Source organism: Pelecanus crispus, chromosome 2 (genome assembly GCF_030463565.1).
Source record: "Pelecanus crispus isolate bPelCri1 chromosome 2, bPelCri1.pri, whole genome shotgun sequence".
NCBI lineage: Eukaryota > Metazoa > Chordata > Aves > Pelecaniformes > Pelecanidae > Pelecanus > Pelecanus crispus.
Window position 1 is genome coordinate 23,282,941 of NC_134644.1, and position 127,419 is coordinate 23,410,359.

General features: G+C 39.6%; 2 protein-coding genes across 3 annotated transcripts; both read right to left on the minus strand.

Moving 5' to 3' along the window:
* Window positions 1–4,974: 4,974 nt before the first annotated feature.
* LOC104025890 (macrophage mannose receptor 1) lies at window positions 4,975–38,584 on the minus strand. The gene is made up of 30 exons (XM_075704577.1): window positions 38,524–38,584; window positions 36,413–36,811; window positions 35,013–35,186; window positions 33,876–34,040; window positions 33,450–33,566; window positions 32,388–32,531; window positions 30,833–31,015; window positions 30,501–30,655; window positions 29,572–29,685; window positions 28,731–28,846; window positions 27,789–27,937; window positions 27,162–27,361; window positions 26,659–26,780; window positions 25,824–25,911; window positions 24,971–25,115; window positions 24,464–24,499; window positions 24,206–24,375; window positions 23,190–23,257; window positions 21,403–21,503; window positions 20,022–20,164; window positions 18,364–18,478; window positions 17,008–17,156; window positions 15,333–15,435; window positions 14,435–14,667; window positions 11,526–11,691; window positions 9,570–9,722; window positions 9,208–9,324; window positions 7,598–7,765; window positions 5,636–5,677; window positions 4,975–5,219 (listed from the first exon to the last, which is right to left on the minus strand). The coding sequence occupies exons 1-30, from the start codon at window positions 38,582–38,584 to the stop codon at window positions 4,975–4,977; spliced, it is 4,341 nt and encodes a 1,446-aa protein (XP_075560692.1).
* A 5,810-nt stretch (window positions 38,585–44,394) lies between these two features.
* On the minus strand, window positions 44,395–110,264 carry LOC104024262 (macrophage mannose receptor 1). 2 transcript variants are annotated; one of them, XM_075704576.1, is made up of 30 exons: window positions 110,204–110,264; window positions 105,926–106,327; window positions 104,281–104,454; window positions 100,022–100,186; window positions 96,785–96,898; window positions 94,282–94,428; window positions 87,062–87,244; window positions 81,754–81,911; window positions 75,750–75,863; window positions 73,672–73,787; window positions 72,176–72,324; window positions 70,943–71,142; window positions 70,314–70,438; window positions 69,054–69,141; window positions 67,990–68,134; window positions 66,445–66,486; window positions 66,160–66,323; window positions 64,951–65,018; window positions 63,560–63,660; window positions 62,906–63,048; window positions 62,053–62,167; window positions 59,978–60,147; window positions 58,220–58,322; window positions 57,111–57,340; window positions 55,865–56,030; window positions 54,832–54,984; window positions 50,520–50,636; window positions 48,445–48,612; window positions 45,030–45,083; window positions 44,395–44,645 (listed from the first exon to the last, which is right to left on the minus strand). In XM_075704576.1, the coding sequence occupies exons 1-30, from the start codon at window positions 110,262–110,264 to the stop codon at window positions 44,395–44,397; spliced, it is 4,386 nt and encodes a 1,461-aa protein (XP_075560691.1). The 2 variants fall into 2 exon arrangements, with proteins under 2 accessions (XP_075560691.1, XP_075560690.1); XM_075704575.1 differs by having other exon boundaries at window positions 48,439–48,612.
* Between the last annotated feature and the right edge of the window lie 17,155 nt (window positions 110,265–127,419).

Below are 127,419 nucleotides of genomic sequence, written 5' to 3' on the forward strand. Positions count from 1 at the left end.
CAAATGCCTACCAAGAAGGAGGACCAAACAGCCTTGCTGGTTTTCTTGGACCCAAGAGTCTACTTTGTGGTCACCTACAGCTAGGAGGGAGAGCCTATCCCTTTGTCTTTTCTAATTTGGCATGGCATGGGGGGGCTGCTACAGGGACATGACGGCTATGACTGAGCAGTCCTGGAGCATGTCTTCTTCTTGCTCCCTTTGGTACAGTCCCTGCCACTGCGCTATGCAAAGCTGGCAGGGACAGTGAGTGACATCAGTCCACTTCTGGACAGGGATGAGGACAGTGGAGAGGATAAACCACAGTTCTCGAGCTGGTAGCACCTGATTAGACACGACAAAAATGATGTTGATGGAGGGTGCTTGTGGCATCTGTGCTTTGAGCTTATGTTAGTGGAAAGCTTAATCCTGATGGGGTGCTAGCACTGCCCATATGGCCACCAGTCATGCAGGAGAGTGGTGCTGCTTCCTACAGTGTTGGTCATGCCTCTTGCCTCTGCCACATTTTCTGCTCACTTTCTTTACTTTTTCCAACAGCACAGGGTTTAGCTCATCAAAACTGCGTAATGCTGTACACCATCCTAAATGTATAATCCTGTATACCACTGCTGACCACAGAACTATAGTATAGTTTAAACTGGAAGAGACCTCTGGAGGTCATTTGGTTGAACCCCTTGCTCAAAGCGGGGCCTCAAAGCTATATACTGTTTCAAAGGTTGCTCAGGACATTTTCCTGCTGAGTTTTGAGTATTTCCACAACCAAGAATGAGATTTCCATAGAAAAATTTATCTATGTTGACACATAAGTGTGAGAACAGGCAGAAACTGTTTACAAAATTCACTCTGAATGACACTTTAATTGTTTGAGCTATCAAACACCATATGAATAATTGAGCAAAAAAACACCTTATGAATGTTTGGAGGGGGTTATGATAAAATATTAACTTCTGGAACTGAAGCGATTCTAGTATTCAGTGCAATTTCAGTCAAATTATAAAAGTGCACAAGAAGCAATGGAAAATAGTTCTAGGAAGAAAATTCATAGAATGTGTTTGTCTTTTGTGGTTATTTAGCTGAATGCAAATAGCTTTTATGCAAAATTTAAGGATTTCCTTCCTTTTTATCTTATTTCTAGCTTCCTCATTTATTTAAAATCCCTTCCCTATTTTGCGTCACTATGTTAAGTTTTTATATCATTATCACATTTCACATCTTCAGTAAAGTAATTATAATGTAGCCAGGTTTTAGTGGCATAATCAATTCCCTTTTATTTTTAATCCAATTAACTTTTCCAGCCTAAACAATTCTATGATTCTATTCTATAAGAATGAACAGCTTCACTGTTACGTGCTCTAAATGTAGCTGCTTTGCCAAATAATCAGTCAAGAAGTGAAATAGTCTCTTCTTTCCCAGACACTTTTTATCTTTGCAATGTGTGGAAATTGCACATCTCTAGTTTCCCATTTCCTGTTAAAAATTTGTTTAATTCTGAATAGACCCTAAATTTTGCTTGTTTTTAAATGCATCATTAAGTCAGAGTACACAGCAAACTGTACCTTTAACAGAAGCTTCCTTTTAGATAGCAGCCTATCAAACATCACCATCCCATGTGGTAGCTCTGAAATTAAAAGTACTGTCACCAGGAGAAAAGGCTGCTGTTCCCAGCCACCCAGTAACAAAAAATTATTTTCTTGCAACATGGGGTGCAGGAGAAATCTTTGGGTGAATGGGAGATACGTAATCAAGCTTCATTGTTATTCCATCTGCCTCTTGACAGCTGATTCACCCCCCTCACTCCCTTACCTGATCACAGGCATCGGACACCCAATATACCTTTTTTTCTTCCTGTTTTTCTTGCTTCCCGCCACCCCTCCAAGAGTAGACCCCACACTGGCCAGATCCAGCAGGTGGAATTATTAGCGCCTTTTCTTCAAATTGAACATGTCCCAGGACACCAGAGGGGGTTTTGTTCTCTAACAGGTTGTTTAAAAACAAATGTCTCCACTTTCCACAGTATCTTTGCAGAGAAAGTGCTTGCCTGTACGCTTTCTCTTAGTGGCTTCTTGGGTTGCAAAACAGCCCATACAGTTCCTCTGTAGCTCTCTGGGAGAAAGCGCTTCCTTTTCGTCACCCCACAAATGGCTTCCCCACAAGTCCACTTTCTGTTCCTCTTAGGAAAACCCTAATTTCCTTCCCATCTTCTGCACTCCAGTACAATGCTCCAAAGCATTCCCCCCCGCCCCATGCACACTTGCCACTCTCAAGGAAGAAACCATCTCCTCATCTTTCTAGATGGCTCTGCCCTGTGAAAGACATCAGGAGCCAGAGCAAGGTGGAGAGGTAATCTGCCTTCTTCCCTGATCCCCAGCTGTGGCCTTTCCAAGGAACACAGAGTACCCAGGCAAATAGGAACAAACATACAAATACCTCACACCCTCCACCCCCTCCCTGTCCATGCACACGCCCTCTTCCCTGGTCTGAATGGTGCAGCTGGGCTTCCGGGACAACAGTTCACTTCAGCTGGCTTTTTCGCTTGGCTCTCTCCTATGCAAAGCACACTCACTCCCCCATTGCTTCCCCCTAACCAGGAGTCCTATCCTTCTGCAGGAACCAACCATCCCTTGAAGCCCCTGCCCTTCTCCCAGCAGCATCCGCATTTCCCAGATCTGTGCTTTGCCAAGCCATTGCTAACTGGCCCAGACTTGCCTGGCTTTCCAGCGATGGTCAGCACTTCTGGCCCAATTCAAGCTCCTTCATTTCTACTCTGGCCTTTGTCTTCGATATCCTTTTGTTTGGACACCTCACACTGTGTTTTTGTAACATCCTCTTACCAACCTCAGTCTATGTTTCTCACTGCATGAGCCCCTGTTCCTCCCACTACTGAATATTATTTCCTCCTGTCTTCAGAACCTCTGTCCCATCATTAGCCTCTTCTGGTGGACCATGGAACAACTGCAAGTCCTACATGTATATTCCTAACTATTGACTATAAAGGAGAATTATGTCAACTAGTTCTAAAAGTAGGTGATACTCATTTCTAGATCAAGAGTCTGGATAAAAAGGCAGTATAATGGTTGCACTGTGTGCATCCTCCTGAAATGAGAGCAAATATTTCCTCAGAGAAACCAGAACCGCTAACCATATGCTTAAAATGCGTTAGGTATCATTATTTAACATATAGTGAATTAAAAGTTGCTGTCAGACAGTTGTACTGTCAGAAGAACCTATGAACCATAGAGCAGGGTCTAGAAGGGAACAAAAAGGATTAGAGATCTAGAAGACATAGCCAGTGAAGTAAAAAGGGAAGAACTAGTGTTACTATCAGAAAATATGGAGAGGAAACATGACAAGAAAGACCTAGCAAATATATAAGAATCTGTCTCAAAAACTGCTAGAGCAGTACAGCGCATAAGTAGTCTTAAATTACACCACTTTCATTAGACGTTTATTAGGGTAAACTTTCAAATGTCAGGGATAAAGAAGTAAGGAGACACACTTTCACAGGACAGTAAAGACAAATTGCTACTGCCATTTAAGAACATGCTAGACTAGGAAAAGTGGATGCTCATTTGTGTATAGAAATTTAAGAATCTTATCCCTCCTTCCTGTTATTTTTATCTTTATGATAAATTGTTCTGTTTAAGAAGACACACAAACTTTTACTTAGAACCGACCTTTTAATGCCCATTTAGTGAACCAACATAGCATAAAAACTTATTTACATGAATTTCATACACATGCAAAATATTTTAATTTAAACAGAACTAAAATCTGTCAAAAGATTAAAATATCAAAAAATATCAAATTAAATAAGGACCTTCTCTAGACTAAGAGCTTTGAGTCATTTGATTGCTTACATTTGGCGTAATACACTGGAAAAGTAAAAAAAAACCCCTATATGTGAGCCTACTGTATATTTTTAGGGTTTATGAACCCAGAGAATATACCAGTAGACCAGTATGACATGCAATGCTATCAGCTACATCATGATGGAAGTCTGGAATGATACTCAAAGAATTAAAACAGACTTGGACAAGGGGAATTTGTTGGAAATTAGAAAAGACTTTCTAATGGTAAGTTTCATTAGGCTTGAAAAAAAAAGGCCTAAAAAGGTATGAAATCTTCACTGGTATTGGAGATTTCAAGAATAAATTTTATGCAATTTTTTCCAGTATGAATTAAGTATAATTCATCCTGCCTATTCCCTGCCTTTTGCAGAATCCTTTGAGATCCCTAGTCTATTATTTAAATGATAAAGTATTTCTATTCACAATCTATTCCAACATCTTATTATAGTTGATCTTTCAATGCTTATGTTACAGAATTATAGCAGAAGAAAAACAATTTACACTTTCTATCAGTCATATACAGAGGAGGAAAATGTGCTAATTCAGATATTACAGGCAACACGAAAGGTTTCTGTGGGTACCTCAGTAGCAAAAGGATGATGTGGACCCACAGCACTGGAGCAGGCTGCCCGGCTGAGGCGGGGAGCTGGTCCTGCTTCGAGCAGGGACCTGCACCCCATGAGCTTGGAGGTCCCGTCCAACCTGTGCAATTCTGCCAGTCTGCGCTGAAGATCAAGGTGGCATTTTCAGGATACCTACATATCTGGATATATTTTTTGGCGTGTGCTAAGGAACATATTCTCACAGTTGCCTGTGGTGACAATGGTTCTTCTTCTGCCTAAAGGTGATGCTGGACCCATGCAGAGACTGGAACTGCCTGAGGGTTCACTTACACAGCGTAGCTCCAGGTCTGTGTCTATGCTCAAGAGCTCTCCCAAGTACTACAGTTTGTGAGCAGATCTCTGGATCTGCCTTGCAAGATTGCTTGTTCCTGCTAGCACAGAACGCAAGAAGCATCCTGTGCAGGAGGAACTGGAATTTCCATAGGAGAAAATCACTTTGCCTTAAGAATTCTTGTATTCCAGCATTTTAATTCCTTTCAAAATCAGGCCCAAGATTACCCTGCTAATTAAACTGTTGCCTGCTCATTTTGTTCAATATTGGTCATAAGACAATTTGATTCATGAGTTCCAGGGTCAGCATCAACGCAGTATATGGTATTGTCAAAACTGGCTGTAACTATTTGTCGATCACGTCTTTTTTTATAGAAGAAATAGAATGTAAGGCCAGTTCCTGTTAGCAGAAGGAAGAGCAGTACAAAAATCATCCCACCTAAACTATTTGCAGATGAAGCAGCAGCTTCATTTTTTGATGCTGTGAAAGACAAAACAGAACAATTACTACAAATGCCCAGAGACTGCTATTGCATACAACATCTCCCTAAGTAAACTGAGTGAACTGTAAAAGTACTGAACAACTATAACAGTTAAAATCAATGCATGTTCTGGATGGACAATGCAAAACTGGGCTCAGTCTCTTCTATGTTCCTTTTAAAAGGAGCATTGTACTGTACTACAGTATACCATTTGTAAAGCAAAAAACAAATACCAATAAGACATCCAGTTTGAGAGAAGAGCTCTCCTTTTAAACAAATTTAAAACAAAATCATCTGTGGTAGATAAATGGGTATTGAAATGAAACTTTTCTGGGGGCAATTTTACTTGTAAATAATAAATGCCTATAACCTTACTGAATGTTCTGTTTAATGGGCTTATAAGAAACCAGCTTACCTTTATTGACAGGTGAATCATGGGTTGGATCAACTTCAATAACTTTAAAATTAAAAAATATATATATTATACACAGTTTGCAAGCAACCATTCAAAGATTAAATAAATACTGCATACATAATTGTTACTTTGCATTCCTATCAAATTTTAAGTAATCATAGAATCGTAGAATGGTTTGGGTTGGAAGGAACCTTAAAGATCATCTAGTTCCATCCCCCCTGCCATGGGCAGGGACACCTTCCACTGGATCAGGTTGCTCAAAGCCCCATCCAACCTGGCCTTGAACACTTCCAGGGAGGGGGCATCCACAGCTTCTCTGGGCAACCTGTTCCAGTGCCTCACCACCCTCACAGTGAAGAATTGCTTCCTAATATCTAATCTAAGTCTACCCTCTTTCAGGTAGAAAGTATTACCCCTCGTCCTATCACTACACTCCCTGATAAAGAGTCCCTCCTCATCTTTCCTGTAGGTCCACTTTAAGTACTGGAAGGCTGCTATAAGTTGTCCCTGGAGCCTTCTCTTTTCTAGGCTGAACAACCCCAGCTCTCTCAGTCTGTCCTCATAGGGGATGTGCTCTGGCCCCTTGATCATCTTCGTGGTCCTCCCCTGGACCCACTTGAGTAGGTCCATGTCTTTCTTATGCTGGGGGCCCAGAGCTGAGCACAGTACATGGACATGAAAAATATATGAAAACATTTTCCCTCACAATTCAGGCTGAATCCATCAAATATTCCTGTTAAAAATACTTGTAAAAAACCCTCTAAACTGTTGTCTCGCTATTAATTGCTTTGAACACCTTTTTTGGTAGGGGAGACAGATGTTTAAATTTTTTACATTTCCACAATGTAAGGGTTCATACTTCACACTGAAGAACTCAATTTTTTTATACTTGCAAAAGTGAAAAGCACATTTGTACTTAAATACAGCATTTAAGCTGTATTTTTAGGCAACTTCCTTTTCCTTCCTCCATTGCTTGGGGAGTATGATTCAGTTAATTGCTTGCAGGACTGGCTGGCTGGGCCCTACAGAGCTCATGGACGACTCAATTGCCAACCTGCCAACATGTGGAGATCCACAAGCAGGAGACTCAATTGGTTCCACATTGCATCTATTATATCTGTGCAGTGGATCTGTTTGCCAATGGCAAATCTGGCTTATTTCATACTGCCTCCCAGTTGATGTGTGCAAACGCAGCTGAATCTGTGTGTATATGGTGACTCACACTAGCTGCATGTGTGTAGATTTACATCCTTCACGCTTTATACAACACTGCTATGCATGCAAGGGGGACTCACCGCAGCCTGTGACACATTCAGATTTCGTATGGATTGACATCCAAAAAAACCACAGGGCCACAAGTAACCATTAAAAATGAAATGTACTATGCTTTTTGGTTGTCTTGGCATGTCTCCCTATGCCTGTGTCAGCAGAGAAATGAATCGAGTCCCACTGCCCACCCTCACTTGACGCTTTCTGCTTGGTCATCCAGCAGATCCCAGCACACTTCACTGGTACTGACTCCACCAGCAACACCTACCTTCTTTCTGCAGGAGCTCAGTGACTTTGCACTGCTGCCCCTCGGCTTAGCTGTCAGGAGAGTGTCTGTCTTTCTTCTCAGCACTAGTTTAGTCATCTATTCATCATCTACTGACCCTTGCACTCTAACCATAATGACTGTGAATTGTCTCTGCACTCTCAACAGGTGATATATTCTCCCCTACCCCAGGGTACAGCAAATGCCAAGAAATAAATGCTTTTAAACTGAGAGGAGGAAACAGTGAGTCAGGTTCTTCTCCAACATTATTTCTCATTGTCCTTAACAGAAGTTACTCTTGTCTTTGATGCAGATGCACATGCAACCATATCAATGCATAAAGCATGCCCAGTGCATAAGCAGTTTGGCTTGTTGTATATTAACCACTACTTCTAAAATAACCCAGAGCACAAAAATTCAGAACTTACTTTTTGGGATTTTGCAAATAAAATTCTGGTCAACAGAGCAGTAATAGTTCCTCCAGGTTCCACTTGAGACATCCATATCAACACAGTGTTCATTAAAAATTGCTGTAGGCTCTCCTTTCTCCCAGTTGACAAATTCTACCGCACTTCTGTCTGTCCATATCCATTCCCCTAAAATTAAAAGTATTGCCTAGTGAGTGAATGAAATGGGGAATCATTTCTAGTCTGCCAGGCACAACAACATCGGATATGAAATTTATTAGTTGATTAAATTAGAATCACAGAGGGCTCATTTCTCACTCTTTTAACAGCCAGAGATATTCAGATGGGAGTGTATCAAACGTAAATGCTCACAGACAAAGTTAACTCCATTAGCCTTCAGGGCCATGGCTGTCAGTGATGTAAGGAAGACATGCCCAGGCTACCCGAGGACTTTTAGCTGAAGCCCGTGCCCAGGACTCACCTGTGCCTGGGAGCCTTGAGAAAAGCAGAGGACTTGTGCAAGCCATGCTCTGCAGTTCAAGGATCCAGACTGCTCAGGAGATTTTCTTTATGTGTGTATCCAAGATCAGTGAATAGCTGCTTTATTAGAGCTAGATTAATCGATTATCTTTGCAGACAGAATCAGGTCTCTTTAATAATAACTCCCTGCTCATCTCCTGCTGAGGCCCATCAAGTAGGAATAATTGCCACCTCTGCTCCCTCAGGGTGTGCTTTCATGGCAGCATATCCCAATACAACTCACAACTGCCTCAATGCCACCTCCTCCATTCCCCCATCTGCAGCTGCACTTTCCTCTTGCTTCTGCTTGCGCTTATGTAGCAGTGTGGCAGTGTAGTGGGCCAGGTCAGGAACAAATCACTGCTTTTGTACTGTTAGTTTTCAGCTAGAACAGGTGAACCTGGCCCACCATGCAACAAGGTTCCTGCCATTGCTGGTGGTGAGAGACAGGGACCTGGGCAGCCATGGCCAAGGCCATTCACGGCAGCCCAGTCTAGACTTGCTCTGGAGGTGTACCCTCAAAGTCTGCCATGAAAAACAGGTTTCAGAATTACAATGATATAGCAAACAGGATGAAATTTTCAGTTTAAAAAAAAAAATTGAATTTTTTTTATGAAAATAAAAAGTTCCACCAAAAAAAATTATAAAAAAGCCCTGAAATTTAGATTAAGAAATGTTGCTAGGCAGCTCATATGAGCTGCTATCCCCTGTGTTGTTTAGAAATAAATTTCAATTTAAGGCTGCCTTGGCTATTAGTTACAAGACAACATTTTTCTTAAAAGACTAACACTGGTTAAATGTCAAGCAATTTGAGTAAAAAAAAGCAACAGGAAACATTTTCATCAACTACTGCAGTGCTAAGCTAGAACCCTGTACAGACTGAAATATACCCTAATTACAGTAAAGATACAAAAAGTATAGATGTCTTGGTAGTTTATGTTGTAAGTATTTTAGCAGAAAAGCTATTAAACATTTAACAGTTGATTTCTCTCTGATTATTTATTTAATATTTAATATATTAGTGATAATAATTTGTATGTTAGTGTTATTTAGTATTCTCTCTGTTTATTTAGTAATTATTTTCATCTCAGTATGCATTGTGAAATAATTACCATCAATATTTTTGAACAATCCTATCCAAAACTTCCTGAAGTCACTTGCAAGTGGAGACAAATAAAGCAAGAGAAAGTTCATTTCAGCCGAATCTTCTATGGAAACCAGAGAAGCACCTAAAATATTACATAAAATTTCAGCAAGTTTTTCCATTAGAAATTAATTATCTCAGTAAACAATCATGATGTGTTTCATGATCAGCTTTTTCATGTAGCAGAAAAGCTTGATAATAAATTTAAATTAGCTGTAGCTTATAATTGATACACATGCACACTCATCTATGTATTATCTCTTGGTTCTGGATTAAAAAAACAAACACACAAACAATCTGTAAAATATCCCAATAAATAAAGGCACTTACCCATTTGAATACATGTCATGGAAGCGTCAGGCCAGCTCTCCTCAGAAGTGGTGTGAACATAGTAGCAATGACCACGGAAGGGAATCCAAGATCTACCACGCTTTGGTTCAGGACACCTTCCAGGAAGCTGTGGTGGTTCACTAGGGATTAAGTCTATTAAGAAGACACAAAGGTTTCAGTGGGATCTTAAAAGCCAATGTACCCCTGCACCACACATCAGCCCTACCAATTTGACAGTGATTGCAGGAAAAGGAATATCCCATAGACTTAACTAACAATAAAAGATTGAACTAAACATGGTAAACTAGTAATGAACTACACTGGTTGGAGCTGGTTCTCCAATCTGCTAAAGGCTTACACCAGTCAAAACTGCAATTGTCTTCAGCAAGGCAATTTTTACTTAAAAGCTGTGAAACAGAATGAGGAATGAGTCAGTATACATAAAGGATCTCAACACCACCACTACAAGCCAGTGGCTTGTGTCCAGCCAGTCTGTAGCAAGGTTCATCAGAGAACCTGTCTGTACCTGCCCTTGTACACATATCCTAAACTCTGTAAAAGTAGAATTAGTAGCCCATTGCATCGCCTGATTAAAGCCAAAGCAGACCTTAAATGAATATAAAATTTGCTGTGAAATATGGTGGAGAGATCATAAATTTCATACGTAATTTAAAATATGTTTGAAAATTAGGTTCGATATTTGAGCTCTAAATTATCTCAACAGACGCTTCCCAGGATCTTATACTTTTAACAAATACAAAATTAATCAATTCAGCTGCTACACTGACAGAAGTTTCTTGTCTCCCAATATTACAAAAGATACTTTTAAATGTAAAAATATATAGAATCATAGAATCATAGAATCGTTTAGGTTGGAAAAGACCTTTAAGATCATCCAGTCCAACCATTAACCTACACTACCAAGTCCACACTAAACCAGTCAAGGGTAGACTAGACTAAACCATGTCCCGAAGTGCCACATCTACCCGTTTTTTGAACACTTCCAGGGATGGTAACTCCACCACCTCTCTGGGCAGCCTGTTCCAATTCTTGACCACCCTTTCTGTAAAGAAATTTTTCCTAATTTCCAATCTAAACCTCCCCTGGCGCAGCTTGAGCCCATTTCCTCTCGTCCTATCGCTAACTACATGGGAGAAGAGACCAACACCCACCTCACTACACCCTCCTTTCAGGTAGTTGTAGAGAGCGATAAGGTCTCCCCTCCGCCTCCTCTTCTCTAAGCTAAACAACCCCAGTTCCCTCAGCCACTCCTCATAAGGCCTGTGCTCCAGACCCTTCACCAGCCTTGTTGCCCTTCTCTGGACATGCTCCAGCACCTCAATGTCTTTCTTGTAGTGAGGGGCCCAAAACTGGACACACTATTCCAGGTGCGGCCTCACCAGCGCCAAGTACAGGGGAACAATCACCTCCCTGCTCCTGCTGGCCACACTATTCCTGATACAAGCCAGGATGCTGTTGGCCTTCTTGGCCACCTGGGCACGCTGCTGGCTCATGTTCAGACAGCTGTCTACCAACTCCCCCAGGTCCTTTTTGGCCAGGCAGCTTTCCAGCCACTCTTCCCCAAGCCTGTAGCGTTGCCTGGGGTTGTTGTGACCGAAGTATATCATATTATTAATATATTTACAGCTAGGCTAAAATTGATCAATTCTGCAGTTCTTGACAAACAAGGATGCAGAAAAGAACTATTGCATGTGACATGAAATATTGCAGTTGTCTTTATGCTGTGCATGTGTTGACTGGCCTACAAAATGAAATATCTGGAAATCACTCAACAGAGACTGGATCTGGGAGTTCTTCCTTAACAAAAGCAATTGTTTATCATAAGGCATACACCATCTATCATAAGCTTTGCGTATGTGGAAAAGCTAAATTCAAATAAAGCCATTAATTTAAATTCCAGCCTCCCAAATCACATTTCTCCCATTCACAACTTACCATTGGATTGTTTACAGAGAGAAAAAAATGTTTCATTGCAAGATGCTGTCTTCCAAAAACCATCCAAATCTAAATAGACACAGGCTGTGTTCTTATTTGGTTCTCCACTGGCCCAGTTATGATACCTGCTCCTCCTTCTATCTGACCATATGTAATGGCCACGAGTCTAAAGGCAAATAACAATAAAGATTATGTCACATCCAAGAATTAGATTGAAAGAACATTAAGATTGCACTTGAAGGTATGTAAAAATCAGGAAAAATCAGAATCATATTTTCTTGCACAAAATTAATTTGTCCTCTGTCATGAATATATAACAGTCTGGTCCAGACTTCCACTCTCCACAGCAGTTAGGGCAGTGGTCCTCCAGATGTTTATTTAGTATGCAACCTACGTTATTGAATTCACAACATCTGTCTCAAGCACTAAATGGGCAAAGGGCCTTGCGGTAACAAATGTGGATATACAGCTAAAGATTTTATCAAGGGAGTCTACACATAGACACAGATCAAACAAAGATTGCAGAGAAACTATTGTTAGCAAACTTCTAACACGGGCTTCTCTATCTATTTAGAAAGCAAATAGAAAAAGCAGAAGTTCCACTGGAGAGAGGAATACTGATGACACTTTTCGTGGGGCATGCCCCCACAGACCTCTGCCACCCATGCTAACAGGGCTTGTGATAGGATGCTAGTTCTTGCAAGGACCAGCTACTAGAGATGAGCTAAGCATGTATTTTTTTGGTGGATTTCACCACTATTTGCAGGGGATGACCAACATTAGTCACATCCATGGCTCCTGTCACCCCATCCTGTGCAGCCTAGCCCCTTCTTCCTGAGATCTTTGGAGGCAGGCTCCCATCCAGTTCTTTGTGCCAGTTCCTTTCCTTTCCTTTTTCCTTTGAAGTCCCAGATTCCTTTCTAATCCTGGTTTCACAGTGCCTGCTCGCACTGAAATGCGGCTCCAGTTCCTCTCACCTCAGCACCCGTGCCCTCTCTCAGTCCTGTATCCCACCAAGCTCTGGCTCTACCTCTCCCCTCTTGATTTCCTCACAGCTCTGGTTCCACAAATATTCAGCTACATCATCTTTTTTCACGTTCACTTTACATAGAATCATAGGATTGTTTAGTTTGGAAAAGACCTTTAAGATCATCAAGTCCAGCCATTAACCTAAGACTACCAAGTCCAACACTAAACCAGTTAAGGGTAGAGTAATAATTAATTTCATGTTTCCTGGCATGGAGGTTGGATTATTTTTTAATGAAAGTAAAACTAGGAATCATTAAGGTTGGAAAGAACCTCTAAGATCATCAGTCCAATCATCAACCCAACACCACCATGCCCACTAAACCATGTCCCAAAGTGCCACGTCTACCCGTTTCTTGAACACTTCCAGGGATGGTGACTCCACCACCTCTCTGGGCAGCGTCTTCCAATTCTTGACTCCTCTTTCTGTGAAGAAATTTTTCCTAATATCCAATCTAAACCTCCCCTGGCACAGCTTGAGCCCATTTCCTCTCGTCCTATCGCTAGTTAATTGGGAGAAGAGGTCAACACCCACCTCACTAGAACCTCCTTTCAGGTAGTTGTAGAGAGTGATAAGGTCTCCCCTCTGCCTCCTCTTCTCCAGACTAAACAAACCCCGTTCCCTCAGCCGCTCCTCATAAGACTTGTGCTCTAGACCCTTCATCAGCTTCATTGCCCTTCTCTGGACACGCTCCAGCACCTCAATGTCTTTCTTGTACTGAAGGGCCCAAAACTGGATTCCAGCTGCGGCCTCACCAGTGCCGAGTACAGGGCAACAATCACTTCCCTAGTCCTGCTGGCCACACTATTCCTGATACAAGCCAGGATGCTGTTGGCCTTCTTGGCCACCTGGGCACACTGCCGGCTCATGTTCAGCTGGCTGTCAACCAGCACCCCCAGGTCCTTTTCAGCCAGGCAGCTTTCCAGCCACTCTTCCCCAAGCCTGTAGCATTGCCTGGGGTTGTTGTGACACAAGTGCAGGACCTGGCACTTGGCCTTGTTGAACCTCATACAACTGGCCTCGACCCATCAATCCAGCCTGTCCAGATCCCTCTGCAGGGCCTTCCTACCTGCGAGCAGATCGACACTCCCTCCCAATTTGGTGTCATCTGCAAAGTTACTGAGGGTGCACTCAATCCCCTCATCCAGATCATTGATAAAGATATTAAACAAGACTGGCCCCAAAACTGAGCCCTGGGGAACACTGCTTGTGACCATGCCTCTAACAGATGGTTCCCCTTTCAGACCTTTCCACTCTTCGCTGACTGAGTTTGTTGGTGGTTTTTCCCAAGGCACTGGCTTCAGCTCCAAAAACCAGCCTAAGCTGTCCCCATTGCCAGAGGCCTGCTCCCGCCTCTGCGCTGCACCTTGCCATTTCCCCTATTGCCCAGCACAAGCTTTTGTAGTGCTAGACTGTGAATTAAAACAAAACTTAAAACAACCTCACAAAGAAAGAACTATTTTTAACCCAAGTTATTTCCGTGGTGTGCTCCACAATGTGTCTTCAGAAACACCAATCCTCCCCCACATAAGCGTGTGGTAGACTGTGGTGCAGGAAGTGGAAACTCCGTAGCCACTTTTACTGCTGAAGCCACGGGCTACTGCAGCTACATCCTTGGTGGCCTTTGAAATGCGGGCTGTGGCAGTTCTCACTTACATTACGGCCAAATATTTAGATGTGTAAAACCCCTGAAGTGGAGGGAAGTCAGGTACCTCAGCAAGGTTTTGATGACTGCCACACATTCACGATCTGACTGATAGCACTCACATGGGAGCAAACCGCCCCCAGCAGTGGATCCTGTCAACCTCTGAGCAAGAAGTATGTCTGATCTGTGTGGATCTAGGGTAGCAGTATGATTGTCACAAGCATTTGATGGACTCACCGTGTTGCTGTTAAAACCAATCCATACAGGCTCCCCATGCTTTAATATTTGTAACCACAGGTAAGATTCAGCATAAGGATCCAAAACGCTGGCGAGTTCTGCGAACTGTTCTCTGCAGTTCTTCTGTGCTTCTTCCCAGCTCATTTTGTAGGTGATGACTGCATAGTGGTCATCACCATAATTGTTAAAGCCAAACATCGGAACTATGGGCTGGGAGTTTTGCAGTTCAGGGTCTGTAACAAGAAACAAAAAGAGAAGTCAAAGGCTTTACATTGGCTAGACATATAACACTGAGAGAAGATCCATTGTACTGGAGTAGTCAAGCAATTAAGAGAGGCTGGAATAACAAATTAAGATGTGTCCCCACTGTCACTGCAGTGATGAAAGCCATGTTTTCAGGATCTGTGACAAAATTTTCTAATTCTTGTCAGAATGGCTTTTTAACATAAATATGATGAAATGATGAAATTATGATGAAATTGCCAGAGTTAAGACTGTAAAGGAAATCAAGCAGGGCAGTTTTTCAAAATAAAGAAGTTGCAGTGCTTTTAAGTATAACAGTAGAATTTCAGTTTTGAAGAATTTACCCATATAAAGACAAATTACTGTTCTCTCTCTCCCCCACCTGATTGCCAAAAATAGTAAAATATATGATGATCCACAGATTTTTTATTTTTTTAATTTACTGGTCTAGTCCTTAAAATAAGAAAGGTTAAGAGTTTGAGTTTTTCTCCAAAAAAATGTGTGATCATTTTGTTAAAATATTCCATAGTGTATGTGATACTGTCAGATAAATTTCAATTAAAATAGGTTTGAACACGGGAAAGTGACTTTTAACACCAGTTTGACATAACCTCAATAGATCAGCTGTACTAGAAAGTGGTGAAAGAAAACTCACCAGAATTTTTCTGGCATATGTAGCTTTTGCTTGTTTGACATTCTTCATCTTTCCATTTGCCTGCCTGTTCAATAGGGTTCTTCAGCATAAAGACACAGTCATCCTACAGGGGAAATGAGATTAACAAGAAAAACGTGTATAGATAAGAAACATTCCTACTCCTGCTGGATATACAGACTCGCCTATCACATGCAGGCACACATGGATGAATAATATGAAGGTCATATATATGAACTCATACAAGCCATGCTCAGGAGCAGTAATATGACAATAAGCATTTACAACTCAGCCCTAGGAAAGTTTGCACTTGGATGATGGAGGGAGTTGCAAAGCACAGCACAGAGGCAAGAAGAAGCATCTGGGACTATCTGTATGTATATAATCTCTGTGCATGCATATGTGTGTGTATGTGTGCGTCCGCGCAGGTAGACATGTGTGTGCTAGGTCTGGCCCACAGGACATTTCAGCTCTGTTGCTGTTTTCCTCGAGGTTATGCGGAAACTCTCCTCAGCACTGAAGCTTGCCCAGAGAGCTGAAATCCTCTTCCTGCCCTGATCCAGCACTAGGATCCAAAGCTGTCACCACAGTGCAGTAACGGAGAGGTAGCGATCAGAAACCACCTTTTCTGGGGACACCTCCCAAACCATTTCTGCTGCAGTTTGGGCTCTTTACCTTCCTCCTTTTCCTCCCACAGCATGAGAAGCTGCTGCTTGGCTTTCTGCAGCAGGAGGCAGCAGCTCTCCCCACCTCATATCAGCCTAACCTCATGCTACCTCAGGGGCAGTAGCCCAGGTCTTGGCTGCAAGTGAAGGAAGGTGTATGTGCAGCAACTTGTGTAGGGTAATGGGCATAGCCTTCTACAGAAAGCATACACGTGTACACGTGTGAGATGGGGAAGTCCTGCAGATCCCAAAATCCCTCTCTAGCCTGGATGGCAGCAGAGGTTGGACCTCACATAACTTTTTCCTGTTTTAGCTGGACTCAAAGCAATTCTGTTATGAAAAAGAGAGAAATTTGGTAAAGCTGGCACAGGAGTACAGAAGTAGTACTATCAAGTACAGTATTCCACATTAGTCATTTTACAGTTATTGAGTAACACTCAGTTTTATCTTGCAATTAAACAGAAAATGGTATAGCAGTGCTGTAAGTTTCAAAGCATGCAGAAGAGATCTTTCAGAAGGAAGATTTGATAAAAGGTAGAGGGAGAAGATAAAAATGAGAAAGGAAGATCCAAAGTCTCCTTTTGAGGATTTTGTTCAAGGCATTTATCTTAATAAGCTCAGTGCCAAGAAATGTAAATATACACAGTTATCCGAGTATTTTCATCAAGTCCAAATAACATTCACCGTATCCCAAAATTATACAGTTACTGCTATACTATGGTTTATTTGAGTCTCATGATCAGTCATGGTAAAGTGAGGGAAATACTCACTTGTCTGAGTTTTGCATAATATTTCCAACCCCCTGTCTGGATTCATAACAAAAAATTCATGAAAAAACACAGAAGTTGAAAAACATATGTGAAAGTAGATCCCCCACGATTACTCTGCTTTCAAAAGCAACAAGATCACTGAAAATCTTCATAAATGAAACTTTACAGAAATACAGTTGTAGCTACATACATTCATCTATCAAAGTTATAATGTTTGAGTGATAACCAGAAATTAATGTTTACCTTACTATAATAACTTCGGGAACCTTTCGCCCAATTTGTGTAGTAAACTGGGCTTCCATCTGTCCATAAGTATATGTGCTCCTGATTTATGTCATTCAGACCAATCCAAGCATCAGTTGTAGCATTTTTTAAAAGGGACATGAGGAAAGCTGAAGGAAAAATGAAAAATTGTACAAGGAAGAAAACTGAATGCACCTTTCCCCAACAGTGCAGACTCTAGAGTGCCTGGGACCAGGATGATGAGTTTTGTTTTTCTCATTTTTAATAAGGCAGTAATCTTATGATAAAAATAAAAAGAATGGATAGTCATCTGATGTTAAAGTCCAAAAAAGTGTTTACAAACTCAAAGATGGGCCAATTTTGATACATAAAATTGTTTTCAAAATTTTGAAGGAATTTATGTATACACTCTTCTGTGTTGTTGATCATCTGAGGAAGCAGGGAAAATGTTCTAATGGTTTATAGAAATTAACATGAGTACTCAACACCTTGGCACATAGAAAAGGAGTCTGCACACTGTGCACTCCATTTTCTTCTTTGGTAACTTCTTTGTTAACCAGACATAATAACTTGGTTTCTAAACAGGCATAACACAAACAAAACTACTTATTAATCAAGTATATATATATATACTGAGAGCTCAGCTGTTTGGAAGGCCAGATGCTGTTTCCCTTAGCTCCAGCCTAGACTGACTTTCCACTAAAAGACTGTCCTTCAACTGTCCTTGCTCTGCTATAGAAAAAAGGATAAGCCACAAGCACTGATGGAGTGAGCTAGGAGATGGTCCATGTGCAGCCCTCAGGACCATTACATTTCCTGAGCAACCATAAGGCCTCACTAAAAAACCTGCAACATGCTGAACAGCAAGACCAGGAGGCTGAAGTCCAGCAGAGCAAGGGGAACAGGGGGAAGCTGGGACTCCAGCATTGGAGCCTCCTGATGCCTGAGGATGCATCCTCCACTGAGACCCGCAGCATTTGGCTCAGCAGCTAGGTGCACGGTGATTTGATTTGGATGTTACTTACTTTGTGTGCTATTTTTACATGTACACTTAAAAAAATCAAAATATGGACATTTTATTGTATGACAAGCTCCTAATACAAAATCTTAATATCTGAACAGTATTAATTCCTTTTTACATCCTATATTAGCCCCAGAGCTATGATTTTAAAAGTTAATCAAGACACTAAAACCTATGCAAGCATCTTTCAAAAGGTGCAATTTCTCATTCAACATAACTTGATATTAATGTGGCACAAATAATAGCATATACTTCAGAAGCTATAACATTTTTTAATCTGTTTATCAGGAATTACTTGATGTCTCATCCAGTATCAAAACATTAGTACTTTATACCTTGCATTTCCTTTTTTGATATGGTAGCCAGGTTTCCTCCAAAATTAATACAATTGTTCCGTGCAGCATGCCATGTCAATGTATCATTTTCATTAAGGCCAAATACTTTGAAACACTGAAAAAGAGAAGTGTGCCAAATTGATAACCGGATGGCGTTTTAATTTCCAGTGAAAGCATCTCTTTGTCACAAACAAGATAAGATGGATGTTTTAAGCAAAAAGAGAGATTAGCTGATTTAACAGTCCTTTCTAGCTTATCTTTAGGTCTTTATGAAAAAGATCTATACTAGAAAACTAGCATAAACCCCAATATTTTAGCATATACTGAAGGAATGTGTCAGTCTAATGATTTCAGTAGAACTTATGTTAAAGTTTCTGAGCACAATTCTGAGGTGTGACTTTGTGGGAGGAATGCCTAAGAAGACCTCAGAAAAGAAACAAGGATAAGACATGCTATTGCAGCTAAACATCTCAGCTTCTGTTGCCCAGTTTCTCATGCCAGGTTTAGTTCTCACAGGATAATCACAGAAAGAGAATGATTCTGACATTACAAAGAAAACCATGAATTTACCATTCCTTGTAATATGATCTATGAGATTTAACCAAGATGTCATTAGACAGCTTTGCCAGAGTGAAGCAACCTAAATGTGCTGATTAAAGCATGCAACTGAAAAGTTAATCAGGCAATTTTGGGGGGAAGTTGGGCAAAAGGGAGGTAGTTCCTTGACAGTCAGAAGTGGTGTCTAAATACTCAGAGTGTTTAGGAGTCAAGGATCAAACCTCTGGAAACTCTTTTTTCCAGGTGGTGAGGAAAAGAGAGATGTTTTAGCTTGAGAGCACTATGAAATGGAACAAACTCTGAGCTTGTGACTCTTTTCCCCTGGGCTGAGAGAGGGAAGGAAAGAGGAGACAGCAGCCAGCATGTCTCAAACAAAGGAGCTCTATCCAACTGAAATAATATTTTGGCTTAGCCAAAAGAAAAAGAGAGGGAGCTAGAAGAGGCAATGTAATCAAGGATTATCTTCATTGCTAGGTGTGTTCCTAACAGTGTACACTGTTGCTTTGTAGCTTTTACAGCTTCATTGATGACAGTCTATGGAATTTAAATACATACAATTTCTTATCCTGAAATTTTGTCTTTTGAGAAGGCTAAGAATGATCTTATGTAATAAAGTGTGGTGAAGCTTATAACTGAATTACTTAAAAGCATTAACAGGTATTTGGTTATATAAAAAACCTGGAAGATTTGCTCAAGGGAAGGTGCCTTAGTGGCTTAAGAGTCAGTGCATAGTAGGCAAGGGACAAATAAGTGTCCAAGCAACCTGTGACAGCCAGATAAGCTCAGCACAGTAAATGAGAACATACAACAGCTCCACAGAATGGAAGTTGCTCAGCCATCCTTGGCAACACTAAACACTAGCAAAAATACAAGACGAAGTTTTCTTCTTGTATGTCTCCTGACCTCTCTCGTAACTGCTGTGATCACAACAGAGGCTATAATTTCTACTTCAGGAATTGTATTTTTAGAGTCTTTAAATATACACAATCAGAACATATTTTCCGATAACCAAAACCCTTGCTACAACTGAAAAACTGAAGCAAAGATGGTTGTTATTCTGCTCTTCTTAAAATACCGTACAGTGACATTTCATACTGCACCTTGTTATCAAAGAGGACCCAGTCTTCTGGACACCCGCCCTTTGGTGGTGGTGAAGTCGGAGCAACAGTTGGACGAACAGTATTGTTAAGCCTTTCACAGATGAATAACTCAACGCTGCCACAGTTGAGATCATTCCATGTACCTGAAAGCAAATTAGAATAAAAGAAAAACTAAGTGCAACTTAGACTGGGATAAAGTGTCCTTGTCTAAAGCAAATTTGTCACAGGAAGTAGAACTGCTAACCATATTTGTATTTAGCCCCCCCAGAAAGAATGAGTATTTTTTATGTATGTTAGAAATATTCAGGTTTCCAGCAAAATTCAGAATACGAATATTTTGTCTGAGAACAGAAATATTTCAATATTGAAAACCCATAGCATTGCCAAAGGAGAGTTTTAGTTCAAATGCTTAATTCACCTCTCTAAGTTCTGGAAGATCTCTAGGATCACTCTGTCTATATAAGGTACTTGGTCCTTGTTACCTTACTACCTAAGTCTTTATAGCCTTCTGGGTATCTTTTCTCCTTATAGGAGTGTGTTGTAAGAATATAAAATTAACATCACCATCCCTGTTTTACAGATCAGGAATGAATAAGAAAATGGCATTCATTTCATTAGCTGCAGACAGTTACAAGGTAACTATCTACAGCAGAGCTAATCACGCCTTATGTTTAATGGAGATATTGTCATCATAATTCAGTGAAGTTAAGGACATAATTCACCTTATCTTAAAGAAGGTCTCCAAAACAGGACGGTATTTACTCCCCAAAAGTGTTCACTTCCTCCCATTGATGTCTAACAGAGCCTAGGAAGATCACCTCAGCTATAGATTTTGAGACTAAAAATGTTTAAAGTAAAAGAGATTAACTGCTCCAAAGGAGACTAAGTGCTTGGCTAGTGTAAGCACAGCTATTTCCAACAGTCTGTATTAAAGGATATTTGTATTTATTTTAATTAAAATAGCGTATAGCACTATTTAGTAAGAATCAAAGCCGTGCCCAAGCCCTAGATTTTTAGAAACTGCACAAGGGATAACGAGGACAGCTGATGTCCTCGAGAGGTAGTGGTAAAATGGACAGAGATTAGAGGAAAAACAATACTGACTCTGTCTGCAGATGGTCTGATACTTAACTGACTTGTTCAAGTTGAAATTTTCTGACAAAGCTAGGAATCAAATTGCAAATGTAATCCAATGTGTTAGCTATATAAATTTTTTAAAAGTGCACAAATGGAAGAAGACAACATGATTTATTTTCCTATGCTTTTTAAACACTTTATCAAACATCAGCCTGTTCAGTATCATAACTTACCCACCCTTGCATGTGCAGCCCTCCCAAGCCTATGCCACACTGTGCAGACTGAGTGTTGTTACAGCACCCACCTGTTTGGGTATACATGACCACACAGTTTTCGTCATTATTTGCAAAATTGGGTTCATTTGGAGCCCAGGCAACATAGTTCACTGGAGTCCCATCCATCCATCTGAAAAGTAATTTGGGGGAATAATAATGCTCAGTTGAAATAGTTAATATTTCTTTGTAAAGGGCATTAAAGTTTCCTGTACCCCAGCTTACAAACACAGGTTTGGTAAAAGAAAAACAAGACCTTCCACTTGGAATTAGTGAAAAATATCTTTATGTCAAGTACCTACTCTGTTGACCTGGACCAGGTCTGAACTAATCATCTCAACTGGTGGTCCCAGCCTTTCTTGGTCTCTGAGCATTGATAGCCTACAGCAAACACACCAGTGTAGCACTGGACCTGGCTTTCCCTGAAGCACAGAAACAGAAATCTGAGCCTAGTTTAGTAATTTCCTGGGTCCAAAAGCAATTAAATAAGATCTCGTAGGGTAAGAGAGAGCCTTGAACCACCCACTGGGGACCACTGGGACCATTTTGTTAAACAAAGGAAATCTTTAATATTATAGAGCTATTACTTTCAGCTGTGCAACAATCATTTCCTAGTTTGGTGATTCACAAATTTATTCTCAAAAAGTAGCCAAGAAAAAAGTGAAAAAGCCTCAGTGTGCTGAAAGGAGGAGAGTCAAGTGAGGAATCTGTCAAGACTGAGAGCCTTCAGACAACATCAGCTCCAGGGCAATTTAGTGTTTTGGAGACTAAGCAACCGTATGTGTGTTTTTGCAAGTAAACCACAAATAAGGAATTCAGCAAGCATGCCTTGCTGCTCCCACTTGCAAATCTTCCTGAGCCCAATAGGAAAAAATAGTACATAATAAGCTGGGAGGAATAATGTAAAGACAAATAGTGGCACCATCATCCAACAGGGAAGAGGATGAAACTAGTGAGGAAGCAAGGGAAAATTGGACAAACAACAGTGTTTTCTGAGCAGTGGATGTGAGTAGAAAGCAGGAACTCCAGGAGATGAGACTATCCAGTCTCTGTGGCTTGTGGCCAAGAAAGACATCCTGAGGCAACAGAAGAAAGACTAAAAATTAAGAGGCTGAGACTCATCTGACCAAGCTTCAAAACCCAGGAGAAGGCACTAGAAAAAGAGGTGGGGGGGTGGGGGTGGGGCTGGGGAGGGGAGGGGAGAAGAGTGCCACAGGAGAAATATGTCTGTAATTCACCTAAGGCTCCAGGGAAGGTTTAGAACATTCCCAGGGCACTTCGTTTCCGAAGACATTTGTAGAAGAGTAATGACTCCACGTAGCCTGAAGCTGTCCTGCCCTAGACTCTGACAGTACAACCATCTGGAAATTACCTTCTAGACAAGGCCTCTCCAGTATTGATATTTCACCTCTAAAAACCACCATGATGCCTCTCACTGCAGGTTTTGAGGGTTCTTTTTCTTTGATCATTTGAATATTCAGTAATGTCTGTAAGTACCATCTGGAACATTCTAGAGACCTCCAGCCAATTTTATCTTTCATCTAACAAGGAAAAGGGGATGACACTGCACTGACTGTGAGTGAACATCTCAGCCTCACAATACAAAAGCAGAGTACGGAACCAAAAGAAGGGGAAATAGATATTGCAAATATTATGGGAGAAGTGCTCCCCTAAGGAGCAGAATCGTATTTTAAAACTTTCTGTCAAGACATGGCTGTAGACAGTTTTTGTTAGTCACTGAACTTCAACAGTCTCTTACAGAGAGCCATGACAAATATACACATTATGAGTCTGACAAACTTAATTTGTTTTTCCTTACCGGAATGTCTTGTCAAGGCTCACAGTTAAGCCAATATAAAAGTTATTTCCCCAGTCTTTATAGAAAGTCTAAAACACAAAAAAATAAGTATTTCAGTGAGCTGTAAGAAAGCAGATTTCAAATAAAATAAGCAAGCTCTCAAAAATCGCTTCAGTTTCAGTTGTACAATTGCATAGTATTCAATGTGTAGGGATTATGTGCCTGAACTGCAAAATGCAAAATTTTCCTCCAATTTCCAGTATTTATAGAATCATAGAATTGTTTAGGTTGGAAAAGACCTTTAAGATCATCCAGGGCAACCATTAACCTAACACTGCCAAGTCCACCACTAAACCAACTAAGGGTAGAGTAGCAATTTTTTAAATATAAAAAAAAATAAAGCAGAATACCATGAAAAAGAAATGGAGCAAAAAGCTATGTTAAGAAGATAAGAATGACCTCTTAAGCAGGGTATAAAATAAAGCAATTTTTTTAAGAGTTTTGGGAAAGCATAGTGAGAATTTGCCAAAAAGCTACAGGTAAATGGTGGGATTGAGTACTCAGTCATGTGGAGAAAGGATGGAATCATATTTGGTTTTAATAGTATGAAACTATTTCCAAAAGTTTATATTATCATCAGGTTATTCTCTTCCTATCAGAAAATATTCTGGCTTAAACTTTTTACTGAAAATCTGAAATCTGTTTTAACAAAAAAAGGAAAAAAGCTTTTCTTGAATTCTGTGAAGAGAATGAGTTAGAAAACAAAACATACTCAGTAACTGGCTTTCAGCTAAACAGAGGAAGGTTTTTCAAAGTCGCACCCTCAGCATGTTGAAAAGCAGCTAAGGATTTGTCTACATGTAGCAATTTATCAAAGTAATGATCATGGTAAAGCTCTGAAGTAGGTGAGCCCATGCAATGGGGCACAGGTGGTTTTTATGATGGGGACCACTTTCTAATATTTCACAAGCCAGCTGAAAAAGGTGTCTCAGTGCAGGACAAAACAGTACATTTTTTAAATAAAACATGTTTCTTACATATTTCCAAACAAAATTTTTTTCACTTTCACCCTCAATGACAGCAAGATCACCACCATTCTTCTTGCAAAAGTCCCTGGCTTTTTCCATAGGCATTGGTTCCTTGCTGAAGTAGTATTCCTTGTGATTAAATATTATCCAGTCATCTTCACTAACAATATATTCATAATCTGCAAGATAAAACATTAAGCCGTTTGTAACAGAAATTAACATCATTATACATTAATTTATTTCTGTTATTGGAAGTACAAGACTTACTGAATGTGGAAGTAGGCTCTGGTTTCAGTGATGCTCCTGCAATGTAAATCAATATCTGAGTATATTATGTTTCTCAGACACCTCTCAATTAAATGTATTTATACAGTTATTAGCATTTGAATTCCAAAGAATAAAATGAATCGTAAGAGTTACTCAGTATGCTTATTTTTGTCACAGAATTTCTCAGAATATCTGAAAAAAAGGTGTTACACTCAGCAAAATACCATGTTAGAGCTGATCCCAAGTTAAGCTTGCAGAAACTATGTGCAACTTTAGGTGGCTGGATTTCACTTAGTCAACATGCTGCATATACATGCCAAACTTACACATGTATCTCATGGATGAATTCATACTTTTGAACTGCTTTTATTTAAATTAAAATGTGTTAAGTGTTTCATTGTGCTTGATGGCACAGCTGGCTCTAATGCATGCAGATAGTGTGATCTGACCTGGAAAGGATGTTCTTATCCATTTCTAAAAGTTGCTCAAGGAAGAAAGTCATCCTACCTTTTTTTATTTGGCAAACATAGTGCTGCATGTGTTCACAAAATAAATCATTCCAGTTCATATTAGTGTAGCCATTAAACACGCCACATTTTTCATTTCCATGATAATTGTTTGGTTCTCCACTTGCCCATTTTTCAAAATTTACCTATAGTAGAAACACAGCTTTGTTACTATTTTCTTTTTAAAGTGAAACAATTCTCTCATCCTGTTAAAGAAGAATGTACTTCATTTGATTTCATGGTCCATCTTGTGCTTTGGTGCCAGACCTTGTAAGGAGAAGGACATGACCCTTGCATGCCATAATGATTCGTCTGTGTATTTATAACCCACATCAGGAAGCCAAGAAGTTGTTGCCTTCTTTGTTATCAGCAGAGATTGTCCTCCTTGTCAAGCTCTAGAAAGAAGTATCTAAGTACCTTCCTCTGACCCCTGGGTTGGTTATCCTGCTCTGACATTTCAACGTGAGACAATCTATCAGTGCTGTCATATGGACCTGGGTCTTGCAGACCTTAATCTACTTAAGACAGCAAGGGCAAAAAAGCCTAGCTTGTGTAGACACACACTTTATTTCTAACAGTAAATGACAAACAGGAACATAGAGATTAGTACAACCAGATTTGCTTAGATCAAGAGAGATATTCCATCACCTTTGGTGTTATTTCATTACTCTAAATGTCATACTGTTATCTATAACTACGAACTATCAAAAGATAAAAACTAATTCCTAGAGTGGGATCGAGTAGTAAAGACTTAAGGTCACTTGTGGCTTGTATAGGAGGAGTTGTGAGAGCTGTCTGCCAAGATATACATGGAAAATTAGACAAAAAGCTGGAACAATAAATCATTTACTCACCGGTGAGCCATCACTCCATATAAATCCGCTGTCAGAGTCCAGGGCACTTAAACCCATCCAGTAAGATAAGAGAAGATAATCTCTCTTTCTGAATGATTACAGATATAGACAATCAGACACAGTGTGAAATAGAGAAGAATATATATCATTACATTATTCTTAGTGTTTTGATGCTTGATGTATCATTTGAGACAGTCATATAAAGTAATCATTCAATTGCCATGTGGGGAAAAAAACCCTGGTGCTGTATGTGGCAGGAAGCAGTGAAACACAGAGCTTCATGAGAAGGATCACAGATATCATGAGTCCACAAATACTGAGTTAAATGAAAACATATTTTAAGGTCTCTGACCAAGTAGCTTAGGAATCCAAATTCAGACCTGTCTGTACTCATAGGCTTGATTTAAACATTTACATAAGCACATCAATAGGCCAGGCTTTCCTTAGCCTCCCAATTTTTCCCCTTAACTAAGGAAAGCAAGCAGCACAAACTATTCCTTTAATCAAGAGTTTTTCATCTACTGATCAATAACAAATGAGCTAAAAAGATCAGTTTTATCCCTTTGAACTAAACTCAGTTGAAATCAATTTTGACTATCCTTTCACTTTTGTGTATGTTCAGGCTACTTTAATGCATAGCACCACCTTCCCAGAGACCTGCCAAGAAACCCTTTTGCTCGCCTCTTTCTACCCATTTCCTTCAGCCACTTTGCAAGGATATACACCATCTTTGCAAAGTAGAAATTGATCACCAGAAATCCTTTATGTTTTTCAGAAAGCTCGGTTTTTAATTTTTTTTTTTTTTGTACAAACAATGGACTGTGCAGATACTTACAAGCCAGCTATTAGGTTTTGTTCTTCTTCACTGTGGATACATGCCAGATCTCCTCCGATGGCTCTGCAAAAATCTCTTGCACCAAACCATGTTTGCATTTTCTCCCTTCCTCCCTGAAAAATCTATAAAAAGCAGACAATTAAATACTGTGCTGGGTATTACGGAAACTTAGAAACAGCATTCTGGGCTTCTATCTTTCTTCTGCTCTCCTGGTCTCTAGTTTTATCACTTACTATTTAATTGTGCAATCGTAAGTCTGTGGTCATTTATCAAACTTGATTATTGCAACTTTGCTTTTGCTGTCATCTCAGAGTCCCTGTGACTCCAAACTTCAGTTCAACCTACATACAGCACTTCCCTGACACACCACCTGGGGATGGCTGGAGACGTGATACCACAGGCTACCTATCAGGTTGGCAGGGTGAAATCCACCTTCCATGCATACATCAAACATATTCTCATTTGAAATTACAAATGTTCGCATTCAGAAGTTAAACACCTACTTTAAAGCAGAAGCTGCTCTGAGGAATGGATTGCCATCCCTCTGGGCATGATGGGAGAGGGGTCGTTGTTGGAGGAGGAGGGGGCGTCACTCCCTCCACCAGCTGCTTGCAGAGAAACATGTTTGTTTCTTCACAGTTCAAAATATCCCATAATCCAGCTGAAGTTCCTGTTATCATGGCCACGCAGCCTGACTCCCTTCCTTCATGAAACATAAAATTTTTAAACTTTATTGATAAATAACTGCATCTTCTCAAAGCATATGCTACATAATTAAATGTAACCTGTCCCCGCTGTGTTTGGAGGCCAATAGCTCACAGTAGCTCACATGCATTTCAATTAAACCATAAGTAAATTTTATCAAAATCTTTTTACATTACACTATGCATCACCCATCAAAACCATCAGACAACAAAGAGTGAATGATACAAACAGACGCATGCAGTCCCAGGTGGTCTACTGGAAGGAGCTACCATGATCTCTGATGTAATCCCTTTAGCACAAACGGAAAGTTGCAATGTTGTTTTTGCTACTTTATGCCAGCAGAGTTTCAAACCCACTACTTAGCTTCCAAACCCTCCCTTGTCAGGCCCCCAGAGTAGAAACTCAGTGGCCCCTATGGCACGTACCGGGCATTCCTGCATTCCAGTGAGTGAAGGTGACCGCGTGCCCGCTGGCCCACCTGAACGTCCCCTGCTCCTCCGTGTCTGAGAGACCAATCCAGAAATACTTTGCTGGATTGAATCCAATTACAGAAGTCAAAAAAGCTTGTTCATATCTGTGAATAATAAGTACCAAACTGATATATCACATTTTATCATAATTTGTCCATTTTTTCAAACAGTTCATTGCAGCAAATCTAGTAAAGGTGATGTGGGAAAAGATAAGTATGGATTGAAGTAAGGGTAATGATCTTACTTTTATAGTTCTAATTGTCATGTAAATTAATTTTTATTTTATATTTTGGTTATGTAAATCATGTTTAGAATTTAGAGTGATTCTATTTTCCTTTTGTACTGTGTAATGAAAAACGCAAGCCAAACAATACTTGTCTTATATGCATATGTGTTATTCATTCTGCATAAATAAGTGCTACAGTGTTTTACTGAGCTTTATTATAAGGTCAAGATCTTTAAATCGTGTTACTCAGGGGAAAAAAATCTACTTTTATTCTAAAAAGGCTAAGTTTCCAGATCTGCCTGTTGCAAAGAAACAGCTGAAAAGCTCAAATCCAGAAGAAATAAATAGTTCCATGTTTATCTGTTTATTTTTAGTTCAAGAAGTTTTAAAACAATCTGGCAATTCAGAGCTGTTGGGGGGTTGACTCAATTTTTTAATACCTGGGGTCAACAATAGTGTAAGTGTGTAGGAGCAATGGCTTAAATGTTTGTATTGATGACATACAAGCCCCAGATGTATTTTGTAATACCTCTTCAGTTCTACCATAATTTTTCAGCAAAGGTGTGGAGTCACATGAGACACCATGAAAAACTGCAAAGTAGGAAGATAATTCTGTTTGGCCCTTCCATCCTGGTTGCATGTATGAAAGGACAGGTATTATGTTTGCGTACCTGTCTGTCACAGTAGTCAGGTAACCTTTGTTTTCTTCACAGATTTGTTTTGCTTCTGAAAATGTTGCTGGTAACTGCCCCACGGAGTAGCAGTAAAAGCCGTGCTTCATCCAGCCCTGTCGGTGTCAACAACAGAGAGGCACAGAGGGGCCGTCAGATTGCGCAGCACAGTACACTTCCAAATTCTGCGTTAGTACCACACCTCAAGTCAAAATTAATTTCAGAAGCCATGGGAAGAAACAAAGATGATAATCAAGCGTAGCTTTTGTAACCACAACTCTGTGTCTTGCCTCTTGTCAAAGGCCACACAAGGGGTGTTTGCAAGCATTGAGCTGTGGTTATGACTTGGAGCTGGCAAGCACGCTCACAGCCACTTTACACTTTGTGTAAAGCCTGCTCTGCCTTCTCATTGCGTAAAGTGTAGCTGTTGCAAGAGGCTACGAACAATCTGCAAAACAGTCAGCTCAAATATTCCTGCCTCCTGTGGCTGATTGATTGAACTGAAAAGGCTGCATGCAGCTGAAGACCAGTGAGTTATGGCATGAAAAAATACTGACATGCTCTGCAGAGAGTGGCTTTTACGAGTGAAGCGACTGGTTCTGCACTAGGAGAGAGCTGAGTGAAGTGCATATGTAAGGGAGGGGAAAAAAATGTCGGTCTACATTTTGGTTAAATAAATAAAACATTTCCCCATTAGTCTAAGAAGTGTCCATACATCCGAATTAACAGTTTTCTAGGGCTCCACCAAGAACAGTCAAAATCATTGACTTCTGTGATATTCACCATCATGGGAGTGAAAGTAAGGTGCAACAATCTTTCGCTGCTTTTGTTTTACACTTACTTTCTGGCAGCCTGGGTAAGTAACCTCGGCTTCCCCTGATTCTTCTGCCAAAGGTTTCCTTTTACAGATGAAACCGAGTTTTGTTTCACAAGCACTGTCAGCCCAGGATCCATCCTGAGCATGGGAAGAAGAAACAATAAAGAGAAGTGAAATGTAGAGAAAATCCAGATCCAACAAGAATGTTCACCATCCTCAGAGAGAATCGTTCTCCCTTCATATGGCTGACGCTGTTTCAACTCTCTTCCTTGCCCTGATGCTATCTCCAAAACTCCCAAATGGAGAACACAGTAAGACAGTGAGGGTCACGTTTCCTCAGAGGTGTGAGAATGAGGGTTGCATGTATTAAAGGTTCAGTGGCTGATGAGAGCAGGAAGAAAACATGCCGTTCCACTCTACTCTCACCAGCATAGTATTTCTTATGTTCATATAACCAGATGACAATAGCAAGGATATGCTAAACTAAACATAAAATATGAAAAATGTATTGTTTAAGTCTTTTTCCATAGTATTATGTCATTTTATGCTGAGTATAAAACAAGATAGATTTTTTTGTACCTAATTTTTTGTGCCTCCAGTAATATGAGCCTCCAAAGTAGCTCTAATAAATGTGTATTTTAGGTGTTTTAGGGGGAAACATAAGAAAGTCTCTGCTCTAAGAATCATACTATGAAGCTATGATCAGTCATGCTGAATGTGGATGATGTGTTCCTTCAAACAATTTCAGACAGATTTGTTGTAACTGTTACAGAGCCGACCAAGTCTCAGCGCAGTGCACTGCTTCTGGTGCTCCACCATACACCTTTCTAGATCTTCCCTTTTTTCTTTTTTTTCTTTCTTTTTTTTTTTTTTTTTTTTTTTGTTACAGATGTTTTCCTTTTTGGAGACATGAAAGACATAACAAAGTATGAAAGTGGGAGAGTGATTTTTACCTCTCCCTTCATAATGATGCAGTCTGCCTTATTCCGTGTGTGCGTTGGCTCTCCGTGATGCCACTTGGTATAAGTCACAGGTGTCCCATCACTCCATTCAAAATACATTTGAACCCTGAAGTCATTTAGACCAATCCACAGCTCATCATCTGGCTCTGGGAACACAAAGGCAATTGTAGGTATGTGTACATCTTAACATGGAACAATGACATCTCACACCCACTTTTGACAGAAGAAAGTCTTTTTAAAAAACTTTTAAGATCATGGTTACAGAGATTAAATGAATAATAGCAGCAGTATAGTTCCAGACAAAAAAGTGCAGGAATACTCACTGTACCCAAGCTGAGACACCGTAAAACTGTACTCCTCAATATTATGAATACTCGCCAGCTCTCCATCTTCTTTTCTACAGGAAGACTGGGCTTTTTTCCATATTTTGGGTGTTCTGTAAATTCTATAACAATGACCTGCATAGGCCACCCATCCTCTGGGGCACTTAAAATGCTTTAAGTCACCTAAAAAAATTATTTCAAACAATTAATGAGCAGTCCTGTTCAGTATTTTCTTTTAATCAAAAAGAAAATTACCTGTACTGACATGCATTTGAAATATTGGAGTACATACTGGCAGAGGAGTGAAGCAAAGTCTGAAGATCACAAAGAATACAAACCAGATTTTTCCATCCCAATTGTGCTGGGAGCTACCAAAATCCTTTTTACAGGATTAAATAAGTATTAAGTAATTTGGCATGCAAACTTGCAGGACACAGCTCCGGGTTAAATGCCCCTAAGTGAGGCTCTGCGTACAGCCATGTTTTACAGAATAGGGCCTCTTTTTCCACACAGGGACTTTATCTTGGTAAATTTTGGAGATTTTGTATATTTTTTCTCTGGAAACACCAGTTGCTTGGGAGCCAGTTGGAGCTCCTGCACAGCCCAAATCATATATCAGAGACCCCAGGCACATTTATGTTATACCAGACATGTCAGAAATCTCAGCTGCACAGAAATGCTGCACACTTTGTTCAGTGGCTATTTCTTGGTATGAATTTAGTATGGCCAACCATCTTCCACTGCTTTGAAGGTCCACAAGGTCTGCACCTATAAAATAAACTGAAGAGGGCAGGATGTGCACCCAGCATTGGCGTGTGATCAACCACATTGCTCAGTGCTCCCTGGACATGGTTTTGACCTCTGCAAACTTGCATTCCCTTAGAACATCCAGGCATGGTTTGGAGGTTAGCATGGGTCAGAAACCATTCCCAGTAAGCTGTCTGGATGCAGCCAGAATGTACAGGATGCCAGCTATGATGTGCCATTCATCCCCCGAGCCAGAGATATTCTCAAATACTAGTATATATGTAGCTGAGGGAGTTACTGTAGAGTTAGTAGCATGCTAGGAATTCCCAAGTGAAGTAGCTGCACCCCAATTTCTTCACATAGATAAGACCTAGTTTGGCTCAGGTGGACAGGGAACTCAACTGGGAAAAAGGTGCCAGCCCCATAATCTGAATTTTTCCTTTCAGAAAAGAGCAAAAAGGGTCAGAGGGAGCAGGGGGAACAGGAACTCTGGCTCTCATCTTTTTGCAGAACACATCTTTAGTGTGTTTTTCAGAGCATAGGTTATTCATCAGTATTTTGTGGTCTGGATGACAGGACTAAACACATAACCTTGCCTGCTTTAGTACCCTGGGATCTTTTCAAAATGATGAACAACATCTAGACATCATCTTTAAAATGAGCCAGAAAATTAAATTCTTCTCAGTGTTTGACCCAGATCAGCAAGTGTAACCCTTTTGTTTTGACAATATACTGTCATTTCGTATATGGCATCCTCCTAGTATTTCTCAGTCACTGCAAAAATAGCCTCATTTTTTTACTAGCTTACCTGAGGCAATAGTGGAGGAATCTGAGGAGAAGTTTCTCTTTTGGCAGATATATCCCAGTTTCCGATCACACATCTGGTTTTCCCATTTGCCATTCCTACCTTGGAAGGTCCCACATATTTTTCCAGATTCCACAGAGGGATTTCCTTTAGGGAAGAGACACAACATACAGAGAAACCCTCTGTTAATACTGAAAATTTTCATGTAATCACAGGAGGGAATGCACAAGTCTTTTGCAGCTGCAAAGCCACTGGAGTATTATTCTTTAGAGTGATAATTCCAAAGAGAGGAGATGAGGGAGCACCACTGGGATGCCCAAGAAGGCCGACATTTCAGACATGAGACTTGCTCTCCCATGCATTGCTTAAGAAGAAATTCAGCGTGTTTGAAGTACTGCAGCATACAGAAAAAAAACTTTACGCAAACAAAGCTTTCATATAAATTCCTTATGGGGTGGTAGTATTGCAAACAACTCAACATCCTTTACTGCTAAACACTGGACATGAAATGTGTGTTTAACACCACGGGAGTGCTTGCCCTTTGGGTTTCTCTGTAGTCACAACAGCTATTATGAATATCTGTGATATGGCAACATGCAAGATGGTGACTTAGATCCTAAGAAAAGAGTGGAAACTTACTAAGATAATGTATGTCAGATAAATGTCATAAGCAGTAACTGAGAAGAATGATTGAGAATGTTTTTATGCAATGTTTTCTTTCTCTTTTCTTTACGTTCTCTATATGATTTTTCATGAGTTTTTTGTTTGGTTTGAATAATATGCCTGATGAGAAAATTGTGGATGGAAAAAAAATATAGAAAGAGCTGTAGATATTTGGGTTTAACTGTTTTCTTAGATGAGCTATCTGTTTTTTCTGGGAAAATCAGAATTAATGGTGATCCATCTCTGGTGTGATCCCTATTACTGTAATATCCTACCTTTCCCATAATCCCCTGTACTCTGTAAAAAATCTATGAAACCAAAAGAATTAGATAACAGGAATTTGGGGAAGAGAAGAGAATTTTGGTGCCGATGCTGATCATCATTTCAGAAAAGTGCACTTACCTGGAGCCCAGTTTAGGTATCTGAAAGGACTGCCCCCAATCCACTGCCACCCACTGTCAAGTGCACTGAAAAGACCAGTCCAGAGCTTTGCATTGACACCCAGGTCACTAGTGAGCCCTAAATGGCCAAAAGAAACAAACAGTCAGGTTATTAAATGCCTCTTATTTTGTAAGTTGTTCAATAAAACTTGAATAAAATTTTAAAGCATGGAAAAAGAAAAAATGTCACAGTAGATTTTTTTTTTAATATAGGTTAGATTTTTTCTACTGTTCTAATACATTTTTTGTGAAAGTGACAAGCTTTTTTAAGAATGTCACTAAGACCTATTTTCACAAGGTAAATGTAAGTGTCCATGGTAAAGCTCTTGGACCTGAGCTACATTTCAACCATATGCATTAAGTTGTTTGTTGGGTTTTTTTACTTTACCTAATAAATACATTTCTTCATGAAGGTCTGTGACACTTAATAATTCTGCATTCTGCTGCTGGCAGCTTCTTCTTGCTTGGTGCCATGTCAAAAGTGACTCTGAGTTTATCTGATAGTGGGTTCCTGTCACAGGATTTGTTTTCCAAAGGTCATTGTGGATGGTGTCTATAAAACATGATAACAGCAACTTGACAAGATAATCATACTTGCTAACGCAGAAAATAAAATCTTCATTGCAGACTAAAACTATGTAACTATGATTTGCTAAGTTTTTACACACAGTTTGCCCCACATATATAGTTTATCCACTCAGTATTAATAATACATTAATAACATAAGGAATTATTTCTCCTTACAAACCTATTTTTGCTACATTCACCCTGTTCTTTTATTATTTATATAACTCATCTACTTCTCTAAAATTCAGTCCACATTAACTCACTGATATATTCTACCTGTACACACACATTTCCCTATTCCTTATACAGAAAATCTTGGTCTCCACATCCATTTCTTACCTTGGGACCCATGTTATGCTCTCCCAGACCTCCCAACACAACAGAAATATTCATTTCCAATCAAATGTGAAGCAGGGGTGAAGGGGTGGTGTATTTGTGCTGGGGTTACTGGAAAGCTGTGTTGGGTGATTTGCGGGTGTAAGGAGCACTGGAGCACCAAAGGCAGGTGAAGCTCATGGCCCGTGTCCTGCACCCTTCCATTTGCTCCAACCCTCCTGTTCTCTGCTCAATCCTATGATACGCCACTGTCTCCTGCTTCCCTATATCCCACCTTCCTCATCCATTGCACTTCTTTCTGCCTTTCACTTGCCCTGACTTTCTTCTCACCTAGTCCTAGGGGTTTTCTCTTCCTTTTTCTCTCAGTCCCAGTCACCACCCTCACAACACTCCCCATATGTACCACTTTTGGGAGCACTGAGAAACTCATCTCTGCTGGAGAAATAATGAGAATGAAGAGCAAACACCTCATTTTATCATTGCATAGCTCACCAGTGAACTAGGCTAGCCAGAATCCAGCTCCCTGTCCAATGTTACTTCCACATCCCAAGGAGATTTTGACCATGAGAGTGGATGAAACTTTTGCTTAATGCCTTTCCTGAGATCTTTATAAATAAATTACCTTTTAGTGGACAATTTCCGAAAACTTGGTCTTTATCAAAATCTGAAGAAGTTGCACACCAGAGAGAGCCTCCATTGTCACTCCGAGGGATGCACTCAGCATACCATTTACCATTGAGCTTAAAAGGGAATACACAAGGTGCACCAAAGGCATTTCCTCCCAGTGTATAGATATCTATGGAAACACAGAGCAATAGTAGCCAGTTGGTATCACATGATCACCACAGTGTCTTCTTGTAGGCAGCTCTCCATGGACACAGTTGAGTTGTGCAGGAGCTCAACACACCAGTACTTCATTACTACAAAGCCTTCCAAGGCTGTTGTGCCAATTAGGTATGACCACAGCAAGATATACAGAATTAAGACTCTCAAACAATCCTTATGTGGCCCTCAGACTAATTTCTGTCTAATTTTTTCTTTTCATTGCTATCTGGACTACTGTGTCAGAAGTGCTCATGACTCAGCTTCTCCCATTCAATACATACTTCTGTCCCCAGCTGATGTTTAGGATCTTTTTTTCCCTGTATGGTTGAAGAGGCTTGGAAAGGAGATATAAGAAAATTTTATCAGTCTTCATAAGAGGAAGTTTTATCTTAAATTCGTAAGTGACTCTCCTGGGAAGTGACTCTCACATCTCTACGCAGTCTGATTTGCTGCTACTTGAACAAAATTATGACAAACTTCATTCCAGCTGGAACAGTTGTAGGGCATGGCAAAAATTTCATCCCCTGTTATTTAACTTCCCACCCTACTAGTGTCACGGTTAGAAAGGAGGTTGAACACTTGAACCTGAATGCCCATTCTATGTAGTCCAAGAGGGATAGTAATGCAGGAAAAGGAAATCTGACTCTCCAGTGTTCCTTTGTCAGTTGTTAGGCCTTATTTCATCCTAAACCATTAAAACACTGTTTTTTCCTTTTGCTTCCCACTTTTTCTTCTTGCTGGGCCTGGGAAACACCAGGTAAATACTGTTAAAAGTGGATCACATCTATGTTAACTAGCGATTAACTTCTTAGAGATGGTCAAACCAAGTAATAGCAACAATAAATATTTAAATATAGCACAATCACCACTTCTTCTACAAATTGATCAGACATACTTTGAAACAGCCATAGATTTCCTCCCACTGTTGCTGTACAAACAGAATTTCCATTCTCCCTTATGATTACATCATAGGCCTTTGTCATTTTATTCTATCATTGGACAGAATTGCACTTTCCGAGTTATGCAGAAATGTATACAGTCATATTTGTCTTGCATTTCTACTCCCTACTTGTAGTCAGCTCTGCTACTGATGTCACTGTAAGAAAAGTGTTGCTGCATGACAAGAAGGCAGTGAAATGCTTTGTAAATAGGGACAGTCAAGTTAACTAGAAATAGAGATTAATTTTCAGTACTCACCCTCATAGCGCTGGGAGCACACACTGTTTGCGGTTCCATGGATTTTCCACCTGCTCCCTTTGCCTGATCCTTTGGACAACCTGATTTTCTTCCCCTTCCCTTTACCATAGTTGAAAAATAAATCCTTGCCATGGGTTGCAAGTGTCTCATTTCTACATTCCCACCACTGGAGCTCATTTGTCCTGTTACAGGATTCCAATGTGATGGCAGCCTCGTCATCCTTGGTGAGCACTCCCAGGCACAGCTTGAGCGCCATGCTCAGCAGCTGCGTGGCAGAGACCCACCTGAACTTTTGAAACTCGTTGTGCTCATCACAAGCAGTAGTTATGACTGAGCTAGAGTTCTGAGCTTGGGCGCAGAGCTTGCTATCTTCATTATAGATGGAAAATATTCTGCTATCTATAAAATAAAATGAGAATGCAAACATCTAAGGAGAGATTTCGTAGGAGATAAGTCAGTTATTTGGTATTTGACAGTCTGCTACAACAAAAAATTGAATGTATAGAGTCCATAGAGAAGGAAATCAAGGGAAGTTAATCATCAGTATGAAGGATATTCATCAAAATGTTCTTAAGATGCAAGCAACTTCAGAAGCTGAAAATACAGCTCTTTCAAGAGAAATTGCTCTTCTTCACATCGCTCCTTAAAGTACACTGTTCTCAAAATACCATTCAAAAATGACCTTTATTAAATATCATGAGTTCTTCAAAGTTCCACCACCACACAGCATATTAACCAGGCTTCAATTTTACAAGTAAAAGGACTTTTTGCTTTAGAGCTGTTAAAAATAGTTTACATACTCAAAATTGAACCATTTATATATTTGGCCCAGAATGACGTGGTTTTCAGCTCATCAAGCAAGTGAGGTATTTTTCATCTTTGGTTAATTATTTTAGAAAATTTTGGCAACTTTGCAAAAAGTCATTTCTTCACAGAGTACAACTTGTGAGTTTCTCAGGAGGGAAGCCACAACTTGCAGCATCATCACTTCAGTTCTGAGCACAGTTAAGCTAAAGCAGTATCCTAAGTGCCATTAATAGCTACACTTGCAAATAGAAATGTGAGACACTGCACAACAGGGTTTTGTTTCTTAAGACCAGCTTCAAAAAAGGGGCACAACTTCAGCCTGCTCCAAACCTTGACCATTTTTGCAGCTCGCCTTGCATCCCTCAGCTCCCCTCTAAGCAATAGCAACATCATCCAACTCACTCTGCTGTGCCGTTGGGCTTTACTGCCACCCAAGGTTTCTTGTCAGGGATGGAATAGTTAAATGGGGCTTCATAACCCCCTACATCCCAGAGCTGCCAGGTAGTGGTCAAACAGCCTCCATGATGTTTCTCTGAAAGGCTGCAGACCTGAACAAGCCGAATGGCATTTCCCCTGGCACAGCTCTCCTGCCACAGTGGTTCTTGAGAAGGTTAGCAGAAGACGGGTTAGAGCCAGCTTGGTCTCACCCAAAAACATGCACAGAAGACATTCTCCTGCAGTGGATTAGGTCAGCGTTGGCTAGTCCCTGCTGCCATTCAAGTGATAGCACTGGACTCCCAAAGTTCCCTAGCTGGGAGCTTCCTGCAGGAAAGAGCTGCAGACACAGCGTCATTTGTTTTCCTCTCAGCGGTAGGAGTGTCTGAAATCTGATAGACAGAAGCTTTTAAGGTTCTTCCTAAAGCCGTCAACCGTCAGCTTGGAAACAGGATTCCAATATGCAACAATCACTATGCCATAGTCTATATGAGCTAAGAAACTCAAATCCAGTGGTCCTATGCATGCTGAGAGGACACTGCCCTGTACATCTGAGCTGTTCTAACCTCCAATGGAGTAATTTCATATCAGCTTTTGTCTGCATTCAGCTGGCAGCTTTTCAAGAATCAGCACGGTCTAGGTTATGCCCACATCTGTTAGCAAATTTCTTTCACTCATACACCACCTTGAAAACTGGATTAAGGAAACAGAATGCCTATACAGATACCACCAAATTTAAGAGTTGAATAAAACTGTTTCAAATTACATGCTGTGACTAGATCTAAGCTCACTGTCCACCAAGAAGGACATCAGGAAAGCATGAGAAAGAACTTGCAAACCTCCATGCTCAGCAAGGGACAAAGACTTACCAGACATTTGAAGAGATGTACTAAAGGAAAAGAGAAAAATCAGGAGCAGGTAGACAGCCATGGCCAAATGTTTCACTCCCTTCTCCCCTTCACCTCAAATTGATGCTCAAGACCATATCTGTGCCTTGCAAGAAAACCCTTCTACACTGAACCGGATTAACAAATCCTTTTCGGTTTTTAAGACCCAACAAATACAAGGAAGTTCTGAGCTGCAAATAAGGAACTGTATCATGTCACATGAGTAATTTTGAAATAATAGATTAATGAATAAACTTTGCTTTCTAAGCTAGTTTCTTTATGGTATAAAAGTTTTCTCTTCCATGGCAATATGAGATCTAAGAGGTAATATTTTAGTGAGAATTTTTGAAGATATATCTTATAATTCAGGAACTTTATTTTTATGAAGAAGGTGACATGAATGTCTCTTTATGGGAAATAAAGGAAAAAGGTAAAAAAGAAGAGGAAGATGTGTCTGTATCAATAAATGATGAAAAACAGCAGAGTGCAATGCAGTACTGTGAAAAATAGGCTGGGACGCCATGCAAACCAGGTAACTATGACCTTGGAATCAGAGCGAACCAGAATTTCCCCATGTCTGCAGTTCTACAGAAAAGAGAAAAGCTGTAGAAAATAGGACCTATGTTCTTCAGGAGCACCTGTCCCTTCTTTTGCTCCATTCCTGACTATATGCAGGAGCAAAGTACCCAAACTGACAGCAACAACTGAAGACATTCTGAAAAGAAACCACACAGTTCCAGGAAGAAGATAACCAGTAACTGGAAAATGGTGGATTTTCAATTATTGCTAGAGATGAAAACTAAACTGGTAAGGAATACTGCCACATTTTTCATCCCTCTAGCATGTGAAAGTTTGCACCCTCTAAGGTGCACACCCTTCAGGGATTCTGACAAAATTTGATTTTTACTTTGAAAAACCTCTCTCCTTTATGATAGGCAAAAGAATTAGAAATATGTAGAGGGTAGGGAAGAGAAAACACACTACCAGGGAAAGTTTACATCCCTTTTTGCATATGGCCTTTGAAAAATCGCAGTTCCCATATCTTCAGGAGAGGCTGGTTTGAGATAACTTCCCCAGCATTGTATATGCAGCAAGTCTTTTCCTGAAAATTGCTGCTGTTGTAGGCAATAAAAACTCTAGACGCCTACATGAAGATGTGCAATCCTGCTTCTATTGCTCTGACTCAGATGCAGATGGACAACTCACCGGGTCTAAAAAGGTACACAAAGAATTAAAGCAGAAAAAGAATTACAACAGTGAGAGAAAATAGTGGCACCTGAAAGCCAGCAGGTACAGCTAGATCAAAAACTTGGAAAGAATGGGAGCCTGAGGAGGACACTGAGACCTGAGGAAAGTGGGGGAAAAGAGAGGGCTGCCTCAGCAAAGCAGTAGATGGTCAATTACTCAGTGAATTCGGATGCATATGCAAAGATGGCTGCACTGAGTCTGGAGTAAAGCATTCTGGTACTCAACTCTGCAGCTTCAACTTTCCAACTTTCCTTGCTTCCTTGTTCAGGAGCTCCAGATGTGCAGATGGAAAAAACATTCTTATTTATTATTTAGGCAGGAGAAATGTAATGCCTTGTGGTTCTGCTGTATGAAACATCTCAGCATCTCCAAAGCTACTGGGAGGCAACGAGTACAATTACAATAGGGAAAAAGAAACTACTTCTGTTCCGAAGAAAGCTCAGTGTTTGGTGAAGGACTGTTATAGATGAACTCCTGAGAGAGGCTGAAAAAGAGTAACGCATAGTAAGGTCAGCTTCACCTCAGTGTTTGTATGTTTGTCTAAGCAGACCCCATCACAGCCCACAAAGTGGGAAAGAAAATCAGAAGATTGCAAAGATGCACTCCAGCATCTTCCACTTGGCAAGGCACAGCCTGAACTTTTAGAAGTGGCGAGGAAGAAAGGCTGCTGGGTTTTGTGTTGAGTCAGCATTGTTCCTTTGGCAATCTCTGCTCCCAGGCAGGAAGTCACACTCACAGTGTGCAGATTCACCACCTTTTCTCTGAAGTCTGAATTCTTCTGAAGAAAAGGGGAAATGAAAATTAAGCACAAGGGTATCAAAAAACGTAGCAATGTGCAAAAAGGACAAACCTTTACACGCTATTGAATATTGCCATCAAGTCATTCCTCAGCTGCCCACAGAAATGCATGGGCGAGTCCATCCAAGTTCAACCAGATGCTTCCCTACAGAAGTTAAATAATTCATTTCCAAACAAAAATGGTATTAAAATCTGAAAGGAGTTTTGTGATCATTTAGCCTGCTATAACTTGATAAATATTTCAACCCATAATCCCCACATATAGCACAATCGCAGTTTCCAATTGAAAACATTTTTTAAACAAACAAACAAAAAAAGACATGCTGTAAACCTCGATAGAAATATTCTAGCCTAAAAAAAACCCTCAGAGTGAACAACCTTCCCATTTCTCTAGACAGGCTCAAAACATACTGAAAGAGCACCATAAGGCATTTTCACGCTATATTTTCATGCTACATAATCCCTTTTTTCTTTCATTTATCTAAACTGCCAAGATCAAACATAAGAAAACTTGACAGAATCAGAGGATTAGGATATGAATTATTAGTGATCAGTTAAAAATTTCCCTTGCTTTTCTATCCATCACTTACTTATGTTTCATCTTGTTTGTCGAGAAATTATTTTCCTTGTTTTTACAGTGAGAATATTTCAGAAAAGCAAGATCCCAATTCCTCTGTGAATGTATATTCATGCAACATACAGCCTGCAACCTCCCCTGAGGAGTGACATCTACTCAGGAAAACAAAATAAGAGATCACAAGAGCAACAGGGCACTTCTAAGGCAACTGACTGATCCCAGCAGCAGCCTGTAGTAGAGAATGGCTGAAAGAATTGGTGACGGATCAGAATACATTAAGCAACAACATATATCGCATCCATATTATTATGAGTCATTTGCAAGAAGTCACACTGCTTTTTTTTCAGTCAAATAGAGGAACACAGATAGTTTCCCAGCCCTTCGAAACTTTTTTTATGTAGTGAATTACTTATCAGGAACATCGCAGTGTAGCAGCAGGGAAAGAGGACATAATGCCAGATCACCAAATGATGTTTGGTAAAACCATTACATGACAACTCAGTCCAGGGAAGATGGAAATACCAGGAAGGTGGGGAAAAAAAAAAAAAAAAAAAAAAAGAAAACCACCAGTTTGGACACTAGTCTCTTAATTTTTCTTAAAGTTGAATGATCAGTTTTGTCACAAGCATGAACAAAGGAATGATGATGTTAAAAACCTGGGACCGGACTCTGTATTCAGACAGTCTAATAAATGAGTTGCCATCACTGAAAGGTACTAGCTGAGAAAAGAAAAAAAAAAAAACAAACCCCGCACAAAAAACAAACCACCAAACCCAAACAAAAAAAACCCACCAAAACAAAAAATCAGGAAATCCCATTTTTTGTAATTACAAGTCCCCAGGTAAAAGCCTTCCATTTAATCCTATATTAATTAGACATTGTTCAAAGTGTTCAAGGTTGTTTGTTTCTCTACATTCCATTCAAAAATTCCTATTAGAGTTTGTGTATAAAGTATCAGTGCTCATCTGCAGCTTACTACATGGAACTGTAATGATTTCCTGTGCTGTAAATGCCACTGCTTCCATGTTTGCTCTTTTTAATGAGAAATTTGCTTCATTGTAATGCAATAGGAGGGACAGGAAACCATGCAGCTTAAATTTCCTCCTCTTCTGAAATGAGCAGGCCAAATAGATCCATCTTCAGAGTAGAGCTTCTGATTTGGAACCTCCTCTAGTTTTTCTGTACCCATTTGGACAGGAGAGCGGAACAGACACAGCATTTCACAGAAGCATCTACACCTACTGCCAGCTATTAACTAGCATGGCATTTTTAATTCTCTTCAACTCAAAGACAATGCTGGATTTCCGGCAGTATAAATGGGTAAACAAGTTCAGGACGACCCAGACTCCAGTAGCTGGATTCTCTCCCTGACACTCTGTAGCTGTAGAGATGTACCTGGTAAGTAAGGCAAAGCACCAGAAATGAGACATCCCCTCAATCTTTAATTTCTTTCCAAACATATATTTGCATACATATATATATGTGATGAAATGTTATCTGGAAGAATCACTTGGTGTGCAGACACTGCCTTAAGATTGTGCAGGGCCCCAGACCAGGACCGAACTTCTTCTGGGTAGAGACTGCACCTATTTGTTGCTTGCACAACAGCCAGTGCAGTGAGGCTGGGATTCCAATCAGTCCGTCAGGACGTTTCTGGCACATAAGCCACATCAGATGGCATGAAGAACCATTAGAAGTACTATGCCTTGAAAAGACATGCTCAAACAACTGTGCATTAAAAATGGAAACAGCAATAGGAACGGAGGCAAGGATTATTTCCTGGGAAAAACAGAGCAGAGACAGAGGAGAAAATGAGTTCCAGGACAAATCTCCCCATCTTACCTGCAAGTGTATGTAATTCAAGAGTTCTACTAAATCACTTAGCTGACATTTTTGGCTTGGTTTTAAGCAGAAAATCCCTGGACAGATTCAGGAAACCATGGTCAATATATTACTTGATCACAACTTTGGATGGAATGTCTCCACGGTTGTATCACCTCCTTTTTAACTTTATCCTGTTACAGAGTCTTATATAGACAAGACTATAAAATGAAAAACTATTTAAAAAATCAAAGCTAGTTATTGTTTATTTCACAGAATAAAATCCGAAACCACAAAACCAAACCTTGCAAACCTTTGTACGTGGGTGAGGAATCATGCATGATTTACATTTTACAAGATCTACAAAAATTAGGAATATAAACTCCATATTGGGGAAGCTAAGATTTCCATAAATGGTAACTGATCTAGCCATTTTAGCAAGGAAGTAAAATCAGTAGTGACTAATACATTCGTAAAGCTAAATTGTTCTTGACTTTCAGCACACACCCCACAAACCTATGCTACTTATTGAGAGGCTGGAGGAGAGCAGTACCAACACGTGATCACCACAACAGCCATCCAGTGCTCCTAGAAACCTTCAGAACACGCACAGGTAGTGTTCCTCCCTCTCCTCAGTAACGGTTGTCCTAATAAGAAGGAAGTTTTGCCATGACCTTCATCACCTCTCCCAGACAAACCCACATGTGGCCAGCCAGAACACTAGCAGTGAACACCAACCACACTTTTCCATTCCGGAGGCCTGCCCACAGATTTTACCCGATTAAATCCTAGAATACTTCAATTACAAGAACTACATATTTGGTCCTCCGTGTTGTGTGAAATTGTGGGAACTGAAATTATATCATAAAGGATTTTTTCCCCGCGTGGCTCAAAGAGAACGTGCCTAAATACAGATTTGTCATCCAGCAACTACCCCTGTATTTGTCCCTAGGAATACCTGAAAGCTGGTAGAATTAGAGAGGTGCTTGCTGAATAGCTTGGAGGATCTGTGCATTAGCATGGTTTGAAATAAATCTGGTGCAGAAACTTCAAATCTTAGGAGCCTTCTCAAGTAGATCTATCTATATTTTACTTCCTTTATTGCATCCATTTCTACTGTTCCATTTAATAATTAGTCAATATTATCTCTTTTCTTAAGACCCACACTCACCAGTGTGGGTCATCAAATTGTGAGATCTGAAATCTCATACATTATACAATGGTTACAAAATAAAGTAACTGCTGTATATAACATTATGCACACACTGAAACTGGCTACTACAGTATTTGCACATGAGAAAATAGCTTTGGCTTAATTCTAATTGCATAATTTTATTAAAACAAGGCACATTTTATTTTATTACATTACATTTTACATTACATATTACATTACATTTCATTTTATTACATTACAGTGTTGCATGTTCATTCCGTTCTATGTTGGTCACAAGATCCTTCGTGTCACTAGTTCCAGGCAATGCATCACTATTAAAATACAAATTGTTCTCAAAGCTGTCATTTGTTGACAAGCGATTCTTTCTTCTCTTGTAGAAGAGATAGCCTGCAAGGCCACTTCCAACTAGGACGAAGATGACAACAATAACTACAACTGCTGTTTTACCATGGTTCAGAGTAAGAGCCTTCTCGTCCTTTGTCATTGCTGAAAAAAAGTACAGAGAAATCAAGAGGATGCTACATACTCTTTATCTGATTACTGGAAACAAATTATTTAGAAAGCATGATGTTTTAAGCAGAAGTGTTCCATTTGTCTCAAAATAGTGAGACAAAGGTAGCAACATAAAATTAATTTATTTTAAAATGCTAACATTGCATGCTATATCACAAATTATTATTTTTTTAAATTTGCGTTTGGACACTGAACGGAGTATACTGTATTCTACTAGGAAATAATATGCTCCTAGGAAACAGATATGGTACTCAGATATATCAGAAAATGTAAGAGACATAATACAGAATATGATTTATTCTGTTTATGGTCTTACGTGGGACTAGTTTTTGACTACTTGAAAGACAGTATTCTTACCCTTTGTAGGCATCTCAGCTGGTGGCATTTCTGCTGCTGGTGGTGTTTCAGTTGCTGACATTTCAAAACATTGAAAAAGAATTATGTTATTGTATTATTCTGTTATTTATTTCTATATTATTTATGATTTATTTCTATATTTGGAACATACTGAAAATCATATTCAGAGAAATATATGGTAATACTAAATACTGAAAACACTTGGGTTTAGTTCATACAAAGCTATATACACCTATCAAAAGGCATAGCACCATGGTCAATTGTATTCTGGTCTCATACGTAGGTGTTTGCATAAAATAGCAAAAAAGAAGAAACATCAACAAGCTCCATGGAGACAGATCCTGACATCAGTGTAAAACCACAAGAAAATCCACACGGCATCTTCAGGACAGAGATGATCAAACTGAATCCTCAATATAATTAAAAATTTTTGCAGTGTTTGTTATCTTACATAAACATAGCAAGTGTAATAAATTTGCTTTGCCAAGAGACTTTAATGGCCTACCTACACAGACAATTGAAATCACTCATGAACTCCGAAGTGTCTTAGCATGTGTCACATCCAAACTAAAATGTTTGTAGCTCATTTAGAATTTAATATCTGGACCACGAAATCTGGCTTGCTGGGAAAAAGCGGCCATCATTTAAGATGAAGATCCATCATATTTTGCCATGCGGACATAAAATCAATCTGTAACTAAATCTTGTATCAATGCATCATGTTTCGTTCTGAAAAAGGTGAGCCCAGGAAGTTAAATTGTTTTACCAGTCTCCCCACTTCCATTGCCTGATTTCATTAATAATCCAACAATCCTGACTTCCAAAGATTTTCCATAACTCTGCTGGAGTGTCTGTTAGCCCAGCTAGTTTTACATCTAGAGACAAATATTACTCAATATAATTACTCTTCAAAGTAAAACCACATGATTATTTGGATGTTTCCAAGAGTTTCTATCAAGAAAAGTATCTATTAATGCTGTTTACAATAAAAAGCAGCTTGTTACTTGTCTGCATTATACCAGCATCAAATCTATGGAAAACAGGGAAACTGGGAGCTTTCGATACTTGCACACTTTTGAAGTGCTTGCTGGAGGTATTGCATGTTTGCTACATTACACGTCATGTCCAGTTCTGGGCTCCCTGTACAAGAGGGATAGAGAGCTACTGGAGGGAGTCCAGTGAAGGGCCACTAAGATGATGAAGGGACTGGAACATCTTTTACATGAGGAAAGGCCGAGAGAGCTGGAACTGTTTAGCCTAGAAGAGAAGGTTCAGGGGGGATCTTATCAATGCACACAAATATCTGAAAGGAGGGTGTAAAGATGACACAGCCAGGCTCTTCTTGGTGGTGCCCAGTGACAAGACCAGAGGCAGTGGGCACCAACGGAAACACACTGATGTGCCCTCTGAACATCAGGAAACACTTTTTAACTGTGAGGGTGACTGAGCACTGGCACAGGTTGCCCAGGGAGGTTGTGGAGTCTCCATCCTTGGCTACTCAAAAGCCATCAGGACACGGTGCTGGGCAACTGGCCCTAGGTGGCCCTGCTTGAGCAGGAGGTTGGACCAGATGACCTCCAGAGGTCCCTTCCAACCTCAACCATTATGTGATTCTGCGATTCTGTGAAGATAATGCTACCTTATGTCCAAATGCGCAGTGTAAAAAACAGTCTCAGATATGTATCAAGGAATAGGAGGAAATAATTTACATTATGCAAATTTGGAAAATAATCTTCTGGCTGCATTGCTTCATTTGACTGGAAAATTTTTGGAATGTAATAACCTAGACACTTTTCCCTTTTTCCTCACTAAAAAATGTTAACTGACCAAGTTTGGTATAGCACTGATCATGCATATTATCACTGCTGGTTTTTGGTATGAGATGACTGCATGCTAAACCTTCCTACAAGCAGTTAAACAAGCAGTGTATTTGGTGATATGAATCTGCTGTTCCTGAAAAGTGCAAGTGAGATGCCATGAACATAATATACCTAGTCACTATTTGTAGCACAGTCAACTAGCACCTGTTGAAATGCTGAATAGCTCTTTAGAGTACCTCCTCACTTAAGAAATAAAGTTAGATTATTTATGGAATAGACCCACTACAGAATTTCAAATTTCTAAGGTAAAAACTACCTCAAAAATGGAACAGAAGATAGCATCTATTCTACAGGAAGATTTCAGTCACAAGTTTGCGTTTGCAGCCTCTTCACAAAACAGCAAATATAACAAGCCATAGCAAGTGTAACTGAGTAAAATCATGCTTCTAACACCCCATTTATTAGCCTATAGCTATTTAATAAATTTTTTCAATTCTGCAAATAGAGCATTATCACAGCTTTGCAAAACTGTGCCAAGCCAATCTGCATTTCTACGACAGTGTAGGATTCAATTGTGTCCTGTTCCTGAGGGAGCAACTATATCGTCCTTGCATTGACACTAGCATTGACACGTCAAGTGCCTTTTTGTTTGTCAATCACAATGTAAAAAGACAGATAAGTAGACTCTGAATGGACGGTTATATCTTAGAGTTCTGCAATATTTCCTGTAGAAGATACAGTCATCATTACAAGCATCTCAGTAAGTAAGAATAATTTTGCATGAGAGCAAATTTATAGAAAGGATAGTAAAATTTCTCTCATTTCTAGTCATGTAGAGAAAGTGGGCATATTTCAGCTACTACATGCATTTCACTCTTCTCAGTAAACATTAGTAAGAGATTTTAATATTGCAATACATGCAGGAAGAAATTATTACGATGACTTTTAGGAATACGTGCGCACTAGATGTCCTTACTGTCAAATTTGCACATTCAATTTTTTCAGGACACTTCCAGTTTAGCACATTCAGACTATGCTATTTGCTTTGCTTTTCATTCATTCATCTTCTCAAAACAGGAGAACACAGAGACAAGAGGTCCAAAACTGCTCCTTAATTCACAATTCATAAATACTCAATTCACAGATATACTACTTCATACTTGGAAAATGCATGCACATGAGACTTCCAGAGGGAAATAAGCAAAGGGTACCCCTCGGGCAGAGGGGATACCCTAAGGAATGTGTTTTCAAATAGATGAGACAACTTTGTGTGTGCAAATCACAGTACTAACTTCGTGATTACTCAACAATTATTGATACAGAACAGGCAAACTTGTTAAGTATATACCCTAGGTACAGTTAAGATAGGAACACAATCTTTTTAAAACAGTTCTGACGGGACTTGAGCACTGGTCAGCACTTCTGCTTTCTGACAAGAGTTATTCTTTCTTTTTGTTGGCATGGAAACATGCATCCCTTGGCATTTATAAAACCTCAAAACACCCAGCTAAAATGCACTGTGTGTAAAGGCCAGCTACTAACACTAGCACACAAGAAGCATACTCCATACATAAATTCATAAATGTAGCACTTACTTTTTGGCTTTTTACAAACATAGCCTTTGTAGGAAGAGCAATAGATATTATTCCAGTACCCAGAGTTTGCATACATTTCAACACAGTGCTCATTTTGTTGAGAGGAAGGTTCTCCTACATTCCAGTTGACAAAATTCACTGCAGTGTTGTCTAGCCACAGCCATTCTCCTAATTGGAAAAACATTGAATATGGAAAAACAAGATAGTATTCATTTCAATCTTGACACCTTCTCCACATTTATTGCTTTCCTGAGAAATCTCACTCTTGGAGACAGGCCACTAGACTACTTAGATTTTCGGTCTGACACATCATGTTGCCCTTAAGTTTTTACACAAATGATACAACATCAATTTTTGGAAAATGGCAGGCCAATCTGGCTTACGATGTTACAAAGGCAAGCAAGTTTAAAGAAGCATCTCACACAATTTATTGCAATTATTTATTCAGTTTATAGAAATTACTGATGTCAAAAGATAATTTATCTTCAACAGAATGCCTTTAATTTCAGTAATTTGTGGGGAGGTTTTGTATTACTCTTTTCAAAGCCTCCACTGAAGTCTTTCTAAGTCCAGTTTTCTTCCATTTGTTTTTCAGTTTCTGCTCCTTCCCACTGACTTTACACACACAATTTTCCTTTTTAAAGATCTGCTTCAAAAATCTTGTGATCACTGTTGTTCAACTATGCTGGGACTTTCTGTCTCTTCCTTCCTGTTCCTTTTTTTCTTTCTTTCTTTTAATAGTGTTACTTATTTAGAATAAATGTGCCCCTTGTGACTTTTAAGTTGTACTCAAACAAGCAAATTCTTTGACTCAGCATGAAAGCTATGTTTTGTTTTCTTATAAGATTCTTCATATTTTGCCTTTTTTTTTTTAAATACCTGCCACCCTTTGCATCAGGGCATGGCATCTAGATACAATCATTTTTCCAAAGATATGAAATCTAGGTGCACAGTTACACTGAAATCACTGTAATCACTATCTAGTAATACAATGACATGTACTTGCTGAAGCAGCTCTTGTGCTTATGATCACTGTAAGAAATGTATCGATCTGCACCTGCTCTAGAACCACTTTAAAAAAGTTTCATGTGTCAATTAACCACATGACTAAACCTCAGCTTTTCTTTATGTGTTATGTTTATAAATCATTAGTCTCATCAAATTCTTTCCTCCTCTACTTTCCCTTTTCCTGGTTAAGATTCAAGTAATGTAATTGAATACTTGTCTTCTCCCCAACTGGTTTGTCATTGAAGTGGTTGAGCAAGCAGTTGTAAAAAAACCCTCCAAAACTCAAGAAAACCCCACACCAAGTCACCTGAACCATTCTGCAGTCCTGCCTCTGACATTGTTATACTGCAGCTTTTAATCTGAACAGCACAAGACTGAAGTAACTTTTAGGTCCATCATAACGACAGAAATATCTATTTAATTGAATAGTAACTGTATTAATGAAAAAGCAACAATCAGCAAAGTTAAGATTTAATTAAAGCAGCCTGTTGCCTGTGGTCTCTTACCTTACCTTCCTTACAGTGAGGCAGAAAATAGAAAAACTGGTGATACATAATTCCAAAGACACAAACAATTCCAGCTTCAAAGTGAAGCTGTTCTGAGGGCCAGCTGTAACTAAAGAGGGTGACTGGTCATTCCAAGATGGTGATGCCAAAGACTAGAGGTGATGTTAGCCACATTATTCTCTAGCTCAAAAACTGGAGTATCTCAATGACAAGCATATCAACCCAGGGCCTCTCCACATTTGAAAAGAACCATTTTACTTTGGCTTAACTCCCAACACAGTCCTGTCTGTACTCTGCTATATGCACCTTAGTGCCTTACTTTATTGTGAATTACTTTTCTTGCTTTAATATGAACTTTCTGTGCCTGGTCTTTCTGTTATATATTACTGGTTATTGCTGGATTACAACTGACCAGCTTCCCCTATGATGCTAATATACTACCTTTTCTAATTTCACTTTTTAGGTATTACAGAAGTATAATGTGAAATTTTCAACACCCATGTCAAACAGCTTGTGACAATTATTCACCAAACAAAAAGACGTGAAAAGTAAAGAAATTACCATCCACATTTCTGTACATTCCTGTCCAAAAAGTTGATGTTTTTCCTTCAAGTGGTTCAATGGTGTATGCCAGAAAGTTGGCTTCAGCTGAGTCTTCAACTGATACCAAAGAAGCACCTGGAAGACACAGAGAAAAAAAAAAATCTCTGAGACATAAGTTTCACAGTGGAAAGCATTCTCATTGTCCTGTCTTATGTTTGCCACTGATTATCTGTGCCAAATTTCAAACAGAGTTTGAAGTTCAAAACAGAAACTAACTTAGGATAATATCTTATGAAGGACTCTGGCATTGTTGCTGATGTATTTCTTATCATTTCCATGACATTGCACTAGCATTTGTTTGTTTCCTCATCGACTGGGAAATAGCAACATAACTGAACAACAAGTCTAAGCAAAATACAACAGACCAATATGGTATTGAGCATAAATTTCTACTGCTGTGTTACTATTAAAAAAAAAAAACAAACCAGCACTAAACAAAATTGAAAGTTTTTAGCACAAAGGATGTATAACTTCAGTCTGTACCGCCACATAATCTTGCATATTAATGATTAAGTGTTTTCTGAGCCTTTGTATAGCTCATGTATAGCACAGACTTTGCTGACTTTCTGAAGCACAGTCCTTAGTGTAACTAACACTTTAACCAGGTCTTGTTTATTTTCCTACATTCTCTTTGTAGCCATCAGAAGAAAGATCATCTTGGTCATCTGTTGCCCAGTTAGTGTAGCACCACAGTGTTAGTCATCCACATAGGACACTAGGAATTCTGCCATAGTGATTCATTCTGTATGATGCTCTAGCAAAGTCAAGAAGTCACAGCATGGAGCAAGCATACACGACTTTGTATGGAGTAGCATTAAACATTGGAGAAAGTGTTCTCTCTGTTCTCTTTAGTGTGGGGCTGGAATCCAGTTAATAGGCATGGAGCAATAGCTGTGTTTGGCACTTGACTGTTTTGATTTGGCTGTTGAATTTTTGAAGGTATTTCTTCTCAGGTAAGGAAGGCACAGTTACAGAGAATGAAAATATAGAAGTCATTTGAATCACTGCTGAGCGACTGATAAATTCTACTATGGTTCAGAATTCTACTATGGGTAAAATTGGAAACATTGGAAAATGTCCAACTGCAAACAAAATCCAGAGTGCAAGCAGGGACAGCAGAATATAAGAGAACTTGGACTGTTCCTCTTTTTTCATTGTAGTCTTTATGTTTTTCTAATTGTTCCTCTTTTGCTGAATGGTATCAGAAGTTTGGTTACTGTTAGGCTGTGTGATAAAAAGCTTCGCTGCACATCCACAAGGGAGCACAAAGAGACAATGGCAGATGGGGGACCCCTTCCCTGGCTACTCCCAGGCCCATCACAGGAGCCATCAGCCCATCAAAAGCCAATCTCCACGAGCTCAGAGGAGCAAAGAGGCACAATAGCAAGGAAAGAATCCAAATTATGGACTCAGAAGATGGGACATCCTGCTCAGGCCCCTCCTAGGGCTGTCGCAGGACAGCCTCAGCCCTAGTGTCCAGGCGTAAAACCCATCAAGACAAGTCAATGTCAGAGTATCTTTCAGATTGAGGGGAGTTACCTAGGGGTATGGGACACATGATGGGATACAGAAGAGCATTTCAAGATGGCACAAGACTTATGAGATGTTCAGGGGAGGAACCAAAGGTAGGGAAAGGGATGGACCTAGATGATTTGGGAGAAACAAGCATGGGAAAATAGAAGGATAAGGGGATAAAAAGACTGGTCATGTATAAACAGTTTGCTGGTCAGTATGCTCGTCTGGTCATGCGCCGTGCCTGATTTGGGCAGACAGTCCTATCTTCTTATTAAACTCTATTTCTAATTGTTTTCATGGGTGAAAGACTCTTTACTCTGTATGCATGCGTGTGCATGGGGGTCTAAGTACCAGCAACTGGAGTGGGACCATGAGTCAGAGACCCTTGTGTCCATGGTGCCAGCAACTGGAGCGAGTGCAGGTACCCAAGTGAGTGTGTGTTATCACTAGGGAATATCAAGTCAGCATAGCCAGAAGTAGGTGAGCCAGATATGTGTGTGCATTGCCAAGGGTGAGACCACATGCTAAGCTGGCTATCAGAGGGACCATAAGGGCTACGGGTCTCTAAGGATGAGACCCACTGGTGTGCCTGCATCTCTACGGGTGAGATCAAGGAGGGAATGGCTACTGGGGGACCAGGGGAGTTCCAGCTAGCTCTGTATGTGTGTGTGCCCCTGTGTGTCTCTACAGGCAAGACCATGGGGGATTGACTACCGGAGGGACCAGTGCGTGTGTGTGGCGAGGACGGGGTCTGTACCAGCAACAGGAGCCAGACTGGTGGCCATGGGGGCCTATATTTCCAGGTCCCAGCAACTGAGGACATTGAGATCCATGGGCCAGCTACTGGCAAACTGTCTGAGTCCAGCTGCTGGAGGGATCCACATTGTATTTCTGTATATATTCCCGCTAACAGACCTTCATCCCAATCAGCTGGAGAGGGGAATACAATAAGGGTGCTGGTGCAGATTGTGTTCATGTGAGTGCTCTGTGTGTCTGTCTGTGCTGATCTGTGTCATCAGCCATGAATATATGTATAGATGTGCTGCATATGTGTGTGTGCGCCTATAGGGAACACATTCTCAGCCTTGTCACTGGTTGGACTTGGGAGCACAGAGCCATGGCAACCCTGCCTCTGCTGGGCTGCTGGATTCAGCCTGCCCTAACAATTACCGTGAAAGATTAAGGGTAGCATTGAAGGGAACGGGATGTCAGTGATGTGAAGTCTTAAGTATACTAGCATTCAAATTTCAAATTCCACATAATGCCAGTCTTTTACCACACACACTGAAACAAATGGTCAGTGCCTTTTTTCAGGAATCTTAGTTCAACAGAAAAAGGCCATTCTGATGTAACTGCAGATTCCAACAACAAAGATGTGAGACAGCTGCGGACAACCTGAGTCAGTGAGCGGAGGTACCTGCTATCACATGCAACATCATCATTCAATACCTCTCAAACTTCACCTTAAAACTCTTTCATTTATTTGCCTCACTCTTCTTATTGAAAATCAGTTTCAGAAATTCAGTCCTCCAAAGAAAAGAAATGTTATTTAATTTCTCGCACAAGCTTATTCAAAATTATAATCATTCCACTTAAAGCAGAGAACTACAGATAACAGATAACAGCTCTTATACATATATACATATATTGCAGCTTTCAAAGACTGAGCATCTGTCACGTCAACAAAAGAATTCAGAAGACTGTATGGAAATGGGTCACGCTGTAACAATTGTCAGAGTCTTAAAGACTGAGCTACAGTGAGAGTATTGTATTACGGAGACATTTCTATATTTAAAAGTATATTATCAAGTGTCTTCACCCAAATGTTATGCAAATGTTGACGTGGAGAATATAGTAAGATTTAAAGAACATATACCAAAACTTGAACCTTCCCTCAAAAATACTAGTTTCTCAAACTAGAGCTGGCAACATACTAGTTCATGAGAACCCTAGAATGGACCTGAGTACCAGCAGAAAGAGTGAGATTCTTCTTACCCAGCTCTAGGTGTCTATATTTGACATGGGTTTCACTGGTAGTTTTATTATCAGTGGAGACCTAATCAACCCAGGCAGTGGAGTTTAGGGTGCAATTCACCTGACCAAATGTTGATATATACTTCCAGTGAAGATAAGCCTGTATTCAGTTCCACTGACAGCATGAACAAGATCTCTGCATACTTTAATGGGAGGTTAGACACCTAAGTCACATTGCCACCGATGCTATAGACACCAATGCTATAGACATATGAAGTCTGGCATAATGAATCTTAAGTCACTTTTCCAGAGAAGGAAGTTGCAAGAATGAAACACAGCAACCCTAGTTTACTAATATATTTTCCAGCCTAGAGAGCTGCAAATTTCATTCCAGTGGCATAAAACTGCAATAATCACTTGGCAAATTAGATCAGGAATACAAATTTATAAAATGCCTTTAAAATAAGATTTAGTGACTGTTATGGATGAGGCTGACTACCTCCTAGCAGGGTCAAAGGACAAAGTTTCCACTTTTGTGATCTCTACTCCAGTCGACACAGCTTCTCTAATGCCTGGTCTCACACATGAAAGACAGTGTGTGCCACTCGTAGACAGCTATTTTCCATCTCCTCCCAAATTAAGGCAATAATTGGATGCAACTGTCTTGTCCAACACTTGGACCATCCTTGAAATCACAAAAATACGTAGCACATGTTCAGCTTTCCACAGAGAGGAAAAACAAGTCAGAAAGTTGTGCTCTTTGATTAAGGAGGATATTTACCTAGTCGAAGACATTCTAAAGATGCCTGGGCCCAGTTTCTTGTAGATGAAGATTCAATGTAGTAGCAATGACCTCGGAAAGGGATCCAAGACTTGTGTCCTTCTGATTCAGGACACCTTCCTGGAAGCTGAGGGGGCTCAGTGGGAGCTTGAACTGTTTAAAATTTTTTTTTAAAAAAAAAAAGCACAAAATTTAAAGAAATGGCTTCTTACACATTCTTTTATCAGGAACAGATTATTCTAACTGAATGTTGGAAAACTCACATCTGTAAAAAAAATGTAATCTTGGCAGCATGTACTGCTTACTACAACACAATAATGGGAAAAAGTTCTAAATCTATGAACAAAAGTACTGCAACTACTCTCAAGAAATCTAATTTAGCAAAGAATCCAAGCATACTTTTATCTTTTAACACATTCTTAAGTTCAGCTCAACTCTACTCACAAACATATTTTCACACCTGACTTTTGCTGAATTAGAGCCAGTATGAGCTTGGTCATACGGGTCGTGACCTAATATCATGGAATGTAGAAGGCATTATCACATGATAGTAACAGGAGTTTCAGGTCAAAAACATAAGAGAAAGCAGCCTGAAGAAGTATCCTTAAACATTTCTATACCACCTGTAGTTTCTTATTCAGTTACAAACGGAAAACCTGGAAAGCTGTTATATGTAAACATTCCTTGTGACTACTACCTAACATTCATTACTTTTGATTTTTGAGGTTTTTGGTCTTGCATGCTTACTCAATATCAGAATAAACAGCAGAGTAACATGAGTCTAAGCTTTGCAAAATGTATCTAACATTATTAATGTAAAGTGATGGCTATTCACAGTCACACTATCTCTTTCTTAATACATGTTGGCCCTCATTTTAACACAGCCCCATTCAACCCAAGTAAATTTTAATGATTTCATCTATTTAGCTCTTGAAATAAAAAAAAGCGTCTAAGTATATCTCAGCAGACCGCCTGGCACGAAGAACTCTAGAGATAATCATTGTAATTACAACAGTTAGATTCAAGTTCTTACCATCAGGTTTTTTGCAAACAGAGAAGTAACTTTCATTGCAAGATCCTGTCTTCCAGGCTCCAGTGATGTCTAGATAGACACAGCCTATTTTCTGCTTTGGCTCCCCTTCAGCCCATTTAGTATACTTCATTCTCCAGTTATCAATCCATTCATAACGCCCATTGGTCTAAGAACAAAACAAATCAACAGGAGTGATTAAACTCAACATTAACCATTCCTTCATCAGTCAAATGTCTGTCTATGCAGCACCTTGTGCTAGAAGGATTTTTTTTAGAAATCAATAACAAAAACAAATGGCTGAAACTTTTATGTTGTGACAAGCAGCTATTCATTGAGAAATACAGCAGTGCAACAAATGCTTTTCGGCAAAAGGAAATGCAGAGTAAGTGACATTGAATTAATTTTGAACTTAAAGCTGTTAATTTGGGACTAATAAAAAAAATTCATTTAAAATAATTTGTAGGAGTGAAAGTCTGATGACTAATTTTTATACTATCTGTTTCCCCCCAAATTTCAAGAAATGGAGATTATTTTAACTTAAAGTATATTTTAAAACTTAATCATTTCCCACCAAAGCTGGTGAACTCAGTGAATCATCCTGTTGATTAGGTTAGGGGAATCTTTTGGGTTTTAGGAAGTGCTGTGTTATGTTCACTCATTTGTATTTCTTTCATGTGCTCAACCAAATGGACTGAATGTGGGACAAGTGTCTGTGCCAAGAAGAAAGGGTGGTGTATTTTAACATCCAGAAAGTATCAAAATGTCAAAGAACTGGGAGAGAGGAGACAAATAAAATTAAATTAGGTAAGCCAATTAATTATTTGGCTAACTACCCTCAAAAATGTTGAAAGAGTCAGAGCAACAGCACCTTATTCTATTTCTGAAAATTAGGTATTGTTATTAGAATAAATGCTGTCCACTGTACATCTTAAGATATGTGGGTTTTATCTCAAATACACCATATATACAAAGAGATATTTCAAGATGTTAGCCTAAAATGTCTTGTCTGGAAGTGCACGGAGTGTAATATCACAGAAAAAGTGTGAAAACCATATGCAATATATACAATTTAATCAGAGTAATGGAAGAGCATGGATTCCTACCTGTAAATCTGACAGCACATAAAAGTATTTAGGACCAAGATATAAACTAATAAGTTAAAGTAAAGAGAGATAATAAGACTTTTCAGCTCCTGATTTGTCCATAAGAGAAGCAGCATCATGTTCAATTAGTCTGATGTTCTTACCACATTACTGTTAAGACCAATCCACATAGGCACCCCATACTTTAATAGCTTTAGCCACAGGAACGAATGACTGTAGGGGTCTAAGACACTGGAAAGGTCAAATTGATCACGTTTGCAGTTTTTTCGTGCATCCTCCCATTTCATTTTGGTATGGATGAACAAATAACTACTGTTACCATAACGGATAATGCTCGATGGGGATGAACTTGTAGAAGGCAGAAACTCAGCATCTGTAAAATAAAGGATGAAAAAAGACTCATATATTTGTTCAAAAGGGGATTATGATTTAACTGTGGCTGCAAATAGAATTAAACAAAAAGCCTTTTGTCTTGATTTCATATTCCCTGACTTTTGATCAGCATGGGTTAGGTGCATTATTCTTTAAGCAGCATCAGTAGTAAAAATCAATTACAAAGCTGTAGAAATGAAAAGAGCTGCTTAAAGCAACCTCTGACAAAGAGTAAAGAAGCATTCTGTATAATCATCCAGAATAGTATTACTGAAATTAATTAGGATTAGATTAGGTCACAATTTCTTTAATAAAATATTTTTTCATCAAAATAAATGCTTTGCAGAGACTGTTGTTTTCCAGGGATTTTTTTTGCCAGAGAAAAGGAAAAAAACTCCACAACAGACCAGTCCTTAAAAATCAATCAGATATTTAAATCCAGGTTTTCACTGCTTTTTAATTTCCTTTTTGGAGGTGAATTAGCTCAAGTTTGGTGCGGGTGAGTTACAGTCACACTCCAGACAGTTCATGCTACATGTACAAGCCAGTATTTTCCAGAACATGTTTTGAAAGCCAATGTGTTCAGAAAATGACAGAAAAAATGATGGAACAAATATCATGTCAAGGGTCATACTAAACACAAAGATGCAGATACAAATTCCAGCTCAGGAAGTAGCAACATAGCAGTTACTGTGAAGGGTCAGCTGAGAGTAATGACTCTAACTGGACCTCTGACGCATATGACCCTTGTGTTCCTGCCTGAAAAACAATTTGTGGATGTAACTTTATTGGAAGTGAAATGATGTTGAAATCCACATACCCAAGCAATTCCCTGAAAAACCATATGGTTTGATTGTGGTTTAATTAAAAAGAGAAGTACCTGCATTAATTTGGCATATATATCCTCTGTTGTTATCACAACTCTCATCAGCCCACTTCCCTGCTTCCTTAACAGGACTGTTTCTCATGACAACACAATCAGCCTCGAGGCAAAAAGATATAAAATCAGTTACTAATAGCTAGAAGAAGCGAATACAAAACTTTTGTCCCTCTTTTCATCTTCAGACACCAGTACTGTGTTTTAAGTTTTACTTTTGTATCCTTGTAACATTTAACAGCCTAAGTTTTATGATGTGGAGGTTCTGTTCCTCTCGCACTTCACAAATTTCTTAATGCTGCTCTCTCTTGTGCAGACCAGAGAAATTTTGGTGTTCCCACATCTCCAGGCATACAGCATGGAGAGAAGGAAAGCCACAGACAATTTAAAGAGAAGTGAAATCAACTATTGTAGAAAAGACAGGTTAACTTCGCCCCAGAATAAAAATCTGGACCCTCAATGGGCAATGCAACATTTCTGACATATTAATCTCTTCAAATGTATTGTTGCAAGCTGTAATACTACACACAGCAAAATCAGAACTGCTCCTGCCCAAAGGCAGCCATCAATCTGTCAATACCACCCTCACAGTGACATTTCAACTTCTCTGACATGGACACCATAGCTAGAACCTATGTTAGCACATATTAAACAAACAGTGATAAATGCAAAAGGCAGCATGTGTACAAATGGTTTTGTACAATGAAGCATCCATATTTATTTTCTTCTATTTACTTCTTTGGTTTTGCTGTCCAGGAGAAGATGCACAGAGAAATACTTCATTTGTGAGTGAAATGTATTAAGATTTAAATCTTTCAAACTGAACAGTTGCATAGTATTTTGTATTAACTATGGTAACCTATTGTTTGCTAAGGTCAAGTAAACTTAAAAATAAATCTGAAATTTGTAATCGGGACTTTATAAGTTTTCACAGAAGACTTCATAGAAATCCTACTACTTTTCATAAAAAGACAAAAATATATATTGTTCCTCCCAGAAGTAACACTTTAAAGTTGCTTTCTCTTTTGAACTCCAAAGTCTCCCAACTTTTCTCGCTCCATTAGAGATAAGAAGCTCAGAGGTGCTACTTTCAAAAACAGTAAAAGGGACATTATACATAACAATAAGATTTTTACATTAAATACAGCATTCAACAGAAATAGAGCTAGTACTATAATGTGCTGTAGTTCCATAGCACAGAACTATCTAAACGCGTAAGATCAGAGAGAGGAACTCTATGACCTATCAATCAGATCAGTTTGTATGACAGAGAAATAGGAGAACTGATTTTTTTTTTTTTTTGACTGACAGAATTTGCTTCTACGTAAGACATGTCTGTTCAAGAGGAATGTTTGTAAGTGCCCCCTGCAAGCTACATACCAACTGAGAAACCCTGCTAAGTTCAGGCACAACTGTGGACAGAGGACTAAAAGGATGTGCTCATTCAGTGTGCTTTTGGGGCAAATGCCATGAGGAATCCCACTATCAGAGCCTGTGAGAGAACGCAGTGTGAACACAGAAGCGGTGAGGCAGAGAACTGAAATCTGAAACCAGTCTTTGTATGAGCACTCCACAGATCCTGTCACCAGCTAATACAGCAACTGCCCAAGGGCTCAAAACCATTAATTGTTTGGAATTATATATGACATGCATAGAAGTATGAAAGTAATAAGTCACGCAGTAACATGTCTCAAATCACAACAAATGTGTAAATGCAATCTAAAATCAAATTTCAGTGAACAATTTGTGATTGTTATTTACCTGGCCATCGTATGAGTATAAATCTGTATGTCCTGATGGAAAGCCTTTGGCCCAGTTTGTAAAGTAAACTCCTGTTCCATCTGTCCAGAGGAACCTCAGTTCATGATTTATATCATTTAATCCAATCCATGTATCAGTAACAAAATCTTTCATATGGAAGGTGAGGAAAGCTAGAGTAAAAACAGGCAAAGAAAAAGAGAAATACTTTTAATGAAGGACAGTTAAAATGTCTGGCCTCACTGAGACTGGTGATAATAAATATTTTTTCTGAAATACAGAACACTTCATTGTTGACAACACAAGCAGGTAAGATGAAAAGGAGGTGACGTTTGAGTTTAATGAATGGGGAACCAGATATATAACTGTGGCTTTGGGCAAAATACTTCAGCTAAATATCTAACTTGGTACTGGGATGAATTCCAAAAGCATGACAGAAATGCTTTTCATAATGTCTCAAGACGTTTTTGAATCCTAGTCCCACAATTGACTTAGAAATATACAGCCGTGTAGATCCCACACATTTCTGATAATCCCACCAGAGTGGTTACCCCGCAATGGCATCATACAGACAGCACCACTGAGCACCTACAACTTGTGCAGCTGCACAAGTAGTGCTGTTACAGAACGGCGAGAGTGTTTCTTCTCTCCCTGGAACAGCTGGGCAATAGCCTGCACTGTCTTAGCAAGGAGCAGAATGCACAAGAGACATGCTTAAAATAAATCTAAACAGAACCCTTCATCACAAGCAAATCAATCACAGCTTTGCACACTCCAGGAAGGTACTTGTGTGTCTTAACTAGCATGACTAGCTCACAAATAGAGCAAGCTAGGTCAGCTGGCATGTATGAACCCACTAATCCACAATACGTCAAACACTGTGATAAAATGAACATACGGCTTTTTTCAACTGCTACAGTCATTGTTATAAGCTTACTTTTCTCTGCAAACAACAGACTAATTTCTGTCTGCTCTATCAACCATTCATTCACCTTCATTTAGTCTTTTAAAATGAATGCAATTTACGCTTCCAGAAATGAAACCTGTAGATTTTTCTGCCAAATGTTAGCATTGCCATTCTGCCAGAAACCGTAACAGGAACTCAAGCCTTTATGCCCACATTGCCAGCAATAACAATAGTTTTGTGGTAATAGCTTTATGGCTCATTTCTCTTTTACCTAGAATTCAAGCCCTGTGCATGAACCACCTGAAATCTGTACTACAGAAATTATGCTGGATAAGAATTTAGCTATGTCTGAAAAGTGAAAGTTTGATTCTTCACCCCTTCACACGTGGAAAACTTAAGTAGTACTAAGTTCGTGTCAGCAGTCTAAAATTAAACTATTTAATTGCTCAGACTACAACACAGACTTGTTTTACAATGGTTGATTTTTCAGCATGCTCTTTTGAGTTCACAGACAGTATGTGTTGTGCAACATCTGTTTCTCATCACAGTAGTATAAAACAGTATTTCTAAAAAGAGGGTGTTATTAATATCTATCAAAATCTTCCCCAATTTTTAATTTGAATGTGTGCCATGTTTATTCAAGCATGAGGTAATTTCCCTCTGCTTATCTCCCCCAGTCAGGGATGCAGCTCTTAGGTTCATTAAAATAAGCTCCTCTAGTGAAAACAATGGTACATCTATCTGGTGAGTTGTGGGTAGATGTATGAGCAGTCAAACCTCTGCCCCAAGCTGCCCAGAGACAGCAAGTTCTGATCATAAGGGTGTTTGGCTTGAGTGAATAGGAAAGCCATGTGGCAAGTTAATGCCACCTAGTGAAACTATATCATTTGGAATGGAACTTGCTGGATCCAGCTGGCATCATGTGTAAGCAGAAAAAGCACTACTTTGGCTGCCAGGGCAATATACATGTGTATATATATCTAAGCCAGTATTAAAATTTGGTAGATTCAGGTGAAGGTTTCATTATAAATTTCCAAAATTTTATGTTTTGGAACAAAAATCAGATGTGTAGTCGTTATTCAAATCCTGTCCATATTCACACAAATACAACAGCCATCCTGTAAAGATTAAATGTCATCTCATCTAGTTGCTATGAAACTATACACAGTACCTTGCACTTGTTCATTAGGGATAGTGGCCAGGTTTCCTCCTAAATTCATGCAAGCTGTTCGCGCTGCATGCCAAGTGACACGTTCATCTTCTGTAGATCCAAATATTTTGTAACACTAAAACATGAACAAATTCTCTATATATTATCTTTACTCCAATATCCCTCACAGATTGAAAACCACTGCTTTAAGCAAAGCGGGATGGAGAAAAGGCAGTAAAATAATGTATTTATCTGAAAAAAACACATTCAGCTTAAAATGAGCTTTTTGCACTGGTCCTTGTTCTATATAAAATTGAAGGCCTCAAGAAAGTGTTTTGCTCAACCAGACATACTAGATTTGATCTGAAATCCCTAGAAAATAAGCAAAACCTGACTTTTTATAGACAGCTAACAGTGGTAAGTTATGCATGACATATTAATCTGCCTGTTTGTTTATTTGACTCTACAAAGCATACCACGTTTGTAAAGTTAAGGAAGACAAAATGTATTCAGTACCGAAAAAGCATTACGGTTTGGTTAAAAAACATCAAGATCAAAGCATCAGTACTTCATGAACTCTGTCTAAACTCTTTAGGAAATGCATATCAAAAAGTTTGAAGAGATGACTAGAAAATGACTTTCATCAACTGCAATTGAATATGCTCCTCTGCCATTTCATTAGAAGTATGAAAAAAGCACCTTTCCTGCAAAACAGTGGATGGACAAATAAAGAAAAGCATGCAGGTGTCAACTAGCTCTCTGCAAAAAATAATAATATTTTACTTTAATAAGAAACAATGTTATTAAACAATTCCCTTGTTTTCTATTTAGTGCTTTGCCAAACATCCAACATGCACTGTGTTTGTCATGGTACCTTATTATGAAAGGAAAGCCAAGTTGGATGACATCCTCTTGGAGGTGAAAATGTTGTTGGAGGAACAGTTGAATTAATGGAACTGTTGTGCCTTTCACATATGTAGGGATTTGGATAACCACAGTTTATATCATTCCAAAATCCTGAATGTAAGATAAATGGGGAATTGTATGACACCACATCCAGAGCTGGCTAAATGGAAATCCATTTCACTCATTCTTACACAAAGTGCTTTTAGTTGAAAGATAAGATCAAATCCTCAGAGTCTCTCAGTTTATTATCATTCTATATCAGCATCTAGGATAACTATGTCACTTTATACACAATGTAATACAGAATGTTAAAAGCAGTGTAGAACCTGGTACTAGAAATATCAAATTTATAGTGGCACATTAGGCCAATTTTAATAAAAAATATAAACCAGTTGTATAGCAATCACAACCACAGACCTCTATCAGAGCTTTCCCACGCTACACTTAAGGTAAGGACAAGGGCACAAAACTATGGTTATGTGACCACTATACTGTGGTCTACTTCTATAACATTTTGTAAAAGAACAAAGAAAATGGGGGAAGGGGTGCCTCTCAGAAGAAAAAAACATTGTGACACAAACACACAAATAAAGAAATTCAGGAATAAACATACAAAACTCACCTAAATTCTTATACATAACTACACAATTTTCATCATTATTTGCAAAATTAGGTTCATGTGGTGCCCATGCCAAATAATTCACTGGAGTGCCATCGATCCAGCTTAAGAAAAACAATCCAACAGAACATTTCTTTAACATACAAATAGAATTGCTTCCATGTTACAAAAAGTAATTTTGCAATATGTTTAATATAGCCATTCATAGTTTAAGGTGTACAAGGGTTTTTGGCCAATTTGCCTCTTTGCTAATTGTACTAAACTCACTCTCTGTGCAAAGACGTAGGGTATGTGTTGAAGTTGTGTTTACTCTCCATTTAAGTAATATGCTGACACTTTTGCAACTGTTAGGACAATACTCAAAATAATCATTCAAGCCAACATGAAAGCCAGCCATCATTTCAGCATGAGAGAGCCCAGATGGTCACCATTTCCCCCAAGTCATATATTCCTCGTGCCTATTACAGAGAGAAGAGATTTTATTGGTAACACTGGCAAAATGCTTGATATTTCCTCCATGCAGAGGAAAAGGGCATGACACACAACCTACAAGGAAATTCCTGTGACAATGTGCCTTACCATACGGTAAAATACAAACATCGAAAAAGTCGTACATCCATGTAGATTAAACAATAAAGAACAAAATCATAACCAGGCAAGCAAACACTTATTAGGAGACATATTTCTATTGGAGAGGTGCCCAGGTTAGCCCTTCAGGCAAATACACAAGGTACTTCGCTTAAAAGTATATTCAACTTAGGGTCCCCACAAAAAAAAAGATGGAATGGCAGAGACACCTCATTTTCAGAAGGTGATCTGGCCCACCTAACATGTTAAGTATCCTCTGGAGGGTCCTCATTGTCACTGCGGACTATAAGGGGAACCAAGAACTACTCGGCATCTATCCAGGCACTTCAAGACCCAGACTGAACTGAATCCAGGCCTAAATTAGCATCATGTGTAAAAATCCATACGGTGCTGCATACAGACGTTCAGAAAAGCTTGCAGAAAACCTGCTTATCCTTACAGTGCACCTGAAGTTATATAATGGCAACAGCTATCTTTGTTTTTTCCTGCTGCAATCAATATAGAATAACAGTATAGAGTAAGAGTAGTATTAGTAGGGTGAGAATGCCTAACAACAGAAATGGGGTTAAAAAAAAAGTGGATTAAATACAATGGCACATTGAGATGTATTTACTACAGAATACATTTTTACAACCTTCATAATCAAAAAACACAAAGTATGAACATCCCACAGAATTCAGAGGAAAAACATTTTCATTTGCTTTGACAGGCCACAATTTCATTCAAGCACTTCATTACTTTTGCTCTGCTCAGTAGATTTCTTTATTTTAAAGCACAATGCAAGCTTGACGGTTCTAGTTGCCTACCTTGTCCGCTGGTCAACACTCAGTTGTAAACCAATGAAATAGGAATCCTCTTTGCCATTTTTCAAGATCTAGAATGTAAAGATTAAAATTGTATAAATGTCCTCTTTTTATCATAGAAATCTATTATGTTAAAAATGAGTAATATATGTCTGACTGACAGAGGATACGAATTACTATATTCTCTAGCTACAACACTTAAGTTAAAGCAGCTCACAGGTGACAGTCCACAGTCAAACTTCACCATTGGCCAAAAGGTGTGGTCACTATATCAACACTTCTCACAGTCTTACTTGAAAGTCACTGAAATGAGCACCTCTTGCACAGCCTCTGCAGTGGACATCATCTGACAAATTTCTTGCACGGGACAAGCCTTCCTACAATTTGGATATAAATTCATATAGGCCCTTGTGTTATCTTACTGCCACTCTTCAGCCAACTCAGGAAAAGTTGTATGTAGCTCAAATCTGATTTTTAAGCACATTCTTGATTAAAAGAAGTTCGCCTCAAGACAGTATAAACAGGCAACCAACCCCAGCCACATAGGAAATGTCATTTAAAAGCTCTTTCTCATGGCATAATCCATGCCTCAAGTTGTTCTTCCTGCATAATTATATGCTCTCCACAAGGAGAAGGAGGCAAAGGGGCAAACTTGAGGACCAAAACCAGGCTGCTAGGTGGACTACATCCCAGATACACTGACAAGACCAAAAGCCAACGTTCTGAGTCTTGCATGTAAGCCAACATCTGTTTTGATCCACTACTTAAGATATCTTGAGTTTATCTGTTGATAAATTTTACTTTCAGTTAATTCACCTGCCTTACAGAATTGTAGCTCACAAGTATAATACTGCTTGCTAAAATGAAGCCACAAATCAACTAAAAGTAAGCATTAAGATTTACCTTAGCACATTACCAGTTGCAGGTATATATAATGTGGTGTAACAGCCACATTGAATAGGAAAAGTGGATAATGATCTATTTAATGCTAACTGTGCTTATTTCTACACAAAATACCAAACCAAAATTGTCCTTGTCTCATCTATGAAACAATCTAAAAAAGACTTGAGTTTGTTCTTCATATTAATCTGGCTTAATGCTACTGCAATTTCACTATCATAAAACTTGTAGGGAGACCAGGGTGAAAAGGATTAGTGCCCACGCTCACTTGTTTTGGATGATTTATTCCATAGTATTAATGATTTTTCTTACATATCGCCAGAGGAACTTTCTTTCACTTTCACTCTCAATGACAGCAAGGTCTCCAAAGTTCCTCTTGCAGAACTCCCGACCTTTTTCCATAGGAACACTTTCCGTGCTGAAATAATATTGTTTGTCTTCATGTATAATCCACCCATCCTCAGTAGTCTTGTATTCTGTAAGATAAATGGTAAGCTAACTATATTGTTCCTGAAATACAAGACATTCTCATTAGTAAAATTTTAAAAATGCTTTTAGTCACACACACACACAAATAGTAATAGCAATAACACTTACTGGGTGTGGGAGGTTCTGTTGGTTCAGGCTTTACACTTGCCCCTGTACGAAAAAAAATTTATTATGATTGTACACTTTCTGCTGTAGGAAAAATATTTACTATGATTGATAGGTATGTTTTTCTATTGACACTATTGGTACATTATTCAATTTTAAATACATATTCTTGTTCCCTGAAGCTCTAAATATAAGCTATTCCTAATGTGCAAGCTATTATAACATACCTTGAAAGTTACCCGAATTAAGCAATTATTTTTGGTATTCACTGGATGCGGAAAACCTCATGTCCCAAAGCATTAACACTATTAAGGCAGTCCTGTATCTCCCTCTCCCTCCTTTCCCCAGGTCACTTATACATGAATTCTGGCTTAAACCAGAGGCAGCAGGAATGGAGGCTGGGTTACCTTTTTCCGTGGTGCCCTAGCTACTACAGAGTGAGGTTCTTTCCATCTGCCTCTGGTTGAGAAGAACTTCTGTCTGGATCTTAAAAATTTCCCTAGAAAAAATCTCATTGGAAAAGATCCCAAGAAATCAACAGGTCCTTTCTGAAAAGAAGACTTCAGGCTAAAGAATTTCCCTGTTTGATTTTGCTCTGGCAACATGGAGATGGCATCCTGGATCGCATCATTAGCATCTCAGGAAAACAATTTATAATACAGGAGATCTCCATCTTCATAGGTTTACCAATTTATTTTGTGCTAAAATATATTTAATCTCACAGATACTGGCACTTAACAAAAAATTCTCTGCCTAAGAAATCTTTTTACTAATATAAAGCAGAGCTCGTACTTTATTGTCAATAATCTAAAGCAGCATTTTTATTTTGCTCCCCTCCTTCCCAGTATAAGAATGTGGTAAAATATTTAAATGACCACTTTCTAAAATACTCAGACTTAGGTAGATGCACTGCTTGTGGAACTCAAGGTTTCCCTAAATTATAAATTTTGTCTTGATATCTGTAGAAAATAAAAAGCATCCAAATCTCTAGAGAATTTAGCAAGAAACCAACATATGAATATAAAACCCAGTCAAAGCAAAATAAAATATCTCAAAACCTGGCTCCATCTTGCAACTACAGATTCAATTAGCTGACAAAACTGTACCTGAGCCAAGTAAAGGAGGGAGTTTTCACACATAAAAATTCAAGGATGTGAACTGATTTGCAAACAATTTTCTAATAACTTGAAACTCAACTCAGAAAAAAATTCCAAAATAAGATTTGTTGGAAAAGGAATGAGCTTCTCTAAATGAAAAGTTAAAAGTGAATGTGAATATTCAAAGTATTCTTTCCTATTTTTCAAGTATCACATTTCTCCTTCCAAAATCATAGAGAAAGATCAGTGAGAAGTCCCAGCAGGGCACCAAAGGTTCTGTATCTTTAAATGCATTGAAGACATGGAAATCCTTATACCAGTTTGATATTTCACATTCCACAGGGAACCATTCTGATAAACAGGTTTTGAATTTTTTTATTTCTTAAACATAAGGAAAAAAATCAGCTGAGAATCTTTTCTTATTATACGAATACACAGGAGTCAGTGATACCTTTTCTTATCTGGCAAATCCATCCATACAGATAATCACAGTGCCTGTCATTCCAAAGCATGCTGGAATCACCACTGATCTCTGCACAAAGTTCAATTCCTTGATAATTATTGGGTTCTCCAAAGCCCCAGTTTTCATACTTCACCTGTGACAGAAAAGGTTTTGTGAAGATTCTGTTATATAGAAAGAACATAATGGAGAGAGGGAGATAGCATCAAACCACAGAGCTATTTGTTCATAGCCAGTTTAAAAACTTAGATAAGAGGAAACCAGAATGTCCCTGTGCAAATGCTGACATTTCAAGCTTTTTTTCAGATTGCAACTGGACTTCAGCTTAGATAACAGTTGTTTCCAATCACACTTGGAAGAATATTGACATTTTTTATAGGGTTTAAATTCTGCAAAAATTCATCTAATAACAATGATGGGGCATGCTACATGTTGATATTAATTAAATACCCTGTATGAGTAAAATAGTAGGACATTATTGAGACACAAGAAAAATGTTGGCATTTTCCTCAGAAAAATATTACTGCTACTCAAATCTTCCTGTATAAATTCCAATTTCAGTTTTCTGTACGGTAAACTTCTATCAACATATTTTGACCAACCTTGCATGAAAGACACTCACATCTCCAAAACCACTTTTGTTTCTGCAGTTTTATATCTTAGTCTAAAGTACAGTCAAGTCACACTGGCATAAAACAACTGTCTTCAGTTCCATGGAATGTAGGCCAATTCAGATAAAGAACTAATTAGCAAAGAAGAGAAATACTAAAGATGGACTATTTTACTCAAAAATCCTTGCATTTATAAGAGCATCCCTTTAGTCTACATGACTTTAATTTTCTTGTTGATTCAATGCACATTTTCTTATCAAAAATCAGTATGTTTTAGCCAAAAAATCAAGCCATGAAATTGCTATTCATAAGTTTTCCTAAAGAGAGCATGACACAGTAGAGGGTTATGATTAAGCATAAAATTACACAGAAACACATACACCACACACACTTGAGAAGCACCGGGAATGCAAAATAACAGCTGTGGAAAATTAAATCACTCACTGGAGATCCATCACTCCAAACAAAGCCATCATCAGGATTCAAGTAATATAAGCCCATCCAGAAACGCTGGTGGTAATAGCCATTGTTCCTAAGAAAAACCCCAAAAATAATAAATGTCCCATTTATAAGAAGTTTAAACATAAAACCAAAACTAATAAGGGCATTATGATATTTTTAATAATCTGTCATTCACAACAATTAATAAGCTTCTCTAAAAATAATCCTTCAAGCTGTTAGAAACAATAACAACCAGGGTGGAATTTAACTAAAATGCACCCTCTTCTAGCTGTTATCCCTATACATTAACTCAGACAGATTGAAATACTGACCAAGAAAATGGACAGATCCAATCCAACTCCTGAAAATAAGGTGGCTTAATACTTTTGTATAATGGTTCAATAGCTATTGTTGCTCCATTTATCAACTCTCCATTTTCTCTGTAAAGGCATTACAGCTTCCAAACACAAAGTTACTTGCTGCAGTTGAATCACATTTAAAAAACAGCACCTAAAATTAATTATTGTCTGCAAGTAGACACACTTTACTGATTTATCTGAATTTATTCAATTTGTGGTAATGCAGCATCTGAGACTTCTTCCTTACTATAAGTACACAGCTGGGATTCTAGTACGGTTGTAGCATTTTGCAAGGATGTCATGTTTCAGTCTTGCTTCCTAGTTAGACAGGGATGTAGAAGTTCATTGAGTGTCGTCTATTCAGGTCATATTGCAAGTGTTAGCTTTTTAAGAGTATTTGATCTCATTCAGAAATCTCACACCTGTTTTTTACAGTTCAGGAACAGACAACCTTATTTACATTCCCTGTGTAGGAAAAAATGAATCCAAAGTTGCATCTGCTTTCTGATTAGTTCACTAAATGGCAAACAACACATTCACCAGATTTATATCATGACTGTTACCCTATTTGTACACTTGTCTATGTGAAAACAACTGGCATCTGTTGTAATTTTATAGTATCACAAAATCCTCAGTAAATATTTTTACATGAGATGATAAATGTTGCCTCAACTAGATATCTTGCCAATCTCATTTTAGCATTAGCTTCTGGAGTGATTGCCACTAGTCATACAACTCCTGCTATTTCATCAGCCCTGTTTTTGTGCTATGTGTTTGATACAGGTGCAGATAATGAATCCAGACTGGCTTATACTGAAGTAAAAAGATACACCTAAAATGAAATATTTCAGAAAGATCAAAAGGCTAATTAAAGTGAATGGATGACCACACTACAGATACTCACGCAATAGAACGCCATATCACATACTGTTCTTCTTTACCGTTAATGGAGGCTAGATCTCCTCCTATAGCTCGACAAAACTCTTGAGATTCAAGCCATGTTTTCTTCTGCTCTCCTCTTGAAAAAGGCTAAAAAGAGCATTTTGCAATCAGACAAAATAGATCATACAGATCACAAGATCAAGACACATCAGCTACCCAAAAGCAATTCATTTACAATTAACTTATTCTGTGGGGATTACAGAAACTTTGAATATAAGGTTTATGAGTGTTCACCTCTGTGAAACACGGGCTTAGTATGAGTGTCTTTAAGCCAAGCTAGCAAACTGCTTTGCTGACAGGGGTATCTGCTGCAAGACAACAACTAGGACAAAGGCACTTTTAATCTTAAAAGAATGGGAAATTCAGTCTTAAAAGAATGGGAAATTACAATCAGAAGATCAGACCTGAAGATTGAACTTTAACGGAATAAACAAAACCATGAGCATTTCAATAGAAGGGAACAAGACCTCTACATATAATCTGTAAATAAGCTTATGAAACAGTAAGACATATGTATACCAATTTTTATTGCATGTATGTGCAGCAAATAGAAACTACCTTAATGCAGAAATAAGTGACATACATACTTACTTTGAAACAGAAGCTAATACGATTGTTTGAGTCCCAACCTTCTGGACACTGGGGAATAGGAGTTGTTGTAGGAACAGGTGGAAGTGTCACTCCCTCTGCCCACACTTTGCATAGGAACTTTGCCTTTTCTTCACATTTTATTACATCCCATAATCCACCTGCAATTCCAGTCCTCATGGCAACACAGCCCGGCTTTCTTCCTGGTTGTAAACAGGAATGCACAAAAGCAACAGTTATGAGAATTTAGAAAACTTCATATTATATCCTGATGGATATTATGTCTTTGTACGGAGTCAAAAATGTTTCTAATGTTACAGTGGGTCCAGAGGAGGGCCACAAAAATCATCAGAGGGCTGGAACACCTCTCTTATGAGGAAACGCTGAGAGAGTTGGGGTTGTTCAGCCTGGAGAAGAGAAGGCTCCAGGGACACCTTATCACAACCTTTCAATATATAAAGGGAGCTTATAAGAAAGATGGAGATAGCCTTAAGACATAGCCTTACCACTCCACCTGACACATTCAAATCAGCATTTAGACACTGAAATTAAAGAAAATCAGAGGATCTCCTGAAAAGCAAATGCAACACACCAGAACTTTAAAGGCTGATGACCATCTCCTTTCTGATGTGACCACATCAGACATGAAATGACATCCCATCCCCATAATTTTATTAGAACAGAAAAAAATAGCAATGTTGTCATCAAAAAACTTAGTAAATAAAGAAATTGCAATTAATCTAGAAAAGATACTAACTAAAAAAAGTTTAAACACAAATCTTCCCTTGGCCCTCTTGTCCTTTCCTACAATCCCATTTTCTCTAAAACCAGAGATGTTTCATGCATGCTGTGATCTCACACACCTCAGAACATGCAGTGAGCAAGTGTACTATGAGATATGGCTGAATAGGCAGGACCTGCAAGCAAGGTGCAGTATGCCTGCAAAGATTGCTCTTACAGAGTAGTACAGACACAGACCTTCCCAGCACAGATGCAAATCAGAAACCTGACCCCAATTTAAAGTTTCTTCCCAAGTTCATGTTAAAAACACATGTCAGCAACTAAGCAGGAAGTTAGCAACAGCACTGCATGCTTGAGAAAACAGACAGGTATATTTAAGAGCAATTAGTCATTATACCATCAAGCGAGGACTAAGGAATGATGTAAAAAAAATCAAGTAGTGAGCAATATATTTTTGGGCACTGGACTCCTTAAACGGTACAGAGCCATACCTACCAGGCATTTCAGAATTCCAGTGTGTAAATAAGACAGATTCGCCATTAGCCCACTTGAATGTTCCCTTTTCTTCTACATCCGAAAGTCCAATCCAAAAGTACCTTTCTGTTCTCAGCCCAACCAAGCTAGTCAGATAGGCTTGTTCGTATCTGTTCAAAAGAACACAACCATTAAATTAATACTGTTAAATTTATGTTTAAAAGTTCTAAAAGCCTTGTTATTTTCTCAGAATTACTGGTGTACCTTCTTGAAAGTGTAGCTTGGATGGATTTACTTGAACAAAGCATGTAACAAAACATTACATAATAGATATTTTGTAAGCTTGAATATCAGAGTATTCTGCCTTCTCTCTAGATGTCCAGTAAAGAAAGTGACATAACCACAGACTGACATGATATTGGTGGGAAAGAAGAAACCTGACATGACTTGTGTGTTATACTACTGTATTTTTTGAGAGTTTCTAGTACCCTTGCATTTTAATGTCTTGTTGTTTCAGGCAAATCCAAAACTGGAAAAGGAATCTCAGCATTATTGAAGAAATATACAAAAGTAGGGGCTAGAGTAGCATGATACTAAATTATCAAGCTAAGTAACACTGCAAATCAGATCCAATAATCATGCAGGAAAAGCTACATTTGGGAAACAAACCTATGTAGAGGTAAAGCCTGTCATAGTTCATTATGGTGTTTAAGCAAACAGCTCTTAAGAAATCAAAGCAAATATAAGAAGTCTCCCCTTAACAAGGTATAGTCTGAAGATGATGTTAATGTTAAACCATTTTTATGACAGCTGCAGTGCTACCCACGTTTAGAGAACTACCATTCATGACAGCTAGAGCTTTCACACTAGAACATATCTATTTAGATTGTATAGAAAAAAATAAGAGAAACTGTAAAGCATCGAGTCAACTGCAAGCGAAATAAGCTTTGTTTCTTAACACTAACTTTAATTTTCCCAATATTCCATATTCAGTAATGTGCACCAGTTGTTCAGAAATTTAGCACACACTGAACCCTGGCGGAATTGTGATGGATTTTCAGGTACCAAGCACTTCTATCATCATTTGGTTTCTTATTTAAATCTTTTAAAAGTAGCTCAATTCTGAGAAGACCAGATAGGTGAAAATGATATCCTCTTGCTCATTTGAACTACCTTTTGAAAGGAATTTAGAGCCATATCTCTTCATTTAATAATCAAAACTGGATTCTGCATCCTCAAGCCACTACAATTAAGAAAATAGAAAACTCAATTCTACTTTTTTCCTTGACATAAACATCTATATCAATAGTGATTTATAGCCATCACCTATTTTTACTATAAACTGAATTCCTGGATTTGAATACACATGTAAACACTGTGAGGAGTTCTGTATCTACAGATAGGTGTTCCTCTCAAGCAAGATTTTTGTACAGATCAGAATCTTTATTTTGATATTCAGATGACACTAGAAGTTAAATCCTCATGTGATCCCCTCATGCAAGTAGACTTTTACATACCTGTCTTCAATAGTTGCTAAAAAGGCCCGATGCCTTCCACAGGTTTGATTTGCTTGAGAAAATGATACAAATGTATTTCCAATGAAGTAACAATAAAAACCATGTCTTTTCCAACCCTGTCAAAATAAAAATTAAGTGATCGCATATGTTGCAGCTTTTCTAAACTTCTTTTTTTTTTAAAAAAAAAAAAGAAAACAAAACAAAACTGATTTATGCCACTGCCAGCTAACCATTAGACAAAGGAACAACTGAACTTAAAAAGCCAGACTGGAAACAGGCAGGATCAGAGCTTTTAAAAATTTTGTTTCATAAAACAATTCTTCAAATATAATGAATTTTTAATCAGTGCATTCCACTTATGAAGGCATGAGAGGCTCTGCTGTGCAATTTTAGTGCTCGGTATAGGATTATAACTAGCACATAGGCATCATGCAATCATGAGAATGGTCTTGAGAAGAAAATTTCAGCTTGGCTTTTCAGAAAGGGAATGACACCTCAAACAAGTTTGTTTATTATTAACTAATATTAACACTCTCTTCTAAGGTTTTGTCATTCAAATGTCACTAAATCAGGAATATGCTTACAGAGGAAGAGTTTGCTGTGACCAGCCACAATTCACACAAATTTCCTTCTGATGGTTTTCAATTTTTCACCTATGAGAGACTTTTTTCTATGAGCATGCACTTAGTTTTCTAGGCAACGATAACACCAATAATTATTAGGAACCCTTTATCTTCTCCAACAGTTGATTATTTGTAAGGTTTCCAGGTACTCTTTTACAAATACTGGGAATAAATGTCAAAGGCTTCCTCTGCAGCTGTGTAAAGCTGACTTGGGGAAAAAAGGCAATTTCTTCGTGGAAGACAAAAACCCAGTAAGATTCCCTATGAGATAACTGTCCTGGTTTCGGCTGGGATAGAGTTAATTTTCTTCCTAGTAGCAGGCATAGTGCTGTGTTTTGGATTTAGTAGGAGAAGAATGTTGATAACACACTGATGTTTTAGTTGTTGCTAAGTACTGCTTATGCTAGTCAAGGACTTTTCAGCTTCCCATGCTCTGCCAGGTGCACAAGAAACTGGGAGGGGGCACAGCCAGAATAGTTGATCCAAACTGGCCAAAGGGCTATTCCATACCATATGACATCATGCTCAGTATATAAACTGGGGGGGGTTGGCCAGGGGGCAGCAATCACTGCTTGGGAACTGTCTGGGTATTGGTCGTCGGGTGGTGAGCAATTGCATTGTGCATCACTTGCTTTGTATATTATTATTATTATTATTATTATTATTATTATTATTATTATTATTATTATTATTATTATTATATTTACTATTATCATTACTCTTTTACTTTATTTCAATTATTAAACTGTTCTTATCTCAACCTAGGAGTGTTTCTCACTCTCACTCCTCCGATTCTCTCCCCCATCCCACCAGGGCAGGGGGAGTGAGCGAGCGGCTGCGTGGTGCTTAGGTGCTGGCTGGGGCTAAACCACGACAATAACAAATTACAGTCAGTTTTTAGCAATTACTGAGTGTTATGTCACCAGAAGGTGAGCATTACCAAATAAACAATAGATTCACTGGCAGTTCAGAAGGAGCACAATGGATTCATTTTTCTCAGGCACTCATAATAAATTCTGCAAAGTAGAGAGCAGTGCTAGAGACCACATCAAAGCCATGAGAATAGCATGTAGACAAGCACACTCTTCCTGCTGTGAATAAGTTTGAAGAAAATTGTAGGCAAAGCTGAGGAGCAACTGCTGGTACAGGCAAATTCCTTAGGAAAGCCTGAATGCCAATCAAGGAAAAATGGCCTGCTGCAGGGTCTACAGGTTTGAGGTTTGGTTTAAGCTCTGGAACAAGAAAAGGAGCATCAAGAGCCAAATGACAGTCAGAACCTAGATTCATTCTTATGTATCACATATCGCATCTGCCGTAGAAATGAGAAAGCCAGCTGTTCTGATGATGACAACACAGAACCCATTTTTCCTGTTTTATCTGTCATCTAGGTGGCATTTTGTACTTTTAATCATTCCTAGTAGCCTATTCAGCTCAGACAGCTTTTTCTTCACTTACTCGCTGGCAGCCCATGTCAATAGTTTCCTCTTCTATAGGAGCTTCTGACATGGGTTTCCTTTTACAGATGTAGCCAATTTTCTTTTCACAAGAATGGTCTGCCCAAAATCCATCCTGAACATAAGAAGAGAACAACACAGTCAAGTGGGATTTAGTCTTCAAAAAAGGTGCTATATGCTTTTAAGTATTTAATCACTTTTTTCTAGCTTTAAAAAAAGCAAAACCTACATCTAACTTCAGTACTTAATTCCAACCTCATTCCAACCTCACTTCTACTGGGGCTGATTCACCACTGACTTACACCTTCTTTGATTATTTATCCTTCTGTAAAAACAAACCCTTGAAGGCGATAGCAATACAGCATCTTTACAAAGACTACTGATTTAATAAGCATGCAGGAGGAAAGGGAGATGTCATCTCTCCCCACAGAAATCGAGTTGCAACAGAAAAAAAACCAGAAGACTACATTCCTTTGTTAATACTTATCTAGAACTTTGAAGATGCAAAAAGTTCCTTGTCGCAGTTAGAATTAACATTGCAACTCATATTCTCAGATTCTCAGAAGGAACAATGACATTCAGTAGGAGCTGTACTGAAAGTAAGAAACCTTACATCATGTTTCCGGTTTGGTTCAACAGATGAACTAAGGTACTGGGAGAGGAAGATAAACCCCTGTGCAAAGCACTCTTTCATCTGTGCCTTAAAGACTCCACTTTTGTAAAAGGAAAATCATAGCAGTTAGTGGCAATTTCTTCTTTTTTTCCTTCTTTTTTTTTTCCTTCCCTCCCCTCCCCCCCCAAATGTAAAATAACCATCATGGTAATACACAGTTCATTGTGCAACAACATGCAAAGTCCCCAAGAGCCTCAACAAACCCTGCTTCCAGCAAAAGCTCTCCCAAAGCTCAACATTATTGCCTACAACAATGAAGAACCCTAGGATGTTCAGCTGGTGCTTGTGTCTTCTCTGTCCTATGCTGACTGCAAGGCAAGTCCATTGGTGGCTGTCTCCTCATCTCCTACCATTTCTTTCTAAGTCTCACTAGGCTGGTAGGCACTACAGATAACTACCCAAAACTCTGACATTCTCAGCCTGGACGAAATCAGCACAACTTTCACTACCTTTAGACTTCTTCAAAACAGGAAAACTTACTCTGAAGCTCTGGGTATCTAGTTGCAGGAAGATCCTTTGCCATCTTCCCATAACTGTGTCTTCACTGGAAAATTAATGCAGTAATTTCTAGGGACTTCTTACCATGCCTTATGAGCTGCCTTTTGCAAATATCTCCTACTTCCTCATTAACTAAACCCAAACACTTCCTTTAAAAAGAAGGTGGTGTCATAGACAAGGGCAGGTTTTTTCCATAAAAATAAATGATGGATTCAGATGACTTCAACCAAGGAGTGAACAACCCCAAATAATCTGCAATGGAACTATATATGTACTTAGGTAGACAACCCTCAGCAAAAACCAGGGAAAGTCAAATTATAATTATGCTTTGTTTGGTCAGTCAGTGGCTGATCCCAGGAGATACTGGGCTAGTATAACTTCCTGGAATCTGAAGTTACTTTTCCTACTAAGATCAACTATGTAATAGATATGTCTTTTGAAAGAGTTCAGAAGAACCCACCATAAATTTAGCTTTCCACACAAAAGCCACATATATGAAAAGTCTGTTTATAGCTAAAATGTGTTTAATCTATAGGTGTCACAGCAGAAATTACTGACTTTTGAACCCAAGGGAAAGCCTGGTCTGATGGCAAGCATCAAGCTCTTAAAATTCAGTCTTGAAACGAATATTTACCAGTTTGTCTTACTACTTGGTATAGAAAGCAAAAGAGTATTCCCATCAAAAAGAATGGTAGAAAAACTAAAGCATAGCATATGTCAACAGCTACCCTTTCAAAATGTTAAACTGGACAAATGGTAGCTTCTTTGAATCGTACCAAATTTGTATCACATTAATTTGCATCACTGCCCAAAAGGTACAGAGTCAAATTAAAATGAAAAGTAAAAACAATGTAATGAAGGAGGAGCTCAAACAAAACCACATCTACAACCACCAAATTCAATGAAAAATAGGCAAAAATCATAGCACAATGAACAACCATGTTATAAATAGAAGTCCGTTTGATAGATTGGTGCTTCCTTTTTTTCATTATCCTTGAGGGCTAATATCTGCTGCTACATATATGAGCCGCAGAGAGACCAGCCACACTTCTATAACAGTTCGCACTCTGAGAATCAAAGAAATATTTAGTTGGAAGACCTCAAAACATCCTCTATTTCAATCCCTCAAAGTGAGAGAGGAAGTAATTTATTTCAAATATCACTGCTGGCTCCCAGCAAACCTGTTCTTAACCACACAAAAAAACCCACCTTAAGTAGCCCTGCTTTTTTACTAAAAAAACAATTGGAAAAATTGATTGCAACCTCTGTAACAAGCTGTGTATACTTGAAGACTTTTAATCTTTTTCAGATTTCTCTTTTACAGATCAAACCCCCTTTATTTCTTCAGCCAAAACCTACATCATGCTTTCTGCATTGCTTTCAAGCACTGATACAAGTGAGAGGACGACAGCTCCTCTAAAGCAGCAGAATGGAACAGTAGGCTGCCACTTTTATTTATAGCTACAGCCATAAATATCTCTATCTATAGCTGTTGGAATTAAAAGGGCCTCTGGGGCTTAGGTACAAGTCTCAATACATATTCAGTGCTGGAGAACCCCAAGATCCTTCTGTACTGACACTGTGTTAGATGAAGGACGAGAAGGCTTGGTCTAGCAGAGGATGGCGTCTTCTGCTTCCTCCCTTCCCAAAGTCAAGGCCCAGCAGCATGAACAGATATTTTCAGCTGGTTCTTGACCATAGTATTAAGCATGCCAGCCTACCATCAGAAACTGTACTTCTGAGCGATGATCATGGGTTATCTGGCTGCACTGAATGCTGCCACTTTCAGCATGGCACACATGACATGACCGGTGAGTCCAAATCTTAATGCTTTAAGACCCTGGCCATTGAATTAATTTTATTTTAATACCCAACCAAATGTTACGTCCCTTTTATAATCTTAGGTCATCCTCTATCAACAGATCTGCCTAGACACATACAAACAATCACATGCCACTGCATATAGCTGTAACCACTCTCACCTCCTTGTAATTGAACTCCTTGTGTGTTCCAGTGGTTCAGTCTGGAAATATAATTCAGGACTTTACTGATCATACAAAGTGAGGGTGAGAACATAAATAGGAATGACTCCTATTTTTCCATCCATTTCCTTATCCAGTAGGCTTCAATGAATGGCCACATGGAGGGGGGGAAAACATTAGGTAGACCAGCAGTGGTTCTTTCAGGGCTTGGCATTGCAGAGTGGCATGAATTTAGTCCAGACCTTGCTGTTCCTGCCCTGCACCAGAGGGTACTGCTAGGTCTAGTTGCAATCTCTCCCTGCTTCACCTTTCCCCTATAGTCTTACGGAATTAACCAGATGTGCCTTTCCTCTAATCTTGCAACAGAAACTGAGGTAGCTGTCTCTTTCCTAGAGAAATGCAACAGGTGCTAGAATTCAAACTATCACAAGAAGTGATTTGCTTAGATTTGCAGAAAATTAGAATCTAGTGGATCTCGGCTTCTGTACACCAATAGGGATTTTTAACCTGAATCCACGTTCCCCAAAATTCTGTAACACTTGACTTCACCAGACAATGCCATCCAGATCGTCAGAGAGCCACAAAACAAATTCTGCCCCTTGCTGTTTTTTCTTGAAACTCTTGGTTTGAAGGCACTCAAGTCATTCTGATAAAAATCATGGCTTTACCAATGCATTTAAGCTGCCCTATATGTTCCAAAAGACTGTAAAAAAAGATAAATTAAAAAAAGATCACATCAAGGAACTACGAATATCAAGAGTGATCTTAGTACTTCTTTTAAAGTACTAGTCAAATTATGAAACGCTTGTCAGCCCCTAACCTCTGCTAATACTTTCTGCACAAATACTTCCATGTACAATACCATAAAACCCCAAAGTTCACACCAACAGATGAAGGTAGCTAAAGGGCACAGGAAGATGAGCAAAACCTCAACTATGTGTTCTTTGCAACTCACCATCCACGTGCACCAAGGCCAGCTACCTTGCAAACCTCCTGTTCCTGAGCAAGTTCTCCAACCTTGATCAGTATAAAAGTCCTTGAAGCTACTGCCATTTGCAACCTCAATTGACTGACTCTCACATTTGAGCATTCAGCTTCCTTCCACTGTCTGACCCTATAATTCTGTAAGTTAGACAAAACATCTACTACATCCTCGACCAGCACTGGCATAGCCACTGCACAGACAATGGAGCACAAAAATCCTCAGGCCCTTAAAAATCTGTTTGATTACCATGTGTACCATGGCCTGGTTGCCATGGAAGAAATATACATTTACTCTCTTCTCACCAGAGCATGTCCACTAACACAATGCAGAAGAATTTTTAAAGGATTATAATCTTACCCATGCTCCTGACCAGTGCAAAACTCTTCACTAAAATACACATCAAATTTTAACCTTCCAGACACATCTGACTGCACATGAAGTTCCTTCTCCCTGCTGAATTCATACAGCAATGAAACTATTGATCTGAACTTTGGCCCAGCCAGAGAACACCTCCACAAACACACATAGCTCTGCTCAGTTTGGGGAGATTAATATGCTGTAACCTACACAGGCTTTCCTCTTCCATAGATACTACTGCGGTTTTGCTCCCCCAAAGATGCTGTTCTAGTTCTCTTCCTCATTCCTTCCTGGAACTGATGATGTGGTCCCTTTTTCACCTTCTTCTAGTGCCGCACCTACTAACTCCTCTATGTCCCCTACAGCTTCCTCCTGCTGCAGAGCTGGCTCAGCCCTCTCCCACTGCACTCAATCTCAATTTCTGAACTTGAGTGTGCACCAGACTGATGGAGACACATGAACCAGCTGGATGCATACATGCCACTGTTGCTGTTGATCATGGCACCTAAGTGAAGCAAGTTAGAAAACTAGGCCTATTGGGGCTTGAGTGCAGGCTTGGTCTATGAGGCAAGCTCTGTATATTGTTCAGGCCAGTTGGGAAAAAAATTTTAGTTCTCCTCTTCAACTTATAAGCGCGCTCAAGTTTTAATTTTGCAAAATAAGAAAATGCCTTTGGTATGGGTAAATAGTTTTTTTCCTCCTGATAAAGTAGGTAAACCCTAAAGGAGGTGATAAGTTTAATATTTTTAATAATCACAAAGAGGAAAAATACCATTTTTCAACATCACACACAGACTAACTTTTATACCAGGTATTATCTCAGTTCCTGTAGTACACCTAGGTCATCGATCATTACCATATTCCAAAAGGCAGCCTTTTCAAAGCAGCCTTTTAATTGTAGATATACATTCACTCAGTAAAGGTTTCCACTAATGCGATTGCTAACCACTTCTCTCAGAGCTCTTCATGTGCAGTGCAGATACAAGCATAACATATAATCCACCTAGACCCGAGATTTATAAGTTTACCTAGAAAAAGAAAATGAAGGCTTCTATTTTCTTCTAAAGATAGTATTTCTCTCTAACATCATTAAAAGTTGCTAGTGCAATTTTTTTAAGGTAGCTGTATATCCCATATCCAGTCAAAGCAGAAAAAATCCAAACATATCAAAAATGTCTTTGTAGTTTCCTGAAGTTCATGTGTTTCACAGTGTAAGTAAAAGTTTCTTCAAAAAAGCCCACATGCACAAACTGAAATCCAGAAATCCAGATCTTGGGAGGCAGTTGCCTTCAAGGAAAGCCACCACTTGCCTGCTTCTCAGGGAAGACAACAAAAACAACTTTCTGGCAATCTTGAACAGGGATCCTTCCTCAAAAAGTAACACCTACAGGACTCTAAAATAGGCTGCTTCAAACAGTAATACCCCCTACTTTTGTGCTCCTGCATAGAAAAAAGCCCAAATGATAAATGAAATGCTAAGATAATTAAGTCAATAGCTACATGACTTTACCTTTCCCTTCATAACAACACAGTCCTCTTGCCTGTTGTTTGCATGAGTGGGCTCTCCACGAAGCCATTTGGTGTAGGTGACAGGTGTCCCATCGCTCCATTCAAAATACATCTGAACCTTGAGGTCATTCAAGCCAATCCACAGCTCATCAGCTGGCTCTAAAACATATGATTAACAAGGTTGATAACAGTCCTTTTGTATGATGTAAAACTTTTATCTTCATGGAACAGAAAATAATTTATTCTCAGGAAGTTTAAAGGGCAATCACAGGAAATTAAGGCTCCCTGTTTCATAAAGAGGGCAGACTGTTCCTCATATATCCACTCCAGTCATCAGGAAAGGCCACTCACTCTAGTGGCAATACAGTAGGAGTCTTTAACTTTGCGTAAAACAGCCAAAATATTCTCTCTATTGAATTAGGTTGCAATACAACTAGGTTCATTCTTTTTTTCCAGCTCAAAACTCTTGTAACAAGATATGAATACACACCTAAATAAAATGTTACCTCTCCTTTTCCTCCTACCTTTAGTACAGTGAAGAAAGAAGTTACCTCTTTTTTAATGCTCAGACACCCAGTGTTGTCTTTTAGAGCTGGCAACAAGAGTACTTGCAAGTTTTTCCATTACATGTGTTCCTATATTTTGGTTTATTTCAGAGCAAAACAAAATTCATGTAGTAGTTGGGCTTTTTTCAGTTTACAGTTAATGGTGTTAACTGCTGGTTTTTGGCTGGAAGGAAAGTGCACGACTGATTAAGGATGTTACTTTACAGCAGCTGTTTCTTAGAGGTTTATTTGTCTGTGCTTAAAATCCTCCACTCTAACACATTGTTACTATAATGTTTATACCTAGTTTTGTTCTGAATAAACTATATGAATAAGGAGGATTAAGAATCTGGGCATTTATAATCAGTCTGAACTCCATCATCATCAAAGGGTGTTCCTCTCTAGAACTGACTTTATGACTTTCTGCAATGGGAATTTTTTTTTTTTAATTATTATTTAATTATTTATTTATAGCCTGTCATCCAGCCTATACTAAAGGCAGCAGGTGTTTCCTTTTGTCCACAGCACTATGACTCAGATCACACTGACCAGCTACGTGCACAGTCCCTTCCTTAGATAGCAGTCTTTCCAAGCAGAGTATGAACTACTTGGTTGCTGCAACTTACTTATTATGAGTATTTTTCACGAATGATAGGGAGATTACTTTTTAACAGTTTTTTCCACCAATTATGACCTTGCACTTCCAAAACCCATCTACAGCACTCAGAGGCTTTTCCTGTTCAGTTTATTATAGTTCTTCCTCTAACATCCTCTATGCAGACTGACCACAGTCAACCTGACAATGAAATCACCCATGGAAACTAAAAATGGGATTGTGAGCCCACCCAAAAAGACATCAGCTGTGGGAGTGGGTCTCTCAATGGAACTGGAACTGTTTCTTTTCTGTTGCTGCTGTCACTAGCAAAAGAAGTGCCTGTAAGACAGGCACTTGTAAAGCCTTCAACACAGTCCCCCACAACATACTTCTCTCTAAATTGGGACGATACGGATTTCATAGAATCATAGAATCATAGAATGCTTTGGGTTGGAAGGGACATTGAGAGATCATCTAGCCCAACCCCACTGCAGTGAGCAGGGACTGAACCCGTGACCTTGGCATTATTAGCACCATGCTCTAACCAACTGAGATAAATTTGATGGGTGGACTGTTCAGTGGATAAGGAATTGGTTGGATGGTCACATCCAGAGGGCAGTGGTAAATGGCTCAACGTGACCAGTGACAAGTGGTGTCCCTCAGGGGTCCGTACTGGGACCAGTGCTGTTTAATATCTTCATCAATGACATAGACAGTGGGATTGAGTGCACCCTCAGCAAGTTTGCAGATGACACCAAGCTGAGTGGTGCAGTTGACATGCCAGAAGGATGAGATGTCATCCAAAGGGATGTGGACAAGCTGGAGAGGTGGGCCCATGCAAACCTCATGAGGTTCAACAAGGCCAAGTGCAAGGTTCTGCACCTGGATTGGGGCAACCCCCAATATCAATACAGGCTGGGGAATGAAGGGATTGAGAGCAGCCCTGCCGAGAAGGACTTGGGGGTACTGGTGGATGAAAAGCTGGACATGAGCCGACGATGGGCACTTGTAGCCCAGAAGGGCTGTATCCTGGGCTGCATCAAAAGAAGCGTGGCCAGCAGGTCGAGGGAGGTGATTCTGCCCCTCCAGTCCACTGTCATGACACCTCACCTAGAGTACTGCGTCCAGCTCTGGAGCTCTCAGCCCAAGAAGGACGTGGACCTGTTGGAGTGGGTCCAGAAGAGGGCCACCAAAATGATCAGAGGGCTGGAGCACCTCTCCTACAAGGACAGGCTGAGAGAGCTGGGATTGTTCAGCCTGGAGAAGAGAAGGCTCCAGGGAGACCTTATTGTGGCCTTTCAGTACTTAAAGGGGGCCTATAGGAAGGATGGGGACAATCTTTTTAGCAAGGCCTGTTGTGACAGGACAAGGAGTAATGGTTTTAAACTAAAGGAGGATAGATTTAGACTGGATATAAGGAAGAAATTTTTTAGAATGAGGGTGGTGAAGCACTGGCACAGGTTGCCCAGAGAGGTAGTGGAAACCCCATCCCTAGAAACATTCAGGGTCAGGTTGGACGGGGCTCTGAGCAACCTGATCTGGTTAAAGCTGTCCCTGCTCACTGCAGGGGGGTTGGGCTAGATGACCTCTAAAGGTCCCTTCCAACCCAAAGCATTCTATGATTCTATGATTCTATTATAAGACAGTTAAAAGTCATTGCCCCCAAGGCAATCCGTTCTGATTAACACATTTCAGATGGAGGTTTTCCTAGATACCCCCACAACTTAAAGCTCTCCTGTGACATTTTCTCCCATCTGCTAGTTACAGGAACATGGAGGCTTCCCATTTTCACCAACCAAGCTGCTGCAAAAATCACCCTCCCAGCCTGTCACTTTAATGGAGTCAGCTCGCTCTCCTTTCTCTTTCCCTCCCTTGTCTCTCCCATCTTTATTATACCTAAGTATGATCAGCCATCATCATTCATCCATACTGTCCTTACTATCTCTCCCCCAATAAGAAGGGCTCAGATTCACAGGACATCAGGCTCCATTTTCAAACAGGCACCTTTACCTCTTCTTCCAGACTGCTCTTCATGTTGAGAAGTCCCCCAACATCACATCTCAGTACCCTCCTTTAAACTCTCCTCTGCTACCAAAATTGAAACCTGTTCCAATTCCACTGCTCATCATGTTCTCATTCCCTCCTTAGCTACTGCCATCCATGCTCTCTAATTTCTTTTTTGTTTAGTTATCTGTTAAAATCTTTCTGTCTGTGTTTATTGAGCACCTAGCACAGCAGAGGCCTCATCCATGGCCAGAGCTCCTACTGTGGTGGGCTCACACCATGGTAATACAAGCAATAAACAGCATTCTTTAACAAAATTGTTACATCAAAGTCATCTAAATAAGCCATGCAAATCAGAAATGACTAAGAGACATTTCTGGCTCTGTGAAGCCTCTTCCTACATAACATTTTCTCCTCTGAAGAAGAAATACTGTCATAGAGTTTTGCAATCATCTCTAAAGCTGGATGACTGAATACCAAGATTTTTTTTCCCCAGCCACTTGTAAATAAGCTGTTTCATGCTCTCTCAGACATGCACTGGGCAATGTTTGTGCCATATCACATGCTGGACTTCTGTGTAAACATCCAGAATGCACTTCTTTTTTCTTATGCATGTTCCTCTCTAAAGTTCTCCTTTGTGGGTGATGCCAACAAAAGCTCGGCTGCTATAATATTCATCTCATTGTACCCCTTCTTCCTTTGTTTTATCATGGGACTGTGAATTGTTTGGCACAAAGACAGACTTTTGTTCTGTACAGCACTTGCTGCAGCGGAGTTCTGATGCTGACAAGATTTTCTAGGCACTGCAATACACGGTGTTCTCATTTCAGTGGTGAACAAGGGTAATCTGATACTGTCATAAACTGCCTTAAAACACTTCTTTAGTTGTTCCAATTTTACTCCTCTGAAAAGAACACTTTCAAAATAGTCTGTTGCAGTGAATGTGCCATATGTGACAAGCAGGTTTCCTTCAGGACTATTTGCCTTTCAGAAACATTCACTTTTACAAAAACAGTGCAGTGCAGTCAGTTCAGGAAAGGTCTTTGGAGAAGGCATTAAACTATGAAATAATCTAATTCCAAGGAGTAAGGTGAAAATACAGCCAGCTTCCTTTAGAGCCTAACTTCTTTCAAATGTCCTAATGTTTCATCAAGAGGTCCCATCTTTCCTAAAAATCTCCTCTGAAATAGTAGAAGTTTCATGTTGTTCATGAAAGAACAATTCACTCTTTCAGGAATGAGAGGACAAGCACAAGTTGCCATGGAGTTGGCTAGGATACAAAACTACAGCGTATCAGCTATTTTATGATTGCCTCTCTGAGATTGCTGATACACAGCAGCTCAAAGCAGCTTACTGCCCTTTCAGTGAAGGATAAACTAACTCATGCTTGCCTGGCACTAAAAGCACACACAGGATCAGTTACTGCAAAGAAGCATACATAGGTGTGAATATACTCCCATCGAAAAGCAGTTAACTGATCCAACATGCAAAATCAGGTTCATGTAAAGCAATAGCAACCACAGAATTGCCTCAGTGTCAGCATGGTTGCATGTCCCCTAATCAACACACAGCATCTGTAGCCTAACTTGCCTTGTAACAATTCGAGTGCATGCTCAGAAACCAAGCACCTAAGTACTGTATTTAATATGGGGCACATCTGAATCCACATACTGGGACAGACAGCTTCTTTTTTCAGAAGAAACACTAGCAGCGTGACTTGAAAAATAAGGACATGGCAGTGCTGGTAATAGGACCCAGATCTTCCCAAACTGTCTTTCACCAACAGACTTTGCTTCCCCTCATCTATCTTTGCAGACCAATAGTAAAAATCCTTCCAGCTTCTGAAAAGGTTGAAAATTATTTTAATCTGTATAAAAGAAGGTAGAAGCAGACCTGAAGAAGTAGGAGTTTGGGGTTGATACAATTCACAACATTCACCACAGCTTTTCTGTGAAGGTATAGTTTGTTTGGGTTTTGTGTTCTTATTGTGGTTTTTTTTCTTCCAAAGATTTTTTTAAATTTAAAATTTAACTCCTTCTACACCCTGTGATCAGGACAATTATTTTTTTTAACAGTCTCCTCCTTGTATTAATACGTAAGACATATTCGAAACTCTTTATTTTCTTAGTATAAATATATACACGTTATTGTAAAAAAATACTCACGGTACCCAAGCTGAGAAATAACAAAGCTGTACTCTTCAACATTATGGATGCTCGCCAGATCCCCATCCTCTTTCCTGCAAGATGTTAAGGCATCTTTCCATATCTTGGGGTCCCTGTGAATTATGTAACAGTGACCAGCATATGACATCCATTGATCAGGACATCTAATAGGCACATTAGTCTCTGAAAAGAAAAATTACCATGAAGAGTTTCAGAATTCTATTCTTAACTAAAGACTGAAAATCACATAAGGGCAGATTTAACAAACAAATTAATTATATATTTTCTTCATGAAGAACAGCAGAGCTGAAAAATATGTACAGGGATAATAGTCTGCATGCATGATTAACAGTTGAAACTTCCAGATTTTTTTTAAAGAACACTACAGTTGCAAACAAGTGCTTGCGTCTTGTGAAAAGACAGAATTAAAATTACCATAAAACGCAGTTTTGACTTTTGTATGCATACATACATACTAAAAGGTAAGGTCTGCAGAGCTGTGCTTTGTCTTTTTTCTCCACTCGTGTCAGCATTTCTCTTACTCCTCCCTGCTGTATGTATAGCTAGCTATATGTTGAGAACCTCGGCTTACAAAACATATTTATGAGGGTAATTTTTTTCCCCAAACATCAGTCATTTCATGGATTAGCCTCATTTGCTAGACTAGCAAAGAAAAAATAACTGGTTCTACAGGATCACAAGAGAACCCAAATAAGAATACTGCTTTTAGGAATCCGTATTAAAAGCTTCATTGAGAAAATTATGCTGTCAAGTAAATGATTTACGCTTAAAACTTGCTTTTAAAAGTTCAACAGAACAGTACCAGAGTACTGCCAACAACCACACTGCTGTTCAGCAAACAATTCAGCCTTGGGAGGAGTGCCACCCAAACATATAATAAACAGAATATTGCTGTTGTAGAAACAGATTATAAATCTTGCAGCACTTTATTTATAATCAGCAGATGGGTTTAGCAAACACCAATATAGAGAGTAGAACAAGGACAGCAGGTTTGCAGAAATTCTGTTGGCAAAAAAAAGCTTGTGTATGTCAGGGAAGAAGAAGCACCATGTTTGTGTATGACTGTGGGATATATTCCGTGGAAATATTTAAGTAGGCATCCAAAGTCATGACCAGTCAGGCCCAGGTTGCAAGCACATATCCTGTTTCAACTGGAATACACTGATGATTATTAGTAGGTATGTAGTGTCACAACACAGATTCCTAGCACAGCTATAAACATAGTCTGCTATTTGCAGACCTGCCTTTAAAAAGTGCTGGCATGTTCTCACAAAGTTTACGTAAACTGGACTTTGTCACCCCAGGACAAGGGGCTCAGTGCTTGGTCAGAACTCTGTTAATCCTGCCACAAGAGAGGAAGAACTGGAATAGAGACTGGGGGAACCCCGGAAAAACAAACTGAATGTACGTGGTAGTGTTGGGAGAAACGAGAGAGGACAAACGTGGCAAATGCCAAATGCTGTTGTAGAGGTTACTCTGATGCTTCAGACAGCTACCTAATTTGTCATATGTCTGGTCTCAGCTCTGAGCATATGCATTTTACACTGCTTTGCTATAACAGTAAGAGAATTGTTTTGAAATTGTTTAGAAATTGCAAACTTGTTTGCAAACAGAGAAGGACTTGTGGGTGATGCGATGGTTGGAGGCTGTCTTGGGCATAGCAATCACAAAATGAAAGTTTTCGATTCTTGGGGAAGTGAGGAGGAGGTCAGCAGAACTGCCACCTTGGACTTCTAGAGGGCAGACTTTGGCCTGTTCAGGAGACTGGTTGACAGAGTCCCTTCGGAGGCAGTCCCAAAGGGCAAAGGAGTCCAGGAAGGCTGGACATTCTTCAAGAAGGAAATCTTAAATATGCAGGAGCAGGCTGTCCCCATGTGCCAAAAGATGAGCTGGCAGGGAAGAAGACCAGCCTGGCTGAACAGAGAGCTTTGGCTGGAACTCAGGAAAAGAAAAAAAAAGAGAGTTTATGGCCTTTGGCAGAAGGGGCAGGCAACTCAGGGGGACTACAAGGATGTCGTGAGGTTATGCAGGGAGAAAATTAGAAGGGCCAAAGGCCAACTAGAACTTAATCTGGCTACTGCCATAAAAGACAAAAAAAAAAAAAGTTTCTATAAATACGTTAGCAACAAAGGGGGGCTCAGGAGAATCTCCATCCTTTATTGGATGTGGGGGGAAACAGTGACAAAGGATGAGGAAAAGGCTGAGGTACTAATGCCTTCTTTGCCTCAGTCTTTAATAGTGAGACCAGTTGTTGTCTGGGTACCCAGCCCGCTGAGCTGGAAGAAAGGGACAGGGAGCAGAATGAAACCCCCATAATCCAAGGGGAAATGGTTAGCATCTTGCTACACCACTCAGACACACACAAGTCTATGGGGCTGGATGGGATCCACCCAAGGGGACTGAGGGAGCTGGTGGAAGTGCTCACCAAGACACTTTCAGTCCTTTATCAGCAGTCCTGGCTAACTGGGGAGGTCCCGGTTGACTGGAGGTTAGCAAATGTGATGTCCATCTACAGGACGGGCCGGAAGGAGGATCCAGGGAACTACAGGCCTGTCAGTCTGACCTCGGTGCCGGGGAAGGCTGTGGAGCAGATCCTCTTGAGTGCCACCACACAGCATGTACAGGACAACCAGGCAATCAGGCCCAGTCAGCTTGGGTTTATGAAAGGCAGGTCCTGCTTGACTAACCTGATCTCCTTCTATGACAAGGTGACCCACTTAGTGGATGCAGGAAAGGCTGTGGATGTTGTCTACCTACACTTCAGTGAAGCCTTTGACACCATTTCCCACAGCATTCTCCTGGAGAAACCAGCTGCTCATGGCTTGGATGGGCGTACTCTTCGCTGGGTAAAAAACTGGCTGGATGGCCAGGCCCAAAGAGTTGTGATGAATGGAGTTAAATCCAGTTGGCGATCGGTCACAAGTGGTGTTCCCCAGGGTTCAGTATTAGGGCCAGTTCTGTTTAATACCTTTATCAATGATCTGGACAAGGGGATTGAGTGCACCCTCAGTAAGTTTGCAGGTGACACCAAATTGGGTGGGAATGTCGATCTGCTCGAGGGTAGGAAGGCCCTGCAGAGGGACCTGGACAGGCTGGATTGATGGGCCGAGGCCAATTGGATGAGGTTCAACAAGGCCAAGTGCCGGGTCCTGCACTTGTGTCACAACAACCCCAGACAACGCTACAGGCTTGGGGAAGAGTGGCTGGAAAGCTGCCTGGCCAAAAAGGACCTGGGGGTGTTGGTCAACAGCCAGCTGAACATGAGCCAGCAGTGTGCCCAGGTAGCCAAGGCAGCCAACAGCATTCTGGCTTGTATCAGGAATAGTGTGGCCAGCAGGACTAGGGAAGTGATCATTCCCCTGTACTCGGCACTGGTGAGGCCGCACCTGGAATACTGTGTCCAGTTTTGGGCTCCTCACTACAAGAAAGACATTGAGGTGCTGGAGTGTATCCAAAGCAGAGCAACAAAGCCTGGTGAAGGGTCTAGAGCACAAGTCTTATGAGGAGCGGCTGAGGGAACTGGGGTTGTTTAGCCTGGAGAAAAGGAGGCTGAGGGGAGACCTTATCACTCTCTACAGCTACCTGAAAGGAGGTTGTAGCGAGGTGGGTGTCGGTTTCTTCTCCCAAGTAATGAGTGATAGCACAAGAGGAAATGACCTCAAGTTTCGCCAGGGGAGGTTTAGATTGGATATGATAGACCAGCTGGGTTAGCTCAGTTGGTTAGAGTGTGGTGCTAATAACGCCAAGGTCACGGGTTCAATCCCTGCTCACTGCAGGGGGGTTGGGCTAGATGATCTCTCAAGGTCCCTTCCAACCCAAAGCATTCTATGATGAAAAATTTCTTCACCAAAAGGGTTGTCAAGCATCAGAACAGGCTGCCCACAGAAGTGGCTGAGTCCCCATCCCTGCAGGCATTCAAAAGATGTGTAGATGTGATGCTTAGGGACATGGTTTAGTGGTGGACGTGGCAGTGTTAGGTTAATGGTTGGACTTGATGATCTTAAATGTCTTTTCCAACTTAAATTATTCTATCATTCTATGATTCTTTTCTATGAAAAAAAATCTAGGCTTATATACACCTCCAAGACACTTACTGCACCTTTCTGCAAACTGCAAACACTGAACAGAACAGACATCAGCAGTTCAGACGTGGCTACAAAGACAGTCACAAAGGTATTTCTTCCCCACCGAGTCTCTGAGAGTTTCTTTTTCAGACCAAAGGAGACTGTGAGACTATTACTGTAAACACTAAAGCAGCTATGGCAGGGTGGGAGACTCTTTTCGTTGTAAATCCAGTAATGCCAGGAAATTTGTTGCAGGCCACAAAAAAAGGAAAGCAGTTGACAGTCTAGTTTCTTTGGTGCAAGTCTTATTGTATGACATAGCTGGGCATTTCTCAGTAAGGTAAAGTCTTCAGTTCTTCATTTCCAGCACTCAGCAAAAATGAACTCTGTGCTTCCCTATTCTTCTAAAGAAAATACACGACAACACAAAGCCATACAATCTGTTTTGCATCCTAATGGAAACAAATACTACTCCCTGAACTTCATTTAACTTAAGCAAAAGAAGCAATGCAAATTAAAACAAGACAGACGTAACAAAGAAAATCACATTAATGTGTAAAAAATGTTATCCCAAATGTTAAGCTGATGAATTTACTATGGAATCGATAAAGAAACAGAAATGAAGTTTGTAAGCATAGAATGGTTATTCCTCAGAGAGCAAATACTTTTGTAAACTATAAGCTTGGCTTCCTGAAGTCTGAAGGTCTCACAGTGATTGACTTGGGTGTCTAAAAGGGTGAAAGTACTAGCTGAATTTTGTCTCGTGATTTGGGAATTCAAATTTCTCTCTCACACACCCATTCTCTGTGGTCTGATAAGAGAGAGCTCACACAGTAGTCACAACAGTGACACTAAGAGCATTTATTTCCTCTAATCGAATGTTTCATGAAACATTTGGAAACATAATACTTTAAGTTCACTACACTTTGTTGGATTAGGGTGAAACCTATTTTGTCAGTTACTTGTTGGAGGTAGACAGACAGACAGCCTTTCCTTAGAAAATTAAGTTAAACAAGAAGCAAGTTTTGCAGGTGAAATTAACAGGTCCCCATTAATCCACTGCTGTATTACAGGGCAAATGCTTTGAAGCCCTAAGATTCTACGTCACTTAAATGTATACAGTGATGTGGCCCTCTGCTGGAAAAAGCGCTTCTGCTACAAAAAAAAAATTGTACAGCTGTTGCCTTCATGAAAATCTTCATCTGCAACAAAAATAAATATTCTGTAAAGATCTTTCTCTACTTTGTTTTGGATACAAGCATGATTATATTCTGTTGTAAAATGTTCTTCTGCCCCATAGTCCTTGCATACTGCCTTGTTAGACTCAATTGTAACTTCTAAGGTTAAAATTTCAAAGGATTGCCCCTGTGTTTAATGTTAAGTGCACAACTAAGTGCATGTATGAATTCGCGATTAGTTTATTTCTTGACTCAGAAGCCTTAGTCAGGAAAACATCATCTGCCATGAGTTTTCCTTTACATCATTAAAAGCTGAGGGCACTTAACACCTTGCATGATCGCATGCTTATTCCTTTTATGACTTCCCCCCATGGGACATTTTGGAAAACATTTTATTAAGTGAAATACTGCCAAACTCTGGTTAATCTGTCACCATGTTTACTCAGCGATTTCTGTACAATTGAAAACTTTTGTCTCATTTCTGTTCTTCCTCCAAATTACTGGTAAACTGGGGGGAGGGGAGAATCAAGTCTAATGCAAAAGAAAGAAATAGCCATTAGACCCCCCAAACTGAAATGAAATCTAAATAGGGTAGCTGCAATATTGAACTGATAGTATATTTATAGGCATCATTGTTTAAGAACTGATGCATGAAACCTGAAAAGCTGAGCAGTTGCCAATTGAACAATGTACGACAACCTATACAAATTAAACTATTTGGTTATCAGTTGTATACAAATACTGACAAAACCTTACATCTTAATTTAGGAAAGAATTAAAATATGCATTAAAATCCTTCTCAGCTAAGGCAACAAATATGCTTGATTTCAATACGGAGGTATTAATTTAATTAAGTATTAAATATTTATTTCAATATTTAATTAATGAGATACTAGCTCATTTTTGTGGATTCTTTTCTCTTAGCGATAAAGCAAAACAAATTAGGCAGAAGTCTCTGTCCTACGTGGTTTTGACTGGGCTGGTTATATACTGGCAAAAGCAGGAAAAACATTAAAAAAACATGGTTTTTAAGCCAAATGTCAAATACTGAGTTTCCAAAACATCTGGTTTTCCAATAATGCATATTGGAAATCCAGTAATGATTTAGCCTTCTGCTTCTAAAACCTATACAAAATAATGTGAGTGGATTGAGATACCTGCATATCCTGGAAAGAGAAAGAAACTTGGAAAGAACAGCAAGAAGGAGTGATGAAACAAATGAGTAAGTTACAAGGCTTTTATAGTACACAGAGGGATAATAAGGAAACAGGTCTAAATAAAGCTATGAACACTTATCCCTCTTTTGTCTTTCCTACATACATTAGGCAAGTGCCAGAATTACATTTCTTCTGAAAAAAGTCTGTATATATGTAATTTAAGTAATTTCATAAGTTAAATAGTTTAAATATATACAAATAAATAATTGTATATATCTATATGTAAATATGTAGCTATTTATAAAATATAGATATATATAAAAATTATTTCATTCTCTCAAAAGAATTTTTAAAAATTCCTCTAGTCCACTCCCAGCTTGCACTGGCAAACTTACTTTACGTCATAAGTAGTAAAAATGAACGCAAGAAGAAATAGATTAGTTTCACTGAGTACATGGGGCTTTAGATAATTACATCTTTTAAAAAAAAAAATTAAATTATTTCTGGTTTTATTTTATGAACAAAATCTGACATTTCTGCTTGTTTTTGGAAAAGAGAACTCCACCGTTTCTGCAATTTAGAACTCAAAGCTACTGAAGAAAGATTACTATACAGGAAGTAAGGAGGCCAGAACAAAAAGGAAGTACAGTCTGTTCACTTTTACAGGGAATCTTGGTCAAGCCACAGTCTGCAAAGACCTTTGCTTTGTTTTACCATGTGCAATAACAAATACCTATTAGAATTACAGATAAAAACCACTGGTCATTAATCATTTGTTGAGGGTTTTTTACCAAGCGTACCTGTAGGAATAATGAAAGATTCTAAAGTAGCATTTCCTCGTTTACAAATATAGCCAAGTTTCTGATTGCATTCCCGATTCTCCCACTTAGCACCTTTGCCAGGATTTAATGCTGCACAGACTTTTCCAGGTTCTGGAGAAGGATGTCCTTTTTTAAAAAAAAAAAAAAAAAAAACTCAACAAAGTATAAGCACATCATGGTTACTCCCCCATTTATTCACATTCTAATCTGTTCCATGCTTTAATTATAAGATACATTAACATACAGACAATTGTGATTCTCCACAGTCCTTTAGACTGAATCAGGCAGTTCATTCCCTTAAGAGATATGTTTTCACAGCAACCACAAGTTGAGATATTTATCCAGTTCACAATTTAACAGCGTCTTCACAGGTTCAAAGTCTTGATGGAAGGTATTACAGTGCACCTAATTCGTCTGGGTTTTTCCCCTTTCTAAATAAAGAATGTCTAAACTCCAGAGCACAATCTTTAGGTGAAAAAACTCTTCAGTAAGCTAGTCAAATTCTGTACTTAGTACAACAGTGAAGACAGAAAAATAATAAGTAATTATTTCACTAATGTGAACTTCTTGTCCACTTGTCTAAACAATATGGCAATAGCAGGATATTTGGGTATTTTTAGTTGAAGATTAGCATTGACATTAACAGGAACATCTAGAAGAAAAGTAGAACCTGTAGAACAGAACAAATTTCTGCAATAAACCAGATGAACTTTTCAAGACCTGGTCTAATGTGATTAAACTTAACATGGATTTTCTTTCATTTCTGAACACATGTCACTATACTACATAACAGGTGTCAGTACTGCTCAGCAATAAACACCACAAAACAGCATTTTTTAGTGTGCAGGATTGTTCACTGAAAATTTTCCTATATCATTATGATTTCATTACTTTAGATTACAGTTAGTCTTATATTTGCAGTCATGTTATATCTTCTTCCCATAGGAGGAAAAGATATGCTTACTTCAAAAATACAAATTTAAATTGTTTTAATGTACAAAAGAAGTTCAGCTGTTGGCAGTTAGCTCTTCCAAATGCCTAACCAGCATAATTTTAGTTTAAATGTTGATAACTTATTTCCCATGTTTTCCTGTTACTTATTTAGGGCTAGTGAGATGGAAGAATATGAAGCTTCCACAAATTCTATTAACATATACTAGTAGAAAACAGCCAGTTCTTGAAGATCCAGGGTAATGGGGATGAAATAGAGGTAGGCTGACCAAAGTAAAGTCATGAAGGAGATAGCACGAATGTAAAATAGGTTACATGGACTTAAGAGTATTACCTTCGAATTAAATAAAGAAACATAAGGAATTAAAGATAAATGGAGTCCATTTTGGTTACACCAAAACCCAGCTAATTCTTTAAAGGACAACTGAGAGTTTTAACAACCATGAACAGCTCCCCTTGCCACTTTGGCTCCACCTCACAATCAGTTTTCCCCCACTCTTCATTACATGCAGATCCTCATCAGTGCACTTGGATGACAGACCTATAAATACCTTCACAGCAACTTGCAGTTCAGCCCATCTGTTTGCCTTGCGTGCTCGCACCATTGGAGAGCTATTTATGAAGTAGTTCAATTCACTCTTCAAAGCTTACCTACTCAAGAAGTTTGTCCACAGAAAATGTGCTTTTGGCCTTATCTACACAAGGAAGCCACTGGATGATACGATGGAGCATGCATTTATAGTTACTGCAGATTAAATACATGTAACATGCTCAATGAAGATACAGAGGAGTATTTACACTGCATAACTTCAGACATCTACTTTAAATTAGTCTCAAAAGGCTTCCTGAATAGCCAGTGCAAGGAAACAGGGGTCCTGCAAAAAGACACCTTCACATTGGCACTCTGAATAGTAAACTGCAAAAGCACCTCTTCTTCACCATGTATACAGATGGCATAGGAGACCAGCTTTTTAATAATGGCACCGGAGTTCAACATTGCAACTACAGGTGTGAAGTAGCTGGGTTTGCTTTAAAGTAACTAGCCTAACATATTCAGTTTGATATGTGTTACTGCCATGGGTAGGTTAATCCCAATTGAAAATGAAAATCCAATCCAATCCAAGCAAATAACCAAAACAAACTGGAAAGGAAAGGAATTTAAAAAAAAACCCATACATACACTGACCAGTCTAATCTCACAAATGAAGACACCTATAGCATCAGATTTATTCTGTATCCATATAGAAATAAATTAAATTAAGAAGATATGCAAATGAAATGTAAACAGATGACTTTTAAAACTTTCCTCTGGATTTTGAGGCTACCATTTCCATTGTGAATAGTAAATTAAGCCCAGTGTGTATCCCTAGCATAAGGGCCATTACTCACAGTGTTTATAGCCACGGTCACAATCTTTCAACATCAAAACAAGCTCAGTAATTGCAGGAGAATAGAGTACTAGAAAAGAAATATGTTACATGATGACCAAAGTTTTGCCTTTTAAACTGAGTAGCAACATATTTAACCTTACCTGGAACCCAATTTAAGTATCGAAAAGGAGCACCACCAACCCATTGCCATCCGCTGTTGAAATTCAAACTGTTAAGACCAAACCAGAGAGCAGAACTCAGTCTGCCAGTCAAACCTAGGTAACAGAGACAAAAAGAGATACTGGAAGGGCACAGCAAGAGCAAACACTTTCTCAAGACTTGAGAGCTGAATTCTAGCTAAACTGTCTGCTTCTCCTTTTTCTCAGTACGAGTTTTAACAACTTCTAACCTTTTAGTTAAGGTGGCTATGCTAAACCTGCAAAACATGTCATCTTACATGGGTCATTTCAGTTCTAGAATTTTCACATTTTTAGGTGTGGAGAATTTTATTACAATGGAAAACAAAATGACACTACTGCATGCTCTTTGTAAACCGATGATCACAGGAATAGGAAACAAATATTTTTTTTTCCAGAATTACAAAATATTAAATTGATAAAGTTGCACAAAAGATCATAAAACAAAATGAATCATGAATATTTTCCTGTTGTGTATTTTCTTTTCCAATACAATTAACACATGTGAGTTTCAAATCTACAAAATACTGTGAAGTAAAAAAAAAGTTTGCATTTTATCGAAGTACATTAAAATGCGATCATTCCAAACACCATCTTTTTAACAGCACATCTTGTACATTTTTCAGACTCATCTGATTTCACTTCTTTAGCCAATGATAAGTCAGACTCCTAAAACCAGTTCCAAATTAATCCTCCAGTTCTGAAAAGGACCTAGAAACATCATGCTAAGTATGGTCCTGCTGAATTCTCTAGCATTATTTATAGTCATTATTAATCAATTGTCTATCTCTGCCTTTCGTATAAGACTTGGAAGCCCAGTTGGATGACTGCTGATTTTTTTGAATTAAATTTATTTCTGCATAGCTCACTGAAAATCATTGCACAATATTTATTATCTATTTCTGCTTGTACCAATGGCATCATGCCAGTATGTAATTTTGCTCTATATATTTTAGTTGTCTTTGACACCATGATTATGGGTAGCACTTGAACATGGCAAAGTTAAAAGGAAGGGTAGTTAAGCACTGGAAAGGAATGGAATGTCATACCAGAGCCTGATTTGGCACCAACATATTAACATGTTCCAGTACTTCTTCTATACAAACAAGTTGTTATTAAGACAATCAAGAACTGAGCATGACAGGAAATCCTGGTTCTGCCAGGAGAGCTGTAGAATGAAAAACTGATTTTCACATACATTTGGCAGCAATATCTACTAGTTTGCAGTTAAAACACACCTACTAATAACTCACTTCTATATGTCAGTGCCAGATTGCTCCCTTGAGCATTAGTTTCAACAATAGTTTCGTCACACTCGGTAAAAAAGACCCATGTTTTGACCAAACCCTTAAATTGAAAACAAAAGTTTAGACAGAACAGACTGTTCATAGCATTAAAAATACATTTATCATCCCTCTAAATTGGAGCAATATGGACTTGATGGGTGGACTATTAGATGGATAAGGAATTGGCTGGATGGCTGCATCCAACGAGTTACAGTCAATGGTTCAATGTCCTCTAGGGTCTGTATTGGGACCAATACTAAGAAATGTCTTCATCAATGACATAGTGCGATCGAGTGCACCCTGAGCAAGTTTGCAGATGACACCAAGCTGAGTGGTGCAGTTGACATGCCAGAAGGATGAGATGTCATCCAAAGGGATGTGGACAAGCTGGAGAGGTGGGCCCATGCAAACCTCATGAGGTTCAACAAGGCCAAGTGCAAGGTTCTGCACCTGGATTGGGGCAACCCCCAATATCAATACAGGCTGGGGAATGAAGGGATTGAGAGCAGCCCTGCCGAGAAGGACTTGGGGGTACTGGTGGATGAAAAGCTGGACATGAGCCGACGATGGGCACTTGTAGCCCAGAAGGGCTGTATCCTGGGCTGCATCAAAAGAAGCGTGGCCAGCAGGTCGAGGGAGGTGATTCTGCCCCTCCAGTCCACTCTCATGACACCCCACCTAGAGTACTGCATCCAGTTATCAGGTCCCCAGCACAAGAAGGACATAGACCTTTTGGAGCAGGTCCAGAGCAGGGCCGTGAAAATTATCAGAGGGCTGGAACAACCCTCCTGTGAAGAAAGACTGAGAGAGTTGGGGTTGTTCAGCCTGGAGAAGAGAAGGCTCCACAGACACCTTATCACAACATTTCAATATATAAAGGGGGCTTATAAGAAAGGTGGAAAGAAACTTTTCAGCCGTGAGTGTAGTGAGTGTAGTGAGTGACAGGACAAGGGGCAACAGTTTTAAAATGAAAGGGAGTAGATTTAGATCAGATATAATAAAGAAATTTTTTACAATGAAGGTGGTGAGATACTGGAACAGGTTGCCCGGAGAAGTTGTGTATCTCCATCATTAGAAGTGTTCAATGCAGGTTAGATGTGGCTTTGGGCAACCTGATCTAGTGCCAGGTGTCTCTGCCCATAGCAGGGGGAGTGACTGGATGATCTTTAAATGTCCCTTCCAACTCAAACCATTCTCTGATTCTGTGAACTTACATAGTACAATATATGGCACAGAAAAGTTTACCATTCAAGTGATGTAACATATTCAAAATATTTTCTAATCTATTTAATAGATGAATTAGTGGACTACTTCATGTGTGCACACAGGCTAAGAAGGTAATAAAAAGGAGACTGTCTCATAGAATGTAAATGTTTTCAAGCACAAATTCGGGACTGAATTTTTTCAGAGAAGTTTGGAAATTACTTTAAAAAAAACATCGAAGGAGATTGAAAATAAAACAAGCTCATTATAAGTCCTTTTGTTTATTAGTTCTTTTTCTTCTTTTTCACATTTTAGCACATACTGATGATATGACAGCTTTAAAGAGATAGGCCAAAAACATTGACTAGTACACACAAGTAGAGCACAAAAATGATGCAATCTTGGTATCTGCATCTTTGTCTTACAAACTATTTTGCATTTTCCTGCATTCCAACATTCATTCTTTATTGCTTTCATAACTTAACTGCTCTATTTTTTTTTTATGTTACCATAAGTTTCTGGCAATATTAAATCAAGATAAAATAATCATTATCTGTCCAACTTTTCCAGCTGAATCATTCAGGATAACAATTTAAATCTACTTATTACCAGAACTGAACAAATATCCATTTTCAAGATGGAACATGCTATGTAAGTGCCACTGCTACAATAATGCACTTTTAAAAAAAACTGATGGATAATATTACCCTACCTGTCAGGTATGTTTGTTCATGCAACTCTGTGATGCTTAATAACTCTGCCTTCTGTTGTTGACAGCTTTTTCTTGCCTGGTGCCATTTCAGAGCTGCTTCAGAGTTTATCTGGTACTGGACATTTGTTAAAGGATCGGTATTCCACAACAGATCAATACTATTAACTGCAGGGAGAAAAAGAAATGCTGTAACAGATGATGAAGACAAAGCCAGAAAAAATATAGAATAAATCACTTGGCAAAAATACACAAACCTAATCACTGCAATAGGGAACTGGTTTGAAAGGAGTCCTGAGGCTCTCTAATGTGTTAGTAAATCCAGGGCAGAGCTAAACCATGCCAGCCGTGCTGGAGAGTACACAGGTAATGAAACAATGTCACCATTTTCTCTGGTATGAAAAACCTGCTGTTTAAGACAGAAGATGAATGGCTAAAGTCATGCTAAAAGAGTTGATCTCTCACTGTGGATAAAAAGACTAAAAACTTCCAGACTCACGCTAGCTGAGGTGTACAACAAGCTGAGCACTTTTCTGAGATAAGAAAAGGGTACTATGTAAAGTGGTGTCGTGGTTTAGCCCCAGCCAGCAACTAAGCACCACGCAGCCGCTCGCTCCCTCCCCCTACCCCGATGGGATGGGGGAGAGAATCGGAGGAGTAAGAGTGAGAAACACTCCTGGGTTGAGATAAGAACAGTTTAATAATTGAAATAAAGTAAAATAGCAATGCTAATAATAACAGTATAATAATGATAATAATAATAATGATACACGAAGCAAGTGATGCACAATGCAATTGCTCACCACCCGACGACCGATACCCAGACAGTTCCCGAGCAGCGATCGCTGCTCCCTGGCCAACCCCCCCCCGAGTTTATATACTGAGCATGACGTCATATGGTATGGAATAGCCCTTTGGTCAGTTTGGATCAACTATTCTGGCTGTGCCCCCTCCCAGTTTCTTGTGCGCCTGGCAGAGCATGGGAAGCTGAAAAAGTCCTTGACTAGCATAAGCAGTACTCAGCAACAACTGAAAACATCAGCATGTTATCAACATTCTTCTCCTACTAAATCCAAAACACAGCACTATGCCTGCTGCTAGGAAGAAAATTAACTCTATCCCAGCCGAAACCAGGACAAGTGGCTATGAATTTTCTTACTGTGATAGAGGTAATCAGACCCAAGCAGTGAACACAAAACTTAGATTATCAGCATCCATCTCACCCTTTCCTGCAATCCCTGATTTGTCTTATGCATGTATCGGGCATACCACCACACCTTCTTCTCCGCCACGTGACCTGACTGTGATCTCCTTGAATACCTGAACCTGGTACTTTTAGCCAATGCCAAACCAGTGAAAATGTTTTCCAGCAGGGCCCAACATTACAGCTGGCCCCAGAAGGTACCACACTCTTTACACTACTGCAGCCTCTCCTGGCTTGTCTCAATTGAATCCCCACAACAAGCAACAGGCAACAGTGTGATCTTGCTCTGCCAAAAATGGAACCTACAGAAGGCCCTAACACTGAGCTAAATATCACTCCATAAAGAGATTAAAGTTGCATGACAAAAGCAGAATATAGCAGAGTTCACTGCATGTCTGCTGACAATCGAAAATGACTGAAATTCCTGCAGCCTGTATCAGAGTTTCTCAAGTTGCAAGCTGTGAAAAATTTGAGAGAAAGAGGGCTTTTCCTTTTCCGAATGCAGAGAGCTCAGAAAACCTAAGTGTGCAAATAAGAGGAAAACAGTACAATAAACAAAACTCAGGACAAAGGATGATACATGTGAAATGTCAGCAGGTCAGTAACCAGTTCCACTTTTTCCTGTATTATATCTGATAGTCTATAGATAATATGAAGTGCCTCTTTTCAAATTAGCCTTAGAAAACAAAAATCAAACATAACCTACTGTAATATTGACATTTGACTAAAAATGGGAACTTTCATCTGATTATCATTATCCACAAACCAACTTTTGTCCAAAATATTTTATGACTATCAGAAGGCAAAATTTCTTCACTACCCTATGTTCTACAAGACCATAAATTCCTGTGCGTAAGCACAAGCCTGAAATAAAATAGAGATTGCAAAAATATTGAAATCTATAATTTAATAAAGAAAATTGGATCTGGCTTGATAGAAAAAGTTTTGTAAGTCTTGTACAATTATTACAGAGGAAGAGAAAAACAAGACTATTTAAATATTTCCTCATTCTCTGCACTTTTTGTCTCCTTCCTAGTCAGCTGCAAGTTTTATGCATCACTTATATGGATTTCTAAATTCTTCACAGAAATTCTAGCTCTTTCATCTGTCAATAAAGGGGCCTCAATGGACTTTTGCCCACTGGAATACAACTATAGGCATACCTCATGACTTACTCTCCTGAGGGTCTTACACTGTGCAACCTGTTTTCTTCCTGAACACCTACTTTTATATTTGTGGTGCAACATACAGCTCAAAAAGTCACAGTGTAACCTGTAAATAACCAGTATTTCCTAGGCTACTAAAAATTGCCTGATGTAGCACACTTCTCAGTTTCTTCCTGTGGGATTTAAGTTTTTGCTGTCACTGTATCAGTATCTCTTTTTAAAGCACCAAATAAAGGTTCATACTCACAATTATGTTACCTCCACTGGTCAAATTTCTACACCTCTATTGAGTATAGTAACTATTGTAAGTATAGTCTTATTCCCTCTTCATTTTGGAGAACATTTCAGCTGGTTTTGCTCACAATGAAAAGAAGTAACTGGTTCAATCATGATAATTTCACTGTATGTCCAGGCCCCAGTATGAACAACTGTAATAGTCTGCATCACATATTTTCATATTGGCACTTTTGCTCCCCCAGACAGTTTAAGAAACAACAAACACTTTAATCTTATTAAATAAACTTCAACATATAAAGACTTAAATGTTCTACATTTAAAGGTGTTGTTGGAGTTTATTAACTTATCACTCTCCCATGCGGTGCATTACTCTTGCATAGGGCTGACTAAAACTTCTGCTACCACAGCCTGTCTCTCATTAAAATATATGACCCAAACTTGAATATTTTATAGCCAGTACTGAAGAATCAGGAAGGAAACATGCAGGCAATCAGCATAAAGCAGCTTTTTCCAAAAACAATCACAGCCATCTGAATGGATTTCCTTGAATTATGCCAAAGAATTAAACAAAATTGTAATGATGCCTCCTATTTGCTATACTCAAAGAACGCTAGACAGGTAGCATTCTTAAGTTGATCTTGCATGTGCTGTATTAATGGGATTGGTATTCCCAACATGTTTTTAATATCTTGAAAATAATACTGGCATAGAAAAACACACATGCAAATTTTATTTGTCTGAAATAATGAATGCAACATTCATGGAAATCAGACAAGGACACTAATACTTCATCAAACCAGTTAAGATCAACCCACACTGTTTTCTTCACATCAAAGGAAAGACATGTTTTTCTCCTTGGCTCTGACTGCAGTCAGCTGGAGCTTTACAGCAACACACAAAGAAGAAGGGAGGCAGAAGTGCTACCTTTCAGCATGACAGAAGCAGCAGCAGCTTGCAGACAAAATGCTTAGTACATATTTTACAGAAGTTCAGAGAAACTTTATTTGAATATAAAATAATTCAAATACATACAGGCATATTACTCCTGTTTACCTAAAGTAGTATAAACATTTCTAAATAAAGTTCTGTATATTCATAATACTACAGTTGAAACTCTAACTATACTCAAACCAGGGAACTTAGAATATAAATACTTCTCATTGATTTTAAATACAGAACTACAATGTAGCACACAGATTTGGGAAATACTGGGATTTAGTAAAAAGTTCATGTAAGGTCCTTCACATTTAAAAGGCAACTCATTCTACAAAGTAGTCTTAATTTTCAATTAAGCTATATTCTAGCTTCTGATTCTGCCACATAAACTTCTACATGGCCTTTTGCATATATTAATGTAACATCTTTACAGCTAATTAACTTTCTATTTAAGTAAATGGTGTAATTACAGATTCCAGCGTATGATTAACACACTTTCACACAGATGTAGTTGGTCTTTTTTTTTTTTTTTTTTTTTTTTGTGCTGAGCCCTATACTTGCATATTTAAGTAGTTCCTAAAAGGATAGCAGGCTGCGTGGAGACAGAAAAACACACCATTTCAAACTGTATTTTGTACAGTAAAGTACATGATAAGGACACCAATATTTCCAGGCAGCTGAATAACAGCACAGCAGAATCTTGAACATAAAAAACTTACATTTCAATGGGCAAAATCCATATATCTTGTCAACATCAAAGTTTGAAGTGGTTCCACACCAGAACCAGCCATCTGATCTGCCAGCATCTGTGCAGTCAGCATACCATTTATCACCAAACTTAAAAGGGAATACACAAGGTGCTCCATTGGCGTTTCCTTTCACTGTGTAGATATCTAAGGAGACACAACAATTCAAAAACGTATAAGCAGTAATAAGCATGGGGTATATATCAGTTCAGCTTTATGATCATATTATAGCATGTCATAGCAAGCAGAGCTTGCTAGCTTAGTATATAAACTGTACTAGAAATGGGACACTGATAACTTTACTCTCTAGGTCTAAGCTGATACCCATGTCTACAATGAGATGAATTTTTATTGCTTAAGGATACCACTGACCAGAACTGACTGAGCCAAGACAAGTACATTCCTGTACCAAATTTCACATGCATAACAATCAAAAGTATAAAATCCACACAGTGAAGCAATTTTCTTTTTTTAAGCACAAACAACTGCTGATTCTTCAGTCAATAACCCACTCAGTTGCTGACCATTTTAGACAGGGAAGAGTTTTACATACATGTAAACTTGAAAGATATATACCACAGAGTGACTCCAATATTCTATGCCCAAATAAAATTTCCATTGGCATCTAGAGATAATTTTTGTTTCATCAGAAACCTGAGTCGATGAAACTTATCAAAGTAACTAAAGCAGTTTCCTGTGTGTGCACATATAATGTACATGCATTGATGGGAGGAGACACAGAGGAACACTACTTGACAGGGACCACTAGAGATGACATACCAAGGTCACTGTCTCACAGAGCTGCTAGAAAGCAAAGGAGGAAGGAATGGCAGGTCATCACTTCATCTTCCCCGCTGCCAACTTTCACATAATTTGCTTTGCTACGGTTCTTTTATTCTGGCTCTAGACCAAGGACTAGTACTGTAGTCAGCCTTTCTGTAAACCCTGGAAAATGCATCCTTACCTCCCTCTGTGCCCATCTCTGTTTATCAAAGAATACTAAATGGGAAGCCAAATGTATTGCCAGATATTTATCATAAATATATGTATGTATGTATGTACCATACATAAATTTTTCAAATGTAAGTATTTAAATTATCTTATTTGTCTCACACTTCAGCACCAACTCTGAGACTCACTTCAAACACCTAGGAAGGCATCTTCAACATGCTGGAGCTGAAGATATCAAGAGTTAATTAAACCCTTACACCATAATTCATATGTGATCCCCAAGGGGGAAAAAAAACCCTCACATAATCATCAGACTACACACTCGCACTACATCTCTCTGTACACATGTAAATAGTAAAAGCTGTCATTAACGGTCGTGTATTAGTTACACATGTGTTCCAAACACCCATAGACTTTTTTCCCCCTCTCCAAATGAATCACTACCATGCATGGTTAATTATCTATCAGATGTTGACAACTTTGACAAAAAAGCAAAACAAACCCCTCAAAAAACATGAGACACACACTCAAGTATTGCTGATTTCACCAGAAGTCACACTCACTGATCATTAATGAGATGAAGGAAATTCTCCTACACTTCTAAATATTTTAATTAGATACACATAGAAATGAATTGAAATACAGAAATTTATTTACAGAACTTTACCTTCATAGCCTCGAGAACACAGATCGTCCGTGGTTCCGTAGACTTTCCACCTACTCCATAAACCAGATCCCTTGTACAGCATAATATTCCTTTCCTGTCTGTTTCCATAGTTGAAAAACAAATCTGCCCCTTGGATTGCAAAGAGAGTCTCATTTCTGCATTCCCATCGCTGAAGTTCACTAGCTTTGTCACAAGGATACAGAGTGATCGGAACCCAGTCTTTCTTCGAAGGCACTCCCAAGCACAATTTGAATGCTGTGCTCATAAGCTGGTGATCTGAGACCCATCTGAATTTTTGTGACTCATTTTCTTGAACGCAAGGAGCAACAGTCACTGAATTAGAACTTTGAGCCAGTACACAGTACTTGTGATCTTCATTATATATTAAGAAGATGCTAGTATCTGTAAGACAAAAAAACACTGGAATCATTTGGTTTGAAGTATCTTTCTTACTGTCTAAATGAAATATGAATCTGGACACTACTCTTGGGGTTAAAATTTCATCATCCATTCAGCAAAAGAAGGTGCGGTACACCGGCGGCCTACACCTGCTAAAGTGACTGTAGAATGCAACTAGTTCAGATGTGAGGACATTTCAACCATTTTGCATCAGTGAAAGCATTTACACTCACAAGTGCAAGGCAGCAGAGATGCAGATTAGTGTCTCCTGTAGCTTTAAAGCATGGGTTAAACTGAAGAGAAAAAAAACATGCTTATGCTATTATTCCAAGCTGCACCCATGGGAGTTACTGAAACAAGGGAGCACGCACACCGTACACCGCAGATCCTGACACTGAGCACTCCAGCAGCACTGGCTCCTTGATCCTGGTTCCCAGGTGTGAGGAGATGACAACAGCCATTAAGTTCTTCAGGCTCCGTTTCCCCACAGTGGGGAGTCCTGTTCCCCTAAGGTCTGCTAAAATCCTTAAAGTCTTAACTGAGGGGAAGGATATTTTTTTAAGCTTTATACACAAGCTACTTGTAAGACTAGAACAGCTTATTCATTTTTCACTCAACTGCAGTAATCAGTGATTTCTTTCTCCTTTCTTACATTTCTCCATTATGAATGAAATACTGACAACAGCAGGATTTGCCACCATCAGGTATGCCTCTTAATGACTTATGAAAATCTACGAGGCTTTTCATAGCTCCCAAAGTTATTTCTCCCTCTAAGTAAATAGTGCTTCACAGCATGCATTTTCATGTATTCAAGGTTTATTTCAAAACTGTAACCACTAGAAACGTTTTTAGCATCTCTTACGCTTGGATGTACTATGGAGTGCAACATTTCTGAGCTAGTCTTGTCCGAAGACTGAGGATTTCCCCTTCTGATTCCCCTGAGATACATTTTAACATGGTAACTTAATAGTTCTCTCTGATATTGGATCGCATAATATAGCAGGATGCACAAGGTCTTAAAACTGCATTTTAACTGGGCTACAAGCTAGGAAAGAGAAATACTAATTTATGTGACTCTGGGGAGTGAAGCTAATTAAAACATTATTTATTTTAGTGTATGATTACCAAATTAAACAAGTTCTATAATGGAGAAATATTTAAGGGGAAAACAGGTTAACCACAGAAAATTTTCCCTTCTCCGCTGAGGGTCCAATATGGAAATGATCATACTTGTCTGCAGAAGAACAACCTGGGAACAAATAACCTCTCTCTCTCAGGGAAAGAGCTGACCTAGACTTATCACATCCATGGTTCAGTTTCCTTCTCCTGTCCTTTGGCTTCCAACTCACTGGGAAGTAGTGTAAAACTGATGAGCACTGGAGACTGATATCGTTGCGTTTTGCCAATCTGTTTTACTCACAGACAATACAAGGAAATGTATAATTATCACCGCTGGTGATAACTTTTTTTATTCTGCTTTTCTACTAGCATTTAGCACAATGTTATTGTAAACTGATATATGCAATGCTTGCAACTCTCCTTTTCCTGAAATCTTATTTGAAGTTTCTGGGTAAAAGAGATGTCAGACATTTTCACATGTGTGGAAAACACTGCCTGATATTTCAATCTGCTAAAATTGTATTTGTGGCCTAAAATAACATTCATTATTTTACGCAGCTTATGGTAATAAAGAGAGGATGCTATGCTTGTAAAAAAGATACCCCAAGTCAAAACCCTGGATTGCTGCAACCAAGCCTGAAAGGGTGCAGAGTTTTGGCTTCAGAAAGAAGGTTAGAAAGCTGAACAAAGAGGTCTGGCCAGTGGCAGGGGGGAAAAATGAAAAAAAAAAAAAAAAAAAAAAGACAAATCTTTGGTCCTCTGCTTTTCTGACTGCACCTTTACAAAGCGTTAGCAGTGTGTAAACGCAACACAGCTGCTTACATAAGGGCCCCAGCGCACACAAGGCTCTGACAGGGAGTAATACACAGGTAAGCAGCTAAAGGGCCAACACAGCCAAGCAGGCACTGAAAATAAGTTGGCACCAAAACAGGAGGACAGTACAGGAGGTAGCAGGATGCAGGAGAAACTGTGGCCGAGACTGCAGTTGCAGGATTTCCTTCCCCTCAGAGTTGCTCCTGTGTCATCTATGACCATACAGCAGACTTGTAGCATGGTCCTGTGTTGCTCTAGTTTACAGCTTTATTTCTGTGTTTGTTCTGCCTGCTCGGACACCAAAGGGGATTCCCATACAACACCTTCCGTGTGAGTTATTAGATAGTCTAGAAGAATATGAAACAAGCCAGGTGTTTGTGTAACACTTTCTGTGCCCTGCCAACTCTTCTGTGTAAATACTTGATACCGCTTCTGTCAACATGATGAGTTGTATCTGTAAAATGGGCTGAGCAGAATTACTCATATAACCATTAACTGTGTTTCACTGTTCGGTAGCAACATTTGTTAAAGAGCTTCCATAACAGGCTGCCATTCTTCACTATAGATGAGCTGTAGGTGGTACACTTAAAGGTCCATCACAGCATGATCATGAGTACCACAGTCTTGGTACTTTGATTTACACCAGTTTCTAACAGACTAATCCATATTTTGAAAATTACTCCTGGAAGGAGGTTCCTGGAAATGCATAGGAACATGCCAGGCATAGGAACCAACTTACCTCACCATTATAACCCATCCAGGGAGATCTAGCATCTTTTACATCAACTGTCCCAAGTAGATCCTAATAGAAATTTTCTCACAGGCTTTTATTTTTCTTCACCCACCACGCTGTGACTATTTGCCTATCTCTGGCCCCAGCTTATATCCAAAGAATTGTATTACGTACTATAAAATCTCACCTGCCAAGTATCTCTTCCACAGTAGAGATTTCTAGTATGCCAACATAGCTTCACACTCTGCAGCATTTGCAAACTATTACAGATTATGCAACTGTAAATCAAGAAGTAACTTGTGAAGCCAATGAAGCACTACCAGTGTTTAAATGGTAATGGAGAGCACCAGAAGAGCACACCAAAAGCTAGAAATGAGAGATGGGGGAGCAGATAGCCTACAATGACCACTGCTTATTACACAAAGCAAGGCAGGTTACAGGGCAGCGTTATGAAGTTGTCCTTCAGTAGACCTCAAACTGGAGAGCTGAGGATGCTGAGAGGCTTTCAGGAAGGGCAGATGCAAAACTTTCACTGAAAAATCGCAGTGCACTGGAAATCACAGTAATTCTCAGAGCGAGAGGCTGCCAGCTCCAGGTTTCACCAAGAAACACATCTTTCCTCCATCTTCACAGCTCTGTTCTGTGCCAATACCTCAGCTACCTTAACATCCCCCATGAAAGCCTTCTGCCAAAAGCAGGTCCCCAGGCCCATCGAAGACCAGAGGACTGAAGGAAAGGCAGAGCCCCGACACCGGGCCCTTCTGCACACCTCGGCGAGGAGGCAGCTGAAGGAAAGCTGGGTGATGGCATTAAATCGATCGGGGGCCGAGGCCCCCAGGCAGTGGGGGAAACTGAGGCACTACCAGTCACAGCCCTGTTTGGCGCCCGCAGCGCCATGGCCACCCAAAGCGCTGCCTCGTCAGGCAGCTTCGCCCGCCGGGCACCTCAGGGTGCGGGTGACGAGGGGGAGAGATTTGGGGCGGGCGGCGGAGGGAGGGCCCGAGGGGAGGCGGCAGCCGCCCCCCCCCACCCGCCGCATCGAGGGTCCCCTCGGGCAGCACCGAGGGGGTTAAAATGGCCGCGGGCTGCTCCACCTGCGCGGCTGCTTCCTCCCCCCGCCCTCAAGCCCCAGGTCAGGCTGGGCTTCGGTACCTGCCGCGACCCCGCTCTTTTCCCGGCACGTTTCATCCCGCACAGCCCCTGCGGGCACTCACCCATCAGCGAAAAAACCCGGGGGAGGAGTGCGAGGAGAAGCAGGGGCAGGCAGGGAGCCATGGCCGCGCCTTCGCCCGTGGCGCCTCGCCGCTGTGAGGAGCGGGCTTCCCGCCGGGCAGGTCCGCCGCGCTTGCGAAGGGCTGGTGGATCAGGGGAAGGCTCTGGGCTCGAAATGATAAGGAAATATCCTGTCACATGGGGCGTTTTGGAATAACAGGAATTCGCTGTTCAAACTTTGCTTTCCTAAGCCGATTTTTTTTCCCCTCAGCGGAGGGAAGAGCTGCCTTCCAGGCACATGCAGGTGATAAAGTGGTGATAGCTGAGAGGAGGCTGAGTGGATTTTTTTTGTTGTGGTGGTGGTGGTTCTTTTGTTCATCCCCTTTGCGGCCCTGTCAGCTTTGCATGTGGGTCAGCTGTTGTTTTTTCAAGAAAACGAGCCAAAGCCGCGCCGAGGGAGCAGGGCATCCCCCTCCTCTCTTTCGGAGGCGAACGCAAGTCTCAGACAAAACCCCTGCTCAAACGACCGGGTTTCTCCCGAGAGCGAGGACTGCAGAGACCTACTTTTGGAAAACCGGGATTTGGGTTGCCCCCCCGTCCCCTGTCACTCCTCCCCCACATGCGAGCAGGTTGCTCCAACAAGCGCCAGGGCCGGGGCCGGGGGCACAGCCTCTGCTCGGGAAGAGCCGGAGGGGACAGACGGGCTTAAAAACTCTAACGAGTCATTTTCTGAGCTCAAATAAATGAAATTCAACGGATTTTTTTTTTTTTTGTGGGGAGCAGCATGTTATTCCTCAGAGGCCATTGTCAGTGGATGGTCTGAAGGGTCCCGAACGGATGGAATACAACAGCCTTACTGCTGTCTTACACACAGAGACTTCTGTAACATAGCAGATTTACTGAGCTTTGTGATACAGCATACACAAATTTGAGAAGCATCAAACCTAACGTGTGTGAAGCATGCTGTACGGCAGCTCTCCCTGTACTATCGTGCACTCAGAAATCTCTGGTAAGTATTGAAAATCCTCAAAAGCCCCCTTTGCTGGAAGTTCTGGGTGGAAAAGTAGAGCATGTCCAGGGAAACACCAATGTGAGATTAGTATGGAAGGAGACAGGGCAGAGTGAGAAGGTACTTTGACAATATTTTTAGAGAAGAAGAAATGATGGAGATGAAGTCAAGCTCATTTGAAGTCAACGACGAAACTCCCGTTAACATTGGAAGGGATTCCAGCCAGGCACTTCAGCTGTGCTGGGCCCTCCTGTGGACTACGTGTGGGGAGTGAAGAGGAAGTGTTTCATAATTTCTCTTGACATCTGTGGACCCACATAAAGGTCAGGAACAGCCTGGCCCAGGGACAGGAGGCGGGAAGTATTTCAGCCATAATTGGCAATGTTTTGTACTGTTATGTTGACGAATTCTCATCTGAGAAACTTCATCTCTTGCTGCAGTATATGGCAGATATTTATTATTCGCTAACTATTTGCAACGGCCTTTATGCTGAACAACTAAAAGATCTGAGTGCTTACGCCAAGGAGATTATAGCTAACTCAAATAACCATAGTACAATTCAGAAATGAAGAATTCCTCCATATTCTAGCACTACCACCTTCAAAAGATTCAGGCATTCAAAGTATGAAAAGTGTTTTTAGAGGCGGAAGAACAAGTATTTCCTAAGTCACCTTAGTATTTGTTTACATATTTATTTTACTAGCAGTTAGCAACACCTGGAAGCCCAGGAAAGCGTCTAGTGCTAGAAGGAACAAGTCAGAAGATGGAGAATAATGCTGCTGCCCCAACAGAATACTGTTATTTGTTAAGACCATCACTGACATTTTGGAAATTTGTGGTATTCTTTTGGCCCAAGATGAACAGAGAAGGGAGACACTGTCAAGTTCAGTCTCAATGTAAGTAAGTACAACTGCAACAGAAGTCTTTAGATTAAACCCAGATCATTCAAATAGCATAGGGGGCTGCACATAACTTAAGTGCATATGTGTGTCACACAAATAGGCAGAAAAATGGAAGTAAATAGATGAGTAGTTACACCTATTCAGCAGTCAGTCGCTGTACCAGGAATGAGCTGGTGAAGTGACAGAAGGAACCGTATTAAGCCATTCTTGGAGAGTCTCAGAACTGAACTGGACAAGGAGCTGAGCAACCTGATCTAAATTTCAAGTTAGCCCTGCTCTGGGGAGAGGATCATACTAGATGACTTCCAGAGGTCCCTTCCAACCAAAATGAGACATCAGAAGAGCTATTTCCTCAAGACAAGTATTCCAGCCTTTCTTGGGATCTGTGCCTCACCAAATTAGCTCCCTTCCTGATCTGAAAACCGCTTTTTTCTCATTGTCCCTTGCACACACTGGAGATACTGCCACTTTAAAGCCACTTTGAGTATGGGGTGTGTGTGTATATATATGTATATAAAAATATGTACCCTGTCTAGAGCAGCACAGGTCTTGATGAGCTTTTTCACGTAACCTCCATGTCTCATATGGCATACTCCTCAACAATTGTGTCTGGATGTGGCTTGCTCTTTGGGAATCATCACGCAAATACATGCATTGTATGTTCTGGTCTGATATAGTCCAAGGGAAAGATTTTCTCTCTTTTGAGACAAAAGGATTCAGGAAAGTCTCAGGCTGTAGTGATTTGTAGGCAAATAGTTACCAGAAGTCCAATCTGCTACATAACTAATGACAGGATGCATGCCCTAGATAGACATATGTTTTAATCTCTCTCCGCGGGTAGCAGGCCAGCTGCCATTTACATTTGGAACAGAAAGGCCTAAATTCCTTTGAAACAGGTCGGACCCTCTCTGCTTCTGGCACATCCAGTATTTGCAACTGGTGACTCTTCCTGGCAAAATACCCTGAAATCCTGAAGTCACAGTGGCCCTTGACTTTGATAGTCAAGAAGAAGATGGAAAGTTCAGTCTAAATGAAGTCATATCCAGACCTGAAACATAATATCCCTATTTTGTTTACGTTGAAGCAAAACAACTGGATTATTGGCCGCTCTTTCACATTTGCATCCAAGATGTTTTTTGATGTTTCATGTGGGAACCTGTATCTCTCAGATGGCATTCAGTAGTTTTCTATACATTTCTATACATTTCTATACATTTCTAATGTTTGCATGGTCATATATAATAAACACATACACAAGAACAAAATGTGCATCATTTGTATCCTTACTATTATCACAATAGCTATACTATATTAAGAAGCTATATAAACAAGACATTGAGCAGGGAAAAAAATAGCAATTGCCAAAGTTAATATTTCCTTTTTACAAAAATCAGATTCCTCTGAAATGTTATTAAGAATTGATTTTGAGGTTTCTGATTTCTAAAACCAAAATATAATAAAATGTTTTAGGAAGGAGAACAATTAAGGCTTTAATATATGACACCAGAGAACCTTTACCTAGTAAAAGTCCCTTGAGAATACCATTAATATCATGTACAATATTCACTTTAAATTCAACTAATGCAGTCTTCTATCTGTGCTTTAAATTTAAAAAAACATTTAAAATTCCAACATTCTGCCTTTACCGCAAAGCAAGAATGTCATTGTTCTTTGCATATACTTTAATTGCTTCATAAATATATATGGCTATTGGGAATGTTAGTATACTCTCATGATTTCTAACATTTCCGGTTCAGTTTATGCTTGACCCACACTATGAAAATAAAGAAAAGTGTCCACACTCTTGCATTTCTGGTTGCTTACAGCTACAAATGAGTGTCACCTGCATAGTTAAAAGTCACAGTAAATACAGCCCAATGTTTTCAGATTCTCAGGCCAAATAAAGAAATTCTAGCAGGTTTCAGTTTTCTGTCATCATAGAGAAATCTCAAGTGGCAAAAGAGAGAAGGTCCGTAGCTGCAGAACACCCAGTGTGCCTACATAGATCCTGTCATGTGCCTTTTGTCAGTGCTAATTTGATTTTTCCATGGTATTCTACTATGTCATGTTTCAGAAATACAGCTAGATATTGGATTGTGGGGTGGGGACTGTTTTGTATAAAATACAGATAAGAGATCCTTAGTTATAAGGTGTTCACATCTTAAAATTAGCGTATTATGTTAGGGGCTACTTGGTGAACACAGCTGAGACTTACTTTCTTTTAATGAAATGACTTCTCGTTACACAAGCCACCATTTTAGCATATACACGATTTTTTTATCTCAAAACCAGAAACTCTGTAAATTATATACATTTCAGAGAATAGCCTGGAAAGTAAAGATATTCTGCTTAGGGACAGGGAGGAATGTAGCCATGAACTGGGCCACTTTCTATCCACCCACCAAGAAAAAACACCTAGTTTAAACAGAATCCAAAGATAACCAAAGATTTTTGTATTGAAAGATTTCTTCCATAGGCATCATGAAGCCTTGCAGCATTAAGACACCGATGTTTGGAAGTTCTGCAGTGGAAGATGCTGATGACTTCTCCCTAGCTTAATTCTTCTCAGTGTTTCTTCTTAAACACTTGACATCACAACTTGCTTGCGAGATAGCAAGTTGTAAATGCTTTCTCTCTTGATACAGACATTACGCTCTTATTCTGTGAAGAGTAAGGTAGTTTATATGCACCCAAGCGAGGTTTTTTTGACTCTACAATGGGTTAACCATAATGGAAGCCTATAAACATTTCAGCGTTTCAGTAGTAGAGTCCTAGAGTATTTAAACAACATTCTCACACTATTGAATGATTGTATTGTTGCAAAGAGCTGCTTAAAGTTAGACACTGTACTGGTTTTGGTTGGGACAAAGTTAATTTTCTTCATAGCAGCTCAGATGGTGCTGTGTTTTGGATTTATGACCAAAACCAGTGTTGGTAATACAGGGATGTTTTAGTTATTGCTGAACAGTGCTTGCACAGCATCAAGGCCTTTTCTGCTTCTCACGCTGCCCTGTCAGGGAGTTGTCTAGGGGTGGGCAAGAAATTGGGAGGGGACACAGCCAGGACAGCGGACCCCAACTGCCCAAAGGGATATTCCACACTGTATGACATCATGCTCAGCAATAAAAGCTGGGGAAAGGAGGATGCGGAAAGGGGGACATTCAGAGTTACAGCATCTGTATTCCCAAGGCCCTGCTTTCCTTGGGAAGTAGCTGAACACCTGCCTGCTGATGGGAAGTAGTGAATGCATTCCTTCTTTTGCTTTGCTTGTGCATGAAGCTTTTTGCTTTACCTGTTTAACTGTCTTTACCTCAACCCACAAGTTTTCTCACTTTCACCCTTCTGATTCTCTCCCCCATCCTGCTGCAGGGGTGTGAGCAAGCAGCTGCATGGGGCTTAGCTACTAGCTGGGGTTAAACCACAACAGACGCAGGCTAAAAAAATATTTATGAAGGTCATTTCAAGAACTTTACTATTCTATACATTCTAATTAGTATATAGGAGTCAGAGAATTTAGCTTTATTTCAATCAGAATCTTTCAGGGGTCAAAAGAAGCTAAGAGGAAAATCAAAGAAAATGGACAGAAATCTTGAATTTTTTCTAAGAATTTTCGATGGCAGACAAACTAAATGTAACTATCAAGTTGAGGAAAAAGTATAGCACTGTTGCATATGAACTAAAAGAGCCAAGACACAAACCTATGGATGCTGACCAACAGTCACCAGAGCTGATTTCAAATGTAGCTAAGGCTGAATCAGGCACATATCCTCCATACAGAAGCTAGTAGAAAGAAGGGTTATGAAAACTTTCAGCACTTTTTCATCTCATCTTTTGCTTTGCAAGGCTTAAGCTCATGCTGTTGACTTCTGCAAGCATGTGGAGATGAGACAGCTAATAGGAACAGTGAACAAAACGGTGCATAAGTAGGATCCAGTTCAGCAATGGTTTTACAATACCATTATCTCAACAAGAAATTTTGACCACTGATGAGAAAAAAAAAAAAAAAAAAAAGTAAAACACTGCCAAGGAAGTAGATTCATTGTTCTGTAATTACTTTAAATTCCACCAAAAAAAATCTCCTCTAAATACCCAAATGTGTTCAGCCCACCTACACAACTCCTAAGACAACAGTACAATCATCCTAGCCTCCTTTTGCTGTCAGTGGAGAGAAAAAGAGGAGCAATTTGGATGTCATACCCTTCCATGAACACCTCGGACATCTAGTCTTACCTAACTTGAGCCTGGGCCTGCATTCCTGAACAGGATGCATACATCATTGTGCTAAGTAGAGCAACAGAATAAATATTAAATCTGAATAACCATTTTGTTTTTCTCACGGCAACACCTCAAGCCTTTATTGTGAAGCCCTACATGCTTTTCTTTTTTTAAAGAAAAACTTTTTTTAATTACCTTTTTTACCTTTCCGTCGTCCAACATAAAGCAAATGGATTAACTTCCTCTCTCTATCATCTGCCTACAAGCTATGGCAGGTATCTGCTCTATAGGAAGAAAATAGCTCACCACTGATTTGGGAGGTAAAGTACCTTAGTTCACTCCCAGGACAGACTTGCTCTCAAACATGAAATCCATGCTGCAAATCCACTCCAGCCAGGAGACAGAAAGGGAATGCCACTGTAGTAAGGACTGGTTACTCTTCACAGTCTATTCAGTTTTCTCTCCCATTCTGTAATAGTAAAGCACTCCTAAGTGATAACTGTGGGAATTTTGTTTTAATTACAGCGCTCTGCATGGCAAATAGCTGACACAACCAGAGCAGTAGGACCCACGGTGTTGTTATCTGCACAAGAGACAATTATAAAGCTCTGGACTGCCATTTCTCATTTATCTAGGTGCTGTAAGTCTTCTGATAAGAGTTCTTCTCAATTAACAAAATGAATACACATCTTTAATCTCCCTCGTAACTTTACAAGTACAGCAGTGGTCTCTAAGTTTTCTTCGTGCATAGTAATATCCAACTATGTGGATATTATCACAGAGTCAAAGGTCAGCAAAATTTGGAACACAGTAGGAGTCAGGCAGAACACACCTTGAAATTAGTGTAATGCCATAACATACTGATAACAGTTACTACCTTTGAGCTGTACACTCAGTTCTAGTTATTTACCATGGTTAAAAAGAGAGGCGGCAGAAATGTGGCAGTTCACAGATGAAACAGTGTTTAATAAAGGATGAAGAGATTTTCTCACCAGGAAATAGTTTTCGTCAGAAATTAAAGGCAAAAGTTGGGACATGATAGAGTAAGCTAAAAGGATAAATAGTATAGAGCTGGTTTGTCAGTCCTTTCTATTTGCCGTGTCATGGTACAAGCACAAAAACATCCAATTTCATTCAAAAGCAACAGTCTTCATATCCATTGTCAGTATCAACTCAAAATATAACCATAGACATGAGCTGTGAGAGGTCCTTCAAAAACTATCATCCTTCAGGAGAGAAATAAATCAGTAAGAGACAGTATTTAAGAAGAAAAACTTCTGAGTGGGTTATGGGATCGATAGGTAACTGCCAGCTAGAGTCTGGCTTGGCTTTGTTTACAGAGAAGAGGGTTATTTTGGGGTTTCTTTGTTTAACTTCCCTTCAAATAATCTAACTGTGGATTAAATCATAGGCAACACTCCTTAACCACAGATTTGATCCTGTCTCACTGGAATAGGAATACTATGGCATTCCTGTAAGTATTAAGAGGATACATGAGATACATGAGATACATGAGGATACATGAGAAATCTTTAAATCATTCTATTGGGTAGTAGTTGATCAACATTGCAATATTCTTTATTATAAATAAAAATCTGCATCCATGATCAGTATGCCAGTAAGTCTATGCTATCATGAATATTAATTCATGATGGTTACAGTAGCGAAGTACTGCACACATGTGATAGAGGAGTTTTATCTGAAAGAAGGAGACAGGTTTCAGTGCAATTTCCCAAAGAACTATGAAATTAAAAAATAATATGAGTTTAAAAAGGCACATTTTTTTTTAAAAAATTGATACTGTCCCTAACATTAGTCAGTTTATTGTTACAGATGGGGCTCTGAGCAACCTGATCTGGTTAAAGCTGTCCCTGCTCACTGCAGGGGGAGTGGGCTAGATGATCTCTAAAGGCCCCTTCCAACCCAAAGCATTCTATGATTCTATGATTCATATGCTAACCTCAAGTTTATGAAGCATTACCCATAGTTTATCCATGGGCAGAATATTAGATTTTTGGAAGGAAATATACCTAATTTCACTAAAGGCACTGAGAATTGCAGTTACATCTATGATTTAATGGTCAAACCTCCTGTCTTATTCAATGCACTCCTTAAGCCTGTGCTGTCTGGAATCTTTTTCACCATTTTTGCAGAGCTTACAAATCTTTTTTCATCAGAAAATGAACTCAGTAACGCTGAAATATTATGAAGTATTATGTAAACTAAACGGCCACTGAGTACATATTATTGCATTTTCAATATAGTAGGGGAAAAAAATGAAATTTTATTTCACAGAACATTGTTACATTTCATTCTACTTTCAACAACAGGGTTTTTCTTTTGGTAATATTTCCTGCAGAACAGACTAAAATTTCCACGCTTCAGTTCTGTCTGTGCCAGAACAGACTGAGCGTCCCTCCCAGTGACTTCCAGCTGCCAGCTGGCCAGCACCAGCACCACGAGATGGCCCTCTGCCCCACTACAGCTCACCCTGTGTTTTGTTCATAAATGTGCTAGGTTTGTCTCTCCTGAGAATGACCAAGATTGACAACGATGGTTTTATTTGACATTGTTTAGTCACCAAATAATGCCATTTTGATTAGTCCAGAACTGTATATGCATTCAGACACAGTTCATCAAGTTTGTTTGAAAAGTGATTGTCATGCTGGATTCACAAGACAGGATGACTCATTAGACCACAGCAGGGTGGATCAGATCTGGGCACGTGTACGGGGACGGATGCCTCCCACAGTGGATTTCAGATCTGCACAGCACGTGTCCTGTCCCTGCAGTGTCACCCAGGAACATCGCCAGTCCTGATGAACACACACTTCTCCATAAAGCCAGTCCTAAGTAGCTAACTTAGTAATCCTGTGTTTCACTTTATTCCTGCTCTCACTTCCTTACCTTTAAAATGAGATAGTTACTACCTCCCTCGACTTACTAGAGGAGTGATGCGTGTATTGAGTATTGACTATAGTGAAATTTATAAGCCAAAAAGTGGCTGAGACAGTCTCAAAGTTATTCTACCCTCCAGTGTTTTTCAAATGAAATAAAAGCCATGTAACAATTTTGTAGATTGTGGTCTGAAGAGGCATGCATGAAGGAGGATGACCTGAGAGACAGGGGTAGAGGGAGGGAGGCTGGTACTACCTGGTGTGTGGGAGTAGCTCTGATGGAGGGAGCAGACCTACCAGGGGGTGAATAGGGGCTGGGATAATGCCGAGTGCTGCTGTGAGAAGGCACATACTGAAACAGGAGGCTGGAACTGGTATAAAATACACCTTGGGGCTTAATCCTTGCCTGGATCTCAGGAAGCTGCTGGAGTTACAGTAATGAGCCTTCTCACTTTTTCCTCTGCTCCAAGAGATAAACACCTCACCACCTTCTCTCAATGGAGTGACTCCTGTGCTAGGTCTTCATGGGAGAAAGATAAAGACGAGTTTAAACAGCTCTCCTCCCCTTGCAAAGTTTTTATGATATATGAGGGGTGAGTCTAAGTCTGTAAATCATCATTTCTGGGAAATGCAACAGCCTTGTCTTGAATTTTGAGAAGTTTGGCAAGAGGTCCAAAGCTATTAAGAAATGCAGCAACATGTTAAATACATGAACAACACTACACTGCCCCAAAGAACCTGCCATCTGAAACCTGCTCAGTGAACCAGTAATGAAATGATTGACTCGCGCCAGAAGCATTCTGATGTAAGCCATCACTTCAGCTCTTCACTGGGTAGCATTTTCACCAGAAATGCCCTGGCCTGAAAAAGCAGAGAGACTGAATCACCTTTTTCTCTCCTACTGGGAAGCGTTACGAGGAGTCAGAAAATCTCACACTGCCTCAAAGCCAAGTTATACCTGCTGTATGCATAAGGAAAACAGCCGATTTCACTGTTACTTGTCCAACTGTTTTCCCATTAAAAGAAATATTTCAAAATGTTGAGATTTAAGTAAAATTTCTTGTACCACCGTGTAACAGACTCAACAGGCATTTCCTTGAGAATATTTATGAATATTGACTTTGTAAAATCTGAAAGGGAAGTAGTCCAGATTCCTAGGAGCTATGCCAAGAGATTTTGAATCCAGGGAAACAGCACTGCCATGATGTGCAAACAGGACTAGAATCCAGAGCTCCTGGAATTTAACCTCAGCTACCGGATTTCTGCATGTTCATGGCGCACAGCGCAGTAGCTGCGTGCCGTGTTTCACCAGTTTAAGGCATGCTGACATAGCATACTGTGTAGGTCAGTCAATACTTGTAAGACGATGACCACTCATAGGTGAGATTGTGATGTTCCTCATGATAAAACTTGTTTGCAGAGTGAGCAGTAAACTACAATCATGAAAGCTTTCCTCAGAACAGCAGGGACCCAAATTCAAACACAGTTCTGAAAACCATGTAAAAGACCAAAACGCTAGGTAACAGCACCCAGCCCAGCCCTAGCCGAAAAATGTCCTGCTCCGCAAAACACCTCAGGGTACCGTACTATTTTCTGTGACTACTATCTCCTTTTTGACCCAGCAGTGGGGGTCAGCCCTCACACATGTGAACATCAACAGCACTGTAGGGCTGAGGAGCCTCATACACTCTCCCTTTCTCTCCTACAAAATAGTCCTGTACCTCCTCCCTGGCCAAATGGCAATGGTCCTGTCACCAGGAGAGCCTTCATCTCCTGTTTTCATACAGATACAGGTTGTTTGTGGGTGACCTGGACTCCAATTTTTGTGTTTCCATAGATGGACAGGACATTTCTTATTTAAGTCAAAGTGGAAAACAAAACAAAACAAAAACCGCAAACCACGCATGGGAAAGAACATCCAGTAAAAGGTAAAAAGTGCTTAGAGGAAAGGCATAAAATCCCAAACAAGGCAGGGTTTGGGATTAGTTATTTGCCTTTCCTGGTGCCTTGGCTAGAAGCAAGAGATCGGCCACAGTTGTTCCTGGATTATTTTGATGCCTCATTTCAGTGGGAGTTAGGTATCAAAATGACTTTGAAAATGTGAAACCTAGCTGTTAGTTTAATCCTAAATGTGAAGTCTCAAAACTGACTAAATGGCAGATAAATCAGAAAAATTCAAATGGAAACAATTACACTGGTAGGTTAAGAATAGTTTTGTGATAGGGTAGGTTTTCCCTTTCTTTGGCCACTCTTCTTGTCAAGACCAATGTTTTTCTATAATTTGCAATCTCCAGCATTTCATGGAAGGTGTTCAAGCCTAGAGGTTCCAAAAAGAAACTTCTTAATATTTCAAAGCACTTTTGTCATTTCAAGTACTATAAGAGTCTGTAGATAAATCATAGATTTTTCATTGACTAATAGATGGCTGTGCTATCTGCGTTTAAACCCAAATTAGGGTACCTCCAACTAGCCATCCCAGAACTCAGATATCTGCAGCATTTGGTTCAGTACAAGAGGTCCTCACAGTCTGTTTCTGAAGGTACCCCAGCAACTGTGCCATTTCTTATTTCAACCAGTACAGTGTGTAACTGCTCAGGCAGACCCATTATGGCAGCCTGCCAAGCAATCAAGACAGCAACGACATGACAACTTTTTTTCTCTCTTATTTCATTTCATACTGACATTGTCATCTTATCGAGGCATTCTGTAGAGGAATGGGTTTGGAATCATGAACAGCTTAAAATATCTGTATTTTCTGAGAACAGCTTCCTTCTGCAGTATCAAACCATGCCATTTGCTTTTTCTTCCTAAAATAAAAATACTCACTTCAGCTCTGTGCTGCATGGAGGATTTATACACACTATTCCTCTTGGGAGTCCTGGCAGCTCTTCCTGCCTGTTATCTATGACCAGAAGTGAGCTGATGTATCAGTTTTTACAGGAAACCAAATCAGCAAATATCACACAGGCAACAAAGCAGGATATAGTAAACCATGCTCCATATATACATCCAATGCTTCCTTTATGCTCTTAAAGCTGAGAGCCAAGTGGTGAACAGCAAACGTAGGTATAGGGGGGGAGAAAGCTGAAGTGCTTCATAAAACATAAAACCTGATTTTCCCTACAAACTAGTCAGCACAAATGTAAGCAACTGAGGATGAACACTGAAGTGCTCAGGATATTGCATGCCATAGGAGTTGGAATACTGTCTAAAAAGACTTGCCTACATATCCTTAATTTTTGTTCATTTTAATAATTCTCCTAGGTGAGGCACTTAACTACTGCACCCAAAGCAGGAAACTTCTGTAAGTCCCATGACATTACAGAACATGCCGTAATTCTGATTTGACTCACAGCCCAGGCCTCCTTCACATCTTTTATAACACAGAGAGGTTACTTTTTACACAGACTTAAAATACTGCTTGGTTTACAGACAATTGAGGGTTTCTATGGATGAATCCCCTCTATATGAAGCATGCATGTCCTTCTAGAAACAGAGCTTTAATAATAAATATTCATCTATTTGCACAAAATCTTCCTTTTTTGTCTCTCCTGATTGCATCAACCACCTCAAGTGCTTATTTGCTTTTTTTCTTCATTTTCTCCACCACTCGTAAGTCCCTGAGACCCTACCGCACGTCATACCCAATTTGAGTGAAGCACACACTTGACAAATTTGGTAGTGAAGTACTAAGGAAAGACATTAAATCCGTTTCATTGTGGTCTCTTGCTTGTCATTACTATTCCAAACTACAAGTTTAAGTAGTTAGAAATAGGACGAGAGGAAATGGCCTCAAGCTGCATCAGGGGAGGTTTAGATTGGATATTAGGAAAAATGTCTTCACAGAAAGTGTAGTCAAGCATTGGAACAGGCTGCCCAGAGAGGTGGTGGAGTCACCATCCCCTGGAGGTGTTCAGAAAATGGGTAGACGTGGCACTTTGGGACATGGTTTAGTGGGCATGGTGGTGATGGTTGGACTAATGATCTTAGAGATCCTTTCCAACCTTAATGATTCCTAGTTTTTACTTTCATTAAAAAATAATCCAGTCACCAAGCCAGGAAACATGAATTTATTACTCTAGCCTTAATTGGTTTAGTGTTAGACTTGGTAGTGTTATGTTAATGGTTGGACTGGATGATCTTAAAGGTCTTTTCCAACCTAAACGATTCTATGATTCTACAACATTACCGAGAAAGATGGACTGCTATATTCCATGTTTTACCACACACCTTCAACAGCTGCCCTTTCTGTTCTGTGAGACAAACAGGTATTAAAAATAAAAATAAAATAGCCCAAATACCTGTAGTGAGCTATGGATAACAAGTCTGATTTAGCTGAGGAATTCAGACAAAATAAGTATTTCTGGGTAATTATGACAGGCTAGATCTGCAGTCAAGATCCATTTTATGGCACAACATGCTTTACAGTTTTGCACTGGGAGTCACAATCAATGAAAGATCAAAGAATCAGTGAAGCAAAGATTACAATCCATGCAAAGCATATGCTAGCAGTGACATCTCTATCAATATCTGAATACAGCATCCTCCTATCAAAACCTTACCAACCTTCTCAAAGGAAACACCAACTCTTTAGGTTTGCAATGCTGATACTGACCTTATGCAGGACCGATTTTTATTCTTGAAATAAATTAACCCAAGACTATTGTACCTCAGTGGCCAAACTTTTTTTTTTTTTTTCCTCCAAGGGACAACTCAAAACTTTGTGCCCCCAATGGAAATAGAAAAACCAGGAGATCTTGATATTCCAGTAAACTCAGTTCATAAGGTGGGCTTAAATATTCTGTGAATATGTAGACAGTGCTACAGCTGTCCTGTAGGATTCCAGGGCTTAGGAGGGAATCATGAAAGAGAGATTTTTTTTTTTTGCAGACTATGTTGATAAGAAAGATTCTTAAGCCTACAGGATTTACTGTTGTGGAACATGCAGTAGGGCTGCTGATAAAAACCAGTCTGGTGGTAATGAACCAGGAGGTCATATTCCTTAATAGGGCAGTGGAACCTTCAAAAAAATAAAATTGCATATGTAGGAGGTCAACACTATTTTTCCTGACTGCTGCCTATGTGTGAAACTGTACTGCAACTGTAATAAAAACAGTTTTGCTATTAGTAAGGATAAAGAAAATTAACTCTGCAAGCATCCACCATCCAGCATCTAAGACCTTCCAGTCCCTCATTTAGGATGAGCAAGTGTGCAGTGCTGCATTCAGTCTGGAGCACTCTTTCAAAATACTGATGTGGAGTCACACCTCTGGTATCATCCCTTTGCATACCAGTACCCCAGGATACAGAGGTCGCCGTGAGCATGGGTGTTTGGACCTGGATATCTTGGAACACATCCAGGGAATGTGTGGCGCTTATCCTGCTTTTTATCAAAAACATGAACTGAAGGTAGTTCTGATGAGAGCTGCTACTTATTTGGTTAAATCTCTGACTCAACTGTCTTCCAGAAGAAAAGGAGGGAGGAGTTCCAAGATCATAAACTGAACATAGTCAGCGCTGGCATTATACAGGTAAGACAAGAGGCTATAAGAGGATAAATTGACATTGTACAAAATTCCAATAGATAATGGGGACATTATCACTATCAAGACACACTCCAATTCGGAACATGCTCAAACTGTTTAAGCGAGACAATTCTCTTTGAACTTGGAGGAGAGGGAACTGCAAAGTACCCATTAGTGTTCTGAAGCATTTTAAAAATCAAAGTTAGTAAAGAAAACAGCCAGAAACAAATGAAGTGACCATAAACTGCAACAGTGGCAACAAGATTCCTGGCAGACCACAGGAGGATTTTGCAGCAAATCTTCAACAGTGAACTATTGTTTCCAAATACTGAGGAGAGCTGTGCATCACACAACTGGCTGCAGCCTAAAAGACTTGCTGGGAATTGAGACCAGTAAAGTTGAGGTGTGTTAGGATAAAAATGAAAGGAAAATGCAAACAGAGGAAGGAGTAGGAGTGTCGTGGTTTAGCCCCAGCCAGCAACTAAGCACCACGCAGCCGCTCGCTCACTCCCCCTACCCCGATGGGATGGGGGAGAGAATTGGAGGAGTAAGAGTGAGAAACACTCCTGGGCTGAGATAAGAACAGTTTAATAATTGAAGTAAAGTAAAATAGTAATGCTAATAGTAACAGTATAATAATGATAATAATAATAATGATACACGAAACAAGTGATGCACAATGCAATTGCTCACCACCCGCCGACCGATACCCAGACAGTTCCCGAGCAGCGATCGCTGCTCCCCGGCCAACCCCCCCCAGTTTATATACTGAGCATGACGTCATATGGTATGGAATAGCCCTTTGGTCAGTTTGGATCAACTATTCTGGCTGTGCCCCCTCCCAGTTTCTTGTGTGCCTGGCAGAGCATGGGAAGCTGAAAAAGTCCTTGACTAGCATAAGCAGTACTCAGCAACAACTAAAAACATCAGCCTGTTATCAACATTCTTCTCCTACTAAATCCAAAACACAGCACTATGCCTGCTGCTAGGAAGAAAATTAACTCTATCCCAGCCGAAACCAGGACAGTATCCACCCCTTATTCTATACCATCTACGTCATGCACAGGCCCTCCCCTTTCCAATGTGTTCCAATTAATCACCACCCCTTTCCCTATCTTGATATACACACAGATATCATTCCCTTCGTCTATGGCCCATCCCTCTAAAATGTCCATTGAGTTCATTTAGCCCATGACTTTGGGTTCCATCTGTCATCACAGTCTTTCAGAGCAGGAGAGGTGGTGTGCAGTGTTGGACTGTTGCATGCTGAAGTCAGTTCTCATTCCAACATGGTTTCATCAAAGTTCATTTTCCTTAGGCTGGGCAATTCTTACTGCAATACCATTGATGCGGCATATAGCAATCATAATATATAGTATTATATACTTAATATTAACCTACTATATTATTATATTAACATGCAGTTAAGAGATAACATATAGTTAAGAGATAACATACAGTATTATAAAGCAATTAATATTATACAATTCAGTTCATTGGCTATTTTCACCCAAAATCAAATTCCCTTGAGGTACACATTGGGCTTCCCCATCCTTTCGCATCACCCACCAAGTGCACCCAGGTCCTTGAGCAAAAGCAATCCCACGAATGGGTTTGCCTTTGCCAGAGGGGGAAGTAACCCAGACTGTCTTCCCCAGCATATTTTTCATGTGCACTACAGGAACTTTATCTCCTTCTACAGTACGTAAAAGTTTTGATTGGGCAGGGCCAGCTCGATTGGCAGATCCCCTGGTGTTGACTAACCAGGTGGCTTTTGCTAAATGCGTATCCCAATGTTTAAACGTCCCACCACCCATTGCTCTCAGGGTAGTCTTTAACAATCCATTGTATCGCTCAATTTTCCCGGAGGCTGGTGCATGGTAAGGGATGTGATACACCCACTCAATGCCGTGCTCTTTGGCCCAGGTGTCTATGAGGTTGTTTCGGAAATGAGTCCCGTTGTCTGACTCAATTCTTTCTGGGGTGCCATGTCGCCACAGGACTTGCTTTTCAAGGCCCAGGATGGTGTTCCGGGCGGTGGCATGGGGCACGGGATATGTTTCCAGCCATCCAGTGGTTGCTTCCACCATGGTGAGCACATAGCGCTTGCCCTGGCGGGTCTGTGGGAGCGTGATGTAATCAATCTGCCAGGCCTCCCCATATTTATATTTTAGCCATCGTTCACTATACCCAAGGGGCTTGAACTGCTTGGCTTGTTTGATTGCAGCGCATGTTTCACACTCATGAATAACCTGTGCAATACTGTCCATAGTTAAGTCCACCCCTCGATCACGAGCCCATTTATACGTTGCATCCCTTCCTTGATGGCCTGAGGCATCATGGGCCCACCGAGCTATAAATAATTCACCCTTATGTTGCCAGTCCAAATCCACCTGAGCCACTTCAATCTTAGCAGCCTGATCTACTTGCTGGTTGTTTTGATGTTCTTCAGTGGCCCGACTCTTAGGTACATGAGCATCTACATGACGAACTTTTACAACCAGGTTCTCTACCCGGGCAGCAATATCTTGCCACAATGCGGCAGCCCAGATTGGTTTGCCTCTGCGCTGCCAGTTGCTCTGCTTCCATTGCTGCAGCCACCCCCACAGGGCATTTGCCACCATCCATGAGTCAGTATAGAGATAAAGGACTGGCCACTTTTCTCGTTCA

Coding starts and splice junctions, on each gene's coding strand:
- LOC104024262 (XM_075704575.1), bottom strand. CDS start 110,264: ATGGCTCCCTGCCTGCCCCTGCTTCTCCTCGCACTCCTCCCCCGGGTT. Junction 104,455..105,925: donor GTGTTCTCGAGGCTATGAAG/GTAAAGTTCTGT, acceptor GTGTCTCCTTAG/ATATCTACACAGTGAAAGGA. Junction 87,245..94,281: donor ATCTTTCATTATTCCTACAG/GTACGCTTGGTA, acceptor TTTTCTTTTCAG/AGACTAATGTGCCTATTAGA.
- LOC104025890 (XM_075704577.1), bottom strand. CDS start 38,584: ATGGCTGTCTACCTGCTCCTGATTTTTCTCTTTTCCTTTAGTACATCT. Junction 25,116..25,823: donor TATGGAGTGATGGCTCACCG/GTGAGTAAATGA, acceptor TTTCTACTATAG/GTAAATTTTGAAAAATGGGC. Junction 5,678..7,597: donor TATTTGCAAAATCCCAAAAA/GTAAGTTCTGAA, acceptor TTAATTTTAAAG/TTATTGAAGTTGATCCAACC.